General features: G+C 44.2%; 12 protein-coding genes across 25 annotated transcripts; 6 read left to right on the forward strand and 6 right to left on the reverse strand.

Annotated features, from left to right (window-relative positions):
* Positions 1–11,685: 11,685 nt before the first annotated feature.
* On the reverse strand, positions 11,686–13,015 carry LOC117147438 (cell wall protein IFF6). Its single transcript, XM_033314320.1, has 2 exons — positions 12,586–13,015; positions 11,686–12,468 (listed from the first exon to the last, which is right to left on the reverse strand). Exon 2 carries the CDS (start codon positions 12,440–12,442, stop codon positions 12,023–12,025), a length of 420 nt encoding a protein of 139 aa, XP_033170211.1. The 5' UTR covers positions 12,443–12,468; positions 12,586–13,015; the 3' UTR covers positions 11,686–12,022.
* A 19,660-nt stretch (positions 13,016–32,675) lies between these two features.
* On the forward strand, positions 32,676–36,419 carry LOC117146856. The gene is made up of 2 exons (XM_033313428.1): positions 32,676–33,508; positions 33,699–36,419. Exons 1-2 carry the CDS (start codon positions 32,774–32,776, stop codon positions 35,913–35,915), a joined length of 2,952 nt encoding a protein of 983 aa, XP_033169319.1. The 5' UTR covers positions 32,676–32,773; the 3' UTR covers positions 35,916–36,419.
* Positions 36,420–37,185: 766 nt separating this feature from the next.
* On the forward strand, positions 37,186–58,319 carry LOC117146857. 2 transcript variants are annotated; one of them, XM_033313430.1, is made up of 10 exons: positions 37,186–37,330; positions 45,194–45,935; positions 49,682–50,520; positions 54,365–54,528; positions 54,588–54,942; positions 55,026–55,218; positions 55,365–55,596; positions 55,667–56,473; positions 56,565–56,704; positions 56,829–58,319. In XM_033313430.1, the coding sequence occupies exons 3-10, from the start codon at positions 49,691–49,693 to the stop codon at positions 56,976–56,978; spliced, it is 2,871 nt and encodes a 956-aa protein (XP_033169321.1). In that variant the 5' UTR covers positions 37,186–37,330; positions 45,194–45,935; positions 49,682–49,690; the 3' UTR covers positions 56,979–58,319. The 2 variants fall into 2 exon arrangements, with proteins under 2 accessions (XP_033169321.1, XP_033169320.1); XM_033313429.1 differs by lacking the exon at positions 37,186–37,330 and adding an exon at positions 38,419–39,064.
* Positions 58,320–58,705: 386 nt separating this feature from the next.
* On the forward strand, positions 58,706–65,751 carry LOC117147198 (DNA topoisomerase 1). 6 transcript variants are annotated; one of them, XM_033314005.1, is made up of 8 exons: positions 58,707–59,036; positions 60,432–60,646; positions 61,116–62,082; positions 62,142–62,218; positions 63,323–64,452; positions 64,527–64,777; positions 64,841–64,992; positions 65,067–65,751. In XM_033314005.1, the coding sequence occupies exons 1-8, from the start codon at positions 59,010–59,012 to the stop codon at positions 65,167–65,169; spliced, it is 2,922 nt and encodes a 973-aa protein (XP_033169896.1). In that variant the 5' UTR covers positions 58,707–59,009; the 3' UTR covers positions 65,170–65,751. The 6 variants fall into 6 exon arrangements, with proteins under 6 accessions (XP_033169894.1, XP_033169896.1, XP_033169893.1 ...); XM_033314004.1 differs by lacking the exon at positions 58,707–59,036 and adding an exon at positions 60,066–60,306; XM_033314003.1 differs by having other exon boundaries at positions 58,706–59,036; positions 64,527–64,992.
* Positions 65,752–67,518: 1,767 nt separating this feature from the next.
* LOC117147199 lies at positions 67,519–69,912 on the forward strand. The gene is made up of 6 exons (XM_033314008.1): positions 67,519–67,747; positions 67,811–68,027; positions 68,085–68,942; positions 69,006–69,123; positions 69,185–69,344; positions 69,407–69,912. The coding sequence occupies exons 1-6, from the start codon at positions 67,519–67,521 to the stop codon at positions 69,772–69,774; spliced, it is 1,950 nt and encodes a 649-aa protein (XP_033169899.1). The 3' UTR covers positions 69,775–69,912.
* On the reverse strand, positions 69,857–72,372 carry LOC117147201. Of its 2 annotated transcripts, XM_033314009.1 has the most exons (3): positions 72,182–72,372; positions 70,602–72,107; positions 69,857–70,545 (listed from the first exon to the last, which is right to left on the reverse strand). In XM_033314009.1, the coding sequence occupies exons 2-3, from the start codon at positions 71,998–72,000 to the stop codon at positions 70,079–70,081; spliced, it is 1,866 nt and encodes a 621-aa protein (XP_033169900.1). In that variant the 5' UTR covers positions 72,001–72,107; positions 72,182–72,372; the 3' UTR covers positions 69,857–70,078. The 2 variants fall into 2 exon arrangements, with proteins under 2 accessions (XP_033169900.1, XP_033169901.1); XM_033314010.1 differs by having other exon boundaries at positions 70,602–72,372.
* Positions 72,373–72,456: 84 nt separating this feature from the next.
* Positions 72,457–79,407, forward strand: LOC117147197 (histone deacetylase 6). 4 transcript variants are annotated; one of them, XM_033313997.1, is made up of 9 exons: positions 72,457–73,137; positions 74,056–74,346; positions 74,428–74,558; positions 74,624–74,807; positions 75,380–75,651; positions 75,705–77,112; positions 77,172–77,804; positions 77,937–78,024; positions 78,678–79,407. In XM_033313997.1, exons 1-9 carry the CDS (start codon positions 73,135–73,137, stop codon positions 79,073–79,075), a joined length of 3,408 nt encoding a protein of 1,135 aa, XP_033169888.1. In that variant the 5' UTR covers positions 72,457–73,134; the 3' UTR covers positions 79,076–79,407. The 4 variants fall into 4 exon arrangements, with proteins under 4 accessions (XP_033169888.1, XP_033169891.1, XP_033169892.1 ...); XM_033313998.1 differs by lacking the exon at positions 72,457–73,137 and adding an exon at positions 73,187–73,389; XM_033314000.1 differs by lacking the exon at positions 77,937–78,024 and having other exon boundaries at positions 78,678–78,772.
* A 44-nt stretch (positions 79,408–79,451) lies between these two features.
* LOC117147202 (p21-activated protein kinase-interacting protein 1-like) lies at positions 79,452–81,202 on the reverse strand. Its single transcript, XM_033314011.1, has 3 exons — positions 80,302–81,202; positions 80,166–80,242; positions 79,452–80,071 (listed from the first exon to the last, which is right to left on the reverse strand). Exons 1-3 carry the CDS (start codon positions 81,058–81,060, stop codon positions 79,570–79,572), a joined length of 1,338 nt encoding a protein of 445 aa, XP_033169902.1. The 5' UTR covers positions 81,061–81,202; the 3' UTR covers positions 79,452–79,569.
* A 503-nt stretch (positions 81,203–81,705) lies between these two features.
* On the forward strand, positions 81,706–86,337 carry LOC117147221 (probable ATP-dependent RNA helicase DDX46). Its single transcript, XM_033314034.1, has 5 exons — positions 81,706–81,960; positions 82,025–82,291; positions 82,590–83,826; positions 83,966–84,966; positions 85,033–86,337. The coding sequence occupies exons 1-5, from the start codon at positions 81,944–81,946 to the stop codon at positions 86,171–86,173; spliced, it is 3,663 nt and encodes a 1,220-aa protein (XP_033169925.1). The 5' UTR covers positions 81,706–81,943; the 3' UTR covers positions 86,174–86,337.
* Positions 86,338–88,094: 1,757 nt separating this feature from the next.
* Positions 88,095–114,972, reverse strand: LOC117148060 (inhibitory POU protein). 4 transcript variants are annotated; one of them, XR_004459886.1, is made up of 9 exons: positions 114,154–114,972; positions 107,517–107,693; positions 91,016–91,214; positions 90,796–90,936; positions 90,487–90,718; positions 89,525–89,688; positions 88,784–89,467; positions 88,641–88,709; positions 88,095–88,270 (listed from the first exon to the last, which is right to left on the reverse strand). XR_004459886.1 is itself a non-coding variant. In XM_033315251.1 (7 exons), the coding sequence occupies exons 1-7, from the start codon at positions 114,277–114,279 to the stop codon at positions 89,406–89,408; spliced, it is 1,101 nt and encodes a 366-aa protein (XP_033171142.1). In that variant the 5' UTR covers positions 114,280–114,972; the 3' UTR covers positions 88,638–89,405. The 4 variants fall into 4 exon arrangements, 1 of the variants encoding a protein (XP_033171142.1); XR_004459887.1 differs by having other exon boundaries at positions 88,641–89,467; positions 89,525–89,682; XR_004459885.1 differs by having other exon boundaries at positions 88,641–89,467.
* On the reverse strand, positions 95,319–97,313 carry LOC117148061 (serine/threonine-protein phosphatase alpha-3 isoform). Its single transcript, XM_033315252.1, has 2 exons — positions 96,985–97,313; positions 95,319–96,908 (listed from the first exon to the last, which is right to left on the reverse strand). Exon 2 carries the CDS (start codon positions 96,493–96,495, stop codon positions 95,587–95,589), a length of 909 nt encoding a protein of 302 aa, XP_033171143.1. The 5' UTR covers positions 96,496–96,908; positions 96,985–97,313; the 3' UTR covers positions 95,319–95,586.
* Positions 114,973–116,521: 1,549 nt separating the features above from the next.
* On the reverse strand, positions 116,522–121,267 carry LOC117148481 (WSCD family member CG9164). The gene is made up of 5 exons (XM_033315857.1): positions 120,734–121,267; positions 118,393–118,545; positions 118,088–118,214; positions 117,665–118,033; positions 116,522–117,536 (listed from the first exon to the last, which is right to left on the reverse strand). Exons 2-5 carry the CDS (start codon positions 118,525–118,527, stop codon positions 117,214–117,216), a joined length of 954 nt encoding a protein of 317 aa, XP_033171748.1. The 5' UTR covers positions 118,528–118,545; positions 120,734–121,267; the 3' UTR covers positions 116,522–117,213.
* Positions 121,268–124,536: the final 3,269 nt, after the last annotated feature.

The raw sequence follows: 124,536 nt of genomic DNA on the forward strand, positions 1-124,536 counted from the left end.
CACTAACACAGCACCGATTGCCAAATGCCAATTGCCGCGAGTCAATTGTTATTGTATTGTAATTCGCTAGTCGAAATATTTGCCAGGACAATAACAATTTGGCTTGCCGCACAGGACCCTCGGCGTCACTTGATTGGATGAGTGTGCGATGGTGGTGGTGCAGGGTGGTGCTGGGTGGTGCAGGGTGGTGCTGCAAAGTGGTGCCGGGTGGCAATTAATTTGCACTAACCACTGGGTAATTAAAATGAAAAGTAAATTACATAGCCAAGGCAAGGATCGGCGGAGGCATCCGTGTTCGGGAGCTATCCTTCCGCAAATCCAGGACCATTGCACAACCTGACACACTGTATCTGTGTGTCTGCGTGCATACGTGTGTGTGTGTGGTGGTCTGTGGGTTGTTTTTAAAAGCATTTGCTGCAAATGTATCTCGAACTTCGCACACTTGACTGCCATTCAATTTGCATAGGAAATTAGTTTGTTCGCTTTGAATTGAAGTTGGTCCCACGGGGCCAAACAAGGCCAAAAGTTGCTAAGAGCCAGAGTGCGATAGAGATGGCCAGCTGGAGCGAGCGAGATGGCGTCTGTGCACACATGTAACCAAGACAATCGCGGCCAAAAGGATAAAGATACTATGATATAGTAACTTAACTATTTATCAAACTTAGTCTTCCCTTTTTTGTTTATATTTAGAATTGGCATGGTCATCAACTTTAAAAACGAATACATTTTAAAACATTTGCATAATATGAACGTATTTTTGTTTTTAGTGCAGGAACTTTTTAATTGACCGCAGCTGTACGTGTGCGCCAACTGCCTTTGTGCACATTTATGCGTTTTGTTGCTGGGGCTTTGGAAAGTAGGAGTATCTGTATCTACCTTGCACTGACGCAGCTGCTGGTGGACTCAGAAAAATCGGGATGTTCGATGCAGAAAATGAAAACTAACTTCACTTTATTGAAAATACATGCCACACTTTACTAATCAACACAAAGAATATAATCTGAGATTCAAGCTTTATTATAATAATTATTTTGTAAAGTTAGGCATTTGTAAGTTTATGCTTTCTTTTTTTTGAGTGCACAGGCCAAGTGTATGTACTTTTTAGCATGTTGTGCGTTGCACTTTGGATCTCCTTTTTGTTACTTAACCATGCGGGCGGCAGGGGGTGGCAAAAGGGGAGGAAGGACGTAAAAAGGATACCATATGAGCACCTGCCTGTGCAACACGACAAGTTTTTGTTGTTTCGGGAGACGATTTGTCTCTGGGGCATTGAACACATGTAGTCGCCTGGTACCCACATTAGCAAAGTGAACTTACAATTTCAGCATTGATAATTAATCGATTAACTTGGGTAATACAAAAAAAGGGGAAAACAATGGAGGGCTAATTGTTATGCAGATAGAATACAGAATACCCCTTGGGTGTACGCAATTTGTTGCGGAAAAGCGTTTACAAAGACATGGCAAACTTAACTATTAATTGACTTGATTTTTTTTTTTCAGTAAATAACTTATTAAAATGTTGATTAGCAAGCAAACGAGTGTTTATTTTATTGCAACACATACTCTATATGTTATTCCAGATGCATACATATTGAGATGAAAGCTTGCCTGTGGAGAAAATCACTAAGAAAATTAATTTCCTTGAATGCCAACTATTTTGATAAATTAGTTTGATGAATTTCCTGCACTCAGAGATCTGTAGCTTCCAGCTAGCATTTGATTAAGCTCACATACAAATAGTGAAACCACAACGCCATCCTGCCAGTAATTTTCCCAGCTTGCAGGTATTATTATTGCTTTTAGGGCGTTGACAGCTTTTCAAGCCACAGGGGGCGTGGCACGTGCCACCCACCGAAGCAACCATGAAAATGGCTTAAATGGAAATTGTTGTACCACTCGAAACCGAGGAAAGTGTGGGGGGCGGTGGGGAAATGGAAAATGGGATAAGGGATAAGGGATCCGCAGAGATAGACAAGGACAGCGACAAACAGGTGGTCTGGGAATCGGGTTTCGGCATGTAATCCCCTTGTTGGGGTTAGACGACAGTCTCTGCGGGATTCCAATGCCCCCAATCGGCGAATTCCCCCTTCTGCGATGCTTGAACGGCATGTATACATACATATCATATATAGGTTGATCGGAAAACACCTTTGGTAAGCGGAATTTCCTGGGGGAAATACATTAAGGGTATTACCTTTATCTTAGATAACAGCCTCTTCTCATCAATTTGTATAAATCACACAACAACGATGACTTAGTTTTACACCAATATTATTAGCCTCTTTAATCGATGCCATGAATCGATAGATCTCATTAATGCCATTTTGGTTTTCCAATCGATTATTAAGGAAGCCAATCGAAGACATCTTTATGTGACTTGATAGTACTTTGGTGCTAGTACTTGAGTACTTTTAATATGGTTGGAACAACCAGGCTTTGAAGTATAGTTTTTCGGATATTTATCAGCTATAGTTGCGCTGCATACATGCTGCTGTTGCTGACGTTCTTGTATTTTGTTGGTGTTTCGGGTGTAGCTTGCACCTGCCACTTTCTTGACAGCGACTTTGTTGTTGTTCGGTATCCGGGACAGGAACTCAAAATATTTATGAAGATGCTCGGCAAAAGTTGCGGAGCACGGAGGTAACATGAAAACTTGTGGAAACAATTTGCCCGGCAAGCCAGTTACCCACTACATTTGCCCGGGCATATTTGTTCTAAGCGAGCGGGAAAACTTTGCGGCAATGGTATTTAATTTTCGCCCCATACAAATAGAGGTCAGCATAGTGGTCGAAAGGCCTGCTCATATTTAGAGTGGACCAACTTTATCGCACGTGTGCGTGTGTGTGGGTGGCAGTGGGCAGTGGGCGTGGCACCGCATGCGGTAGGCAGTGGCAATGGCAATTTGAAATTTATGCACAAGTTGCAGTTCAACTGACAAACAAGCACATAAATCAATTTATCGGCCATTTGGGAGGGTGAGCAGTGGGCGAATATCTCCATGTCCACCTATGTGTGTTCTATGTATTCGAACATATATATATATAGATATACAAATATACACATACATATAAATATGTATAGGTATGATTTTGGTAGGAGGTGCAATGGCGTTTACAACTCCAGGGCACCATTATTGAGATTTGTTTGAACCAGAACAACAGGCCGGCAAAGTTGTATAGTGCACCAAACTGCTCTTATTTGGTTATTGGCCACTAGGTGGCGATCGATAAAGTTTTCGACCATTTTCCACAACCCACCCCGCCCAGAATTTTCCGTTTAAAGGGTGTCCAACGCCTCGACTATGGCCACTCGCCCACTTTATCTACGTTTTTGGCCTGGCCAATGAGCGCCGTGGGCTATTTACAATTTGCTTTTGATTTGTTTCATCAACTTTCATTAAATTTTATTAAATTTTAATTGCCATGCTTACATAGCCTCTTGCCTTTTCCTGTTAACGTGTTTGCTTTTCGGTATTCCTCTTACTGCCAAACGATTTTTCGGCAGCATACTTTCTTCTTCTCGTCCCAGTTGTCTTCAAAAAGATTTCTTTTGTGAATCGAAAAGCTACAAAGTTTTAGTGGCACTCTTGCAAAGTGGTGGAAAATGTGTTCATTTTACTAGCTGCAAAAATTTAGGAACTTAACAATTAAAAATCATTTATTATATTATTTAAAAAAAAATCAAAAATGATCTATAGGCTATTAAGCATTGCACAATCAATTTAAAAATGTGTTTTAAGCTTGATCTTAATGTCAGTTGATCTTAAATGTTTGTCCATATTAGTAGTTAACAAAATGCCTATATCTTGCTGCACAGAAAGGAATATCGTGAGAGTCGGATGATTAATCCGATATGCCAGGCAAAGTCATCTGCGTCTCTGTTCACTTTGCCGGCAAGCAATTAAATTTTAATTACACTTTTAGCGCTTGGCCCGCTAACAAGCTTCGGTTCCAGCTTCTCGCAGGAGCAGGACTCCTCCTTTGCCAGCCTCATTTTAATGACAATTTATCGCCTTGGATATGGCCAGGTGAGTCACTCCTGTGCGAGTCCTGCGAGTCCTGTGCATCCTGCACGCTGGTGGTGAGCTGCTGAGCTGTGCGTACCGAAGGCCAGCCGACGTTCATTGCGAATTAGCCGCTGCACTTTTCAGTGCCGAGATGCGGAGTTGCAGTCCCGCAGTCCTGCAGTCCTGCATTCCCTCGGGCAACGCGTCGTATGCGCAATAAATAAATCTGTCGTAATTAAAACGCGCCCTCTGCGACATCGCCTCAACTGTCATCCGCAATTTACGTGCCCTCTCTATTTCCCCCATCGGCGCACTTTTCTTTTCTCCTTTTCTCCATTTCTCCATTTCTCATTTCGCTTTTTCTCCATTTCTCCGATTCCTGTTCATTCTCTCGTGCTGTTACCCATCGCCAATTCCATTTTGTTGCCTTGGCAGCGGCGCACAAAATTTCCAGCTATAAATTACTTTGTTTCCAGGAATTCGCCAAAAGGGCAAAAAAGGAAAATAGCTCGAGTGCGTAACAAATCCCGATGAACGAAGCTCGAATGCCCTGGAGTGGGACATGAAGATCGAATCTTAAAGGATATTAAATCCATACCATATAAGCCATATGGATAAGTTAAGTGGCTTCACATTCCATCGCCAACTTGTTGAAGATTGTATTACTTTGTTGGCCAACTAGAGTGTTCGTTCTTAAAGCTTAGTTTATGTTATGGAATTACAAATTTAAAATGCGAGATTTACAATCAAACTGCGTGAGTCTTTGTGCAACAGGCCCAGCTTTGTTTATGCCACTGCTGCTCAAAAGCTCGTATATTGTTGGGCTAAATATCCAACTGGGAGATCGGTAGCGGTTCGGTTAGGGTATGTCCATTATTTCATTTTTTTTGTTGCCCCCAAACTGCTTTGGCAAGCTGCGCAAAGATAACGCAAACAAAACCCAAACAAACTCCGGCAAAAGGCCAAAACGCGTTCATAAATTGCCCAATGAAAGCGTACCCGTGGGGTGCGCCACATTCAAAGGACCCCGGCCGAAGCGAATCGAATCGAGTCCGGCGGACAGGTCCTGGTCCAGGACACCGCAGCGAAGGTGTCCGTAGTGGACTGAAGTGGACACCGATATATTTATTCATTTTTCATCTATTTCAGTGGAAGCGGTTATCAAAGTGCGTTTGGGGATTGCTGCACGGGCGGATATTTCAAGCGGCATGAAGTATGAACCAATATCGGCAGAAGTCTGCAGGCTCGACTATCACATACCTATTACTCCGACTGTACCATATTCATACGTTAGGGTTTAAGCCTTTAACATTAGCACAACTGTATTTTAAACAATAACCATATTTTATTCCTCAGGCTATACTTACAGTTTTCCTTTCCCTAGCATTTTCAATACAAAATATTTAAATGAAAACCCAATTCTGGAAAATAGTCATTTTCTCTTTCGCATTAAGTTCAGAAAGAGTGATTTTTTGCTAACTTGTGGCCAATGCAAGCATTTAAGGAATTCGCTGACTGCATTCCGAAACTTGCGCCCTTTCTCCATGCTTTCCATTCTTTTCCAGTTGAGCTTTTCCGCTGTTAACATTTCCTTTCTTTGCCTGTTTCTCCCTGTTTTCTCACCCCCTCTCCCCTTTGTGTGGATCTCTTTCAAGTCGCTGCCTTTGCCATTCGCCGTTGGCTGTCTACCGTTGAAGTTTTTTCACACTTCCGCGGACAGCGCCACCCACTAACTGCATTCCAACGTCCTTGATGGGCGGCATGCATGACAGATGGCCACGCCCCGCTGGAAATGATATCATTTGTACTCGCATCGGGTGGCGGCGAGCAATTTCGCCCAGTTGTCTGTTATTTTGCTGTTGCATGCTTTGCAGCAAACAAAGGCGCTGCATGATGCCAATGGGCGTGGCACATCGGTGCACGGCAATAAGTCGTGTAGAAAAAAGTATTCAAGCGCTTGTATGATGCTGAATAAATAAATATATTTAATTTTTATAGGATAAAGCCATAGGAACAGCCATATTTTAAAAAATAAATGCTGTTCTACACTCATTTGTTATTTATGCAATTTCTTTGCCGTGTACCTGCTAGCCCAACTCGATGTTAGTTGTGTTAGTTGCTTGTCGTGGCGAAATGGAAGGGCACGAATGCTCTTAATGGCTCGCGCAGGCTTCGTCACTTAGTTTGCCATTTGGCTGCCAGCTTAGTTTAATGTTTTGCCCTCCCCCTGAACCCTACAACCCCCCTGACCAACCCACCAACCGACCGCCTTGAGATGCCACGAACCCCCTGGCTCCACTCCTCCTTAGAACCACACCCATGCCAACGCCTCCAGCATCGCCTGTCGCCGTCTTGTCTTGGCCGAGGCTAAAGTGTTTTCTGCTGCTCCTGATTGACATGATATGATGGCAGCCGGGGGCTTCTGTTGGCGGTGGGATTGCTCGATGTGAAGTGCGGAATGTACGTCTATAGATGTACGTCTTGAGATGGACAGGGAAAATCCCGTCTTTCACTGGCTTCGATTTGATTTGGCTCGGTTTGGTCGATCAATGAGTTTACCCAAAGTCAAATTGCTGCTTGACCCAGACAAGGATATTGCGGACTTGTCGGCAAATTATGTGGCTCCTGCTTCTGCTCCCGCTCCTACTCCTGTTCCTCTTCCTGCTCCTGCTCTTGTTGTTGATTTGGTCGGAATGCCAAAGGGGCGTTGGCGATTTCGATGGCGCTGCTTGGGCATTTGGGTGGCTCAAACGCGGCATAAATCCGGCGACCGGTAATTGAAACGTGTGCGGAATTTTCCACTTTAAGGAGGTGGGAACGAGTATTCGAATGGAATGGCTTCAAATCTGTAGGTATTTTCGCAAGTAATTCGTAATATATATCACAGAATATGCATAAAATGCTCAATTTATTTCATTAAATTAATTAAAACCCAAGTGAAATATACATTTTAATGCTAGCACGTGTATATTGCACAATTTACATATCATCCCTTGAATAAGTAGTAGTTATATTTCAATATGAATTAATTAAAGATAAGAGGCAAAGAGTTAGTTTCATGTATCGCATTTGTATCTTTAATATATATGCATATATCATTCAGATAAACGTACGCAATGACCTCGTACTTATTCCTAATTGACTGCGTGTCCAAATGGAGAAACCGCCTTGCCCATATTTCCTGCCTTACCCAGATGTCGTGGGATCATCCCCCGCATCCATCATTGCCTCCTTTTCAATTTGAATTCTGGCTTCTTTCCACCCCAGGATCTGTGGATCTGTATCTGACGATTGGCCATGTATCTGCTTGTTGTTTCGATTAAAGGATTTCCGCCAACCACCTCCGCCAGCTCCTCTCGATCCCCTTGGCGGCGGTGGCGGTGTTGTTGCCTCCTGATTAAGCATAATTTATGTTGGCCAAGTGGCGACCATTAGCGCTGCGTCGCCATCGCGGAGTCCTCGGAGTCGGAGCCATGTCCATGATAAATGCGCCGCATTAGCGTCCAATGCCGGCCGGCAATAAATCCCCCGTCGAAATCAACCCATCCCACCCAGCAACAGTCCCCTTAACCTCTTTTGCCGATGTTTGGTTAATTTCGCTGCGGGAATTTTAAATCATCTTTAAATTAGGGTCATGCAAACTCAATAAACCAAAGGCAGTGGCAGTGGCGGTGGGTGGGTTTGGCTGGCTGGCTTGTGGGTGGTGTTCACATCACCGCATCGCTGCTACTTCTGCACTAATTGAGTTGCAGATACATTCGCACATTTGCCACAATTTGGCAAACAAATCACGTAGCAACTGACGCTGCTCATCCCACTGCCCATCCGCCATCCGCCATCCAGCGTGCCCAATCCCCAATCCTCCATTCCACATCCGAAAAAAGCACCCAAGGCCATTACACATGGCTCCTTCAACATCGTATTGCATTCCCTGATTTCGCTGGCGGATTCACCTCCACCTCCGCCACGTTCATGTACATACATATGTATGTGCGTCAGGGCTTTTCCACTGGGTCTCCGGGTTTTTCGGGCACGGAGCAGATGTTTCCGGCGAAACTGGGGCGGTATTTCAATATTGCTGAGCTCGCAGAGACCAGTATTTAATTGATTCGCAGCCAGTTCCGTGGTATTAGTTTTAATGGAAGAACATTCGATTCTTTTCGGCCGCTGATCATGTAATCGTGCAATTTTTAAAGGCGAGCCTTCTTTTAGGTCTCTGAATTCATATCCTTTGTGCACGTTCCCATTCTTTGGCCGATTTCCATTTCGATTCAAATGCCTTTGGGTGTGGGCTAAAATTTACATTTATTTAATTTGCCCCGGTCCCGAGAAATGCAAATGCCGTCGTTGCAATGTAAAATGTTTAAATGCAACCTCTCTCTCTCTGTCCCTCTCTCTCTCTCCCTGTCTCTCTGCTGCTGTTTTAGTGGTCGTCTCTTTCGCTTGGAATACGGCCGTCTTTGTCTGCATTAATGCATATGCATGAGAGACTTAAGCGTGGCCACGCCTCGAGGTTGCTAGTGGGTACCGACTACCCACTACCAAATTATCGACACTTAAAATGTTGCAAGCGTCGCACCCACCACCCCCCATCCGTTTTAACCCCTTTGTAGCCGCCTTTGGCGCCCCGCTAATGCCACGTTAACCCCCTTTTTCGGTGCTTCCTCTGGGGTCTCTTCATCTTCATCTTCGTTTTCATCGCTGCCGAGTTTCGTTGTCCTGCCAAAGGGATTCCCGTCGACGTTTATGTAATCTTAATGTTTATGCAGCTTATGCTTCATAAATTCGCCACCACCCCCGTGAAAGTTCCCCCACCGCCGCCACTGGAAATGCGCTGCTTTTGGCGCCGCGACGTCGTCTTCCGGTGGCATTTTGCGCCATCGCAGCTGGATCTTCATTTTATGCCCTTGCTGTTCGGTAATTTGGCCAGAATTTTGCCCCCGCCGCCGTACAGTGAAACTTTTCTGATCCACAGTATCCATAACTTATGATGCTCGAAATTTGAAAGTTCATGTACCTAAATTTAGTTTGCTTGCTTTGTAAATACTATCTATGCTTCAAGGCCTTTCATATAATTACTTATGTATATAATTAAGTAAAGTAAATATTTGTTGCAAACTTAAGCATAATAAAATAAACCTATATCAATCTATCTATACTTTAAGAGTAACTGCAGTTTGGCTACCCTTTTCGTTGGCAATCCATTTCGTGTGTTTTTGCCGGCTCTTTTTGCACTCTGCTTCCTTTTTGCACATCCGTTGCCGTTTGTGCCATTTGTTTATTGCCAGTTTCATTGCTTCATTGCGAAAACTGGCGAGCTATACTCTGCTTATCTGCCCCATGCCCCACCACGCCCGTGGAAATCCTGCCGCCTTCTGCTCGTTTTTGGTCCTTGCAGCTTCATCTTCATCCGCATCCGCATCCACATCCACATTGCTCCTGCTTTATTTTGGCTGATGGAAATATTTTTACGACAAGTTTTTCGCGAAGATTTGCAACATTTGCAGAAAACGGAAACGGCAGCCAGCCAACGGAAGTGGATGTGGCACTGAAAGTTGCGCGAATCAGCGCAAAAACAAAAAAAAAAGAAGGAACGAAACGAGGGAAAACCCTGGGAGTGGTCTCTGCTCAAATGGAACGCACATTTTGGCCATAAAACGCTTAACGTTGATGTGTTCGCCTTGATCAACCTTTGACCTCGGCCCAGGCTGACCCCGGATGTTGTCAACTTTTATGCTAACATTACATTCGGTGGGCAGCATTGGAATGACAACCGTGCCCCGCACTTTTCGCGTCCATGAATTTTGCATGCGGCAGCAGAATGCAAAATTATAATTAGGCAGCCGCGTGATGCGAGCGAAACAAGAGATATGCTCCCTTTCTCCCCTTTCTCCACTTTCTCCCCTTTTGCTGCCATCCCGATTTCACAGTCAACGCACGTTCGGGCATAAAGTACATTTTATTAGCTTGCCTTTTGCATCGGCCATCGGGTGGGTGGCTTTGTGGTGCTGCACCACCTCCAACTGGCCTCTAATTTCCAGCTGCCGGATGACACGTAATTGGTGTGACCAGGGCACAGGAAGTTTCGGGAGAATCAATTACGTTGCATTCACCAAAGTGTGATCAGCAAGCGAACAGCTGTACATTTCATTACCACTTTGGTTAATGTACAAGCTACTGGCAATTGAAATGATCAATTGCAGTTTTGCTAAGTTAGTGTGGGCAGACTGCGAAAAGTTGTTACTTAACTGTTTGCCTTCACGAAGGTATTAATTAGAAGAATGTAATTAGTTGATGTAAAAAGATAGTAGTAGCACGTTTGAGGCTCATGCTAATTCAAATCAAAAAGGTTTTCTGCGAACCTTCCGAATTTCTTTTTGAAAGCACCCAAGCACTCTGGTCACACTTTGCCTGATTAGGTAGATAGCTTTCATACGATTTGATTCGCTATAGTTTCTCCCCCGCTGGCAACGCTGCGTATGCGTAATAATTTTTTAGTTGCGCCACACCCGACACGCAGCCCATGGCAATGCAAATAAATATTCAATTGCAAATGGCTGAGGGTACAGTACACTCCCCTCTTAGGCTGTATTTTTTTTTTACGTTTTTTTTTTTTTGCTATAAAAGCAAAGGAGAAAGTGAGGAAGGTACACGCGAGGCGGACGCGCTCAAATTGCAAATTGCGCTCGTTTACAAGCGAAATAAATGCGCGAGCGCCTGCCATTTGGCAAAAGTCAGCCATGCTCCACACACAGATCCTGACCCACCGCATTTTCCGCTTTCCCACGGATTCCCGCCGCCAGCGAATGGCATTAGAAAAATGAAGCGTCGTGCCGCAAAAGACAAGTTGGTCGTCGTCGTTGCCTCGCTCGACTTGCTTGGCATTTTTGTGTTGCGTGCTTTTGGGCGCGTAATTAGATAAGCAGCCAGCCTGGATATGGGTCCTGTTTATCCATGCCCCAGCTCCATTCCGTGTCCTGGCACGGTGTCACCAGCCAACTGAACAACCAACCAGCCGCTGACAGATGGAGCGTCATAAAAGCGGCACCAACAATGCGCCGCAGAATGTCTGAGGTTAGGAATAGCGGCAAAGTGGTGGGGCGGAAATGGGAAAGCCGAGACAAGACCAACCAACCAACCAACCAACCAACCAACCAACCAACCAACCAACCGACCAACCGACCGAGCGAGCGAAAAGGGAGTGGAAAGCGGTGATGGGGATTTGAATTTGTCACGTGGCCGGCAAACGCACCTGGGCACAAAGGGGCGGACAAGGACACAACATGCAATTATACGCAATCAACATAAATCATTCAAATTGCCACGCACACACACACACACACACACACAACTCGAAGAGGGAAAAATAAAGGCAAAGAAAAGTCGGGGCGCACTTCCAAAGGGGGCGACTGTCGGTGTGGGCGTGGTGGCCGTTGACGTTGGCTTTTGGCTAATTTGCAATTGAAATGCCCAAATTCTGTGGGCTGGCCGCATTACGCATACGCCGTGTGGCGTCTGCGTGGCAAAGGCTCCTTAAACTTCCGCTCAGCCCATTCATCTTCCACCCCCGCATTCCACGTCGACTGACAAATGCCACAGGGGCACGTGAAGCGGCGTCCAGTGACCAAGGTAAATGGCTCTCATACTGCCCATAGAGATTTGTTTATAAATTTCCTTTATTTATTTTGCAATTAATTACGGAATAACCTTGCACATTGGTATACTAGTTTTAGTACTTGATGCCTTCGGAAAAATCACTTAACGCCAGGAACTTAAAATTTAGAGCAGGGAATGTAGCAAGAAAAACAATCGACGTCATATGGCCAATGCCACGTATTTGGCGAATACTCAATTCCCAGATTTTGCCAACAGTGCCAAAGTTCAAATGCCAGTTACCATGGTCCAGCCTATAAACCGTACTAGCCAAACGGAGCTAACCAAGAATCCATCAGTACCATCGTCCAGGTGCGTACACTGCAATCGTACAACGAAGAATCTGGTTTATGCATCGCCGTCAGTCGAACAGAACGTCCATCGGGATGCCATAAATCTCGGCCAGCTGCAGTTTGGTGTAGGCAACAACGCCGCTGGGACAGTAGATCATCGCCTCCTCCAGAGATATCCACTTGGAGCTCGACTCGCCGGCACATACCACATGCAGATAGACGATACCATCGAACATCTCATGGCTGATGATGCCCATCAGGTTGCTGGAGGTGACGCCACTGGCGTTTCCGGCGGTGTTGCCACTACCGCTTACAACACCGTTACCGTTACCGTTTCCGCCTCCGCTTCCGTTTCCGCCAATGATGTTGCCGCTCTGGCTCCCGGCGCTGCTCATTCCGTCGCCGCTGCCACCGTTGCTGCCGCCGCCCGCGCTGCTACCGCTGGCATTGGCGTTTGAAGAGGTGGACGGGTTTAGATTGATGACCATCCTGGAACGGCAGCGATTCGGGATATCTACGAGTCAATAGCAAATGCAGTATATTTATAATTATTTGATCTAGTAAGCCTAATAGTGCTACTTAGATATATTTTATGACAATTTATAAATATTATAAGTATTAACTAACTCACCTGAATATAAAACTATCAAAAGTGGAAAAGAAATCGGATTGGAAGCAGTTGTTAAAGTGGCCCAATACTGGAGATTCGTTGCAGCTCGCTGTCTTTGGCCTTCAGGAACGGATGGTCCGTGGTTGGATTCTGGGTCAGTCCTTCGGGAACCGTTAACTTTGAACTTTGAACCTACGAATTTTGTACTTTGCTCGGTGCGATCCAATGAGACTCTGGTGCAGTGATGTGCTGCTTAGGGTTCCGTTCTAGACTTCTCGGCGTTCAAGTCGCTCGCGATTTTAGTGCAACTCTCTAATTAGCTAGATACAATACCAAGTTAGGATTTTTGTTCGCTGTTTTTTTTCTTTTTTTTTTCAGATTTTCTTCTATTTTTTTTCACTTTTGTTTTAACGGTGTGTGTGTATTAAGTGTCGATTGTGTGTGTTGACTACCTAGCTGATCTTAACTTATGAAATGAGCCATGACATACATATGACATTATTTCCAAAGCCAGCTGGCACACTTTGTTTCGACGATGAAATGTAGAAGTCGGGAATATTTAAAATTTGGCTGAATCAAAAATAAATTTAGGTTGTAATTCTCATGGCTATTTCATTGATCCATGACACTCCACATTCTAACTTAGACTTTAAATTAAGTGCACTATTTAAGTGCGTTTAAGTAAAAAAGGCAAACAAAGTTTTCAGGGATTTTTTTTTAGTGCTTTCCTCAGAAAAACCCCATACCATTCACAATTTTTTGACATCGCCCGGCAACACGGGTGCTTATGAATGTGCCATATAATGTTTTGCTTCTGCCAGCAGCACCAAATGAACTGAACAAATAAAACTTTCACGGCAAAGTTGTTGACACGACAGCCTCCTTCTCTTCCGACTTGCAGCTGCAATTCCTCACCTTCATGTTCACGCTTAGCTCTTTATTTACGATTGCAGGTGCAATGCGGGAAAAGTGCAGGAAAAGTATGGAAAAAGTGTGGGAAAAGTGCGGGAAAAGTGCGGGTGTGGGCGAGAAGAAAAGCAAAGGAAAAGCACCAGAGCTGAGTTTAAGTCGCGGGAGCAGGGGTCCCAAAGCAATTAAATCGCATTCGCCGTGTGGAAAGCAAATAGGATTCCGGGTGGGGCTTTGAATGAGGAGTCCGTACAGAGACAAACAATCAAACGGAAATTAGTTGCGGGATGTGTGAAAAGTGAAAGTCAAAAGCTGTTCGGTAAATGATTGTCGAGCAGCGAGTTTTCCCCCGTTTCCCCACGGCGACTTTAACTCTTAAACCCTGATTGATAGCTAACCTCGTCCTGGAGCAATGACTCCTTCCCTCCAGCTCTCCAGAATCGAAATGAAACCAAGACAGTGAGCTGGCATCCGTAAAGAAGTAAATTTTACCACTGCATAGCCACACAAATCGAAAACTTTTACACAGCAACCATTAAAGCCAGTCAGTAATCACTCTAACAAAATCACATGATTTTCTATCAGGATAATGTGGCTAAAAACTAGGTCCACACACTTACCAAGCGCATTTCCAACACTAGTTATTTAAAACCCTAACAAGTAACATTAAGAGACTTAACACGATTTTACACTATGAACTAAAGTGCAGTGAGTACTTTGATTTCAAAACCTTTGTATCTTGACTAGTTCTACCCGCTTACAGTATACTGGAATAAAACTATGTAACAGATGCTAAGTATCTCGACCTCATCTTGTTTTTCATCTCTTGATGAGATGTTTTTGTTCGATTATTAACACGTGTACTAAAATAATGTTTTCGTAATGTTTTCGGCTGCTTTTTGGTCATTCAATATATGTTTTTCGTATTTAGTGGCATTTCGCTTACTCATTGAACTTATGTATGTGAAAGACAGCAATTTTCCACACTCGTGTCATGGCGTTGCCAAAAAGCGATATGGAGCATGGGTCGAAGTTTAATTAATACACCATTACGTGCTGTTTTTGGCCAACAATGGGTGGCCAAACTTGCCATTCTTTTTGAGATGCTTTACACCCCAGTTTTGTCAACGTGGCCGTAGCTGTATCCACATCCGGATCCGGTTCTCAATGAGCCGACGACTCATTGGACCGGCAGTGAGTTATATCTTCATGAAAGATTTGACAGTTGCACCAGCAGTCGCACCCAAGGGGCCAAATTGAGTAGGTGGAAGGAGTATCGCCTCCATTGCCTCGGTTACACGCCTGGGTTGACTCCAGCATCCGCTGCACTGCTCTGCGCCATCCAAGCGTTTCATATTGCCACCTGCCACCCAACTGTGCCACATGCCACCTACTGGCGGCCACCTGCCACCTACCACACCACTCGCCGCCACCCACTTGCAGTCGCACTCAGTTCATAATGCTGTCAAGGTTGAGCGATGCTGAAATATTGAAGCCTGCCCTTTAAATATTCACGAGTTCGTGGCTTGATGGGCGGACTTGGCGTTGGCTTTTGCCCGAAGCAGGTGATGCAGCAGTGAAAACCGTCAAAATGCCGAGCATTAACTTGTCAACTTGGTTGAATTCATTCTTAGCTGCCAATCTGCTCAAAAGTATTTACATTCGATTGCCAACACTGGCATAGTCATATGCAGCTATAGAAAATGTTATAATACGCACTTATGTGACATTATATTTGTAAATTTACGTTTTATGAGTGTGTGTTTACATATCTGTGATTTATTTAGCTTGTTGTGAACATGTGTTGCATTGCATTCACCAGTGCTGAACAAGGCAAAGTGTAATTTTAAAATTAATAGAATATCCAAAAAATATTTAGATACAGTACTAGTGAAAAAAGTTTTATTATTTAGTAAAAGGCATAAGCTAGTTCCAGCAAAAACAAAAATGCTCAAAAATGCTCCAGTAGCAATAAATAGAGTGTGCCCAAAGGCGCATAAAGTGCAAACTGGGCTGTGTGATTGACTTTTGGATTCAGTTTTGCCAGAGGTCAAAACACACACACACACACACAAGTTCAACGACTGACACAAGCGTGTATGTGTATGTGTGCACTTGCCATTTTACCTTTTGTTCTGGCCCCGTTTGTTGGCCAACTTACTGTGGAGCACCAGCATCGAAAATCCAAAAAACAATTCGAGTCCCGGCCCAGGTTTGCCAACATAAACAATTTATGCACAACAAACTGCACTCTTTTGAATGGCAAAGGAGCAAAAATGGAGAGCAAGAAAAGAATAGAAAAAAAGTAGAAAAAAACACAAAAAAAAAAAAAAAAGAAACGAAAAGAAAAGAAAAAGGAAAAACGCAGGGGAAGTCCCGGCTTGCAGCCAGCTAACTTTTAGCTTGGCTTGTTAGTTAAGCGTAAACAAGGGGCGGAAGGCGGGTGTGGGCGTGGCACTGGCCGGGTCATTTGAATGCATGTTTGGATGGACGGACCTCAGCGCCATCGATGATAAGCGAGAAGTCAACACGACGGTAAAAGGGGATCGGTTGGAGCAGAGAAAGTGGGTGAAAGTGGGTGGCTGCTGAGGCTGCTGATGGTCAGTGGGGACTTTGGCCATGTGTTTGTGAGTTTGTGGCGGCAGAGGCGCAGAGTCAACGCCAATGGTAAATATTTAGCTCTCGGCTGCACTTGAGATCAACTCGCATACAGATGCGGCGCATCCAGGGGTACACACACACACACACACTCACGCGCACACACGTATAGGTATATGCTGTGTGTGAGAAAGGGACAAAGGCGAAGTGAAGCGAAATACAAACACACTCAAAAGTGAAAATGGAAAAAGTTTCAATGGTTTTATCATGTTTACTTTTATTTGTGTCACTGAGTGGTTGTATAAGCCCCAGCAGAACCCCCAACCTGCTGTTATATGGCCAGGGGTCAGGGGTCAGGCGGAGGATAAACAAACATAGACGGAGAAAGCGTAAAGGGGGCAAGGCAGAGCTGAAGGGGAAGGGGCGAGTGGGGGAGGATTGCAAAAAAGTGGAAGGACTCACATAAGAAGCGTATGTTCAACACACTCGAGGGAGATCACTGGCTGCCGTGAAGTGGCCGACAAGTGACAGCACTGGATTTCGATAAGGAGCCGGGACAATGGCAGTGTCCTTGGTCCTTGCTCCTTGCTCCTTGGTACCGGCTCCACCAGCTGAGCCCCGTTGAGCCAGAGCTACGGCTACAGAAGCAGCTCCGGGCATCGAACTGCGAAATTCCCTGAATCCCACTCGAGTTACGCCTTTAATGCGTCGCTGACCTCTGACCCCTCGCACCGGCCGCATCATCTGACCAAACATCCCGGCATCCCCGGCCTCAGCAATGACTCCTCAGCCTCACCTAATCAGGTGCTAAGCCTGGCCAGATGTCCTCACAATTCGTTAACCGATTTTACCGATTCCAGCCCATCATGGCCATAAAGAACCTGACGCTTTTGCGGCTTTCCAATCCCCACATTGAGTACGGCTTAGTCTCTTAAGGGAAAAAAATCATGTTTAGCTTTAAAATGCCTCAAATGGCAGCATAGAATGTAAATCTACATTTTTATTGGGCAACAGTCTTTACAATTCCCAATTAGCAGAATTAATTTATGCTCCTTTAAACGTATTTAAAGAAACATAAGAAATTAAAGAAATAATTCAAGTACATCTACATTTCTTTAAAGATATCTTGGTAGAATAGATAAATTAATATATATTTTTAAGTATTTCACTTAATTACTCCTCGCACTTTAATCCCCTAGATTATTAATATGCATATATTTTCAAGGTAACTAACTAGCTAGTGACTGGAAATCGCCTTTAGGGCAATCGGTGTGACCATTAACTATTCATGTCGCAACTAAATGAGGCGTTAATCGGCTTTTGGCCAGGCTAATTACGTAATTCGCATATAGACCATATATTTTATATAATAAAACGAAGCAAAACTCATTTCGTTTTGCAGGCCTTGCTGGCTCTTTGCTGCTGCATTTTCTCGACCATTTGCCTTTTCCTTTCCCTTGCCACTCGACTAATTAATGAATATCCTTGCATAAGGCTAACACAAGCACCTCCCCCCCTGTGGGCGGTGGGCGTGACCACGCCCCCGATATGTTGCGCAAGTTGACTTTGGGACAGATTTGCATTGATTGGCTCTCGAGTGTTTGGTTTCCGTTGTGGCCCCCAATTGTTTTGGCCAGGCCTTTGTTTAGACATGCTGAACAAAAATGCCCGGAACACTGGGGCTAGAGGTTAAAGGTTGTCAAGTGTGCGATCGGAGATAAAGCCCAATGCCTCGGCCCTCCCTTCTCTATTGTTGGCATTGTTTTTATTTTTGTGGCTTTTGTTTGCGCTTTTAGCAAGTAATTAGTTTGGCATAACATCGCCCCAACCACTTCTCTCACTGGCAAAGTTTTGTGGGGTGGGAGGGGTCGACTTTTGGATGAAGGTCAGTTTGGCCCCAGGACGAGTATTTGATGTCGGATATGCAATCCCGTCGAGACTCCCTAGTTTGCCGGCATCAGAAAATGTTCTCCTAGGAATAACTCATCACTGTGCAGCAGCTCCAAGCCAAATTGTTCCGCTCGAGTAGATAAGATCCATGAAGGTGTTTTATTTAGATACATTATCATTTTTCTATGCTTGCCTGCCTGACCCAATTCAAATTTGATCCCCAACTGCTGAGAGTCGAAAATAGAAGTGTCCTTTTCAATCGCCTGCTATGCGTAGTTCCCCCAAGTAAAGCGCTTATTATGATTGCATTTCGATTTAGTTGATATCGCCGGATCGCAGATGATAGCCCACTGGAAGGCCAGGCGAATGGGTATCGATCAGTGCTGAGTGCCGAGTGCTGAGTGCAGAGTGTGTGTGGTCATGGTGCCGACTGAAGGGGCATCTGCAACTGAAACTGCGAAAGTAATAGTCTTTTGGCCCCTCGAATCCCCGAGCTTCGAGCTTCCAGCTCCAAATCGCTGCATGGGGTCGCATTATTTTGTCCGCCACTATTCCACTTTTAACTGCCAGCCAGTCTTGTCCGCCCTATTTGCAGTTTGCCTTTTGTCTCTGTGGCCCTCGGAATTTCGTAAGCGGATTTTTATATTTTTGTACCATTTGAACTTTTAATGTGCGTGCTGTGCCCGCTGTCCAGTTTTCCGCCCTCCAACCTTCGCGCTCCGCCATCGCCGTCCAATTTATACTTTCCCAGCTTTTCCGCTTTCCATTGCGCGATTTTTCCCTTGGCCACTGGGCGCCGTGGCATTAAAGTTTAAATGGCGAAACGTTTCAATCAGCAGGAATCCACACAGCACTTAAGATACGGATGCAGATACAGATGCAGTTACAGATGCAGATACAGTTGTACAGATGCTATAAACAGGTTTACACGACTCTTTAAGGGATATTTGCAAGCAAATTAAATTGTATTACTTGGACGAAATTAGCACAATGAATATTCGTATTGTGTATATAGAAATTATTAATTATTATAACTACGAAATAATATTTTATTTGATTTTTGGTAGGTGCCTGGGATCAATAACTACAAAATACAGGAAATGGCAAACACCTAATATACAAATAAATTATTTATTTTAAATTTATCGATGGCACAACATTTTATGCACAATTAGTACCGCAATATTCGTGAGTTAATTAATTACACGCTTTTCGCCTATAAATATTTAAATGTTTGCTGTGGCTTTGCATTGTTTTATTTTATTTATTTCCTTTGTTTGTTAATTGAGCATTGAACTGTATTTAATACAACGAACTATATGACTTGTTTACTGATTATTATATTTGGGCGCCATATTGTGGTTCCATTTGATGCTGTATTTTTCTTTCTAGCCATATTTGTTAATTTTTCTTTCTTTCTTTTTTGTTTTGTGGTGCCTTTTCACCTGCGTTACGACCTTCTGCTTACCCCACACGGTTTTAATTGCCGAGCTGCATTTTTGTTGTTTGACGTTGGTGGTATTTTTTTTTCTATTCCGCCATTTCGCAAATTGAAATGCGCACAAAATTTAAATTGCTGTTGCATGCTTTTAGGCGCCCAGGATGAGGAGCAAATGGCGGTGAGAAGGACGATGGCAATGGGAATGGGAAGAGAAGAAGCAGGAGTATAAGGGGCAAGGGAGAGCAACGCTGATGGTAACGGTAAAAGCCAACGTTAACGTCATCGTTAGCGGCATTTTCCAGGCGCTTGAGCACGCCAACACACACAAGCACACTCACACACACACACCTACCAACCGGAAGTGGAAGCGCGAGCGAGAGGCAAAATGGCAGCCTCATTTGCAGCTAGGCAAATATCGCGTATACGTCATGTTGGCGGCGCAACAATTACCGTTAGCGGCTTGTACAATTTATGTTGCATACTTGTCGGCGACGCAAACGATTCCCAATGCATTTCTCATCAGCCCGGCTTACTGACACCTCCTCCTCTCCTCTCCTCTTCTCAGCCAATTTAACTTGGCTAATTTGCATGTATATATAAATTCACATATATATATACTTCTGCCGTCTAGACGCAGCTGAACGTTGCCACTAAGTGCCACGCCCCCGTCCCATGCCCATGCATTTCAATTGCATCGCTTTACTGCCCACATAAAAAACTATACTGCAAATTAAAATAAAGCTGTCGCCCAAAGAAACTTCACGCAAAAGCGTGGCGAGGAGTAAAAAGTAAAGCTGGAGGGGAATGGGGGTTGCGAAAAATAACATATATCCAAGTTGGTCGCCTTGGCCCGGGCCTCATTAAATTAGCATTGATAATTATTTTAAATTACTTCATTTAGTTGTGAAAAATGTTTGCGCGTTGTTGCCTCTGTTCCCCAAAGCGATTTGTTGCTGTCCCAACAGCCCCGCTTTTTGCCCCATTTAGTTTTGTCAGATGTGCCAGACAAAAGCAGGGTATGCGGGTTATGCAGGATAAATGGCATATAAATCCACGCAGTGGTACCTACTGCCGCAGATTTGCTAGGTAACTATAATATATTAAAATGGATTTCTTATAAAGAAATAATAGATTAGATATCTATCTAATTAAATAATATGTTAATTTTTAAATTCTAATATATGTATGAAATGAAATTCAAACCATTATACAGATTTCGAAACTTGATTAACTGGTATTATTATATGTATATATATTATATGTATTAATACTTGATAATCTTTTGGAAATAATAAGAATACTCTAAGAGGTATCCCATAGTCGGCGACTTTAACGTGCTAAGTGCCCGTGTTCGTTCGTTGCTGTTTTTGTCGTTTCTTTATAATCCGCTCATGTAACTGAAATTAATTTGATTGCTGATGTTGTCTCAGCTGCTTCATTAATCAAAAGGGACGAACGGCGCCTGTGTGGAGACCTAGCACTTCTGCCGCCTCATGAATAATTAAATATGGAGCATAGTTATCCCTGTTTTTTGGGCGCCGAATGGATGCGAGCCTCGCCCCGAAAACTTATCCATCAAATGACATTTGCGTTGATGCGGGCTTACGCCACTTGCCTCCATTAACCCCCATGCGAAGGGTATCCCACAGCCATGCCCCCATCTACCCCATCTGGCGACCCCACCTCGCTGTCATTTGTTTGGGTTTCGGCCCGGCCCGGTGTGCATCCACTTGTTACGGTTCAGTTTTTGACATTCGTCAAAAATTGTGTCACAATTTCAGCGAACTTTTCGCCGGCCAACGTCACTCTGTGCAGCATTTTCCGGAATTTTCCTGATGCCGGCAACGCCACAAGTTTCACCTGTACACTCGCACCCCTGTTCACGCCCATGGCAATGGAAATGAAAATGGACAGGCCCCCAACACAAAGGTGGTCAGCAATTTTAGTTGCAACAACTTTTGCTCTACTTTCCAAATGGATCACTGCGCCGTTTTGCGGCATGGGAACTGCAGCATGTGTTGCAAAAATCGTTCTAATGACGTTGCCTCCTATTACAAGAGCCTAAGAATTTCCACAATTTTCCAATTTTGTATTTAACCAATTGCAAACTGACAAGTGTTACAGCAAAAATAATAGTCCAAGTAACCAATTTTTTGTATTTATTATTACTATTTTATTGGAGTTTTTAAATTTTCTTCTACGGTAGAACTTCTAATCCGTTGTCAATGGTTTCTAGTGCGTTTTGGCACTTTATTGAATTTTGGTTGGAAACAACATTCTCGAGATGGTTCTCGATTTGATTCAATTTGAGTGCGGCGATTGAATCAGGTCAATTCAAATCAGGATCTCCTGAGCAGAGTGCGAAAATAAGGACGATAGGGCATTCAGCGTGTTTATATTTCCCTTGGATTGGATTTCCTTCACGCATTCTGAAAAAAAAGGAAAAATGTAACACATTGTTTCTTCAAATGCAAAATGCTTTATTCCTTTTTCGAATGTGTGTTCTAACATTTTTTTTTTTTGTTTTTCTTTGACCGTTTTTTCGGCAGTGTGTATGTTATCACCGCTGTCACCATTTTTTGTTTGTCTTCGTTTTTTGCCTTTTTTCCCGGCGTTTTGTTTGTTTGGCTAAACCATTTTTTGTTCAGAGAGGGGGTGAAAACGGTATAAAACCTGCATAATATTTGGTTAAAGGTTCCGGGCCTCCAGTTTCGGTGGCACTGTATTTTTGCTTGCTTCTTTTTTTTGTTGGTTTTGTGTGCCAGCATCGTGCCTATTTTTCAGATTTTTTCTCCTTTGTGGCGTTGTAATTTCTGACTTGGAAATGAGTTTGGTGCGGTCAGCCGCTTGGAAGCGAAGCCCTGGGATGAAAACATGGACAAGGAATTCGTTTTATGAATTTGTTAACTACAAAATGAAAATCAAGCCATGAAAATGCCCGAGACGACAAAACAATTCCATCTCATTTGCCCCGAGAATATTTGGATATATGCCTGCGTGAAGTGTGAAAATCTAAGGGTGCCCCTCGAAGGGAAATGTGGCTTGAGTTTTCCTCGCCAAAATGGCAGATTGGCTAGGACTCAAATGTACCGTGAGCCAAGTGAAGCCCGGAAAAGTTCATTCGGATTTCGGGGGGCTTCTTCATGAATTTCATGAGTTGTCCAAATGTCCGCATCTGTGTCCAGAGCATTTGGCACTGATTATGCAACTATCCCGGAGGTAACATCATCCACATAAGTACTCCATTCCATTCCACATCCATGGCATGCTATATACGTATATATGTACATACACTCCATCTATACCGGCAATCTGTATAATTAATGCTGCCTTAGGTGAACATGGAGCTAAAGTGTCCTTGGGCACACCTTAGGATTGAGTGAAGTCAGAATAAGCAATTCGAGTGGATGAAATGATACGGAAGGACATGAGAAGGCAATTTCAAATAAAGAAGCTTCGTTTATCTGCATTTATCCATCCGAATTCAGCATGTGCATCTCTAAATTCTGAAACAGTTCTTCTAATATGAAATTATTTAAACAAATTGAGGGAATACTCCTATTGGTTGGCAGCACATTAACTTATACTTATTTTAGTTCGAACAATTTAATTATCCAAAAGCAAAAGGTCTCAACACATCAAAGAAAAAGCCATCCTCCTTAGTTTCCATGAACATTTCCATGGGCCAGCGCAAAAAAAGGGGTGTTAAAACATCTCTTCGTACATTTCGATGTTTCCTATTAGATGTCATTTTCGATTTATTTGCCAAACACTAAACTTTGTCCAGTACTTTTAATAAAAAGTCAAGTCGAAGAGCTCTCTCCCGTATTTTCTGTTTTGGCCCCAAATGTTTGACAGCATCGAAGCGCCATTAAAGTCAATTCCTGAATCGTCTGGGTGGGCGAAAGTGGGCGGAGGTGGGCAGAAGTGGCTGCTTTTCGCAAGGACTTTTCACCCGCAGACGCCCAAAGTCAGCGAGAGTTGCGAAAAGGATATCTCGATGTGTGGGAGAAGATTGAAAATGGATTTGGAGGAGATGACTGGCGCTGGGAATCCCCAAACGATTGCGACACATTTCATTAAATTTCGGCAAAAGCCAAGGGCTTTTCTCTGAATCGAGTTGCTTTCGTCCTTGTTTTTATTATACCCACCAAGTCCTCGGCAGATTATGAATTGGCGATTATGTTAATGAATCATCCAGCATATAGAAGCCGCATTCTTATGTGCATAAATAATATAATATACGTGATACACTCCCCATCGATTTAGCTCCCTAATGTTTTATATTAGCAGTGAAGATGAAGACAAGAAAAACACACTTTCTTGGCTTGTTTTTAATTAAATATTTTTAGCCTTTTTATATTTTTTACTTTTTATTTGCTTTTTTTAGCCTTGCGCATTTTGCGTATTTTTTGCCCAGATCCTCAAAGGGGAAACAACCAAAGCCGAAACCAAAGCTCTAAGTATGAAAATAAATAAGTTCGTCTACAGTTTTTCCCACTTGTTTTTTTTTTATCAGCTTGTTTTCTGGGCGGCGTTGGTCAAGAGATAGCCCCCGATTTATATCTATATATATTCGGGGTGGAGGTGGGGGGGTTGGGTTTCCCGCCACTGAAGGGTGAATGGCAGTTGCTGGATGGAGCCAAATTGTGGTCGCAGCTCTTTGAACCAAGCTCCGCTTTCATAACGAACAAGGAGCAGAATGAAAATATGCCACGAAAAGTATGCACAAGTTTGTGCCAATCCTCCCTAGAAAAAAAAAAATCCCAGCCAAGCAAAAAAAGAAAAATAAAAGAACAAAAACAAATAATAAAAAGTGCATCAAAATAAATCGAGTCCAAGTTTTTTTTTTTTGAGAATGGACAAGTGAGGGGATGAGGGGAGGGGGGCAGCTTTAGTGAAGAGGAAAGCGGGATGTATTATTTTTAGCGCTTTTCCCTGGCTTTTTTGAATTTTCTACCCGTTTTTTTCTTTTTTTTTGGCAACTTGAGTTGCAAACAAATTGCTTGAAAGTATGCAACAAAAATTTCAATTGTGTGAGAGCTGAGCGGCAAATGAAATTGCCCGAAGCGGTCATGTGTGTGTGTGTGTGTGTATTCAGCTTTGTCTGAGTGTGGGCGTATTTGGGTGCGCCTGTATGTGTGTACTTAGCTTCTTCATGCGTATCCTTTTACGTGTATGTGTGTGTGAGTTCGTTCGCCATTTACCTGCTGGCAGTTCATGCGGTTTTTTAGCCTCACACAGTGGAAAATAGTAGCAAATCAGCTCATCAGTTGTGCATTTCGCGCAGTTTTTATTATTCTGCGATAAATGCAATCATAGAACAACTGATTTTTACAATGAAGAATTTTTTAATAAATTTTATCGCATTTTTGCCATCGAAAAAAAAACAACAACTGCAAATGGACATTCAGCAATGTAAATGAGTTTACATGTTACACAATAAAGAATGCAACATGCATCGATAAAATTGAACAGCGAACATGCAAAATGCGGAATTTGAACAATGCATATTAAAATCCAGGGAAATAACAATCAATTTTTTGAAAGTAGCTAACAAATGAAGTCAACAAGCTTGCAAATCAAGCAAATGGTAGGAAACGCGCATGCTTGCCACATTTTCGCACAGTGTAAATAGTTCTCTCTGAATTGGATATTATTTTTGTTGTTGGCCCGTCTCGGCCCTAATCGGATCAGCAAGTTAATTTACATGCAATTCAATCAGTGGCGCATTGTCCTGCCCTACTAAGTATGCAACAAAAGTTCCCACCGCCACATGCATGACTGTGTGTGTGTGTTTGTGTGTGTGCGTGTCATCAGTATTTTTGGCAAATGCCATCAATTCTCGGTGAGTGAGTGAACGAATGACAGCTGGAAGATGGGACACACTATACATGGCTACAGAGCCAGAAACTGAAGTGCCGAGGTTGACGATGGCGATGGCGATGGCGATGGAGACTGATGATGGGACTGAGACAGATGCCTAATCCCCGGTACAGGTAACCCGAAACTTGCTCCTTTGTCTCCCTGTGCCCCTCGGTTGGCTGTCAGTCGAGCTGCCATCAATAATCACGTACAGTGAAGCTCTGCATAAAGAAATTATGAAAACTTGCTGTCTAAGAGACCAAAAATAGTGGCCTATTTTAGTTTTATAAATGTTTAAACTGTGCTGATATTTTGGATAGCCCATCTGGCGCAAAACTTTTAAGACTTTTGATTTAATTGAATCGAAAATCACTGCACTGCCTGGAAATTCGTGTTACTGCATCCGCATCGTGTTACTGTGGCATGCAACTGAAATTGGAAAATACCTCTTTTGGGCCGCGTCTTCGTTTCCTTGCTACGGATTACGGATGGCGTGCCTCGCCCGGATTCGCTTCGATTATATTGTACATTCCCGTCTCTATCTTTTGGCTCATCTCATCTCGGCCAACTTTCCACTCAAACATGTTCATTTGGCAGTCATTCATCATTCAGCTGCTTTTGTGCTCCTTTTGGGGCGAAGAGGCAGCGAACAAAGGAAACGGCGGCATATATAAAATACGGCGAATATATATTACAACTAACCAACATACGCACGCAGTTCATAAAAAATTAATTAAAAACGAGTCAAGTCGACGTGGTGCAAATATATGTATATGTATATGCATATATATAAATATAAACAGAAAAGGAATTAAGTGAGTATCGATTATTTATTGCATTCGCAACTGCTCGCTATTAATTACAACAGACACTTGACAATTGCGCATTGGAATTTTTCGCAGTGCGATATGGCATATTAGTTATTAAAATTTAGATAGATAATACCGAATATATATATATCCTAGTCGGATTTAAATTTGTGCCTGCTGTGCGCAACGAAATGAAAACATTTTAGGGCATTTCGCATTCGACTTAATGCAACTTTCGCTGTCAAACCCATATCTGCAAATGCTAAATGACACTTTTGGCAATTTTCCAGCCGCATTTATATTTGCCTTATTTCATTTACAAGCACAAAAACACTCATATACACATAAATTAATTTATGTGAAATCCGCATTAAAGCGTAGTCAACTGACGCCTTTAATATTTAATACGGAGCTTGAAAATTGAAGTAGAAATATTTAACAACTAACTAACACCTACAAAGGTGCGGCGCATTTTTCCAATTTAAGGCTCATCACCACACCATTTTTGTATTTGTTGTAATACAATTAAGCCTGGCTGACGGGATTAGCCCGTGTAATCCTGGAGCAGAGAAAGTGAATGGCGAAAAAAGGACACGGGCATGCAGAAAGCCAACAGGGGTAGCGAAATGCCGGCGAAATCTCTCGCCAATCCACGTGTCACAAGCCAAACAGCGACAGGACGATGACATGACCACTGACCCACCTGGCCAGCGAATCGTCCATGCCCCCAGCTCCCGATCCCCAAGGATACGCGCGGGAATGGGAATGAAAATGGAAATGGGAATGGGCAAGGACATGGGCATGGACATGGGTTTGGGAGCAGGACGGTTGGTCGTGCCTACATTGAAATTGACGGTTTAGCCGGGGCTTTCAAATGGCGCTGCCCACTTTTCCAGCCAAAACGGGACGAAACGAATCGAATCGCAACGGGAATCGTTGCTCCGGGCAGCGGTTAGATTGCTCTTTTATCGACGCTGCAGCCGCTTATCGACCAGGTTAATACGAGCTTCGCATGGCTGACCATGTCGTCGTGGACCGAGCAAAAGGGTTCCGGCCACAAGCGAAACAGCCAACATACATTTCCAATTTCGAACGAGGCCCACTTTATTTCAGCCATGCAAGGTCCATTTAAGTAGGTAATCCAATTGGAAAATGGAAAATTACTTACTTCAATATTTATCAGAAATGCATAATAAATACATTCGATTACATGCGTGTATATTAACTAATAACCTTACTAATAAATCAATATATTTCTATATTTACAGAGGTCAAATTTAAATATATTTTTAAGTATCTAAGAATGTTGCATGTTTCAAACTAACTTTAGTAAATATTGAATACTGGTTTTCAACGTAAACCACGGTACACAACAGGTAAATGCAATAACAATTAACTGGTTCCCCTCCGAAAATCCCCAGTACGTGCCTTGCTGTTTGGAAAAGATCCTACCTGTGCGTATGGGTACACATACTTTTTGCAAACCTGTATCTGTATCTTCATCCTTTCAGCTGGCTTATCTTGCCGAGAGCACGAGCATAACGTGATGTTTTTTTTTAGCCCAAAAACATCCGCCCCTATACGAGTATATATTTTTTCTACTTCAACCCTGAGACAGTCGACATCGTGTGTGTTTTTGCCAACGCCTTCACCCTTTAACATTCAGCTGGAGCGGAATCTGGTCGGGATTCTGTTGGTGTCCTTGGAAGCAGCCACACACCGGGCACATAGCCCACATGGCCAACCCGCATCCATTACGCACTTTTATATTCACATTCGCGTAATTATGCAATGCAACAGATAAATAAAGAACAAAAAGCCACGGGTGTAGGTGTTTTTTTTTTTAACACGATGCAGGTAATAACAGTGCAAATATGTAATTAGTAAAAAATGTTATATTTGGCCGTGTACAGCCGCAGCTCTGATGGCAAAACTGCAAAATCCGTTTTCTATATTTTCCAGCATAATGAGGCCCCACAAATGAAGGGGCAGGAGGATCGGAGGAGCGGGGCAGCAGGAGCTGGAGCGGATTGCGGGCTGGAGCGTTTTGCTGATGACTCTGTGGGCAAATAATTAGATATGCCGCTGGGCTAACCAGACTGTGAATAGAATGCCAAGCACACAAACCGGGCAAAACACACATTCTACACCTACAACAGTGGGGCAAATGCTAAATAATATAGTATTATCAAAATATTACAAAATTCTAAAAGATTTTCCTATAAACAGTTGTAGATATTCCACATGGAGTTGTTCTAATATTAAGCACATGGAAATTGCAAAGGCAAGTTCATGTTGGACGTTTTTTCATCTTGATTAAGCGCAAACTAAAACCCAACCAGCGGTGATTTTCATTTCCCAACGGAATTTGGCTCAGCGCGATTTTTCCGGCGATTTGGAGCGCATTTTCCATGGTATCCCATGGTATCCCGCCATGGTAACATACGTGGAGATGCCGCAAACCGCCTACATTTTAGTGTGCAGCTCCTCTTCCCAGGCTCCTCCATGCTCCTCCATGCTCCTCCATGCTCCTCCATGCTCCTCCATGCTCCTCCTCATCTGCCCGTGTTAGTCCTCCTCCGGCATCCTGACCTGCGCTATTCTGGTCTGGCCTGCTCGGATCTGGTTTGGTCGGTCCGACTTTCAGTCTGAGTTCGAGTTTGGCTCTGGTTTGCATCTGCACGGATAACAATTTGTATCGAATGTTAATAAAAATGATTAATTTTCCATCAAATTTGTTCCCTCCACAAAAGTAACAGTGATTTACTTGCACTAATTAATTAATTAATGTAATTAAGCGCGGTTTTGTATTTTTAAGAACGCATCCCATTGTTTGCAGTGCAGACTGCGATCTAATGGTGGAACTGATGTGGTGTGGCTAAGCTGGCAGCCAAGTGGATGCATGTGTGCTCCTCCTAGTTCGCCTAGTCCTCCTGGTCCTTTTTGTTGTTTTTCTAAGGCATGCCCCACTGGGCTGCATCCCATCCTTATCCATGTCCTCCTCCGCAAAACCTCATTCTCGTTCCCATCCTTCAAGCTCTTCAGCTGCAACCGCCGGCTGTCTTTTATTTTAAGCAGCCAACGCGGAAAAATACCTGAAACAAAAACAAAAGTAAAAGCAAAAGGAATGGCTGGGGAGTGGAAAATGGCTGGAAATCAAACACAAAACCTGGCCGTGGTGGGAAAACCTAAAACGGGAAAATCTCCGCTTGTGTGTCGACGTCATCGCCAAAAAAAAAAAATAGAAAAAAATAGAAAAGAAAACGACGGTATGGACAAAAACTGTTTTACCTATGCAATTTGAATAATTTAATGGATTTTTATGAGCAGTAAACTGCGCACAGGATGGATGCACTCATTCAGTCCCGGAGTGTCTCGTCTCACATTCTCCGACAGCCACGACTTGAGACATTTGGCCCAGGAGCAGCCAATTCCGGGGAAGGGACAACGAAAAATGTCCTGCCAGTGACGGAAAAATCGCCGTAAATTCGCGTCGACCGGTATAAGGATGGGTATGAGTTTGGGGGAATCGCATCGTCACTTGGCCAAAGAAATGCACTTTGCTTTTGTCAAGCGAACTGAGTTGTTTTTTCAAAACAGCCAAGACTATAATGTAGTTTATAAATAAATTAAATTCCTTGAATTTTTATATTAAAAAAAACTCCAGCAAAAGCATTCAAAACTGAATAATAACTCCTATAAAGCTGAAAAGAAACAACAAAATTTAAGTAAAGCTTAGAATCTAAATAAAGTTGTGAATTCTTGGAGACTTTGAATATTTATATTAACCACATGCTGTTCACACTTACCTTAAATTCAAGATGCGATCAACTTTTTTCCCAGTGTAGTGGTGCATTCCTGTTCCGGTTGCTCTGCTCAGCTTCGCTTCAGCTCAAGGGATCGGGTTCTGTGGGCTTATTCAATTTCGCAATCGCCGCCTCTGGAGTCGAGCCACCTCCTAACCACCCCCTCCAATGAGGGGCATTCCCCATTTAGCCCCTTCACCCCCTTCAGCCCCTTCACCCCCTTGAGCCCCCCAGAGCTCGTTTGTGCCTCCGGCCATGTCCTGGCCTGTCTTCCCAATTGACTGCCGCGCCACTTCCGTTTCGTTGACGATGGCAATGCAATGGCGATGCGATGGCGATGGCGATGGCGTTGGTAGCACCAAAACCAGTCAAGCGTTCGCCTGCTGGATGCACAGCAGCAACAGCAACAACAGCAGCAACAGCAGCAGCAGCAGCAACAGCAGCAACATCAGCAGCAGCGGCAACAAAACTGTTGTCGTTGTCGACGTTGTGCAGCAAATGCAATAAATTTTCAAGTCATTTCAACTTCCGGTGTGTGGCCCCGATTACAGTTTAGTAGCTGTAAATATAAAGCGATATATACTAACCCCTGCACGGAGAGAAAAACTTGACAGTGCTGAGCTAAAGCTATAGATTAAGTATACAAGAAGATACAAGAGGATATATCATATATGGATATAACTTTATCTATGTATCTCAAATGCATTTATATCCAAATCGCACGCATTTATTCTCAGTGCACAGATGCTAGACAGATCTGCCCACGCCCCTCTCATCAGTTTTCCGTTGCCAGTGGCAACTTTTGTAGCCGTCTGGCACTTTAAAGCTAGACGACTGCGACTTGTTTTCATTTTAATGTCTGTTTTTAATCTTCTTGCTTAGCTTTTCTTTATTTTTTTTTGTGCCTTGCCGCCAATGCTGGCAGAAAAGCCTAAAGTAATTACTGTTCGATTTTCCCGGCGGTGGTGGTGTTGCTGGGAAAATTCACGGCCGGGGGGAAATGTGGTGGGGGTGGTTGGGAAAATTATGGGAGACAACCGCCAGCTGACATTTGCGAAGTTTTCCTCGCTATTTGCCTTGTCATTGTCATTGGGCTGCTGTTGTTTACCCATTATTATGTACAAATGTGTGTATGTGGGCGTCTTTTGTTGTGCCACACACACATGCCTGTCTCTCTTTCTAGCCCGCTGTATCTGTCTCTGTCTCATCCTGTAACTGTCACATTGCTGGCACTTCATCATCATCAACAACAGCAGCAGTCAACGCTTCTCTCGCCCGCTTTCTCCCACTTTCGCTGCTCCCTCTCCGTGCTTTCTCCCTTCGCAGGACGACTTTCTCACAGCTGGTGATTAGCGACGGGCGGCGACAAAGGGGGTGGCCAAGGAAACCCCACGATAACGACGTCACTGGGGGCGATGGCAAATGATTGCCACTTGAGGTGTAAACGAGCGCATTTTACAGCGTCTTTGAGATGTTCAAAAAAATATCAAGTAAAGATGTACATATGTATATGGAAAAGAGTGCACAAAACACTGAGGGGAAATATGGAAGGTGGGAAAAGGAATGGGATGGGAAGAAAAGGGAAGGGAAGGCGGAAGAAGTCTAGCTGAAATCACTGCCACGCCCCCATCTTGAATTCGTTATCGATGTGAGCATAAAGCTTAAGCTGCAAATCGACTGACATTAAGTATTATTATTCGCTGATATCATGTGTGGCATAAAGACCTCAAGCACTTTCGTAATAAACAAATATGCTCTGCTGATTTCGAACATATTCGGTGCGAAGATAATTCAGATGCTGGCATAAAGTTCCAAAACAAATTACAAAATAAATCAAAATAATATTTTTAAGCTTAAATCAATATACTTAAGTGAACCTATTTTATGAATTTATCAAGTATTTAAATCTGCATTGGCAAATTGCAATTCAATTGCTAAGAAAAATATTTGTTGATTTCTTTCTAAGTTATAGAAGAAGTCAAAACGTGCGGCTTTAAATATCATACAGCTTTGCCTAATTATTTTCACATAATAGTATAACGAAAATAATTTAATTTTAATGGGTCAACCCAATAAGAATAAGTTTTTCAGTTCTTTTTACACGTAAACAACGTAAATTCGGTGCTTTTCGTAAAACTTCGTCTTTGGTGCTATTCGCCCATCTATAGAAATATACATATATATATTTATATATATATATATATATATACATGAAGCTTCGTATCTTAAGTTTTTTTGGGTGGGCGGGAAATCCTTTTAAGTGTTAAATCATGCCCAAAAATTCAAAACCTTTTCGGACCTTCTGAAAACGGTTGCTAACACCGCTAAGAGGTCTACAAAAGTGGAGACTTGCAGGAAGCTCTGCTGATATTGCTAATTTAATTTTAGCGCATTTTTCAGTAAAATACAAGTAATATTTAAAGTAAACGAACACATATGAATATAAATAAATACTGAAATGTATATAATGTATAATGTATTATAATGTATTTTATAAGAGCAACGCTGTAGGTGAGTTATAATATGAATATCAATTTAGTTTCAATTTAGTTAAATAAAAATATATATATTATAATATGAATATCAAAGTGGTTTCAATTTAGTTAAATAAAAAACCTTAGCAGATATTAACTGGCTTATAATAGAATGATAATATCGTTTGAGCCAATTAAAATTAAATATTTTAAGTAACTTACGTAGGTTTTAGGCACAGCTGCATTAGTGGAGATTCCAGCCAATTGGTTTGTAACCGCGCTATTTTTTCGATAAGCTGCCAATCGACATTAACCCACCTCTAAGGTATCGCAATATAAACAAAATAAATATTTTCATTGAAGAAGGCTTTCATTTCTCAGCAATTTGTTGTTAAGCAACAAAATTAGCTATTTGACATGTCTCTCTTTCCCGCCTACGGTGGTGGCCGGACCCCAGCAGCCAGCAGTGCGAAGAAGACTACGAAACCAGGTGAAGAGGAGCCGGCGACTGGCGCGAATTGGAAAAAAAACGAGAGTTACATCAAAAAACATGTGGATATAGCAACTAAGGAACCCGAATCGGACAGTTCCTCCAGCAGCGATGACTCCGAGGAGGAGGCGGACAAGCGCAAGCAAGACGAGGTTACCAAAACCAAGAAATTACCCCCGGGTAAGCCACTAGAATTCGATGCCACCGATGGGTTTTATGTGGACAAGTTGGGCAACAGCTCCTACACACACATCACCACCCTGAAAAAACCCGCACGACCACGCTACAAAAGCCGGATGAAACGACTGTCGGATAGAGAATACAATCCCCGTGGTTTCTCAAGGGCTCAATCCAAATTTTCCCGGAAGCGTAGTCGCTACGTCGGAGAGAAACTGGTCGATGAACCCGGCGAAGATGAGGTGTCCAGGCTGCAGGAGCAGCTCACACGCACCAAAGTGCTAGTCCAGCAGGATCCCGAGGTGCTGGACCATTGGCTGCAGCTGCACCGTCTGCTCAATCTCAACTTGGACAAGGCCAATCGGCTGGCGGTGGCGGAACAACAGCTATACAACCTGGAAACGGCCCTGGAGCACCATCCGTCCAATCAACAGATTCTGCGGCTCTACACGCACGTAGCCAATGCCACCTATCAGGCCAGCGAGGTAAGCAATGGGTTTATTTCCACAGGGTTCTGTGGAAAGGTCGTTTCTTTGCCAGCGCATATGTTCCAAATAAGTTTAGTTTTTATTTAATTAATTTCTATCATATTCACTGCAATGGTGTACTTTTTTAAAACGAATTTATGTAGAAAAGAACATATTTTATCAATATACACAAAATTCATTTATTCAGGTCGCTCGGCGATTCGAGAAAATGCTGAAGAGAAACCCATTCCAGTACACACTGTGGAGCAATCTAATTATGGTCACCCAAGGCGACATGGCGTGTTGCAACGTGTCCGCTGTGCTCCGGATTTACGAGTACAGCATGCGCCGCATGCATGTGGGACACAACGATGAAATCACCCGAAGATTCATCATAAAGGAGACAGATGTGATAATGCTAAAACTTTTTCACAATTGCTTACTATTTCTACGCCAATCGGGCCATACTAGCTGGATGTTTGCTCTGATTCGTTTGTCCATGGAGTTGAATTTCCCGTACCTGACGTTCGAATGCCTAGGAGCACGTGCAGCAAGAGAACAACCATTGATTGGATTCGAGGAAGTGGTGCTGCGCTCGGGAATGCCGATGCCCGAGATCTGGGCGCGAGTGGAGCAGCTTAGGCAGGCATACTGCTTCCTGCCGTTGAAAGACAGGCGGGCTTCGTCGACTGATGTCTTCAAGGACAAGATGAACGACGAACGATACTTTGGCAGCGACAAACTTGTCCCATATGTACACGCACTCAAGTCGCTGGACAATCGGTTGCACCTGGTGCTCGTTGTTGTTCAACTAATGAAACTGCCCCTGATTCGCAGCGCTTGTTTGGCGGACAAATTGAATCCTTGCATTGAGGACTTCGGGGAGTCGGAGGCCATTGAAATGCTTTTCGCTGCTATGGTAGATAGGCACTCCTATGCAGTGGCCTCGTTGCAATATGAATTTGATGCAGCCATGATCAACTTGGCCAGAGAGATGTCCGTGACTCCCAGCTACATGCCGCACCTTGTGGGCCATAAACTGTATGCGGCTACCGTGAGTAAGATGCTACTCAAATGCGCCGAAATCTTTAACGGCGATGAGCCCAAGCGACGATTGTTACTGATTCTTTATCTGCGATTCCAAAAACTCCTAATAATGCTGCACAAGTCTATGGGCAAGCTAACGAAAAAGTACTTTAAATCAAAACGCACACGGATCCGGAAACTGATAAATTTGACGGAGAATCGGAATGTTGTTGGTTTCTACACGGAGCAGGCCTTGTGCGAAATTGAGGCTAAGAATTACCGCATGGCCTTTTCCATAATGGGGAGGATCGTCACAAAAAAATCAGAGGAATCCAGCCACATTAGTTGCGTGGACACAATGCATCTCTATTTAGTTTGTGCAGAATTGCATATACATAAAGGCCGCCAAGCTGAGGCCATCGGCATACTCGTTTCACTGTGTTTGGGAAAACATGTCCCAATAAACCAGACAACTGTCCACTCCAAGAAACAGGTTTTGGAAGGCCTGAGAAACGCAGAGGTAATGGTGCGAGCGGAACTAAATGCCCTCGATACACAGCCAGCTGAGATGACTTTGGAGGAGTACTTCCTGCCCAACAAATTGCTCATCCTCTTGCGCGCTATCTGTTTGATCGAAGTGCTGAATAATCGTCGTCGTAAGGAGGCTAGAAAGTGGCTCAATGACCTGCAGAATGACCAATTTGGTCCCGAGGCCGTCAAGGACAGCGAAAGAAAGCGTTTCATTAGGGAGCAGATCATGGAAATACAGATGCTACATCTGCGATTGTCCTTTTCAGTATTTGGCCAAGTTGAATTCTATACTGGATTCAAAATGATCAAGCTAGATGAACTGCTCGAGAAAGGACTCGAAGAGTTTCCACGAAATATGGTGTTTCTGCAGATGTGGTCCAGCCTAAAAACGATTATGTGGTACAGGCAGCGTAGCCGGCTCATACGCACCAAGGCCGGCGTCGCTTCACTGGTCCACTTGGTCGTTGCGGTTTACAATCGCTTTGGGATCGTAGATGACAACGATAAGTTTTCGAAAGAAGCCACGCGGAAGGCGGTGTGCAATCGTTTGATTAGCATGATCGAGACTTTTCTCCCGACCAATGTAGATCGTTTGGAGGTCGAGGAAGAGCACTATCGCATACTGCGCAGGAACTCCATCTATTGGCGCTTGTACATGACGTGCCTATCCAAAACGAATGCCTCACTTAAGCGCAGCAAGGACGTCCTTGTAATGGCCATGGACGAGTGTCCCTGGGACAAGTCCCTGCTGATGGAAGGCGCCAGGGTTTTGCCAGTAGAACTAGCTTCGCTACAGGACCTGATGACCGAAAAGGAGATGCGCGTTTTCGCTATGCCCGAGGAAGTGGACGTCTTGCGGGGCCTTTGAGTCGCTTGTTATTCGTTTGCTTTTGAAGTTATTTGCCGTTCGGGCGACTCGATAAGCTTGCATCATAAATATATTTATTTCTCTAAACAATCTAGCTGAAGTTTGCTTCACTGGCGAAATTGCGATAAGCTGTTTGAAGTAATATGCGTACATGCATATTTTACTACATAAATCCTAAATCGCTTATCAGAATTGGCTCACTAACAAATTCAGAATTAGCGATTTTGCTACTCGAAAATTCGCCGTTCGATTATGTTAGAAAAAATTCCAACACTTTATCGCCCGTTGCTGTGCAAGGAAACCAGAGTCGCATATCGAATGTCGGAGATTAGTCCAACTCCATCTTCTGGCCAATCCGTTCCCCTCTAAATCCAGAATATTCTTTATTATTATTTTTATTGTGTTATCGCAAGATAACCGAAGAAAACAAAACAGCGCCGAAAGAAGCACTGTGCACCTGAGGCCGCAATTTTAGCACCTGGAGGCTGCGACACGAACTGAATACAACATGATTTCATATTGATGAAATGAAACACATATTGCAAAGAGTTTATTTTTATATTTGCTGAAATGAAACATATATTGCAAATAGTTTATGGCTCTGATAGCTTAAATTTATTAAATCATTTAGAAATGCAAAACAAATTAAGAAGTTTTCTACATTAAAAATTTTTTTTTTCTATGAGTAGTTTTAACAACCAACTTTAAATTAAATTAAGTTAAATATTGTTACACTTAGATTTAATATGTAAAGCTGTCACATAGGTAGCAGTAAACTTGTTTAGTTCCAATTAATAAAATTTACAAAAAAGACACATTAAAGGATTTGTATTAAATGACATGAATGATATTGACGATTAAATGATTGTTTTATTTTGCATGCGATCTGTTTTGTGTGACCGCAAGTGTGGTGGCCGAGTTGCGTGAGCGCGAGCGAGACGGCTGTGGCTAAGTGTTGGCTCGTCCCGAATGTTGCGTATGCGCCCTGTCTGCCCAGCCACTTAAGACGCCTGTGCGTTACTGTTGCTCTTCGGAAAAGCGTGGAAATCGGGAGAGGAAAAGCTGTGATGGGTAGCAGAGGGGTTGTGGGGGTGAAAAGCTCCGCTCGCCGAAACGCATCGAAAGCTGTCTGAGCGCGAGCGTCCTGGCTGCTGTCCGTACGTCTGTCCGTCCGTTCGTCCGTCCGTCTGTTCGCCTGCTCGTCCGCCCATCCGACGTCTTTGGACCGGGCTTCATCGGTGGCAGTCGGTCGGCATCTGTCCAAGTCCCACGACGCGTTGTCGCTCCGCATCGGCCGTTGCTGCAGTGGAAGCGGCCCGTTTGGCCAAGTGGCGTCTCCGTAGTCCCCTAGTCTCATGGCGGCGGAGTCTCCTCTCGAGGTTTCCCAGGCACTCCAGTCCGTTTCCAGTTCCTAGGTTAGTGCTAGAGCTCGGAATATCTGGCCAGTATTAGGCCAATCCATATATAATAATATATACATATATTTATATATATATATATATAAATCGCTATAACAGCCGAGTGTTTTTTGTTCCATTTCGTTTCGATAGCGAGTGTAATTTTTTTGAGAGTGCTCCCCCCGTTCTAAGTCGTGTGTGTGTGTGTGTGTGTGTTTCTCTTCCTGTTTGGCTGTGTGTGTGTTTCTCTTCCTGTTTGGCTGTGTATGTGCTGCGATGTCTCTGTGTTGGTGTAGAGCAGAGGCAAGAAGAAGCAGCATTGTGTAAGACGCCAGCGTCAAGTTCATAGACTAAACACCAACACTCTTTTGCGGCTCTACTCTAGCAAAGGGAAAAAGCTTTTCAGAGAGGAAACTCAGAAAATGAGAAAACGATAGAGACAGAGACACAGAGCGCAGAGAGTCAATTTACACTGCTAGAAAATAAGGGAAAATCTATTTGCGAGCACGCAATTCATGACAGCAACGTAGGCGAAAAGTTTGCATACTTTTAAGCATCTTTATCGCAGATTCCCAAACTCAAGATGTTATCTGTGTTATCTATATATTATCAAGATAATATCTATAATTTAAATAATACTATAATTATTACAGATAAGCGTAATCAAAATAATTGATAGCTTATTATTATACATTATTATATTTGGAAATTGGTATGAACAGGAGATTCAAGTGATTGCGCTTATTATTTTTTCTTTCGTGCAGAACTTTAGCTTTCAGCAACGTTTTTTTCCCGGTGTACTGGGTGAGCATGAACTCGCCGAGGGTTTCCCGGCCGGAAACCTTAGTCAAGGTCTCGCCAGCTTTCCAACGCAGGTTGTTGCTGCGCTCTCGCTCGCACCAGCTGCTGGTGGGTGTTCGGCCAACCGCCATCTCTGTCGCACCGCCGTCGTTGGCGAGCGAAGCTTTTATTGTATATTTCATCTTTCGCGCTCTTTTCCCTGCCATTTCTGCTTCTTTGGGGCAGTGGCACCTAGAGCGGGAGCGGGAGCGGGAGAGGAGCGTGAGTGGAGCGTTAGCTTTCCGGGCAGCTGATTCGCGCTCGGCTCGGCTCTCCGCTGCTGCTGCCGCCGTCGCTGCTCCGCTCGTCGTCTGGCTGATTAGTTTAGTTTGTGATTTCAATATATGTAATTAATTTTTGTTTCTGTAGCGGTACGGACGGACGCGTCGCGACGTTCGCTTGGTCCGCTTGGTGTTCGTTCGGTTCGCTTGGAGCTTGGAGTTCGAATTCGGTTCGCCAGCCGTCGCTGTTTCGTATTTATTATTATTTTTTATTTTTTTTTTATGAGCATATTCGTATTTCGCATTTGTATCTGAATGTTTCCTTGGCTCTGCGTACGTGTGTGAGCGATTGTGCGAGTTTCCTTCTCTTTCAACTTGCCTTTTTCGTGGTCGCCGCCGCTGCTAAAATACAAAGAACACGCTCGAGCAACGTAAATGGCGCCGCGCTAACGAATGGAATTGGAATATCAAACAGTGCCCCCCAGATCCCCATATAAAAGTTGGAAAAAAATATAATAAAAAAAACAAACCGAAATACAACAGGCAACAAACAAACTTCGTTTTGAGAACCCCCCCGCCTTTTTTTGTTTGCGTGTGTGTGTTTTGTGCCAGTGCTTGTGCTTTAGTGTTAAAAAAAAAAGTTCGAAACAACAAACCAAAAACGCGCACGAGAGGAAATACTATCAAGAAGGTAGATTGCGGTGACCTTAAATCATATAGTAATTATAGGGCTATCTTCCAGTTTCACAGTTTCAACAACCAAACGTTGGTGTATGAAAAACTCCAATTATCCTATTATACGACTAGCATGTATATTCATAAGCTCTATGGGAGATTTCTTGCCAAAGCGAGGTTTTCGTACTTAAAAACCGCTGTTGGTGTGTTGTTGAACAAGCTTGAACAAGTATTTTTTTTTTTGGGCTCTGCGTTGGTGCATTGGAGTGTAGGTAGAGTTTCACCAACCGACCAACCACCGAGCGCAAAATTAATATTGTTGGAACGTTCGAGCTTAGCAGCTGTTGGTGAACCGTTGTTGGTGTATTGTTGAATTCGCCGCATTAGATGCTGTTGATCGGAGTACTTTTGTGGTCCTGTTTCATTTCCGTTTGTGTTCACTGATTTCGATGTTTTCTTGAGCAGAGAGTTGGTTTTATATGGTGTAGCATATGTGCTGAAATCAGCGGCGCGTGCGCGCATTTTTGCGCGATCGAAACCCGAGAACGATTCAGTTTTTTGTTGACTTGGGAAAAGTTTCGATTTACGAAAAACATTCCCACTGTCTGTGTTTGTCATCCTCCGAAAATCTGCTTAGCCAACATTAACGTGTTTGCCCAGCCACAAACACATACAAATGCACACGAAAAAACTATCACATTCGCATCGACACAATCAATGAGGCAAGACAAATAAAATTAACATATTAATGAATTTCCAGTTTCTTTTTTCGACTTATTTAATTTTTAATAAGAAAAACAAAACAAGCGAGAAGAACTCGGAGTCTCTCTCGACTTCGGCATACCCAAAAAGCACGAAAGCGGGAAGTGTGAACATGGCCAAATTCCAGATCTGCGCTTTAATGGGTGTGCGGAGATCAACGGATTCCAATGAATATAGATGTTATATGGCGGAGCACTTTATGCTGGGTTCTTAGCCTCCCTTGAACTTGTGGCCAGCATGGAAAGAGTGCGATGGAACTGAGCTTTGGATGATAATAGCAATAAAAGTAAATATAAATAGCCCAGCATAGCATCAGCCATTTGTTGGCAACAGTTTTTCAATGATTTACCAGTTCCGAGTTCCGATCAATAAAAGTGTTTTTTTTTTTTTGTTATTTTTTTTTTTTTGCTATTCGGTTTGGTTTTTTCTTTCCAATTTTTGTTTTTTGTTCGGCTGCTTTGCTGCTGCTCTCAAGGTTTTCTGTTTGCTGTTGCCGATGGTGATGATGATGATGATGTTGATGATTTTTGTGTGGATGTTTTTCATTTTTATTATTTTCTCTGTTACTTTTTGGCTTTTGTTTTGTTTTATGTTTGATAATTAATTTCTACGTCGCATGCTGATGTTGGCAATTCAAGTGAATTGAAAGAGGGGAAGCTGTTAAAAATACAAGTGTACAAATCTCAAGGCAGTTTATAAATATTTTTTAAAAATCCATAGGCAGCTTCTAAATTATAGCCAAAGCATTAGTTCTCTAAAAAAAAACCATATAATTTGGAATGTCTGTTTCATTTTTAGGGACAATAAAATATGCAGTCAATTTCCCTAGCATTTTTCTTTGTTTTATATTTTTTACGAGTTCGTATATGTAAACATATTTATATTTTTTTTCTAACTTGTTGTTCTTGTCGCCCTCATCAAATTTTTTGCTGACGTCGCGTCTAAGAGCGATCGCTTTGGCTGAGCGGCGAGCGTTCAGCGTTGAGCGGGCCAAGCGGTATAGAGAGCCAAAAGCTCGTCGCTAAAATGTGGACGAGGGGGCCTGGTAGGGGAGTGGGGGGAAGGTGGAGAGGGGCCAGGCGGTATTTTGTGGAGGGGCCAAGACGCTCGAAAGCTGCGGGAAAAGGAAAGCCGAACCTGTACTGAAAGCGGACCTAAGCAGCGGCAATTGATAACCTAACCTAGACAATAAAAACGACCGCCAACCGCTGACGACCCCAAGAAATTACGTCCACTACTTGAATAGTTGCCATTTTAAGTTAAATATTTAATTTTCAATTAAATGTGTCAGATTCTGTGGCAGTCAAGCATAATTCAAGGCAGGGAAAGTTAGCCGACGGAAATGGAATGCCAAAATGCTCTGCAAATTTGAATGAGCGAGCTAATGGTACTACTTTTTTTCGCCACCATTGGTACAATCGGAAAAACTACATAGTATGGGGAAATATTTGAAAAATGCTCGCGTATATTTCGAATTTCTTTCGAATAAAACACAATGTAAGCTATCATAAATTAAGGGCAATCAAATCGAGCCGCAAAGAATGTGGACTGCCGAAACACGAGTTTATCGATAAATCGAATCTTAATTGGAGGCGAATTTAGCATGCCTGATTGGATCGCATATAGCCGAGATAGCTTGACGCCATCTTAGGCAGCTATGCTAATTAAATCGGTTTGACTTAGATTAGCCACGCCAGCCGCGGTTCACATGGCGTATGTGCAATAAACGCGGCTCAACATAACGCATACGCCGTGTGGCCAGGCAAATCATCCAGCAATTTCATGTATCTCACCCCCTTAATAGTTTACCTACCTCAAAGTGTCTGTAGGTCAAGCTAGTTCTATTTCTTCAGCAGATTAGCAATACAAATATACTAATCAGCTTGAAAGCTCTACTATAATTTCTTTTTTTTCCCCCTCCATTTCAACTCGTCTTATTGGCTCCGTGATTTTGTAACTGTATTAACTGATATGGTTTTCGATCATCTCTGAGCGCCAATAGCTATAGTTTCTCCTATATTACCAATGTTATGGAATTTTATGCAAAGTGCACTCGCAAATCTTTGTAGAACGTGCTTGAACGGCCACGTTCTTCCCGCCCTCTCTGGCTCTTTCTTCCCGCCCAGCTTGTTCTCCGCAATAGCTCTTTTCTTCTCCGCTCGCTCTCGTTCTTTAGCTGCTACCTTGCTCCCTTGCTCCCATTCTCCCCCCATCGAGTGCTCAGCTATTTTTGGTTTTTGCGACAACTTTTTGCCAGCCACCACCTGATGTCGACGTCAGCTTTGGGCCAGGTCGAAACAGCAGCGTCTCGCTTGCTTGATTGTTGCTGTATAAAGCGGCTTTTGTAATTAGCCCTGCGATGACTTTTTTTTACATATTTTCAATTGAAATTTGCACATTGAATGCAATGCTATCTATTTCTATATATTTATTATATTTAAAAAATTCCGCTTGAAGAGTAAAAACGCTTTAAATAGTAAGTTAACACTTCCGGCCATCAACTTTCCACAAAAATATGTGTCTGTGGTTCCTAAGCAAATTGGCAAAGACGTTTTATATTTTGTGCAACCGCATAGCTTAGAAGAGGTGTCAAGTTCAAGGAAGTATATAAACCGACACCATCTCAATAATATTCAAAAAATTGATAAAAACGATAAGGCTGGGGTGGAAATGTCTCAAATTCAATGCAGTTCATTCATTAGCAAACTTGGAATTTTGCTAACATCAAAGGGGCTGCCAAGGCATATCGCCTATAAGTCAACCACCCCAACCACAATTCCAAACCAACCCCCCGCCCCACTCCAAAGAAAACCCGTTCGGCACTGGCAAAATGATCCACTCTAATGATCTATTAGCAGGCATTTTTGCTTTTTTTTTTTTTTTGCTCTATTTATAAATGATTTCCATACAATGGCGCGCAGCGAGACGTATACGTAATATTGCGTATACGCCCCGCGGTTCAAACCCAATCTAACGCGCTCCATTCGATGTAACTTTAACTATTGCAAATGTAAACAAACCGAAAGTGTGGAAGGGGGATTGAGGTATTGGGGTTCTGGGGTTCTGGGAAGGGGGGGATACGTCAAACGTCAAAGCAAATTATATAATTTATTTATTTTGTTACCGCTGAGCGAATACTCTCTTCACTCGGTGTGTCGTTTGCTTTGGGCTCTCTCGCGCTTCTCCTCCGATTATCCCCTGCAAATCCCCTGTAGTCGCAAAGTTCGTTGTCGTTGTCTGGCAAATAGCTTTTCGCCTTTTTCTCGCCCATTTCTGCCGTTCTCATTCTTCTTTGCTTATTTTTCTGCTTTATTTTGACGGAGCACTTGAATTTATTTTTGTTTTATTCTTTTTCTCATCTACGTCGCCCCGCCGTAATACAAACAAAAAAATGGGCAAGTGCAAAAAAAAAAAAATTTAACAAACAAAAAAATTATAAAAAGCGTTGAGCAGAAAAGGTTTTTATATTACATTTTAATTTTTTTGTTGTTATTTTTGCGTGTGTGCTTTGTGCTGTTTTTGTACCCCTCTTTCTGCAATTACGACCCGCTGGCGGGTGATTGACCCAGGCCCCAAAACTCGGACCCCAGTTCCAGAACCACACAGACCAGATACAGATACAGCTACAGCTACAGCTATAGCTACAGATACAGATACTGCTCCAGGACCGGAGCCACTGCAGCTTTACGATGGGTGGTTGGGTAGTTCGAGGTGCTGTGCTTCTTGGGGTGGTGCGTGTGTCAACCACACAGCACAAACAAAGAGCCCAGGAAAAAAAATGTTTGCAAAGATTTTCTGCGTACCTGCGATGTCCCTGAAAAGCGAGTGGAGCTTACATTAGGAAAACTAGAAGGCGAAAGGCATTAAAAAGGGTTTACATGTGTACACAAAGCGGATTTAGGGGATCTTTTCCAACACTTATTCCTAAAATGGGATATATAAAAAAAAAAAATAAACATGGATAATTGATGTAAAGGAAACACTTTTGGACTACATTGTTTTAGCAATATTTCCTATTACTTTGCACCGAATTTTGAAAATCCAGTACCTCCTGTGTTCACTGTAGCAAACCCACACGCACGCACACACCCACACACACATATACGCAGTGGGAACCTCCATCTACTTGTGTGTGTGTGCACACGCCCACCTACGTACAACGCCCCCCGCAGGGGGATTCCTAATGCCGCAGGATTCAGTTGTCCTTGATTCACACAGACAAACGCACACACACACACACACACACACACACACAGAAATAGCAATATAAGTGCGTGCCTGCGCCTGTCTGTGTGAGCTTTTGGGGAAAAGTTGGGGACACTCGTAAAGAAGTTTATCTTCTTATATATATTTGATTTAGACTGCCAAGCAACACTTGAAATGAATGCGCACAAAATAAATATATATTTTGTATACATACTCTGTTTGAGGAATTAAAGATGAAACTGGAAGATAAGAGGCGGGCATAGACCATAGAACTAGACCAGATGCCAGTTAAGGGATAGTTTGGTAAAGAAAGAAAGAAGAATTATCTGCTTGGATGATTCCGAGATAGAACGTTGAGTATTTCAAATGGGTTATTGATTATCAGATGCAAAAGATCGCTACGAAAACGGGGCTTACCTACTCCCATTTCATAAACACATAAATAAATGGTAGCCTTAATTGCAGAAGCAAACAAATTGCACTGTTATTCTAGACTTTTCTTGACTTCACTTTCCAGTTCTCGAATTCGCGCTTATAAACATGTACGATTGAGCAAAGAAACTAGAGATACAAGTTGGAATAGCAATCAATCGAGTTGCTCAGGATAATAAATTAAGGCGGCGCATCGAAATGTGTTGAGTTCAGCAAAAAAAAAAAATAAAATAAAGAAAGCAATTCAAGTGAAATATGTATCAGCAATGGTGGTTCAACTCGGGTTCAATAATTCCCTTAATTTGCGACTGGTGGTGCTAACTTTTGTTTTGTTGGATTTAACCGGTTTATATTTTCACAAAACAGCCACAAAGTCAACGAGATAACAAAAAGCTAAAAACAAAAGGAACTTAAGAAGCATTTAGCGGCAGCTGCAGAAAAACAAAGCAACAGGTGACAGCACAGAACAGATCAACAATGATATTAACATTTTTTGAGTCCGTTCGTCAGCTAGTGGGAAATAAAAGTTTTAATTATAATTTAGGTATTCATTTAATTAAGAAGCAAAATTCCAAATGAAGTTTAAGATACACTCTTGGGTGTTAACTAAGTATCTTAAATGAAATGCCTTTCAAAAGATAATACTAACTATTTGCATAGTGCTTTTTGTGAATAAGCCGAAATGAATATAATTTCAAATGTGCCCGTTTTTAAAACTCTTCTCTTTCTTTTCGACTCTTTTTAGCAACAACAAATAAACACTTGCTGGAAGCTGAATGGCTAAGCAACAACTCAAATTAAAGCTACAACAAAGTGAAACAAAATACCTCCAACTGTACAAATATTGATTGATATTGAACAAGTTAAAAAGAAACAAATGCACAAATTTAAAGCAAAAGAATGGGGAAATTTAAACAAAGAGCAATCGGAGATGACTAACTAATGAATATGTAAACTAAACTTGTTTCCCCCAACCCGTCCAACTGAAATCCGACAAAAAATACTAAGTGTGTTTCAAAAATGTTTGAACAAATACCATAGAAAATACCGTTAGGTGGCGGTAGTGTAACTGTTACACCGTAAAAATACCAAGTGAATTTAATTAGGTGCAAGAAAATACTGAAATCTAGTTACTGGTTGTTAATATTTTCGTTTTTTTTTCAAAGAATAACAAAGGTACAAAGAATTACGAAGAAATATTAAAGAAACACATATAACCGAGAAGATAATAAAGCGAATTGCAACTGCAGGACAGCAACAACAACAAAGCAAAACAAAGTAATACAAAATATATAATTCACCAATATTACACCAACAACAAGCAGACAGAGCGAGACGGATAGAGGCGTAAACAAACTGCACGAGCGAGTGCGAGCGAGAGGGCGTGCGTGAGAGCTTGCCGAAAGAGCGCAAGAAAGAGAGAAAGGGGGCGAGAGAAAGAGAGAGCGAAAGCTTCATGCAGAAAAACAAGAAACAGCACAAAACATGTAAGTGAAATTGATTTTTTGCCCTCTCCCGTTATTCGAATGATTGTATTGTTGTTATTGATATGGCCAGCATTAGATGTAAATATTTCATGATTGATTTATGGGGCCCCAGAGAAAAGAAAGCTTACGCTGCTGATCGGTGGCAACCCTGGATACGTTGTAATGGTCTTGCTTTAAGATACTTAAATTGTAGTACTTGCAAAAGATTCATCATTTTATATTATTAAGATTACGGTAAGCAGCAATCATTATAATTAGTTGGGAAAATCTTCTATTTATTTAGCAAAAAGATGGCAACCCTTTATAAGTAATGATAAATAGTGCTATAAATAAATATATTATAAATTAATTAATCTACATGGCTGTGATAATCTCAACTGACTATCACTTACATAGGTGGCAACCCTAAAGATATTTACTATTATTGTTTTCATGTTAATTTTGCCTAAAATATGGAAACTCCCTATTTCTTACCTATCATTTAAGCCAAGCAATCTCATCTAAGAATACTAGAAAATCACCGTCCAAAGTTGTTGACTTGTCCAACTCACTCGTTACGGGAATCACTTGCATTATCCTTATCGAGTGAATAAAAGTTGGCTATCGTTACTATCTGCTCGCCAGAACCCATTCATCAGATGACTCAGAGGGCAATGCAACAATGTTTGATTACAATGGTGATTAGAGGGGATTACGAACTAGGTTACATGATAACAACTTCTGAAGGTCATCTATTTTGGTGGAATTGTAATTCGTTTCAAACACAAAGGGTAAACAATTAACGCAATCAAGGTCTAAAAACTAGATCTTGAAATCTAATTTCAGGTTCCCCAAATGTTGGAATCTTATAAATATATTGGGTATATGGCACATGCATTTCATAGAATCAAACCACAGTTGTAACAGTCAAAACTTGACCTCCAATACTTTCGCGGTCTAATCAGCCGGGCGATATCTCTACTGTGGCCATAACACCGCCAGCAATGCTAGAAAAACTCAACAAAGGCGACGGGTTCAACAACAATTGGTGGGTGTCTGGCCATGGTCGTGGAATTTGTTGGTGGAATCAAGCAATCGAGAGGAGCAAACAAGCGACTTCGGTCGGCGGCTTATCAAAAGCAATATTCATGTTTAATATCTGTACGAAGATTATAATTGTCTGTGTATGTATGTATGTATGAATGCGCTCATCGCACACGAATATACCCAAAATGTATATGGCCAATAGCAATGGCAATTTTTTTGGGCTAACCCATTTGCAAACTTTATCGATTTGCGGGCCATAGAGTTTTGAAGGCGTGTCGTGTGCCACTTTACAATTGTCGAAATAGTTCCTCAAGATAAGAGCAATTAGGGCGATTTTTTCGCATGATAGCCAATCTCAAATCAGGGGCTTTATTGTCATTCATGATTTTATTTTAAGCATTGTAAATCAACTTGAAAAAGGGCTGATTAGTTTTCCAACACTTATCTTGATCTATTCTCGTATGCAATTACTGAAATGATAGGGTTTCGAAAATAGTTGCAAATAGTTGGGCAGTAAAAACTCGAAAAGTGCTAGAGAGTAATTTGCCTAAATATATGATTCGAAACCTAGATCTTCAAATAAATCTTAAGTTAAAAACTTCTAAGCAATTGTATTAGTTTGAGCACCTCAAATTGTTAGATTTTCATCACATTGCGTATACGCCCCGTTGCACCAACATAGCGAACACCGCGTTGCAACCCAAGAACTACATCATATATTCAGTGCTGTTAGTATAGAAACGAACTGAGAGAAGTAAATCCACCCACTTGTTGTATCTACCCATCGCCAATGCGTTGCGTATACGCCCCATTGCACCGACAGATTCAGCCATGCAAAGTGGCAAAGTGGCAAAGTGGCAGCCACCCGCTGTGGCACAAACGCCGTCTGGCGATTTTGGCAGCATTGACATGTCTACCCTCGTTGTCTTTATGACCGCTGTTTTACCCGCCACTCGAGAACAATTGCAAAACAAATTCGGAATGGCGGAAAAGGAAAAAAAATGTGCAACAGCAAAATAAACTAATAAAGAAAAGAAGCGCAATTATTACGGCAATCGACGATGATAACAACTGGCAAAAGAAATGCCTGGATTGCATATTACTTAGTTGTCGAGTGGCTGTTGACTTCCTTGTTGACCACGTAGTCTTATTCCGTAATTTATCACCCTTTTTTAATTGTCATATGGCCATTTTCAGTCTATTTTCGCTAGGTAAAGAGTTTTGATAGCAGGCTAGAAAGTTAATTACAAGCCAAGCTGTATTATAAATTATAAATTATAAATTATAAATAGTGGCTTACTTACGGGTATACATATATCATCAAATATTTAAGAGCATACATATCGTCATTTCTTACTGTGTACTCGCACAATAAATTTAACTATATCTTTATTTGTTTATGTCATATCTCTTTCAATATCGAAATTCCTGCCAACGAATACATAAGTGAAATGAATTCGTTTTTAATTAAGCCATTAATTAGAAACAATATTTCCTAGAAGACCATGATGAACAAAATTGGAAAGTGATATTAAGCTTGATATCTTAAAACAAGATTTAAATTAATAATAAAATATACTAAAATGTATATATAAATATAGAATTGAATGCGATTGTTCAAGGATTGCCCCACTTTTTTTTATTAAATTAAATAGATTAAATTATTTTTTATTAGCGTAGCTTCTTCAAGAACTAAGCACCTTTTCCCACGGCAATGATAGTTTTTTTTTATATATATATGTGAATGGAAAGCTTCAATTGTCCACAAGGGAAAACAAATAAACAGCCAGCTGGAGGGCGAAAAAATACAGAATTTATGACCAGAACTCCCCGCAATTCCCTCGACCCACAAATGCGATTGTCATGTGAATCAGAGAGGCAAGAAAATAATACATAGTAAATATAGTTCAAAGATCTGCCCTGAATAGATGGTTATATTCTTGTGTGTGATCTGAGCAGGTCCATGTTTGTACATATATATAGTAGTGTTTTGAATTATTTATAGGCGACACTTGGATAGGATTCGCATATAAATAACGTGGACTTCTTTGACTTTTGCTTGTGTCATTCAACCAAAAAAAAAAAGAAAAGTGAATCCCTTCCCTGTGCCGCCGCCCATGACTTTTCAAAAATCGTTTTTTTTTTGTTTTTGAGCGTTTTACGAGTTCGATCATAAAAAATCGCAGGAACGTCGAGTTCCTCATTTCCTTGGTCACTATTTGAATTCGTTGGCAGCTATTTTTAGTTTTTCGAAAATACAACAAAATAATAATTTGAGAACGGCATTGAACAATAAAAAAAACAATGTTCGGTCCTTAAGTGCACTGGGAAAAATTATAGTACTATAATACATTCATTACATAATACATAATTTGGAAACTATTATTTATTTATTTTTTTTTAAATTATTATTTATTAAGTGAAGAATCCGTACATCATTATATTGTATCTTAACATCACAGTGTGACACTATTATTATTATTATTAGTTTTAGTCTTTAGAACGAGATTATATACCTTTAAGTATTAATTAGAAAATAAATTTTTGAACTTTTTTTGGTTGCCATTTTTCCATCAGTGCAGCCACCATTAAATGGGAAAATAATCTATTGGGCAATTAGAATTATTGGGGGCCTAGAATTGTTATCAGCCGTCAATGATGCAATGATCTCCTCAGCCGATCGCTCACAGAACCCGTCCACTTCTCTCTATTTTTTCCAGCTGGAGAACATGGAGGGTGCCAGTCGCAGCAGGAACTCCTCCACGAGCCACAGTCAAGGTCGCGGCCAGGACATTGAGGATCTCAAGCAAGACATTCCCTACTTTGACGAACCGCCGGCGCTCGATGCCGATCTGCTTGTGCTGGGCAAGAGCGAATGCCAGCTGGACGAGCTGGCCTGGGATCGCGATGCGGATGTGGATGCGGATGCGCCGCTAGAGACGGCACCCGCCGTCGATCTCGAGGAGGACAACTATCCGGATGAGAACGAGAGCTCGGTGCTGGGCAGCGACTATGCGCCCAGTGGGAGTGGCAGTGGTGCGAACAGTTTCTACCAATCGCCGACGCCATCTGCCACCGGATCTGGTTGCGATCTGATGCTCCGACCGCCATCGAATTCCATGTACCATTTCAATTACCGATCGCCGGGTAGTCCAATGCCTGGGGCACCAGGAGTAGCCAACTCACGAGGTCTGCATCCGTATGCACATTCCCCGGCGCATGGCAATCCGCCTGGCTTCTATCCGAATATGTGGTATCCGAATGCACCGTACGGATCGGCAGGAGCGGCAGGATCCGCCGGAGGAGCCGTGTCCGGTGGCAGGTACATGGGCTATGGACCGGGCGGAGTGCCAGGAGGAACCAGTACGGGTCCGGGTGCTGGTCCTGGAGCAATGCAAGCGGCGTACCCCGGACATTCGGCCCACATGCATGCGCTGCATCATCAATATCCGCAGCCACATGCGCACGCACACCACCCGCAACATCCGCATCATTCACCACATCCGCACCACCCGCATCCGCACGAGACCATGATGGAGATGTTTCAGCTCTCAAATAGGTGAGTCCCATTGATCTTTTATTGCATCTGGGAGTTTCTCATGTTGCATTTGCATAGAATATTCGAGTTTGTAGGGTATTCATTTCCTTTTCAGTTAGTTTCATTGTAAATATGAAACTGAAAGCTTTAAGATGTGAAAACGGAATATTTCAGCCCGCCAATTGGAATGATTGCTTTGTTATCCAAAACCTGGGGCATGTACTAGTTCAAGGCGCACGCATTTCGTGTGCACCCCCTTTTCGAGGCGAGGATCCCACCCACCGCGCTAATGGGGGGCAGCATCCACCCGTGGCCCCTCGACGGGTGGTCGGGTGGCCAATTTGGCATTATTCAGAAGCACCCACTCCGAGCTTCCAGCTTCCAGCTGAGTGGCTGGCCTGATTGAAGATTGCTTCACTTGTGGCACCAACTAAGCACCCCAAACCACCGAAAACCACTTGATTAGGAGGCCGTGGGCGCTGCTAATATATTTTTATCAACATTTCGTTTGGTTTATTTTCGTCAACGAGACGACTGGACTGGACAGACAGGCAGGCATTCATTCGGCACTCGCCGCAGTTCCTAATTCAGCGAAATCGCCATTCATCCGAGCTGCAGGAGAGCTGCACAAGTCCACCCACCCTTTGGGCCACCCCTTGCAAGCCCATTCATTCGCTACGCTAACCGCCCACTTTGATTGACAGACCATAAACAGAACACTGTGCACTCGTTTCCTTATTCACTTGGCCATATGTGTTTGCATATGTATCGCTTTTGCCGTTGCTGTACCGTTACTCTCGAACTTATAATCCGATGCGTTTCGATACGTCATTAGCGCGGCTTCAAGGTCGCTACTACTGCATACGTCGGTTGAGAGGGGTGAATGGGGGGTGGTAGTTCGGTAGGCGGGTGTGTTGGGTGTTGGGCGGTGCCGGCAGTTATCGATACGCGCGCACTTACATTGTAAGCGGCAGCAAACAAACAGAAAGCGCGAGCGAGACAGACTACGGAAGCGAGGGAGAAGCCAGCGATGCACTGGCAGAAAATGAGGCACACTGCTGCTGAAATGTCAAATAATAACCCAAAAATATCTTTATTTCACGCCGTTAATCAGTTCAAACATAATAGTTACATTCAATCCATTTTTATCGAACATATCGTTTCTATGGTACAATCGATATAATCGAAAAATAGTATATCGATACATGTGTTTATTTAAATTTTCAAATATTTTCAAAAATTTGAATTGTAGCTGCTTGGGAGTCCGAAGTGAAAGCAAAAAAGTAAATTGCTCATACGCAGTGTGGTCCGAATGAAGTTGTATTGGTTGTACTCGAGCTAAAAGCTCAGTTCGAGCCTAAGAATCTATATTTAAATTTATTTGCAATCAATAAGTGCCTGTGTGAAGATTTTACAAGTGTAGTTCGATTCCCCATTCAGCGGCGAATGCAACAAGTTGAGTAAACAAACAATCGCACACTCACGGATAACAAGCATACACACTCAGCCGGCGAATGTGTACAAATACACGAGTGTGTGTGTGTGTGCGTGTGTGGGGGAGGGAGGGGGAAATGGCACTTGGAAATGGCTAAAAAGTAGACAGCTCGAGGGGCCAAAGCCAACAGTCGTTGGCCACTTGGCCAACAATTGCACAGACAACAATTTGACATCAAGTGCAAGGGTGCAGTGCACTGTGCTAACTCAATCAAGGCCAGCAAATCGCTGCATCGGCAATTGGCAATCGCAATGGCAATCGTCTGAACGTTTCGAATACCCTGGAACATGAATTTTCCTAAAATAGAGCATTGCACCAGTGGCACAAACAAAATGGCAGGATATAAAAAAAAAATAACACACATAGTTCGTAGTTTGTAATTAACAATATTAAAGTGCTTTTGGTCCAATTAATTTTCGTTTATGCAACTTTTAATGGCTTGTTTTTATTATTGGTCGTTTTCGAGTCCATTTTGAATGCTAAATGTAAAAGGCTTTATTTATAAATTCAAGAAACAATGTTTTGTTGTTTTTTTGGTAGGTCAGTTACCTTTCGTTATCTTTAAAATGTTCACTACTTTATATCTGTTTAATATTGCATTTTTTTGTTAATAAGCTCGAAAGTTTTTATATAATATATAAAATATATTTTAATATATTTATATTTTATATTGTTGAAATGCTAAAAATTTTTAGCCAAAATATATCGATACCTTGAAATATCGACTTTCAAATGTTTACTATTATTTTTATATATTTTTCGCAAGTAGTTGGTGCATTTGTTTATTTGGCTGTTGCGCACTTTCCCGGTGCCTAGGATGGCTATATTTTGTTATTCCTATTCCTATTTTTCTTCATTCTTGTTGTTTTTTGTGTTTTGTTTTTTGTGCAACTGTTTGCATTGCTTTTGCCAATGCAATTGCAATTGCAATTGCAATTGCTCCTGCACTTCGTTTTGCACTCGCCAATGTGTGTGTGTGTGTATTTTGCGAACTTGTTTTGCAATTGCGTTTTAAAATATATTACATCAGTGCGGAGGGGAGGGGGGTGTTGGTTGGAGATAGGGGTTGGTGGTTGGGGGTTGGGGGTTGGTTGTGCGCCGGTGGGAGTGAAGTGGGGCATTTGGTCGGGATGGGGCTAAAACAACATTGTGGCAGCCGAAAGCGGTAGCCAATCGGATGCGGCGATCTCACATTTCCGTATAAATTACTCATGAACTCGGCCGAAAGCGGATGCAATGGGGGCACAGAAAATAATTAGCCCGAAAAAGTTCATTAGCTTAATATCCATTTGCAATCGACTTCAAACAGACGAACTGTAATTCAATTAGTTTCCAAAAAGAATATTAAGCCCTCTAATTTACAATTAAATTTTGGTAAAAAAGGAGTTTTCCAATGCACCACTCAATTATTTGCAGTGTATTGCCTTATGAAATCGCAAGATTGGCGCCAAGCGAAACGAACCAAAGCCTCACCAAACAGAACGTGATCATTGCACTCGAATCCCCGTTCCGAATCGCCCCCTCCCCGGATCGCCACCCATGCAAAACTGATAATTATTGACAGACGGACAGTTGCAAGGGGGTGCGGGGGGAGGGGTTCTGTTTTGTTGTCATAGTCTAGCCGGGGCACTATGTAATACTTGCGACTGCGTAACGGCCAAACAAATATGCCCAGTCATCGCATATGTATGTACATACATACATAGGTATGTACGTATGTACGAATAAATGAGTACATGCGATTATACGGACAACTTACGGACAAACTATGCCGGTCAGCTTTTGAGAGTCTGCAGATTATTACGGTACATACGTAATGTAGGCAGTGATGTTTCATTCGATTGCGAACTGTTATGCAAACAGAAATCTCCATAAAGCTGTCCAAAAGTATGCAGTGCCAATAATTCACAGGCGCATTTCCTTTTCAACGGACAACCCATGTTCCTACCTCAACGAACACAATCATCACTTATATTGTTTACAACAGAATACATTGTGTATTATTTACATATCAGCGAGCAGTCGCCCATCCATTGCGCATTTTTATTATCCACATTAATCTGACATTTTAGTCTATGCATCATCGCTCAAAAAGGTTCAACAATAACAAATGCATACTTATTTTATACTGATGCCGCAAGTGGAAATTACTTCAGCTCTTTATTAAAATTATTACGATTTCATTTGGCATTTTTAAGCAAAGCTCTTAATACAATTTTGACCTTATTCGCGAATGCCGGGAGTTCCCTAACCCTAAAAGTGTATCATATCATAATGAAATGCCAGTTCTTAAAAGGTTTTGAAAATGCTTTTACATGCGAAAAAGCAAGCAATTAATAAAATAAATACTTCATTTTTTATTTATTTTAGTGGCCGAGAGGCGCGAAACCGAGCGGAAAAGAACCGGCGGGACAAACTGAACGGATCCATCCAGGAACTATCCACAATGGTGCCCCACGTGGCGGAGTCGCCACGTCGAGTGGACAAAACAGCCGTTCTGCGCTTCGCCGCCCATGCATTGCGATTGAAGCATGGTAAGATATATCTCGAATATCTCCAAATGCATAGTAATACTATAAACAAACTCCTTCAGCCTTTGGCAACAGTCTGATGCAGCAGCGACCACAGATCACGGACACCCTGATGGACATGCTGGACAGCTTCTTTCTCACACTCACCTGCCATGGCCACATACTGCTGATCTCGGCCAGCATTGAGCAGCATCTGGGCCACTGTCAGTCGGATCTGTATGGCCAGAGCATAATGCAGATCACACATCCCGAGGACCAGAACATGCTCAAGCAGCAGCTGATACCCACCGAGCTGGAGAACCTCTTCGACGCCCATGGCGATTCGGATGCGGAAGGTGAGCCCCGCCAGCGGAGCAAAGCCGAGGAGGACGCCATCGATCGCAAGTTGCGCGAGGATAGACGCAGTTTTCGCGTGAGGTTGGTCCAAAATCGAATCATAGCTTATCTTATCAACCTAATCTTCATATGCTATGATTGTATATTACCATGTTCTCCTGCAGATTGGCTCGTGCGGGTCCCAGATCGGAGCCCACCGCCTACGAAGTGGTCAAGATCGATGGCTGCTTTCGGCGTAGTGACGAAGCACCGCGCGGCATACGCTCCAATCATTTCAGCTCCAATCTGCAGTTAATCAGGCGGACACGCGGTCGTGACGATGTCATTCCACTGCACACCATTAGCGGCAATGATATCGTAAGTGGATCCTTTAATCATTGATATAAGATCCTTTAGAATGGTGTCCTATCGTATGCTGCAAGTACTATCGTACTGAGACCAGTTACCTTTCGACTTCTTCGCAAGCTGAGACCACCACAATCCTTAATCCCTGATTCGTTTAGATTCTGACTGGCTGCGCCCGGATCATACGTCCGCCGAAGATCGCCAGTCGGCTGATCGATGCCAACACACTGGAGTACAAAACCCGCCACCTGATCGACGGCAGGATCATCGACTGCGACCAGAGGATCGGAATCGTTGCCGGCTACATGACGGATGAGGTGCGCAATCTCAGTCCCTTCACCTTCATGCACAACGACGATGTGCGCTGGGTCATCGTGGCCCTGCGTCAAAGTGAGTGTTCCTGACATAGTCCTCCATATCGCTTGTACCCCAATTCCCCCATCCATTTGGCATCTTGCAGTGTACGACTGCAATAGTTCTTATGGCGAGTCCACTTACCGGCTGTTCACCCGCAACGGGAACATCATCTACCTGCAATCCAAGGGCTATCTGGAGATCGACAAGGAGACGAACAAGGTGCACTCCTTTGTCTGCGTGAACACGCTGCTGGGCGAGGAGGAGGGCAAGCGGCGGGTGCAGGAGATGAAGAAGAAGTTCTCGGTGATCATCAACACACAGATACCGCAGTCGACCATCGATGTGCCCGCCTCCGAGCATCCGGCTCTGCTGGAGAAGGCCGTGCTGCGGCTCATCCAGAATCTGCAGAAGTCTGGCGAGAATGGTGGCCACGATGACGGCGACGAGGACGATGATGCGCAGGATGACGACGACGACGATGAGGATGATGATGACGATCAGGACGATGGCGGGCGCAGCATGTCCGAATTCGGTGATCCCTATGGTAGTCATCACGGCCATCATGGTTCCTCCGCTCTATCCTCTCACGGGCATGGTAGCGCCAAAACACCACCCCTGGCACTGGTTCCGCCGGAAACGTCCTCCGTCAAGTCGGCGATTACGAAGAGCATCAGTGTGGTCAACGTTACGGCGGCCAAGCATCTGCGTGGTGTCCACGCATCGGCGGCAGTCAAATCGCCCAGCTCCTTGGGCAGCTGCACCTGCAGTGAATCCCATTCGCCCTGCGACTTCTGCCAGGTTGCACCCACGTCCGATCTCCAGGCGGTTGGGTCCAATCTGAAGAGGGGCAGCACCGCTCTGGCGGAAAGCGAGGAGAAGCTGTCCAAGCGGCGCTTTATACCCAGCACTGGTGAGTTGGAATTGATTTAGTAACTTGATTTACTATTGCTGGATATTTTTCGAATGTTTAAGTATTCACATATTGAACTATTTGCCGGCAGAAATCGAGCATGTGCTGCACACATCTCTGGACCAAATCGGGCGCAATCTTACCCAGCAGCTCAATGTGGCCAGGAATTTGCGGGAACAGAGCCAGCGATACGAGTTGCCCCATGCCAATCAGCGATTCAATGAGATCATGGTAAGCTATAGGCATTCAACTGCAGCGAGAATCTTGAATTACAAGCAAATGAAATATAGAAGAGGGATTGGAAATCACACAGTTTGTGATTGAAGCTGACCGTATTTTCGTGCCCCTTTTGCAGCAGGAGCACCAGAAGCAGAGTGAACTGTATGTGAACATCAAGAGCGAGTACGAGGTGCAGCTGCAGCACAAGGCCAGCACCCGGAAGTCAACGGATTCGGATCGGAATCAGGAGCAGCAGCCGCCGCTTCAGGAGGACGACCAGGACTAGAGAGATGGAGAGCGCCCGATCGGGTCTCGACTGAAGGGTTTCATCGATGTGATATGTAACTACTGTCCTGGCAGCCAGCTCAAGTCCCAACACACAAAGTGTCCCTAATTCGTACCAACCAATAGAACCAATAATTCAGGGTTAGTTCTCGTTCGGTCAACTGATGGGTAACTGCTGCGGAACAGTTTAGATACAGATACAGATACGGATAGATAACCTTTAACCCCAACCTATGAGTGAGCCTGAGACAAGCATACTTTAGATACCCCGCCCACATGCACACACTCACATATATACATATATAAGTATATATATATATTTATATATATATGTACATATATACACCGTTTGTTCAGTTTGTTGTTTTTAACTTCCTGTCCCACGTAGAAGGACTTTTACATGCATGTAGAACTAGTTACCGTTATCGTTACCGTTTCCGTTTCCGATTTCGTTTAGAATGTTAGACACATATTTAGTAGTTTAATCCAATCACAGCTGATTCTTTTGAACACAACTTGTTTTTTGCTGATCCCAATTTTCAAAAACAAAAAGATGGTAGAACAAATATTAATAGAAAAGAGTCACGTCAATTTGCATCGAAAGCGGAAACGGCAACAAACACCCACAAAGGATGAAGATAAAGATATAAGTAAAGCTTAGCGTAAATGGGAGGATTTAAACAATTATTATGCTAAATGAAATATACTATTAAAAACCTATGTACCATACGTTGTGCGTAATGCCCAAACTAAACGTGATAAAAGACTGTTACCAACTACATACACACATACATAATACCGAGATGGAAACACCCGTAAATCTAGAACTAAAACCTAAACTTAAATCGGCATAGTTTCGCATGAAAAGAAAATATATATACATACATACATATATAACAATTATATTCATACGCGCACTAAAAGGAGGCGTGGCATAGTTTAATTACATTTACCGTACGAACACTTTTTATAGATGTTTAATGTTGTTATGGTTAAGATAAATCCGGACGAATCGATGGATTTTGGCCAAGCACGGTGCACTGCATATATGTAGCAAGTGAGCCAAGTACAATTTACACAAATGTATACATAATTAGATGCATATATGGTTCGATGTAAACTAATAAATCGATGTAAAAGCGTAAAAACGGAAGTTAAGAAACCACACACACACAAACACACACACACCACCCACAAAAACCAGAAAAAGCTGAGGCGACAAAAATATGAGAACTCTGTTAAATGTTTGTTATGCATTTGTTTTTTTTTTATCTAAATTAATATTAAACTAATGTATTAGTGAATAAACTTGTGTACCTACATACAAAACAATGATAAAGCAGTTATGGCGGTGGTTTTATTTGTTTATATTCCAAACTAATAATTACAGGAGCTGTACGAATGTAAAATATTACTTCAATGTCAGAACATTTATGAATTCCTTTAAATGTTTTATATTTTATTTTTAGCATTCGATGTTTTTTTTGACGTTGAACGTTTGGCGCTGCATTTACCACAATTTAAGCAAATAGTGCAGAAATCAATTTGTATGATGTGAAATAAATTAAAAGTTTAATATATATTAGCGTATATTAGAAAGTTATTCAGATTTCAAATCACTATCGAGATAGTGTGCGAATATATTGTCAGGCTGATATCGATAGGGGCACCGATGGTCACACTGTCCGAATCCGAACTATCGACCTATCGCACTCCGATAGCAGCAGTCGCTACTTGTCCGAACCAATCGCTGCCTATCGGGGAGACTGCGTGGCTGCTGCGTTCCGTAAAACGCGAAGAAGCCAAAAAGCAAGGGCAATCGCATCGACAAAAGCACCAAACGCTGGTCCTTTTCAAAAAACTTCAGTGCGCTTTTATTTCCCCGCCGCTGTCACCTCTTAAAGGAGCGACAACATTATATTATTGAATATCCTAACGAAAACCATCAGCCGAACAGTGTAAACGCGTGAAAAGAAAAGAAAGGAACGGAACGAATAAAATAGAAGTAAAACCGCTAAGCGAGTTCCGCAAAATGAGTGGGGATGTGGCTGCCGAAAATGTAAGTGCCCTAAACGAAAAATCCATTCCTTTTTTTATGTAATGTGCAAACGTGTTGAATGGGGGACTTTGCCTGCCGCCTGCAGCCTGCTTGTCAGTCCCAAAAATCAAGTTAAATTCTGAACGGCATAATTGTAGGGTGCGCAGGATAGTTGCAAGTGTACCGCTTGCTGCTGGCAGCGCTGTCGGCGTCGCTGCCAGCAGAGTGCGTAAAATGCAACGAGCAGAGAAAAAAAAAAAGTAAGAAGAGGTCTTTTGGTAATTGACGAAAATGGCGACAATGCAAGTGGGAAAAGGCGAAGGATGGTGCGAAGCGGAGTGGGGAAGAGCCGAGGCAGACGAAATGTATTTGGCACAGTGTGGCCGCAGCTGACTGGTATTTTTTCGAAACTGGTATTTTCACCAGCCACTCGAACATTGGTTTTCCACAGTTTTATCCCTCAAAACGCCCTTTAACTAACTTAACTCATTTCCCTGCATTTTCACTGCTACTTCTTGCCTTATTTACGTTCGCACAGCGTCTCAATTTCACTGTTTTTCGTCGATTACTACCAAATTTGGTCACACTGCCCTCTTCCACACACATAATATCACATGTGTTTGCTACTGCTGTTGTTGTTGTTGTTGTTGTATTTGTTGTTGGTTGTGGACCGCTGCGTTCATGTACATATGTAATTGCAAGTGTCCCATTTTGCAATTACACTTCTACACACACATAGATGTGTTCGGAGGTGTTCTCTCGTCTGATAAGACAGATGTGCCACCCCAAAACAGCCAAAAACAAAAAAAAAGCAGTAACTAGAAAATGCTCGCGATGAATAATGTGCAACCACAATAACAACAATAACCCCATGGGGATGTGTTTGTGTGTGTAGCTGTTTAAAAAAAAAAAAAATAAAAAAAGCTGCAAAAAGTGTAAAAAAAAAAAGAGAAACGATTTTCTGTATTCTAAACGACTCTTGTGCGTGTGTGTTAGTGTCATTGTTTGGCAAGATGTTTTTTTTTTTAAATATATATTAACCTATTCCAAGTGATTCGGAAACAATTTTCAATTTCCTGTCGCCATCGTTCGGCGGCTCTTCTTCTTCGATTAACCCATTGCTGGTAGTTTAAAGTGAATTTTCCTACGCGGCATTTGTTAGGGTTGATTTTCACCACGTGGTGAGCGGATAGACACGAGATAATAGCCAATCATCGCCAGAAATCGAGAGGAAATCGAGTAGATCCACAGGAGAATGGCGACCAGTTGGACCAACATGACGGATGCACAGGTTTCTGGCCCGGATTCACTCTCACTTTTCAGCTGGTCCATCTACATACATACATACGTACTAACTAACTTATACCATCTCCCTTTCTTCTTTCTTCCATCTCGCCATCTCTCTCGCGCCCGCAGAGCATCCACATACAAAATGGTGGCAGCTGCGAGGTGGTTCAATCCAACGGGGTGACCACCAATGGACACGGACACCACCATCACCACCACAGCAGCAGTAGCAGCAGCAGCAGCAAGCATAAATCCTCCAGCAAGGACAAGCATCGTGATAGGGAGAGGGAGCACAAGAGCTCCAATTCCTCCAGCTCGTCGAAGGAGCACAAGAGCAGCAGTCGGTACGTATGTAGGAGCAGTTCGATTTGACTCGACTCTATGCGATTCGATTCGATTCGGGCCACTCGTGTCGAACCATCTGGAACAGTCCAAATAGGTCAAAGTCAGGAAAGGACAATGTAATCACCTGGGATTCATAATAGTGCTTATATTAAGAGACAGTAGTTCCCCATGTGCTCATGGTTATAGTTTTTATAATCATACAGTGACAAACTAATGAAAAGGAGTAGCTATCACTTTAAAGGTATTCTGTCTAAAATGGCCTATGTTTCCAAATTCAGTTCCTAAGTAATTCAAACGACTTTAGATAGAAGCTTGAACAAAAGGTACATATTTATACGGAATGAGAAACTGCAATTAGAGCAGATAATTCAATATTATATATAGATTAATGCTTTCTTCAGAGCTATAGATTAGGCTAAACCATTTTACAAGGAATCCAACTAATAACCCTAACCATTTACATTTTAGCGACAAGGATCGACACAAGAGCAGCAGCTCGTCGTCAAAGCATCGGGACAAGGACAAGGAGCGCGATGGCAACAGCAACTCGCATCGCAGCGGCTCATCGTCCGGCCACAAGGATAGGGATGGGAGCAGCAGCAGCAGCAGCAAGCACAAGTCGTCGTCGGGCCACCACAAGAGGTCCTCGAAGGATAAGGAGCGACGGGATAAGGACAAGGATCGCAGCAGCAGTTCATCCAGCCGGCACAAGTCCTCGTCCAGCTCCCGTGACAAAGAGCGCAGCAGCAGCAGTCACAAGAGCTCCTCTTCATCCTCATCGAAGAGCAAACATTCCAGTTCGCGGCACAGCAGCTCATCTTCCTCGAAAGACCAGGCATCGTACGATGGCGTGTTTGTTAAGCCGGAGCCCGTTTCCCAACAGCTGATGCACTCGGGCCCGGTGGATGCTTACCAGATGCAACAGCTCGGTAGCTACGAAGCCGCAGCCGCCAACACCAATTTCAATGGCAATGGAAACGTTGCCGGTGCCAACTATAAGAACGGCTACGAGGAATCGATCGTAGACATCAAGAAGGAGGAGGAGAGCTTTAACAATCTGTCGCAAGCCAGCTCCTGTGACTACTCCATGTCCCAGTTTCGTGCCGATGAGCCGCCGTTCGTGGTGAAGCACGAGCAGAGCTACGCCGAAGAGGACAGCACCATGAACTACAATGATCAGGACGACGAGGCCGACGAGATGAACGACGACGAGGAGGATGTGCCGCTGGCCATGCGCAAGCGCAAACAGGAGCCAACCGATCGTCCTGATGGCGGCATGGATGACGACGACGACGACATTCCGCTGCTGGCGCGCAAGAAGATCAAGAAGGAGAAGATCAAGAAGGAGTCCAAGGAAAAGTCGAAGAAGCGGGTCAAGGAAGAGCCCAGTGAGGATTACGGCAGTGTCAAGCCTAAAAAGAAAAAGATGAAAAAGGTAGCCCCTTTATCATTTCCAACCCATTAACAATCAATCAATGTATCACTGTGTTCCAGGAACCCGAGCCTATAGTATCCCCCGGCAAACGGCAGAAGACGAAGGTGAAGGAGGAGGAGGAGGAGGTGTGGCGCTGGTGAGTTGTCCGATTTATCAAGATTATCATAGAAAATGGTCTAGAAGAATGAGGAAGAGATGGGTGCAGAGCCATCCATTCAAATGGATACCCCTCACAAAGGTTCAGATGCCAGGGCTATGACCACTTTCGGTGCAAATCCCGAGCAACTTGGCCCACTCACTGCGCAAAGGTTATTCGCGGTGAAAGGCCTTTGGAACAGGTGGCGCTGGCTCTCCCGCAGCCAAGTACTTGATTATATCGAGGCGAAGCCACGCTCGATCAGTGCGCATTGCTCAGATTCGCCCGAGCTCAAGGCGACCGCTTGTGACGTGTGGCGGCGGCACAACACATGCCATGTGTTTTTGGCTGCGAGAAGTTTTGGATGTCACTGACCTACATTTCCGAAAGTCACACACTCAGCGGACCGCCGACGCACAGTGGCTGCCGCAAGTTGTGGTCCGCCTGTGGCTCGCCGCACAGTGGCGTTCGTGTGGGCGGCAACTGTTGGCGCTCACTGTGCGGCGAGCGACATTCGCCACGAAACGCATGCGCTGCTCCAGCCCCTGCACCCCCCCGCACCATGCACAGTTGCGTTGAAAAAACAGCTGAGCAGGCCGAAAAATGCTCATTTGAGGTTAGGTTCGAACGCGGCTGCTCGTTTGCTGCTTTGCGTAATGCGATAGATAAATTGGAAATATACCAAACCAAATGTGGCGCTCTTGGGCGGCATTGCGTCTATTCGAAAAGCAAAGTGTCTGCCTGGTGCTCGGACAGCGGATGGTGGCCATAGCCACCGTTGCGGGCAAAAGGAGAAGAGTGCGACGGAAGAGCGTCCAGGAAGAGCAAGTTCGATGGTGCGACTTGATTAGGGTGCTTCTATTCTTAAAAAAAAAAGGGGGTGGAGGACCCAATTGTCAGATCTTGATTACTGCTAGCAATGGCTAGCCTATAATCTCTATAAAAACTAGCATAGTAGTAGCACCCATTTATATTAGAAAGTTAATTGATAATATTTCAGCGACGATCGGGGGTGCTTAAAATTTTGAACTTAACTATAGCAGGTTCAGTCTTCTTATCCCCGCCTGTATGTGAAGCACTAACCCGAATCATCCTACATTCCAGGTGGGAGGAGGAGAAGCGCGCCGATGGCGTTAAGTGGTCAACGCTGGAGCACAAGGGACCCGTGTTCGCACCGCGATACGAACGGGTGCCACGGAATGTACGGTTCTACTACGATGGCAAGCCGCTGGAGCTCTCTGAGGAAACGGAGGAGGCGGCCACGTTCTATGCCAAGATGCTGAACCACGACTACTGCACCAAGGAAGTGTTCAATAACAACTTCTTCAAGGACTTCCGCAAGTCCATGACGCCCAGGGAGAGGGAGATTATCAAAGATTTCCGAAAGTGCGGCTTCCAGGAGATGTTCAACTACTTCCAGGCGGAGTCCGAAAAGCGCAAGGCAGCCAGCAAGGAGGAGAAGCTGATCAAGAAGAACGAAAACGAGGCGCTGATGAAGGAATTCGGATTCTGCATGATTGATGGGCACAAGGAGAAGATCGGTAACTTCCGCCTGGAGCCGCCGGGCCTGTTCCGCGGCCGTGGCGAGCATCCCAAAATGGGCATGATCAAGCGGCGCATCCATGCCAGCGATGTGTCCATTAATTGCGGCAAAGATTCGAAGGTGCCTTCACCGCCGCCCGGATCTCGGTGGAAGGAGGTGCGCCACGACAACACGGTCACCTGGCTGGCCTCCTGGATCGAGAACGTGCAGGGCCAGGTCAAGTACATCATGTTGAATCCCTCCTCAAAACTCAAGGGCGAGAAGGATCACATTAAGTACGAGACGGCGCGACGCCTGGACAAGGTAATCGATAAGATACGTGCCACCTATCGCGACGAGTGGAAGTCCAAGGAGATGAGGGTTCGCCAGCGAGCGGTGGCCCTTTACTTCATCGACAAACTGGCGCTGAGAGCAGGCAACGAAAAGGACGAGGATCAGGCCGATACCGTCGGCTGCTGCTCGCTCCGCGTGGAGCATGTCCAGCTCCACAAGGAACTGAACGGAAAGGAGAACGTGGTGGTCTTCGATTTCCCCGGTAAGGACTCCATTCGGTATTACAACGAGGTCGAGGTGGAGAAGCGCGTCTTCAAGAACCTCGAACTGTTCATGGAGCACAAGAAGGAGGGCGACGACCTCTTCGATCGTCTCAACACGCAGGTGCTTAATGAGCATCTCAAGGAGCTGATGGAAGGTGCGTGCTTACAAATTATCTATCATCATCTTTCCCCATACTCACTCCTGGCTTTTTATTGGCCAACGCAATAGGTCTCACGGCCAAGGTATTCCGTACGTATAACGCATCGAAAACACTGCAAAGCCAGCTGGATCTATTGACCGATCCGAGCGCCACGGTGCCGGAAAAGCTGTTGGCCTACAATCGCGCCAACCGTGCCGTGGCCATCCTCTGTAACCATCAGCGTTCCGTGCCCAAGAGCCACGAGAAGTCAATGGAGAATCTGAAGGAGAAGATCAAGGCCAAGCGGGAAGCCATCGAAAAATGCGAGTCCGAGTATAATGTGAGTATATGCGAGACGATGCTTCCGCACGCAGTATGTTTAATTGCCATAACCCCAATGCAGTCGAGAGACGAGAAGAAGGGCAAACAGCTGGACCGCCTAAGGGATCAGCTGAAGAAACTAGAACTACAAGAGACTGATAGAGACGAGAATAAGACCATTGCCCTGGGCACATCTAAGCTAAACTATCTTGATCCACGCATATCGGTGGCTTGGTAAGTCGTCTCTCCCTTCAAAAGCAGCACATTCCACTCAACGATATGCATGGTGCTCCATCATCCATTTGCAGGTGTAAAAAGAATGACGTGCCGATCGAGAAGATATTCAACAAAACGCAAAGAACCAAATTTCTGTGGGCCGTGCACATGGCCGATGAGAACTATCGTTTCTAAATGGGTTCTCCTCACAGCCACGCCTAGACACAAACACACACGTACGTCGCCTTCTCCACCATCCTCCACCACCCCATCAACCACACATAAAATCGAAGAAGATGTAACGACAAATCACACCCACCACAAGGCCGGCTAATAGATAGATTCCAAGCTAGTCCCGCCATTGTTTGGCCCACAGTTTATGCAATAGGTAGTGCATATGTCCAGCTTTCGGCCAACGCAGTGGAGGGATGGTTAGCCAAAATGAGCGAGACGGAATGCTGGACTGCATCGTGGTCGTGGAACCGCTTGTACGCGTCTGTTTTGTCTGCTTTGAATCGTTTAATGGGATCAAGTGCACGCCATGCCGAAGTCTAACTTGCGTTATGTGCACACCCAAAACCCAACACCACTCCTATATCGTTACGCAATATGTCAGTTTTATACATCAAAGGCAAGAGAAGATGTGAAACCTGTGCAAGACGTCGCCGCCACCTAAAAACAAATGAGGAGCAAAATTTTCTATGCTTTTACAAAGCAATTTTTTTGTCAAGATGCCCTTTCTTATAATTACATATAAAGCATATATACATAAATATATTTATATCTATGTGTATATTAATTTTTGTATATATTTTTTATTTTTAATATACATACATACATTTACATATATATATATAGATATATATATACATCATATATATATCTATATATGTATCTAATAGCAAAAGCAAACGTAAAATTACACAATTTAAAACGCAACTTTTTTATGTTTACCTATAGTTGATTTTGTTTAGCGAAAAATGTCTTTCACTATTAATTAATATTAATATTACGATTACGATTACTGCGTATTTGTATAAGTGAAAACTGAACAGAGAAACACCTTGTAGCCCAACTTTTAGCATAGCATAATTTATTCAATTCAAACTCTGAAGCAGCGCAATTTGCCGACCGCCCGATCCCCCGAAAATGAAGAGCCAAGCCCCATTGGATGTATGGATGTCGATGTGGTTTCGTTTTGATTCGTACCCTATGATCATTTTCGTTAACAATTCGAAATATACAAAGGCTAAATTGATTTGCAGACCAGCACCTTAACTTTTCAATAACTTAAGCCCGCAATATGCAGACAGGTTTCAAAACCAATTGCAGATACAAATCAAACCGAGCAATTCAATTCGATTCGATGATCCAAAACTGAACCACAGCCAAGCAAACAGTCGCAGCGAGAGAAACCACTTTAATCTAAAAGAAGGGAACTTTATACATATAGGATCTATAAGTATGTGCAATTAAGTGAGCTAAAACTATAACTTAAACCTGAGGAGGAGGAGCCTTGTAAAAATCGAGCCTTCGCTTGGATCCTTCAGTCGAGTCAGTCGATGGCCGTGGGATTCAGGCGGGAGCATCTAGGAGGAGAGTTAGGAACATCCGCACACCCATATGCCCCGATCCCATCAGCTACGATTATGGCCGATGGAAATTTATATCTCGCCTCACGCCCCCTCCCCCTCCCCCCTTAGCATAAATGGCAAACGCGCATTGCAAATGAAGAGCGAACGAACTTTATATATACATATAAATAGCAACCCAAACACACATATGATAATTAGTGATTAATGTGAACGCAAACATCTTTGTACGTATGTCGTCGATTCGCATGCGGAAGCGGGACAATGCTTTTAAAAGGCAACAAAAAGTTAAATAAACTAATTACGAACACTTCTTCGCCCGCCCAGCCACGCCCCCCGCCCCGCCACAACACTCACATATAAACTTGGCATATTATAATATTGATATAAGCAAACAAAAAACAACAGAAAGCGAAATGATAAGAAGCCCACTATTTTAAATCGAAAGAAAATTAAATGAAAAACAAAATAGCATAAGGTAATGTAATTGTAATGGAATGATGCAAATATACATAAAATATATATTTAATTTTAAAATTTATGTGCCAGTGTTTCTATTTTCTCGTTCTGTTGGCTAATTATTCGCATTCAAAAGAAGGATTTATAAATAACTTTTTGTTTTTGAAATTGGGAAAATACTATGGTGAAGCCAAGTTATGCAGCTTACATTTCCCGTTGTTCAAATTTGTTTAACACATTTCATAGTCAAATATTTTTAGAACAAGCGGATGATTTATAATTAATTAATTAATGATAATTTTGAATCAAATTTAAATCACTAACGGTTCGGCGAAGTGATATCGATAACACGCGCGGCGTTGCCACCTCACGCCACACGATTTGACTTTTGCGCTAACGGAAGAGGAAGAGATCGCGAGAAACGACGCGTTTAAAAGAGACTGAAATAAATTCGAGAATCGAGGGAAATTTATAACAATAAACGCCTGCCAAAATGCTGAGATCGTCGGTGCCCGTGCAGCTGACAAAACTGCGAAACAGCGCCGAGGCCGTGGCGTCCATTGCCCGCGAAAAGGGATCCCACGGTGGCCAAGGACAAAAGCAACAGGTGGACAAAGAGCTATCCACCATCATGGATGACTTGCAGCGGGATTACGGGGATTACAAGTACACGGTATACCGATGCGCCAGTAAATTTGTGGCGCTGCAAAAGATATTTCACAGTGAGTCAGTCGCCTAGGTGGTCCATTCGGAGGAGACCCCAAGGATTAACCTTCAAATTGCAGCCGGAAAAATCCCCTACAAGCTGGTTTTGGCCATTTTGGATCGCCATAACTTGAGTGGCGGCCTGGAGCTGATGGTTCCTCCATTCCAGTTGACCTCCCTGCTCCACGATGTATACTTTGCCTGCGAGAAACTGGGCCATTTCAACCAGGATGCGAACTATAAACTGGACAGGGCAACCGGGCTGCTGGCCAACTTCTTCTGGAATGTCTACGATCCGTGGGTTGAGTTTCTGCCATCTTAAGAATACGTCTGATATTTGATTGGTTTCGCTAGGCAACGCAGACACTCCATATCCCTGCTAGAGATCAGGATCACCTTCATACTGCTGTGCAAGCTATATAGCAGCGATCACCTGGTGGGCGACATCTTTGGCCTGCTGGCCGATCCCAAGTCGCAGATCATCTCCAGATATGCATTCGAACAGCTCCTGGCCACGCTGAGCAAGTTACTCAGCTATTTGGGCGAGGCCAAGGCCTATGGCGTCCACAATCTTCCGCTGGCCATGGAGCAGTGCTTTGCTCGCTGTCCGCATGGCGTTGGCGGACTGACCGAGCCGCAGTTCCACAAACTCTGGACGGGAGCGGGCGTCCAGACGAGATTCCTGATCTATGGCAATCTGCTGGCACTGGTGAAACGCATCGAGGACACCGAGCATTTGATTCACAGCAATTCTTGTGCCGGCTGCCGCAAGGAGCACATTGTGGGCATACGTTTCCGGTGTCAGGTGTGTAGGGATATATCATTGTGCCTGCCCTGCTTTGCGGTGGGCTTCGCTGGTGGTCGCCACGAGCCGGGTCATCGCATGTGCGAGGTGTTCGTGGAGGATCAGCCGCCATTGCGTTGGACCCGCCATCTGGCCAGGCTGTGCGGCTGGCTGGTGATGCCGCGCAAGACACAGGAGGAGGAGCGTCGCGGCTTCTGCAATGCGCAGGAGAGTGGGCCCGCCTTGGGTCAATCCGCTGCCACGCCCATTCCCGCGGAGACGCGCAGTGTGCGCAGTCAGTGCCAGGAGAAGGACCGCACAGTAGTCCTGCAGCAACAGCAGCAGGAGCTCTGCTCCCTGACAGGGCTAGCCAGCGTGGCGTCCAGCCGGCTGCAGTCCATCATCGATCGATTGCTTTTGCAAAATGCGTGCGTATTTTCCCGTTTTCGCCACACTTTTTAGCCAAGCCTTAAGGTTCTCTTGCATTTCAGGAAGCTGGAAACCCAGCTGCAAACAGTGGCCACCGCATCTAGTTCGGAAATATCGCAGTTTCTGAGCGCCCATCAGTGCTTCCTGCTGCAGATCATCGAGGATATGCGACAGCTATCAGTGAGGTTTCCACACATTCGGTCCATAAAGCTGATCTAACTCCATTTATATACACTTCCAGCATGCCTCTGCGGTAACTTCGCCGCCACCTGCGCCAGCTGCTCAAGTGGCGCCTTCAGCTGCGCCCCTAGTCAGCTCCACTTTCCTTAGCTCCAGCACGCCTCAGCGGCAGATGCTATTCGACATGTATGCGCCCGTGGGTGCCAATCTCACGCACTCCAGTAAGAAGAGCACCTACAGCAGATCCACAAGAAAGCTCCTCTAAGTTATTTGTTTCTTGTAGTAAATGGCGCCGACTTGAATCGCAGCTATCTGGAGGCAAACAAATCGGATTACTCGCTGAACGACATTAGCTTGTGGTTCGACCAGCGTCGCTCGAGTGTCCAGCCAGGACAAGGACCTGGATCCCTGCCGGCTCCTCTGCCGCTGCCCATGCCGCTGGGTGCTCTGCTGGAACAGCAACCGGCAAACGGCGGCGATAGCCGCGACACCGAGATGGTGAACTTCAAGCTGCTGCTGCACAAGGTCAAGGAGATCGTCGAGGACTCGTACAGCGACAATGCCGAATTGTCGGCGGCCACGCAAAATCTGGAGAACGTTCTCGATAGCATCATCAAGAGCGAGGAGCAGCAGCGGCGCATCAGCACGTGAGGATGCGGATGCCACAATGCCCAACTCCTATCGATTCCAGCCAGACCAAGTCCACTTAGCTTTAAGTTGTAAAGTTTAAAAGTAATCGTGACACAATGACACAGCGAGTCATGCATTTATTATAACCTTTTTCCTATTCACATGTGCTTTAACATTCGCGTAAATGCTTTAATTTGTTTGTTTACAACTCTGACAAGAATGCAATACAACAAAATGTTTTTATAAAAATAAAAAATGCATAAAACACATTGTTAACAAAGCAGATACATAGATTTTCCAATGCGAAGAGAAGAACAAAACGCATTTACGCCCTATTGTCATCATCATCATCATCATCGGTGAATAGCATAGAAGCCAACACATCGCTGGCCATTTGTGCCTTGTTGAGCTGCATCAGCTGCTCCCGGCGCTGCTCCACACTGGCTGCCGGCTCACTCAAAACCTTCCAGGCGTCCATCTCCTCGAACAGACTGTTAAGCAACTCCATCTCCATGTCGGCAGGCGACATGTTGTGCTCAGCGACCTCTAGCACATTGAGGTTGCAGTGCAGCTGGAGGAGATCGCGCGTCAGGCGATGCAATAGCAGACGCAACCGATCGTCCGTTCTGGCGTAAACATGCCAATGCTTTCCGGGATCGTCGCGAAGCAGCAACGTGTCACACCACTGTGACAGCGGCTGGCGATTGTAGAAAATACGCTGGACAGGATCGGCGGCGATGTTGGAAGACTGAAAGTGAGAGCCAGGATCACTGTCGTCCAGCAAGTCGGAAGCTGTAAGGGATTATGAGTTAAAAGGGACCACAAGAGCTTTTGACAAAACTACTCACTCGGCTCCTTGTCTGCCTCCTGGGCTTGGATCAACTGAAACTGCAGCTTGGAGACGAGAAGCTGCTCGAATGTCTTGCAATCCTGGGCCGACTGGAATTCCAATTTCAGGGAGCAACGCGCCGTGTGCGTCATAATAACAGCCAAAAAGTCCTGGTGCAGCGTGGCGGGCGAGAATGTGGGTGCCAAAGATTCTGTTTTATCGAGCAGTTTCTTCACATCGAAGGTAATGAGATGGATTTGCCTAGGGGATGCATCCTCGCCAATCTCGTACGTTGCCATCAATACGAGTTTCTCCGCCTCGAGGAGATCGACCAGACGCAGGCGCACCACCATCGCGGCAGATCGTTCCGGCGGTAGTATTCTTTCCTTCTCCACCGGTCGCCATTTGAGACGCCTGCTATGCTGGTCCTGGCAGGCCCAAAACTGCGCCAGCTGTTCGTAGTCCTCGGGTGGGTGGCCATCTGCCTGCAAAGGCAGCTCGTACAGGCGATGCTCCACGCTGAAGTCGGTGTGTGGTTCGATTACAACAATCGGATACAGCTCCTTGACTATGGTGAGGCGATTGGTGCCAGTGTTGTTGACCAGCAAAGTGCCACAAACGAAATAATCGCCGCAGATCCGAGTCCATACATCGCCGAGTCGTCGGAGCGGCTGCTTCTCCTCAAGGAGCAGCGAACGCTGGCCCGGCGTGCCGAAGTACAGAAGGTCCTGGACGAGGGCGAATTCCTTCTGGTTTTGTATTCGCTGGCTGTTGAGCTCGGCTTCGGCGCGGTGCACCTCCTGCAGCAGGCTCTCGAAATCCTGCGGGGGCAAGCCGGCATTTTTGGACGTGCTGGGCTCCTCACTTAAGAAATCCTCCTGGAAATCGCAACGCTGGCGCTTGCCATTACCGAACTCCAGCTCCACGACGGCCTGGAAGGGAATGGGACCTTCGACCATCTGGTAGTCCACCACATCCTTGTGATCCGCCACCAGCTCGAAGTTGGCCCCGTGATCCTTGGGCCTCTTTAGGACGACGAGTTGCCTCCAGCACTGAATTAGCAGGTAGATGCCCTCCCGTTGCCACACAAACTTGCCGAATTTGAGGGGCAAATCCTCCGGCGGATCAAGCATGCTCCAGTCCACCTTCTCGTCAGTGGGTTCCTGCTTGGACAGAAAGGGACAAACCGGTCCGTCGTAGGCCTCCAGTTGGCTGGCTATTTGCTTTAGTTTCGAGTCCTTCAAATCGATGTAGTGCACCAGATCCTTGCGCCGGAATTCGTAGAATTTAAGGTTCCTCGCTAGAACCAATGTGGTCGGGTCATCCCGGGGTCGGCCCACGTGAAGATTGGCGCAGAAGGCCAACCGGGCCGGCTGGAGCAGCATCTCCGGCACATTCTCCTGGACAAATGGCAGCATGGATGCGGAAGCCACAAGATGGATATGGCGCCCTTGAATCGAAAGCCCTTCGAATCGATAGCTTCTGAATTCAAGCAGTAGTTATCGATGCGATGAGCGATACTAGTCTATTTTGAAATATAAATATTAATATTAATAAAATTTCAAATGCTGCTTTTATCGAGAGGTAAATCGTTAATACCGCATAAACGCAATCAGTGTTACATAACCAATCTATGCACTTCACTTTCTATCATAATCATGCAATTTCCCATAATAAGCGCGTATCGATAAGCTGATAACGTTGGCCGTCGACTAGCACCGATTATTCAACAAGTTGTGTCAATCGGTCGAACAGCTGAGCGTTGTAAGTGGCAAGAAGAAGACGGCACACAAACATTGCATTCCGCTCCGCCCGCGCGTTCTCATTTCCCATCTCTCTCACTCTGTCTCTCGCGCTCACCGTCTCTCTCTCTCGCTCCGCCTCGCCACCCCCCACAGCGCTCCACCGCCCGGGACCCACATTCTTGTGTGTGATTTCTGGTTCAGGTTCTGATTTCCCGCGTGTCCTTGTGTGTGTGCGCGCTGCAGTGTCTGTGTATCTGTTACTGTTGCTGCATCTTCTGCATCAACTGCAACGTTACCAAAAATCAAAAGAAAATCGCCAGCAAAAGCTTAATTTTGTTGCTCAGTGCTTTAAGTATTAGCTGTTTGCAAGCAGCAAACACACGTAAGAAACAACAAAAACAACGATAAAAGACAACAGCACAAATGCAGAGCAATTGAAGCGCAAACACACACAAACATTCGGTGCGGCTGTAAGAGCGAGACACAAAATAAGGCTAATTTATAAGAGAAAAGTGTGCTGCAAGGAATCGATAAATAACGGGAGTCGAGGAGCGGAAAAGAAGTAACCAATAAATACTGTGAATGCGATATTAAAGAGCGACAACAACCAGCAGCTGTGAATCACTCCGTCCCGCTCCCCCGCGCGCTTCCAGTCACTCCAGTTGCTCCACTTCCAGTGCCGGATATTCGGATTTGGACTCGGATTCGGATACGGATTTCGCTTGGTTCGATTCTGTTTGGTTCGGATCGGTTTGGCTTTGCTTGCCAACTCGCAATCCCACTTGAAGTTCCCGTTTTCCCACAAACATGGTGAGTGCTGGCGGATTATTGCCGCCAGTTTCGAGTTGTTTTGGCCAAAAGCGGCAGTGGCAACCAAACAGCAACACCCACACACCACACACACACGCACAGTGCAAGCTTCTTGGCCAGGTTTCGAGCTCCTCCATCGGCGCAGTTTCAATCCAAACTTCGTGGTAAACAGTTGGCCACTTGCCCACTAAAAGCGCAGTGAAGCCTCCGCGTGAAGAACGCCCTGAATATACAGTTTCGAAGTCCTTAGAGGTTGATTACATGCGTTGTTTACAGCTACAATATATATTTAAGCGAAGCTTTTCGAAACAATCGTGTAGTGAAACCTCCATGTAGTCGAATACACGTTTCGTTTTTGAAGGTCGAAAGAAAAAGAAACATATATTTGAAGTACAGTATTAATTCCAGCAGTAAGCAGGAAAAACAAAAAGGAAAAAACAAAGCAGGCAAATAAACAAATTTTGGAGTCCAGATTTGAAGTTTTTTTTTGACATGTGTAAAATTTGTTGTATTCTAGTACATGTGTAATTCCAATTAATAAAATTTAGAAAAAGAATGTTTAATATTCTAAAACGTGATTAAATTTATTGCCACAGCAATAAATATTAATATATTGTAAGCAGTGAACCGAACTGAAATTCACAGAACTTGACCGTGGATGGTGCGCGTTATTTGGTAAAACCTGTACCCAGATTAGTTGCAATCCAGATTCCTAAGGTAATCTGCGATTGAAAAAGGCCCAGACCTGTGGTTGTTTGGAAAGGGTTAAGTAACTGGATGCCTGAGCTCTTGTCTCACTCGAGTGGGCATTCAGATTCGCCGGTGGGAGCAGCACTCGAGATCCATTCCCGCTAGAAGCTGCGTTGTGTGTCTACCCAGCGGGAGCTGCTTACTAAAGATTCAAATTCGTTTTCGCAGAGCCCGCCCATCGTCACGCGACGGAGTGCGCAGCAGGCGAAGATTCAGACGCGGGCAATGGCCAGTAAATCGAAGACGGGCACGCCAGGGGCGCCGACGGCGGCGGGTGGCTCTGCCGGCGGCATCAGCAGCAGCAGCGGCAGTATCAGCGGCGGATTTAATGCCGCCGATCCGCGAAAGACGAACAAACCGAGCGCAGCGCTCTTGGAGGCGAAACGTCGAGCGCGGAACAACATGCTCAAGAATCAGGGCTGCGGATCGCAGGAGAGCGTCACGGATATATTCCAGAATGTGAGTGCTAACTGACTGACCTCTATCCTCTGTCCTTGTGCGATCCTAACCAAGTGAACTTTAACCATCACCTGCGAAAAGGCTGTCAACAGCAAGAGTATGGTGCGGAAACCCACGGCACTGATCTACGATGAGTCCATGAGCCAGCACTGTTGCCTGTGGGACAAGGAGCACTACGAGTGTCCCGAGCGCTTTACACGCGTCCTGGAACGGTGAGTATATTTGAAGAAAACGAAACGAATTAAGCTGATATGTGTTCCCTAATCTCCTCATCCAGCTGTCGCGAACTAAATCTGACGGAGCGCTGCCTGGAGTTGCCCTCGAGATCGGCCACCAAGGATGAGATTCTGCGCCTGCACACAGAGGAGCACTTCGAACGGCTAAAGGAGACGTCCGGGATTCGCGATGACGAGCGCATGGAGGAGCTGAGCTCCCGCTACGATTCAATTTACATTCATCCGGTGAGCAAGCGCATCCATTGGGATCCATGGAACAGTGCATCCAAGTGCCTGGCTCCAAATTAGCTCATTTTATTGTATTTGCACTTGATTGCTTGCGAAGATTGCGTTGTTTTTAATTCGACGGCTTGATAAATGCAAATTGGAGCAGATTAGATTAGTTGCGGCCCATTGCACAGGTACAGTGCGGTGCATAAATGTAAATGGTTGAGTGACTGGCATAAATTAGGCAAATGACTATTCCTCGCAACTTAAAATGCATTTATTCCCCGATTGTAATTCTAATATGTATATTCTTGTTGTCATTATCTTTCAGTATTGTATCTTTATATTGCGTGCAATATTTAGTTTGCTCAAACTTTAGTTATTGTTTAGTCTGATTTACGACTGCCCACAGCATTTATTACTTTATATTTCATTAGCTAAATCCTCCTGCAATCTGAAGCGAACTGTAAATTCGTTAAAATGGGCTAGTACTCATACTATTCCATCCTAGATAAGATTCACAGTGTTTTACCAGCTCCGCACTTGTTATATATAGAGCACTGATAACCTTATCCGTCTCCCACCCGCAGTCCACTTTCGAGCTCTCCCTGCTGGCCAGCGGCTCTACCATCGAGTTGGTGGACCATCTGGTCACCGGAAAGGCGCAGAATGGCATGGCCATCATCCGGCCACCGGGTCACCATGCGATGAAGGCCGAGTACAACGGCTATTGCTTCTTCAACAACGTGGCACTGGCCACCCGGCACGCCCTCGATGTGCACAAGCTGCAGCGCATCCTGATCATCGACTACGATGTGCATCATGGGCAGGGAACCCAGCGGTTCTTCTACAACGATCCCAGGTAAAGTGGGCCATTTCTGTTTAGTATTCTCATTCATCGTGTGTGTGTTTCAGGGTGGTTTACTTCTCCATCCATCGCTTCGAGCACGGCAGCTTCTGGCCGCATCTGCACGAGTCGGACTACCACGCCATTGGATCGGAAGCGGGCACGGGATACAACTTCAATGTGCCGTTGAATGCGACGGGCATGACCAATGGCGATTATCTGGCCATTTTCCAGCAGCTGCTGCTGCCGGTGGCCCTGGAATTCCAGCCGGAGCTGATCATTGTTTCGGCTGGCTATGATGCGGCGCTGGGCTGTCCGGAGGGTGAGATGGAGGTGACGCCGGCCTGCTATCCGCACCTGCTGAATCCGCTGCTGCGACTGGCCGATGCCCGGGTGGCCGTCGTTCTGGAGGGCGGCTACTGCCTGGACTCGCTGGCCGAGGGTGCGGCCCTAACCCTGCGCTCCCTGCTCGGTGATCCTTGTCCGCCGCTGGTGGAGACAGTGCCACTGCCGCGTGCGGAACTCGCCCAGGCCCTGCTCAGCTGCATTGCAGTGCACCGACCCCACTGGCGGTGTCTGCAGCTCCAGCAGACCTATGATTGCGCCGAATTGCAGGATCGGGATAAGGACGAGGATCTGCACACGGTGCTGCGCCACTGGATGGGCGGACCACCGCCTGTTGATCGTTACCCTACGCGCGATACGGCCATTCCGTTGCCACCGGAAAAGGTGGTCAGCAATGCGGCTCGTCTGCAGGTGCTGCGCGCGGAGACCAAGCTATCGGTGCCGTCGGTGAAGGTGTGCTATGCCTACGATGCCCAAATGCTTCTGCACTGCAATCTAAACGATACGGGGCATCCGGAGCAGCCGTCGCGCATCCAGCACATCCACAAGATGCACGACGACTACGGTCTGCTGACGCAGATGAAGCAACTGTCCGCCAGGGCGGCCACCACGGACGAGGTGTGCCTGGCCCACACTCGCGCCCATGTGAATACAGTGCGTCGATTGCTTGGCCGCGAGCCGAAGGAACTGCATGACGCTGCTGGGATCTACAACTCGGTGTACCTGCATCCGCGCACCTTCGACTGCGCCGTCCTGGCCGCCGGGTCAGTGCTGCAGGCGGTGGACAGTGTGTTGCGTGGCGAGTCCCGCAGCGGCATCTGCAATGTCCGTCCGCCGGGCCATCATGCCGAGCAGGATCATCCGCACGGCTTCTGCATCTTCAATAATGTGGCCATTGCGGCGCAGTATGCCATACGGGACTTCGGTCTGGAGCGTGTGCTGATCGTGGACTGGGACGTCCATCACGGCAATGGGACTCAGCACATCTTCGAGTCCAATCCCAAGGTGCTCTACATCAGCTTGCATCGCTACGAGCACGGCTCCTTCTTCCCCAAGGGACCCGATGGCAACTTCGATGTGGTGGGCAAGGGAGCCGGCAGGGGCTTCAATGTGAACATACCCTGGAACAAGGTGGGTTTTCGCATTGACATACACACTTACGAGCCCAACTCATTCCACTCACTTTGCAGAAGGGCATGGGTGACCTGGAGTACGCACTGGCCTTCCAGCAGCTGGTCATGCCCATTGCGTACGAGTTCAATCCGCAGCTGGTGTTGGTATCCGCCGGATTCGATGCTGCCATCGGCGATCCCTTGGGCGGATGCAAGGTGACGCCCGAGGGCTACGGCATGCTCACCCACTGGCTGTCGGCTTTGGCCAGCGGTCGGATAATCGTTTGCCTGGAAGGTGGCTACAATGTGAACTCCATTTCGTACGCGATGACCATGTGCACCAAGACGCTGCTGGGTGATCCCGTGCCGACGCCCCAGCTGGGAGCCACAGCGCTGCAGAAGCCACCAACGGTGGCCTTCCAGAGCTGTGTGGAATCGCTGCAGCTGTGCCTGCAGGTGCAGCGCAACCACTGGCGCTCGCTGGAGTTCGTCGGACGGCGGCTGCCGCGCGATCCCGTCGTGGGCGAGAACAACAACGAGGATTTTCTTACCGCCTCCTTGCGACACTTGAATATCTCAAATGACGATGCTACGGTTGCGGCAAGCGGACCCGCCGACGATCGTCCCGACTGCGGCGATGAGCGGCCCAGCGGGAGCAAGCCCAAAGTCAAGGTAAAAACGCTCAGCGACTACTTGGCGGATAACAAGGAGGTACGAGGACAGCACTGCGTTTATCCCTCAGCTCGCCACTAATCGCTTCTTTTCGTGCCTTTCTCCATCTCAATCCCATGCCATGCAATCTCTGCGCCTCGATACCGTTCCCAATCCCCATTCGCGTGTCAGGCCCTCGAACAGAGTGAGATGTTCGCCGTGTATCCGCTCAAGACGTGTCCGCACTTGAGGCTCCTGCGTCCGGAGGAGGCGCCCCGATGTAAGCCAATGCAGTCCGGAGAAGATTCCCTCACCTTTTGGTCAAGATAATAGCACTTCCTAATTGTGTTACACATTTTTATGATGTGAGCCCCTAGAAATAATTGGAAAAATGGTTTTATGACTCGAGTTAAATCTTTAATAACTTATTAAAGTTGTTTGAAATGCATATAGTAAATACGCTATAAATCCGAAAAAAATCAGGAAATCATTTACAGGAAGTGCTATTATTTTGACAATTTTAAGGACTCTTCTTTCTTTTAATGTTCATTTTCTTTGCTTTTTGTGCTTGAAATTAGAAATTGGCTATTTTTCTAAATTATTTATAACTGCTTAATGATTTATGTGCATATGGCATGCAATTTTTTTGAGCTTGGCGGCTGTTTTTTTTCTTTCATTATCTTGTGTTAATTGCGTTTTTTAAAAAGTCTTTGTGCTTCAATCCTTACTGAATCGAAATCCGTGCGAAAAATGACGTTTCTTCGGTTTTCAACCAAAAATCTGCCGTGTGACTTACTTTGATCTACCTTTATATTAGTTTAAAACATTAGAACATTTGATATATCGCCTGCATGTAAACTGCTTCTTGAGCTGCACACTGTTCAATCCTTTAACGACTAACACACATTCTCACCGATTTCCCATCCAAACCAGCACTAGACAGCAGAGCGGAGTGCAGCGTTTGCGGATCGACGGGGGAGAACTGGGTGTGCCTGAGCTGCAGGCATGTAGCCTGCGGTCGCTATGTAAACGCCCACATGGAGCAGCATTCGGTGGAGGAGCAGCATCCGCTGGCGATGAGCACGGCGGACCTGTCTGTGTGGTGCTACGCGTGCTCCGCGTACGTGGACCATCCCCGCCTGTATGCCTACCTCAATCCGCTGCACGTGGACAAGTTCCAGGAACCGATGGCCTGGACACATGGCTGTGCGTGGCGCGAGGATGGATGCTATGCGACGGGGCCCGATGGTCGAGATGAGGATGACGAGAATGATGATGATGACAATGTCGCCGGTAGCAGCATCTGCCTGCGACTGGAGCGCAACAACTGACCCTTAGCCATCCGCGTGCTGGACGCCCTCACGGACTACGTGTGCGCGCTCTGCCCGCCACTCAGACACCTAATCCAGTTCCTGGCCGAGCACCTCTGGCCGCTGCTGGAGCGCATTTACCTAAACCTATTGCACTACTTCCTGGCCCACTGAGCACCCCATATCCAATCCTCTAGCTCGCATCCGCAACTGATCTGAGAACTGCTGCAGCTGGCAGCCGGTCATCCCCTGGAGATCCTGGCACCAGTCACTCAACCATTTACACAAATACAAATTGTTATCAACTAATGATCTAATAAACAATTCAAGTGTTTTTTGAGTTTATTTTCGAATACACTACAGTGTACAGTTAATGAGATCGAACTTTTTAAGTTCATATTCATATTTCTATTCATCCCAGTCTAATCGACAGTTCATCCATGTTCTTTTTTTTCTAGCTATATCTCTAGATTAACTCAATAGTTATTGATAGTCATAACGTAAGCTGCTAAAGATTACTTCTTTTTCTGCTGCTTTGCCTTCCCCTTGGAGGCTGGGGTAGGTTGCTGCTTGCGCTTCGTTGGCTTCCTCTCAAAGTCGCCGTGATCACTGGAGACATCGCAGTCGCTGTCGCTGTCGGAGAAGTCGTCGCTCTCCTTGTCTTCCGATGAGATGCTTTCTTGGGAGGATTCCTCGGCTTTCTGCGGCGCCTTCTTTGCCTGTATCTTGTTCTGCTTCTCCTTCCCATCCTTCTCCTCGGCATCCAGCTCCTTATCCTGATCGTACTCGATGGTCACGAATCCGCGGGGTGCCGCCGGTTTGGCGCTTTGGCCAGTCTCCACATTCGCCATTGGTTTCTTCTCCACTTTGATGCCTTGTTCCACCGGTTGGTCATTGCCGAACTCGCAGAGATCCAGCAGGCCCATGGCGGTGGGTCGGAAGTCAACGATGGTGCTGGCAATCTCCTCCAGCTTGCGCGTTTCCATGTCGATCTTCCAGACTTTGATTTCACCAGCGCTGGAAAAGATAAATTTGTATATATAAAAACGAATATGGTGATGGGTGTTCTTAGTTATCTGGATGTAGCTTGGATTTTTATCGAATAACACACCTGGAGACGGTGGCCAGTAATTCGTTCAGATAGGCGATGGCCTTGACCCTTTCATTGTGTACAGGAATGAAGGTGGGCTGCAAAGTAAGCGCATTTAAGTATCATAGATAACAGGCTGAGAAAGCGCGAATCTTACTGGTGTATCATCCTTGTCCTTAAGGGAAATCCAGACAATGCTGCCGTTGTCCAGGCCAGTCAGACACTCGTTTCCATCCAGCCAGGTGACGCAAATGGGCTTCGCCGGCATATCAATGCGACGAATAACATTGGCGCCCTCGATGCCCCAGATCTCCAGAGTCAATGGACCGCTCAGTGTGAAGTGATCGCCCTGCTTGGACCACGACAAGCAGCCCGGGTGGCAACCCAGCGTAGCCTTGTTCTTTAAATTGGTCTTATAGGCGACGCGGCCCTTGACCAGATTCCAGGTGTTCAGCACCTGGTCGCAGCCCAAAGATAAGGCCAACTTGCTGCTGGGATGACAACTGATGTAGGTGACTACGCGGCCGGCATGGGCCTTCTTCCAAACGCCTTCTTTGGTCCAGCTGCCCACGCGTGTGGCGATCATATGGCCATCGTCGCTCCCGGAGAGCAAGTGCGACAGGTCCGGCGAGAATTCCAGTGTGTTCACTGTGCCAGCGTGCGAGAGTATGATTTGCGACTGTTTCCGCGTGCGCATGTCGTAGACAAAGATCCTGTCGTCGGTACCGCCAGTGGCCACCCAAGGCCACTGCACGGCCACCGATGTAATGGCTCCTGCATGGGAGTTGTCCGCAAAAGTCTGCTTCAGCTGGAACTTGACGGATTTGGTCAAGTCGTCAGTCGGCGATTCGATGAGCTTGAAGCCCAGCAAGACCTCCTCGTAGGTGCCCAATATGATCTCGATTTCCGGCGGCATGGCAGCGGTTCGAAATGAAAATGGAAATAGAAAAAAAAAAAAATGGATTTGTCGAATATGTCACTAAATTCTATTCAAGAATTTGTTTCTGCTGTCAGCACGTGTTCCAGCGGCAACGACTATTCGAAGCTAAAGGCGGAGAAACATTGACGCCAACATCGATGACATCGGTGTCTACGAAAAATCACAGTCATCGATGTTATTCGAGAAATCATCGATGATTTGCCATCTCTATTGCGCATCGGAGGAAAAAAGCGTATATTTTGTAGTTTTTTTTCAATATTTTCTAATACAATTATTAATAGCATATTGCAAATTTAATGTGACTTGCTGGCGGTGTTGGCTGGCGTCGTGGAAGATATCGATAAATATCTGAAAAATAAGTTTTTAACTCTCTCAGTTGTTTCTCATTAAATTTCATAAAATAGTATATTTGTTTACTGGACCAGCGGAGGATGAAAAGGTGGACGTCAAATACTAAATTTTTATTTAAGCAATATTAAAAAAGAAAGTAATCTTTAAATAAAAAAGATCAAAGAACAAAAATTGGTTATATTTAAAACATCGATGTTTTTCGCCAACCTCCACCTCTAGCTTGCAAACTGGCCGTCACTAGCAGTGACGGAGTGCGCCGTAACAGAGCTGTTAAAGCTGTAATCGATAACTTTGATTGGCACTTGTGCGATATCTGACGTTTAATAAGTAGTATTTTGTGATATGTTGCGAATGAAAATTCGATAATATCTGTATAAAAACAATTGCATTGTGCTGCGCGCTGTGTTTGGGTAACTAAGGGCAGTGGGAATCGCGCATTGCCAGTACCGTCCGTCATTTGGAGGCGTTGCAGCGCCAAACCGGCGAACAGAAATCCTAAGGCAGCGCCATGTCGAAAAGTTCCGGGTAAGTTTTGCCCCCCAAATTGTTTGAAAACAGATGAACTAATTGCTTTATTTTCACGCAAAAGGCGTGATCGAGACAGGGAACGCGACCGGGAAAGAGAGAGGGAGCGCGACCGTGAGAGAGAGCGCGACAGGGATCGTGAGCGGGACAACCGGCACGACAGTCGCAGTCGCGACTATGACATGGGCAAGTCCAGGAACGGGGGAGGCGGTGGCGGCTCCCGGAACGTGCGCGAAGACCGGAAGCGCGGCAAGGACATGGTCAGCGATCGTGGAAGACACGACGATAAGCGGAGGAAGTGTTCCAGGTCAAAGGATTACGAGAAGGACAAGTAAGCATGCGATTCTCTTTACAAAAATGTGGCTTTTAGTGTATGTCTGTGATTGAATAGGTTAAAATACTTCAAAAGGTCGAAGGTTAATATTAAAACATTTATAATTGATTGGATTATGTGTGAAAACGTCACGTTTTCAACCGTTCAGAACCAATTTCGTGAGTCTGCTTTTATTTGCTTAAAAGTTAAAATGGTTCCCAAATATTTAAATATCCTTATCCTTAGTTACTTTCGAGTATGTGGATTGAAAGAAGGCTAACTGGACATCCATCCTCTAAAGACAAACTTTTCTTAGTTCGCCCCATTACAGGCGCCTGGACAAGGATCGTGACCGTGATCGGGATCGCGATCGGCAGCGTGAAAAGGAACGGGAGCGCGAGAAGGAAAAGGAGCGCGAAAAGGAAAAAGAGCGCGAGAAGGAAAAGGATCGGGACCGAGATCGCCAGCGAGAAAAGGAATCGGATAGCAGGCGAGCGGCCGCAGCAGCTCCGCTCATCATACCATTGCTCTCGACCAGCTGCTCCGAAGAGGAGGTGGAGGAGATCGACAAGGAGGAGCAGCAGCGTCGTCTGGAGCAAGAGATGATTAAGCGGCGCGAACGAATCGAACGTTGGCGCGCGGAACGCAAGCGGGACACCAAGGCGGCTGTTGTGGCGCCATCAGTGGTCAATTCAGCAAAGAAATGGAGTCTGGAGGACGAGTCCGAGGAGGACGACAGCAATCCCGCTCCGCCGCTGGACAGTGGGAAAAAGGACGCCGAACCCGACTCGCCGCCCTCAAAATTCCACAGCATACGCAAGCGCTTCGACGATGACGTGGTCGAGTCGAAGTTCTCGCCCGTTAAGCGCCCCACTTTTAGCAAATCATTTGGCAAATTGGGCATTGGCCTGGCCACCAAAGCCGAGGCGGATATCAAGAAGGAGCCACCGCCGGTGGACACCAAAAAGGAGATCAAAAAGAAGCCCGAACCAGTAGCGGTCAAAATGGAGATCGTTGAGGAGCCCATCGTCGCAGCAGGGGAGAAGACCAAGAAGGAGCCTGAACAGCCGCATGTGGATGCTAAAGCGGATCCGGAAGTGTATGACAAGCCGCAACCCGAAGCCGAGCCAGAAGACGAAATTGATCCACTGGATGCCTACATGCAGGAGGTCAACAACGAGATGCGGCGTGTGAACAATTTCGTCAATCCACCCGCCAAATCGCAGGGTGTCGTCATTCTCACGGGAGTGGCCAAAAAGAAGACGACGACGTTGAAGAAGGGCGAGGTGATAGAACAAAACATGGACAGCTTGGAGTACTCCAGCGAGGACGAACTGGAGGACATACGTGACACGGCCGTTAATCTGGCGATGAAGCACCGCAAGGAGCTGGCCAAGGTTGATCATTCCTCGGTTACGTATGCGCCCTTCCGCAAGAACTTCTATGTCGAGGTTCCGGAACTGACTCGCATGACGGCCGGCGATGTGGAGAAGTACCGCTCCGACCTTGAGGGCATCCAGGTGAAGGGCAAGGGCTGTCCAAAGCCCATCAAGGTGAGTTCCAACTAGATACAGATTATGTGCGTGTTTTGAAAAATGTAAATGTTGTGCTGTATTCAATTTTTTGGTAATTTCTGTTTGCCAAAACCAAAACTACCTTTAAAAATAATCCTCTTTCTGCAATCTTCTCCAGACTTGGGCACAGTGCGGCGTCAGCAAGAAAGAGATGGAAGTGCTGCGACGGCTGGGCTTCGAGAAGCCCACGCCCATCCAGTGCCAGGCCATACCGGCCATCATGTCCGGACGGGATCTGATAGGTATTGCTAAAACTGGCAGTGGCAAGACGTTGGCATTCATTTTACCAATGTTTAGGCATATTCTGGACCAGCCGAGCATGGAGGATGGCGACGGTGCTATCGCTATCATAATGGCGCCCACTCGCGAACTCTGCATGCAGATCGGCAAGGACATCCGCAAGTTTAGCAAGTCGCTCGGCCTGCGGCCAGTTTGTGTTTACGGCGGCACGGGGATCTCCGAGCAAATTGCCGAGCTGAAGCGTGGCGCCGAGATAATTGTATGCACGCCGGGTCGCATGATCGACATGCTGGCGGCGAATTCTGGACGTGTGACGAACCTGCGTCGCGTCACCTATGTCGTCTTGGACGAGGCAGATCGCATGTTCGACATGGGCTTCGAGCCGCAGGTGATGCGCATTATCGATAACGTGCGACCGGATCGCCAGACGGTCATGTTTAGCGCAACGTTTCCACGGCAAATGGAGGCGTTGGCCAGACGCATACTTAAGAAACCCATCGAGGTGATCGTCGGCGGTCGGTCGGTGGTGTGCAAAGATGTCGAACAGAACGTAGTCATTCTCAACGACGATGCGAAGTTCTTTAAGCTGTTGGAGCTGCTGGGCATCTACCAGGAGGCGGGCAGCATTATTGTGTTTGTCGACAAGCAGGAGAACGCAGACATCCTGCTGCGCGACCTCATGAAGGCATCGTATCCGTGCATGAGCCTGCACGGCGGCATCGATCAGTTCGATCGCGACTCCACCATCATCGACTTCAAGTCGGGCAAGGTGCGCCTACTGATTGCCACCTCGGTGGCGGCACGCGGTTTGGATGTTAAGGATCTCATACTGGTGGTCAACTACGATGTGCCCAACCACTACGAGGACTATGTTCACAGGTGAGCGCTCTGCTGCATATCTACGCGGGATCTACCCCTAATATATTGTTTCTACCATTTCCACAGATGTGGTCGCACCGGTCGAGCGGGCAAAAAGGGCAGCGCCTACACGTTTATCACACCGGAACAATCGCGCTATGCCGGCGACATTATCCGCGCCATGGACCTATCAGGCACACTGATTCCCGCCGAGCTGCAGACACTGTGGACGGAGTACAAGGCGCTCCAGGAGGCCGAGGGCAAGACGGTGCACACGGGCGGCGGTTTTAGCGGCAAGGGCTTCAAGTTCGACGAGCAGGAGTTCAATGCCGCCAAGGAGAGCAAGAAGTTGCAGAAGGCGGCCTTGGGACTGGCCGATTCCGATGATGAGGAGGACATCGAGCAGGATATTGACCAGCAGATTGAGCAAATCTTTGCGGCAAAGCGCACGGTTAAGGATACTTCGGCCGCGGCCACAGCTGCGGCGGCGGCAGCTGCTGCAGCGGCAGCCGCAGCTGCGGCAGTTTCTGGAGCTAATCCGGCACTGGCCTCGGCGGCGGCTCAAGCGGCGGCAGCTGCGGCTGCTGCCAATATTGCCGTTGCTGCGGCCTCGTCGCCCGCAGCCGGTGGAGCTCCAAGTGTGGCCATGGGCGGTGCTCTAAGCTCCGACAAACTGGAACTGGCCAAACGACTGGCCTCCAAGATCAACAGCAGCAAGAATCTGGACACCAAGGGCAGCGTGGTCACTGTGGAGCCCATGATCAAGGGACCGCATGCCACGGGAGCCGGCGCGACCCTGCTGACCGCTCGCACGGTGGCCGAGCAGATGGCCGCCAAGTTAAACAACAAACTGAACTATCAGCCCAAGGAGGATGAGGAAGGACTAAGCCCGCTGGTGGGTGGTACAACCAACCCGTTTACCAAATACGAGGAGGAACTGGAGATCAACGATTTCCCGCAGCAGGCGCGCTGGAAGGTCACGTCCAAGGAGGCACTTGCTCAGATCTCCGAGTACTCGGAGGCAGGTCTCACCGTACGTGGCACATATGTGCCGCAGGGCAAGAATCCGCCGGATGGCGAGCGCAAACTCTACCTGGCCATCGAGAGCTGCAGCGAACTGGCCGTGCAAAAGGCCAAGCGTGAGATCACGCGGCTCATCAAGGAGGAGCTGCTTAAGCTCAGCTCCGCTCATCACGTCTTTAACAAGGGTCGCTACAAGGTGGTCTAGACCTAGATCTAGATCTAGATCACCCACCAATCCTCTCGCTATGCTAAGATATTCTAATGTTCTTTGGAGCGCGATCAGATAGGCATAAAGACTAGTTTGTGGACATTTGGAGCAGTACAAATGCCCAAACGGATTTAACCCAATAAATTTATTGAATACACGCACTTTGATTACTTTGCAGCTGTAATCGGTGGACGAGGGACTACTTTTTGCAAATCAAAAGTTCGATAGGCTGACTTTCAGTTCAAACGGCTGACATCGGAATAATCGATTTTCCTTACCGAGCAAAGAGGACAATTATTTCGATGGAGAGTGCTGTTTCCCAAAAAAAGCGATATAAGTCCGCTTCAACTATCAACCCATTTAGAACTCAGAATTGTTTTTCTTATAATTTTTTGTTGCTTTTCGCTGCATTTTTATTATTTACTTATATATCTCCGCCAGCACTCGAGCGCTGCAATCAATTGATTTTCATGCTACAGTATTTCTTGTGTCTAGAAACTACTAAAATTAAATTTAAATGTAGTTATGAGCTTGGGCATGTTCCGTTATCAATGGTATGTATTATAATTTTTTATAAACATTATTATGCGCATTTTGTTTTGGTTTAATGAAAAAAATTTTACGTTTTTTAATTGGTTTACATTGTTTATGCACTAATTTGTCGGCAAAATGTTGGGGTTTTCTCGATTTAGTGTTCCATTCCCATTCGATACAAAACTATTTGTTATTTTATTTTATTTAGCTTTCGTTTAAAATTATTATTGAATTTCGCGCTTGAGTTTGGTTTTTTCGTGTTTTTTTTTTTTTGTTGGTTTTTCTTTATGGCTACTCATTCAAAATCACTCACACGCATGCTATATATATATATGTGTATATATATATATATTTACTCGATACCTTTATATTTCTTCCTTTTTATATGTACAAGTCTAGTTAAAACTATGAAATGTGCTAAATTATACAATAAAAAAAAAACAAAAAAAAATGTTATGTATAGTATATAATTTTTTTAAAATTCTTTATATATATACTATATATTTATATGTAATTCATAGTTGTCATAAAGTTGTTTGCATTTATATTTATATATATGATTTTAGGTTTCCCATTCTGCATTAGTTTAGTTTAGTTTGGCAACATTTTAAATTCGTTGCAATATCTCCAGTTGCTGCTAACATTTTTTTATTCGGTTTTTCGTTTTCTCCTTGATGATATCGTTCTTGCATTAGTTTACTTATAATTAGACAAAAAAAATTAAATTATGCCTTGCTTAGCTGTTTGGTTTTTTTGGGGCGAGTGTGTGTGTTGGTTTGGTTGTTCTCTTTGGCGGGGGGAAATCCGGATTTTCTTCCGTTCGCATGGGGCCTACGGATTAGGGATTGGGGATTGGGGATGAGGGATTAGGGTGTACGGATTAGTTCTAGGATCTCTACTGTAAGCTAGCTGAAAATCGTTTTGTTTCTGGTTTCCTTTGGCTACAGTTGATGTGTGTGTGTGTGTGTGTGGGTGGGGCGATGTGGGTGTTGCATATATAGCTGCGGTATTTACAATCGAATCAAAGTTCCCTATATAGGTATGTATATATAGCGTATATACAGTGGCTAATGCATAGCGCTTCTGTTTTTTGGGGCATGTGTGCGAGGGGTTTTGTCAGTGTGGTGGTGGTTGCTAGTGCTGCTTGCTGCTTGCTGCATGCAGCATGCAACATGGAACTCATGTTGCCGCCGACGTTGTCCATGGCTTCTACCTTTTCTTCTACCCCAGCTCGTCCACATTCATTTTGCCTTTTCCTTAGATTTATAAGCTTAGATTCTTATTATCGGATCACTTGAAGCAATTTCTTGGCATTCTTTTGGTCTTTGTGTGTCTCTCTGTCTCTGTATTTGTATCTGTGTGTGTGAGTGTCTGTCTGTCTGTGTGTGTGTGTGTGTGTGTGTGTGTGTTTAGTTGTGTAGCAGTGTGTGCGTGTGATGTCCTGTGTATCCTTGTTGTTGGGCAGTAGCAGTTGGGGTTTCTCGTTTTGGAGGGGAAGGCCCGTGTTCAATTGATTTATCATTTCAATTTGTTCACCGCTTTTTGCTCATTTTTTTCTTCCTGAAAAGAGAGAAACAAAAAGGATACCAATAAATGGCTTAGTTTGCCCAATTTATTCTCGTTTAAATACCGCCAATTTGCGAGATTTATTATTTTGTGATTGAATACAAGAATACAGTGTGCGAAAGGTGAATATTTTATGAAATAAAAAATATTTTCAAGGCTTGAAATTTCTCTTTGTGTTTTATAATTTCCAAAACTATAATGTGTTATTTTTCTGTTTAATAAATGAACAATAATACTTATTCTTCACTGAGCAAACAATAGGTTTTAAATTATTTCAATGATTTATATCTTATACTTTTGTTTGACAACAAGACACCAAAGTAATCACTTACTAACTAATTAATAATAAATATAATTTGCTTACCTTTTTTTCTTATACAATTCAATAAATTATTGCATTTGATATGTTGGTCCATTGTTTCATTATTCGTTCCTAAAAAAATTCTTGTATTTCTTGGTATTCAATTTGCATTCTCATTGGTTGTGTTATTTGCAAACGATGTTTACTTGGATAATGCTCGAGTGTTCTCCATTTCGATTTTTGGGCTCTCGGTTGGGGGTTTAGCTTTCTCTCTCTCTCACACTCATTCTCTCTCGCTCTCTCTATTTCTGATTGATCGTAGGAGGGGGGGCTTAAGAATCGGGGGATATACATATATAGTTGAGGAGAAGGTGTATATAAATGTTATAGTTCTGTGTAATGCTGCTTTTATTATTATTAGTATTATTTCTGGCCGCTGCTTGTTGATTACTGAGTGAAATACGTAGAGAGAAGTGGTCATCGTCGTGGTTATTATGGTTGTCGTTATCGTTGTGGTTGCCCTTGTGGTTGTGATGGTTGTGGTGGTGGTGGTGGTGGTGGTTGTGGGGGTGTTGCTGCCGTTGCGAAGAATACTACATGTATGTACGAGGATCAGGAGCAGGACCAGGATCGGGATCGGTATCGGTATCGGTATCGGTTTGGATCGGTTCAGAACCAGTTGCCGATACAGAACTACAGATAATAGTCGCCCAGACAGGCCGATGTCGCCGCCGCCGCCGCCGCCGCCGTTCCCAATGTCGCATGTGCCGCTCCTGCCGCCGCTGCCGCTGCCGTGTTAACCGCCGCCGCTGCCGTCATAAACGACTATCAGTATCCAAATCCCGCCGAACCGTGGCCAGTCATTGATGGTGTTACACTACTAACTATACCTAATTGTGTGGCTGTATTATTTGATTGTCAGTGTTGTTGAGCGGCAAATTTCATACGTTTTTGTTTTTGACGTTGATTGCAGAACCAGACGCGCACCACGTTTTTCTTCAAATCCAGCTTTTCGGCAATCGCTGCGATTTTCTCACCGGATGGCCTCGGCTGGACGGCGAAGTAGGCTTCCAGGGAACGCTTTTCAGGTGCCGCAATGGAAGTCCTTTTTCTTGAAAAAAGACTCGATATAGATTACTTTAGAAGCGGGGCCCTAAGCTGCGGGACGATCGGTAGTCGGAAGTCGGATGTCGGATGTCGGTATTCGGTATCGGTAGATATATAATGGTGGTATAATGATGGTGCTCTGATACTATGCTCGATCAATGCGAAAAGTCCTAATTTTTCGCGATATTTGCGCGTTAATGTGTGGTCTTTGGATTGGCTGGCGATACCCCATAATCGTTAATGCAAAATAATACGCGACTACATAAATAATTAATTATAAGAATGAAAATTTAAATAAAGATATCAAAAGAAAATAATACTTTAGATGTTTTTCAATAGATTTTAAGCGCACCAACTTCAATGCAATCCTAAACAAAAAACGAGAGACAGATGGCGCCACATGCGTCCTGTAAACGTTGGTCCTTCCGCGAAAGTAAACTTCAACGCCAGCTGACGCTACGTGGCCAACTCAACTACTTTGTTACGAACAAATGTACCTGTTACCGAGATGCATTATTTATTAATTGGCCGTGCCACATCATTGATAAATAATTTGTACACCTAAATTCGATTATGGGCTATCGCACGTCACTTGGGCCACCATTTAGAGCCGCATCTCTGGCTGTTTTTGGTGTCTGGCCAATTAGTTCGCGCTCAGATGCTGGAGCTGGGTGCTCTGGACTAGGGGCATTTCCGAGTGGAAGGGGATGGCGGACATGTGGACAGATGGACGAATGGACGGATGGGAGTGGAGGGGAGAGGAGCTGGGCTACGCTACCGCGTCAATTAAAACACTTTCTACCTTTTCTTTTCGCCCGCCGGCAGGACACTGGGCGCATCCGGATCGCGCCGCTTGTTTTTCGCCTGCGCCTCGGCCTCCTCGAGCCACGCCTGCAGGATGGGCTTGAGGGCGATCATGTTGTTGTGGGACAGGGTCAGGCTCTCGAATCGACAGATCGTGCTCTGCGACAGCGCTCCGACGCCAGGTAACTTGAGATTGGCCAGGGCTTTGCCCACGTCCGCCTGCGTGACACCTGTCATTCATCACGATAGTTGATTTATGATCAATTGTGATTGGATTAGTCAATAAACAGGTGGGCGAGCAACTAACCCAGCTTGATGCGCCGCTGCTTGAAGCGCTCCGCAAACGCCTCCAGCTCGCGAGGATCGGTATCTGTGTCGGGATGCAGGCCAGCGGCAGCCACCGCCGCCGTGATAACAGGATGATGTACCGCCGAGTGTCCATGATGTCCTGCGGCCCGGATGATGAAAGATGTTAGCATGGCCGCGTCAATCTTATCGCCTACGCGGAGGCACTGCATCTCACTTACCCCCCGTGTGGCCACTTAACGTGCCCGGATGGTGGTGGCTCATCATGTGATTCATGCTGTGATAGGAACCGTGCAGGTGTTGGTGTGTGGGCGTCAGCGGCGACTCCGAGATGGGCGCCAGTGTGGTCATCGAGCCCGTCGGATCCAGCATGTCCAGTTGGTCCATCGAGTGGTGCATCTGTCGAGAAAAAGGATTTTCCTAAATAGTATTGGGATGGAAACGAACTCGATTAAAACATTTAGCAGCACAATTATGTAGGATTGAAATATTTCAGAGCAAAGCACAGACATACAAATAAATGGGGCAGTAACAAAAGTCACTATGAATACATGATCTTCCAAAAAGGCTCTATGAATAATGAATACCAAGTCATCTTGGTCAACATCTTCTTAGTAATCTCACCCAAGATAACTTTCCAATGTTGAAAGTTCGTATCATTGTTTTTCTTAGTCACTTAAAGCCCCAAGATAAACAAATTCAAATCGGGCATCTGTGCCTGTACCCACTTAAATGGCATTATATTAAACACCATCATTAAGCTGGCGAGTCATTATCATTGTAATCAGGACCCAATTCGTGAGGTTTTCCACTCACGCCATAAGAAATGTATTTAAAGCTACCTCTAATTAAAGTCCTTGCTCGTCCTCCTTCCATCCTGAAGAAAGCTGACAACCCTTTTGCTCCAGCTGCACTTGTTACTTTCCCGGCGCGGAAAGGGGGCGGGAGGGGGCGGGGGATCCCCTTTGGCAGCTTTAATTGAACGGGAAATCAGGCCCACACACACACACACACAGAGGCAAGCGAGTGGCGGCGAAACGAAACGAAATGGAACGGATACGGATATGGATGCGGATACGGATGCGGATACGAGGGCGCAGCTCGCAACTCTTTTGTCTAGCGATCAAATATTTATAGAATCGCTAAATTATTTATACAAATATGAATAGCAACTAAAAAGCTGGAACAGCGAGGAGCTGCCTCATTTCCCAACCCACTGCCATGTTCCCTCGTTCTGTGTTTTGCCTTTGTGTTGCTTTGTTAAGCATTTAAACTGATTACAGCTGAAAAGTATGCTACAGAACGGATGGCCAAATAGCCCGGATGGCCTCTTTCTGGCTCTTTCTAAGTCGCGCCCCCTCCGTCCCACCATCCTCCGCCCATCGCCCATCTCTCTCTCTTTCCGCCCTCCAGTGGCCATGCCATTTTCATTCGGTTGGAGGGACCTTTTGGTAGGGGGAATCTCTGAATTCGGAGGCTCTGGGCTGGGTCACTCATATTTATTTATCTTTTTGTGAATGTGGCGCAGTCGGCCGGGTAAAACTAGCGCTTAGTTCTGCTCTCCTATGTACAGTCGGCAAATATGCCACGCCCCCACCGACGAATGCCGGAAAATGGACACAGTTAAGGGAAATGGAAAATGTGAACATCGGACCCCTGCCCAATTATGTAAAACTCTAAAATGATAAGGAGAGGCCTATGGAGAACAATAAGACCCACACACACACACGCACACACGCGTGCACGTATATTGGTGGCCCATTGTATATGTGCGAGGTAAAAACTATGTAGATGCTACTACCCCCGCCACGGCCCAAAAGTCGTCCGTGCTCCGAATACAATGGCAAACTCTTCAATTATAAACCAATCCCAAAATTAGTCTGACGGTTATTGGTTTGCACCCTTGGCGCTCGCTCTCTCGCTCGCCAGCTGCCCGTCTCTCTCGCACTCGTCGAGCGGCAGGGCGCATTGCCTCTCTTTCGCACGCGATGCTGCCGTCTCTCTCGTCGCAGAGAGTACGGAACCACCCTGCGCGTAAACACACACAAAGGGCATGCAAAAACAAAAAAAAACAAAAACCAAATCGAAGGACCCAAAAATCCCAACTAACGAGGGAGGGAGAGAGAGACGGACATAGAGAGAGAGAGAAAGGGAGAGGGCGAAAGAGCGAGAGGGAGCGATGGAGAGGGAGAGCGAGATTACTTGGCCATGGACCCGGACCCGGGTCCAAAAACCCGTAGCCGTAGCGCCGGGAGTCGAAAGTGGAAAGTCGGGAATAGGGATTCCCGGAGTCGGGCAGCGGGATGTGCTGCATTGTGGTTGGCTGGGTCTAATGCAAAATTCATGTGGGCAGTGCCGATGTCGCTGCCAGCGTTAACTTTACCGTTAACGTTAACGCCACCGTCAACGTCAGCATCGAAGGATATGGCCATGGAATCCGCCCGCAGAGCCACCCACATCACCAACACACCCTCTGCTGGCCATTTCATTAGGCGCATAATTTGTAATTAATAAAATTATTCAAAGGCGACCAAAGGATGCTAAGCTGTAACTTAAAGCTGAGGAAAAACGTCACAAAAAACGGAAATGCTTAGTATTAAAGAAATGCACAAGTTCAGTTATATTATGAACACAAAAATGATATTATTATGAGCTTGAGTTTAAAGTCTTTCTTTTAATATTGATAATATTAAAACCGAAATGAATGACAAGTTATTTAAATTTAGCCTTTGAATTCTAGCTAACAAAATCATGTGTTATTTAAGCATTTTTTCACAAGGTTTTGAAATATTGGTAGTATTATAACTTAATAAAAAAAATATTTAATTTGAAATATATGCCATTAAAATTGTAATTTTAACAATATTTAAGTGATCAAAAATACATGAAAAAAATTAATATATTTGAAGATTAGAATATAATCTGAACAGAAAATGTTTCTATTTTCTGATTAATAACTTTAAACATATTTTATAAATCGCTTTGTGGATGAAGAGAAACTTAAATTTCTTCCAGTGCATAGGAAACAATGAATCCCAGATACAAAACTTTGGAGCCAGAACGAGATGGCAAAGCGAGTATGTATGAGTGTGTGTGTGTGTGCATGGGTGTGTGGGTGTGGCATGCCACATATCTCCACCTCTTTTTCGGCCAGAGGACAAATCAAATGCAACAATAGAAGGCAATTTGCAACAAAAAGGATACAAATAAATGCGAGTAGCTAACCGGAAAAAGAGGAAACAATTGCACTGCTGCCGAATTGCCAAATGTTGTCTGCATTGATTTCCTTTCCACTGCAACATGTACATATATGTATGTAGCTATATGTGTAGCTATATAGAAACATACATATATATATATGTATCTGCTCTGCAGCAGCGACGAACACCGAGCATCTCGCACACACATATCCCTTTCTTGTAGGTGTGTGTGTGCATAAGGACGCCATTTTAAGCAAGAAATACTCTTGAAAATGCAAAGAGAGTGCGGGTTTGGCCAGTGAGTTGGATATTAAATTTAGTAGCTTAGTTGGAATAATGTTAATTAAAATGTAACCACATTTACTGCCATTTAACATGAAAGATTAGCTTAATTAGATATGATTTAGTGAGGATAATAATATTATATTTAACAGAAGAATAGAATACGGCATGAACTATAAGAATCTACGTAAATGTTAGATCTTCCATCGTTAAAATGTAATTTAATTATATTAAATAAAACTTCTTAAGTGGTATTACATAATAAATAATAAATTGAATACAAAAAGTAAGCTATCTATTTATGACATAAAAAGAAATAAGAGTATTGAATTGCCGCTGAACTTTTTTCTCCCGAAAATCCGTTCTTTTCACTTGCTTTAGTTTTTTCTCTTCGACTTGGGTCGCCAACTTCATGATTTATTAAGAAATTTGCGAACAACGTTTATTTATTTGCCGTTTGTTGATAAACATGTGACTTCGTTTTCTTTTTGCCGTCTCGCTCCCACCCTTTGTATTTCATTGCCCACTTTCTTTTCTGATTGTTTACGCGCAAATGACCTCATTATATATATAATGTAATTTGTTGTTGCCACACTGGGTTCCTTTTCTCTATTTTTTTTCCATCTTGTTTTGACATAATAAAGCGTTTTTGGCGCAATTTGTTGTATCTATGTCTCTGTTTTTTGTTTGTCGTCTGTCTGCCAGCTCGCTCCCTCTCTCTCTCTTACGCCCGCATATCGCCCTCTCCCTATACGTGTGCATGTGTGTGTGTGTGTGCGCGCGCTTTGTTATTGTTCATTAATTTTTAAGCATTGTTAATATAATATGGCGGTGACTTCTGTCACCGAACACGAACAGATGGAGGTGAATCTCCTTTTCAGGTGGATCACCCACTTTTCACTCCGCCGGAATTCGTAGCATACTTTTCAGGGCTTCCAAGTTGGGATAGGTGCTTAAAGTAATGACCAGCACTTGGATAAGTTAGCTTGCAAAACAAATTAGCAAATCGAATAAAACAACAGTTAGATAAAAAACACTTGAGAATTTATTTGGACGTTTATTTTTGTAAAAGTAACATATGGCAATATTTTGCATTAGCTAAGTATAAGCTCTGCGTTCAAATCTCTGTGAGTTCGTTGGAAAAACTCCATATGTCGAAGTTGGGCTATTTCTTCGATCCGGTTGATTAGGGATGACTGTGGATATGATGATTTCGAAACGATTTCGTGTAGGATATTGTGAATGAGTTGCGTGCCAGTGTTATGGTGTAAAATAATAAATCTGGAAGCGTTAACAGATCTCGCTGTCCTCTACTTCTTGCGCTTCTCGACGGGCTTCAGGATTTGGAAGGAGCACATAAGTGTATTGTCCACGGACATCATGGCACCAGCATTGTCAAATTCACCGCAATAGTTGGGGGCGGAAAAGAGGGTGACCAATTGGCGCTTGGCGAAGAACTCGTAACCATCCTCGACGACCTGATGGGCACGACAGATCAGATCCAGATCGTGCTTCTGGAGAAACTTGACCACCACCTCGGCGCCAAAGGTGAAGCTAACGCCACGGTCGTTCTCGCCCCATCCAATGGTGTCCTTGTCCGGATCGGACCACAGCAAGTCACAGAGCAGTCCCTGATCGGGCACATCGGTGGGACGCATAATACGACGGATCTGCTCCATCGAGGTGAGATCCGGACTCAGTCCGCCGTGGCAGCAAAAGATCTTCTCGTCCACAATGGCCACCACCGGCAGACAGTTGAAGCAGTCCGTGAATGTCTTCCACAACTTGATGGTATATCTTCGCTTGCACTCGTCGTAGAATCCATAGATTCTATTAATGCTGGCGCACTCGTGATTGCCGCGCAGCAAAAAGAAGTTCTCCGAATATTTGATCTTGTACGCCAACAGCAGGCAGATGGTCTCCAGCGACTGCTTGCCCCTGTCCACGTAGTCGCCCAAGAAGAGATAGTTAGCCTCCGGCGGATAGCCGCCGTACTCGAACAGACGCAACAGATCATAGTACTGGCCATGGATATCGCCGCAGATCTTGAGCGGCGCCTCCAGCTCCAACAGTATGGGCTGCGTCAGCAGTATCTCTCGTGACTTGAGGCACAGTCCTCGTATCTCGCCCTCCGACAGCTGCACATTCTTGCCGGGCCGGGCGCCACGCACCTCCAATAGACGGGCAATTATGCTCTCCAGATTGAGAACCTCCGCCATGGCCTCGGTTTTGGGGGCCGCGGCTGCGTTGTCCGGGCTGGATAGGACAATCGTCTGGGACGCCGTTGGGGCTGCTTGTCAGGGACTCACCCTGAGATGGCGGCTGGCTGCAGAATGGAACTGAATCCTCGGCGGCGCTGGGCTACTTGGGTCACTAATTCGCTTCTTGGGTGCAGCTGCGTTGCGCTCACTTCTCTGCAAAATTGATGTCTTGATGGCTTGCACTTGACGTGATTGGATTTGTGAATTTTTCGATTAACTGTGCTTACCACCAGAATATAACCGAATGGAATTAACTGTTTCCCCTCTATATATGTCGGTGAATTGTTTAACGTTCAGTTTTTTTTCTTTTGATCCTTTCACAAAACACGCCTGATGAAAATGTAGGAAAAAAGTCTCGATTCGACTGTTTTCTTTTGAGATTGCAAAGTGAAAATGAAAAAGATTAACAGCTTGATTAGTGTTATCGATCGAAATCGATTACCGCACCTTCTCTAAGTTCCTCCTAGTGGTGTGCAAAGTCCAGCTGTTGCAATTTGAATTCTATAATCTGGACATTAGCCCTCCTGCTGCCACTGGTTCAGCGTGCTGCACTAGCAGTCGTCTTTGGATTGCGTTTGTCCCGATTTCGCTTTTCCGGAAGGTAATGACCATTGAGGATGTGATACACGTGTGCTTTGCACTTTTCACTGAACCGCACTTAAATACGCTACATTCACGCTTGTGGGGCTTCTTAAAAATTTTAAAACAAATTTTGATCCGGGAACGGTGACTTTTACACTTTTTCAAAGACTAAACGAGTGAAAAATCGACGACAGACAAGTCAGTGACTACATCGCATTGTTCCAGTTCGTGTTTCATGGGAATGAAATGGTATAGTGATTTCTCAGGAACTTTTAAGGTAACAAATATATATCATACAAGCGCATTTACTTGTATTTTCTTCGTTATCTGTTCTAAGTTTTGAACTAAAATAGAGGATACCTTAACCATCCTTATAAGCTGTCTCAGCCCTCGAGTTTGCAGTACCAAAAATGTATTACTTAAGTTCGTCACCCCTCGAAAAGTGCGCCGACCCTCGTCTGACCCTCGCCCATTTGTTCCTATTATCTCTGATTGAGTGGAAAACTTGAAGTTGCCGAGTGCCATTTGCCGTGCACCCCGCTTCTAGTATATTGTATATATATGAGCTTATTTCGCCGGATTTTCCGGCTAGTGTGGCCACTAATTAGCTGCAATTTGTTGGCGCAACTTGAAAAATGGCAGTGTAAACAGGGAATTTTCCAGTGTCCCAATAATGAGGCAATAACCCCGCATTTTTCGCCCATACACATACCATATATATACATATATATATATATAATTGCGAGCTGTTCGAGCTGATTGAACTGCTTTGTCGGCTGTTGGCGAAGGGCTCCACTGTACAGTGTGTATCGTGTGCTGGCGCACCGCAAAGCAAACATTCAAACATTCAAACAGCAGCGGCATCGTTTATTTTGGGGAAACAAAGGCCCTCATTTTCCCCCATTTGTTTGACCAGCAAGGCAGCAAGGACAACAAGGACAACAAGGACAACAACAAGCGGCCAAGTTTTATAAATGGCTTGGCCATTGTTGTGCGCCCGCCGCTGTTTGTTGAAATTAATTGGTGTTACACAAATGAGTAATTTTCAATGTACATAAATATTTGCACAAATTGCAATTTGTGTTGTGCGGCAGGGGATTGCCGGTGAGAGGGGGGTGGGGCGGTCAGGGGGGCGCACTCACTTTCGAGTGCTGTTCAAATAACCATTTTTATTGTCAAGCGCTAATAATTTCCACAATGAATAATATGAACGGCAAGCATCTGTTATTATTCCAAACAAATCAAAACAAGTGCAGTGTCGAAACGAAAGCGAGTGGGCGGAGTGGGCCAAGTTTCCTTGAGTGCTGAGTCCTGCATCCTGGCGTGCGTCCCACCCTTCGCTGGCATCCTGGCCACACACAAATCTTCATAAATTGCAACTGCCGGGGCGACAGTTTTGGGAATTGAGACAAAGTGCGAGAAGTGCCTGTGTACCGGGGGCGAAATGCGAAAAGGGGTCGCCAAATGGGAAAATGATACACTTTACTTTACTTATTTTTACACACACACACGCGCACGCACACGCACATACGGAAAGGACACCCCGTCGCACACAGACACAATCAAGGAGCAACAAATTGCCGCATAAATGTGGGGTGGTTCGCCACGTAATAGATTTTATTTTATTTTTATATCCGCCAGACGCGCTGCCAGCGGCCAACTTTTTTCCTACTTCTCGTTGTTTTATTTATTTATTTTTTGTTTTTTTTTTTGTTTTTTGTTTTTGGCAGGGGTTGCGATTCATGGCCTTACTTACTTTTACTTTTCACATTTTTACCTTTTTACCTTCTTTTTTTGGGGAGGGGAGCGGGTGGTTGAAGGCAGCTAGATTTCACGGGAATTCCCAGGACATTCTGCACTGTTCGAAGGAACAGCATCCCACATTCATTGTCTCTAACTAACATGGAAAATTTGCCATGAACTTAAGCATATTTATAACAAGAAAGGTGCAAGTTACAGGTGCTCTTTTATATTTATTTATTGAATTTATTGAAATGATCAAGAATATAATTTGTTATGCCATTCATATATGACTCTTATAACTATAAAGTTAATTCTTAAGTTATATATAAATAAAATGAGATAAACTCATTATAAAGGCTGTTATTTCGAGAGCAATTCAGTGTTTTTCTTTTACATTCTATAACGCAGTTTGTCTGTTAATTTTCCTTGCCATTTTCCAAACTCCTTGCAAGTGTATCGACTTTCCACAGACTCATAAACTTTGTCGAGCAACAATACTCACGCATACACTGCAATAATTTGCCGGGTTAATGGCAACATATTGTCGCTGGCTCATCATGCGTGTGAGCGGAAATTATAGCGATGGCGAAGCGTGGAAAACCAGCAAGACCGCGGAGTTTTCCCGCCTCCGGCGACCACCTGCCAACGTTTGCCGCCCACCCCGGCTTCAATTTTTGCTCGTAATTTTTTACACATTGCGGTCCCAGCTTAACGGCTGCCCAACCGTCTGTTTTCCGGCCCGCCCAACTGGGAGACACCACATCCAAGTGGGCGGGGAAAAGTCCGCCCAGCCGTACGCAACCACCCTTCACGGCGATTGGGTTGCCTTCTTTCACATCACGCACACGGCGATGGAACAAGTGCAGCGGCTCAGGTGAGGAGGGAAAAGCGAAAAGGGGGTTGGGAAGACACTGGGAGAAAAGATGCACTATGTTGTATAGTGTATAATGTGTTATCTATAGTATTAAACTTAGCTATGAGCGTTTAAAACGGCATAGATTTAGTATGGCCAAGAATTGAACAAGATAATATTTATCAGCCATCTATTTAACGATTATAGTAATAAATTTGAATTTGTTTATAAGAACGATGAAGTTAGGAACAGAAAGGCAGAACTATTTACTATTTATTCGGGAAACTATAGATCAGATAATATATATATTATACAAAATGAAGTGTGCTGTCAAAAACCTTCTCTAGAGCAAAGTTAATTGATTTCAGTGCAAGTTGTGGGCATTTTCTTGCAGTGCAGAGGGAAAGTGGCAATCACACGCTGCGTCGCCAGTCTGTGCAATAAAAACAACAACAAAAAGCACAACGACACGCTGCACACACACACACACACGCATAACACACAAGGACACGAGGGATTCCACGTACGCCCATGGGTGTGGGTGGCGGGGGGTGGTAATAGAAATTACATACAAAGTAGCAGGCGCGGAGGCACAGGTTTCCTCAGTTCACCCGTGTAATTCTCCCCTGTTTTTCCCTTTTTTTTTTCGTCAGCCTGCACTTCCCCTCACCGCACCTCACCACGGCCCCTTTCCCTTGTTTTTTTCGGCGGTGCGACATTAATATGTAGATGCATTAAGTACATTATCCGGGGTTACAACCTCCGGGAAGCAGCGAGGAGCAACCAGATCCGGAGTAGCGCACGCAGCCAGCATCCAGAACTGGCTGGTGCTACAAAGGTATGGTACAGTGGTTGGAAATAGGTTATACAGATGGGATATATATCAGATATATGCTGCCTGCTATCATCTGTCTAAGAAGTTAATCTATCTGTATATAAATATATATATATATATATGTAAAAGAAATACATATTTTAGTAAGCGAATGTAACTACATGAATATGAATATGATCATATGCAATATGGAATGGTAATCCCCTAAAATCTCCTTAATCCTATAAAATATTCCACAAAACATCTAATATTAATCTTTCGCAACTTTTTAATTTCATAACAAAACAACACTTGTTGTTACTGACGCATGTAGTGATTTTGAAACAGCGAATAAACGTCCAATATCACTGATTCAGCCCACTGTGCACAGTGGCGGGGTCACGAAGGGGGCAAGGGAAATATTATGATTTATTTTTATTATGGCGGGTAAAGTGGTCTTTACAAGCATCAAACAGGGCCACGCCAATCGCCCACAGACGCGCCGAGTAAAAAGGCAGTTAGTTGGTTTAGGCCGAGCAGGATGCGGAGAGTGGATGGGCGACGGAGGACGACATCCAGGAGCAGCACGAGCAACGCCAGGACACCGGGAGCTGGGGTGTGCCGAGTGGCAGGAGGGTGGCGCACAAGTTGTTAAATGGACGGGTGGATTTGCACTTGCCGTGCTGACTGTTATCTTCATTTTTGCTTTCAGTTATATTGCCTGGGAATTCCTGTGGGAGCTGCTTTGGGCACGGGATCAGGGATCAGGGAACAGGGAATCTCCCTCCTCCTCCTCCGCCTCCTCCTCCTTTTTGGCTAAAACAAATTGTATGCCCGGCACGGGCATAAAAACAAGCGGATCAAACAGCCGGGCAGGTGGAATCGCAATGGCATGGCATGGCCTCATGGTGGTGGTTGGGTTTCCTTCCATCTTGTTGCCGTCGCCGGGAACAGGAGCCGCAAATCGAAAAAGAGTGTTCACGGATTTTCCATCCTCGTTGTTTTGACCGTAGCTCAGGCTCATTGAAATTGCATTAATGTTCCGTTTGGCCTGATAGCTGATAGCTGGATAGATAACCCCTCGTCGGGTGAGCATCCGCATCGGAAAGCAGGAACCTGCCACCCCAAAGTTTCATTGTTATGTAATGGAAATCTGCGTGTATAATCCGCCCCTGATAAGATGGGCGTACGGGATAAACTAGTTATGGCCATTAATGCGATCAATTTGCTGCTCACTTCGGTGTAAGTAAATAAAAGTCTTATTGAAAAGCAGTCGGCAAAAAATGGGCAACATATTCGCCGCGACCAACAAGCCCTCGTCACAGTTGTAACTGATAATTGCCAAGTTCTGGTGTTCCCGGGCGTTTCGATTCCTACATCTACATATGCCATATATTACCGGGATCATCAGCGGGGGGTTGGAAGTGCGGGGATTGTGGGTCAAGTGATGCGTTGATGTGCATTTTAAGCAGGTTAACCTGTTAACTGTCACAACCCTTTTTTTTTTGTCTATCTACTCGGACCCATCCGGATGTTTGGTGATTGGGCAGGGGGTTCAACTTAGTTAGATCCGATTTATCAAGTGGCACGCAAGTGTCGACAGATGTTAAGTTACATCTTAAGGGACTCTGCACTCGGGGAAATATCAAACCCATATCCTTAAGAAGTAGTTCTGGTACCAATATACGTTATTCACTACTAGTAATAACTTATTCATAGCCAAAAGTAGAGGCGTTTGCATAGAATATGTATTTAGTAAGAAACAAGCTATGTATATTTATAAGTTCTAGTAATTATATTTACGAAAAATAACCTAAAATAGTATCTGTGATGGCTTATCTAAGTTGCTTGTTTGAAAAGCTTTATAAAGTAAAGCACTTAACCGCATGAGAGTGCCAGTTTAGGTCTGATTGTTTAAACTGTGCACTCCTTTGGCTTTTCGTCCATAGACTGTGATCCGATTGTAATCTGCAATTTGGCCAATCAGTCGATTAGGGCTAAAAGCGGTTTCTCCCGAAGCGGGCCATTAAAAATGTATGAGAGTGCAGGGAGAAAGTGCAATTTGCAGTCGAAGTTCTAATGCGCCGTTGCGTGTAATTGTTTGGAACTATTAGCTGGCGGCGAGGACGAAAAGGACGCGGTGCCACCTGGCGTATGAGCAATGTCCGTATCCGTGTCCGTATCCGTGTCCGTTTCGTGGCGACGCTGTCCTTTTCTTTTTCTCTGCAATTCCCCCTAAACCGAGAAGTTCCCGTCTTTCGTGTCTTCAATTGTCTTGGCCATAAAAAAGACGAACACATACAGGTCCTGAATAATTGATGAAGAAAAGGAAACTAAATAAATAAATAAAAGGAAACATCGGGGGGAAAGTGAAGGGAGGCTTGGCAGTTGGGGGAGTTGGTAAATTGTCACTGGATGACACAAAGCTTTCTGCACAGCGCAAATAATAAAATAAATAAATGAAAAAAACATGCTCGATTCGCAGACAGACATTGAACTTTCACCTAAGCAAAAACAACGGGGACAAACAGCAACATGACCAGTCGGCCACTAAATAAAGTTAATGCATTAATAATCATAATTTCTTCAATATTTCATGAGTTCATTGTGGCATACGCTTGTATACTTTTTGCGGCCTATCCAGTTGGTCAACATTAAATATGGTTACACATTTAATTAAGTCAATCACACGGAATCGGTGATAAATGACAAGGTAATCGATAAGCGGACAATGCTGCTGATGACCGCACGATAAGCAATATGCAATAATCGATAATTGGGCAATTTGAACGACTTTCTGGTTGGAGCGAAATGCCCGTCACTTTTTTTGCTTAGCTCTACTTTTTGTTAACTTTTCAGCGACAAGAAGTTGCAGTTTTCCAAGTGAAGTCGGAAAATACAGTTCACTGCACGCTAAACTATAGTAAAATGCCTTCCGTTTGCTTTGTAATTAGAGTTTGTTAAGCAATTTAAGGCTGTTAAATTGCGGTGATTATAAAACTTTAAATATGAGTGGGCTACTTTATTGCTAATTTCAGCGCAATAATCGGTTTGCTTTTGCAATAGAAATAGGAAAATATACTGACTTGAGTGTTAAAACTTAGTTCTAGTTCTTGCACATAAGGACTTTTTTTGATATTTTAATTGGTTTTTCTTGATTGTTTTTTTTATTTTTGTTTTGAATAGCGCACTTTTTTTGAGACCCGAACACAAGTTCAAAATCCTACTCGAGGAGGAACTGCAATCATGGAGGCAAACACGCATTTCATCAACACCCGGAATATGGGTTTGTTTGGACTTCAGCGGGTATCCCCCGAAGGTCCACCCTAAAGCAGCCACCCTAGTTAGCGGTAAGTTGTTTCTAATGTGCACAAAAGACAAATATTTGCTGTTGTCGCCTGTCGCCGCTGGAAAAATAGTTGAAGCCAGCCGGAAATGGTTGTGGATATGGAGTTTTCGATTGCGTGTGGAGTGGCAATGGTGAGTTAACGATATTTACAAAACAATACGACGACCGCAGCAGGAGGGGAAGGGAAGTGAAGGCCGGGCGGGAATGGAGAGTAAAAATCAAACAGGTGCACTAAATGAATTCGGTATGATAAACCACTTGTGGTTGAACTCCAGGAACTGGGACCTCGGCCAGGCCCCCTCGGTGTCCTGCAAGTATCCTGGCCCCTGTATCCCTTTGGGCGGTGCGTGCTCGGAAAAGGACTCACAGCGACTCAGCTCGATTCGTTTCGAGGGAAATTGAGCCATATGTTGCGAATACTAATGGACAGGATATGCCCCGGCCCGGAAGTATGTAAGTGTAATTTAAATTGAATTAAGTGAGCGAGGGTTGCTTGGGCATGGCCCGGAAAATATGGACTAACCAGATCGGAGCATAAGTTTCGGACCGGAAAAATCTGCGATAAATGCCTGCAAAGTGGGCAGCTCCGTAAGCAGAATTCCGACTCCAGCATCAGCACCAGCAGCCCGAAAATTTCATCCCAGTTGGGCGCTGAAATTGATAATGGATATTTTGCCGCCGCTGCCGTAATTGTTACAAATGTTCTGACAACCTGACAACAAACCCGCCCCTTTGCGAGCATTTCAAGTTTTTATGATGGATATGATTATTTTAATTAGCATTATATTTACTCTTGTTTACCCTTTTGCCGCCGCCTCCCCACATAATTGGCTTCTCATATGCTCGCAAAAGCCGAATTTCAAATTCCAAATTCGGAAAACCGAAAACCGAAAACCGAAAACCAGTTGGATAACCAGTAGAATTGCTGTTAGCTGTTTGCTGTTAGCTATTTTCCTTCCTGGCTCGTAAATTAGTTTAATTTAATGAGTTTTGTAATGCTCCTGCTGCTGGGGGCCTTCTGTCTTCTGGCATAACGATTATGACACATGTTACCAGAGTTTCTGACAGCCCACCTCTGCAATTCACTCCTCCATCTCGAGAGTTTCCACTTGAACGGGCTGGGGGAGGTGTGCCATGCGAAAGGATTTTGGGACTGGAAGGGCGGTCCAGGTGGTTTTATAAGTAGCACCGAGTTAACTACGTAGCTGCCACAATTAGCTGGAGTTCGTAAACTCGGGCTGACAGAATTTTACCTTTGAAACCATCTATTTTCAGTGGTAAAACTGGCGAGGAGTGTCCATCTAATGAATTATGCAACGATTTACCATAACTTTGGACCTAGAAATAATTCACAAGACCAAATGCATTAGGCGTTCATTGTTCTCTCCTTTACGTATGTGAATAATCTTATTATTCTTGTGTAAGTAAATATTTAAAAAATTGAGTAAGTCATGGAATCGGAGGTAAAACTGGTAAAGCTATATGGTATATAATAGTTGTGAATTAGAAGTCAGAGGACAATTCCCAATTAGATGTCGGACCAAGGGAAAGTACGTGGATGTAATGGAGTTGCAGGATGAAAACCCACCAAAAGTAGAAACGCACACCTATTAAAGGAAGATTCCTTCAAGTAACGTAGCTGCTGAGAAGAAGGTAAAGACACCAAGAACACCTGGAAGAGTACGCAAGGATGCACCGCGACATGGCGGAGCTTCTCTAGGGATTGGCAAATGTTATACAGGAATTGTGCCAAATGCCGTCGACTTGATTGGTCAACTAGCAGCGCAATTAAAAAATTCTTTTCGATATGCCAAATATTGGTGAACGGGTGGCCCAGGTGTTTCCCACTAGGTTATTCCCACATGGACAAGTAGCTCTCCTTCGGGGTCTCCATATTTCATGTGCGACTGCTGACCGGCGGTTGGGTGGGTCAGTTGCCAAACTTGTGTGCGGTGGACACAAGGTGTCCAGTCTCCCACAGAAGGGTTAGGTCTAACCTGGACTTGGATGTCCTCAAGTGCTACTTTTCCAAAGGTACCATTTCGAAGAACGTTCCTAAACTGGGTCCTTTAAGCTTGCTAGCAAAATGAAGTACATTTTCATACTAATCTTTATACTAAAAATTAATTTCTAGCCTGTAAATTTAAGTGCTAATATTTTGCATCCTCCACTTGCTGTTGCGATTGTTATTTGAGACTTTTGATTTCTTGTCTCTTATTAATAAGTCCGTTTAGGGCGAAACCCTCCGGCCGGAAAAGCCAATTTGTTAACAATCGAATCGCAGGTCCTGTCCTGGGGTGTTCCCAGTTCCAATTCCGCCGGAGTGTGGGTGATTGATAGAGTTGGCCGGCACCTGAGACCGAAATCGAAACTCCCGAGTGCGTCGCGTCGAGTGGGTTTGCCGAAAATTAAGGACAGCACGCGCTGGCAATTGGGAATGGTTATGGGTTATGGGCTATGGGTTATTGGCTGCATGTGCAGCATGTGCTCTATGTGCCCTATGTGCCTCATGTGCCAGGAGGGAGTCGAGTGGATTATTTTGCCTACGGACGATTGCCGGCGGTTGGATGGGGGTCACGACCACATCAACCACCACCGCGGACGGCGGCGCGTGGACAGGGCGCACTTTGGTCATGCTCGATTGTGCCGAAAACAAGTGGCAACTTGGAACAGCAACAGTAGCCACAGCAGCAACCTGAGCAACATGCAACATGAGCACCAGCCGAACTATGAACAACTAGCTGCAGGCTCGGTGGAAAACCAGTAAACTGGACAGCAAAAAAAAAAAATAGAATCGAGGAAGGAAGGAAGGAAAACAGGTTGCTGGTGTAATTTGATTACAATCAAGTTCTAATAGAGCAGCAGCAAAGCGGCAACCACCACTTGGGCCCTAACCCCCTTTCGGAAGGATGAGGAGAGTCCTTTCGGAACGCCCAGTTCGAGTTGAAGTACAATACAATTAACGACACGAATCATGATGTGCTTACCTGGCAAACGACCGTCACGTGGCACGTTCCCAGAAGGCTTACACGTCACAATTTTAATTTTATTAAAGAAACATTTCAAATTAACCGCACACACACACACACAAGCACAGTGTACGTGTGTGCATGTCTCTGTAGGTAGACATGCGTGTGACCATCGAAAACGGAAATTGGAGTTCTCGGCTGTCCCAATGCGACAGTTCCGTTTCCCTTTGCCACTTTGCCCCTTTCCCCCTCGCCCGCTCTTCATTTCCGATTCCGATTTCGATTCCGTTTCCCTGCCATTAATAACCCGCCTCATCAGGGAGTGACTTTCATAATTTGCAGCATTCTAGACATTGGCTAATACCCCATGTCCGACGTGTACAAAAACCACAGGAAGGGGCGTCTTGGTTGGGTTCAATCAACCGTTGGTCTACCACTTCCGGCGTAGAGTTGGTCCTAAATACTTGTACTATGCTGTCCTGGCTAATCAAAGCCAGAAACAAGGGGTTTCCACCTGGGTCTAAGAGCTTTTAAAGTGATCTATGGAAGAAACTCTTTAACCAAATCCATGTTGTACTTTAATGTAAATTAAATTTACATAGTTGTAGCTTTTAACAGTAAGACTTGATTCAAAAGTAAGAGCATTTTCGTAGTTGAACTTGGACTCACCTGCAACGGACGCTGGGGAGGCCCACTCATGGAGTGATGGTGGTACATGACGTCGTGCTTGATTTGGGAGGGCATTTGGCTATGTACATGCTGGGCTTGGTGCTTCTGGATGTCGACGGCGGCCAGGGCCTCCGCTCTGCTGAGGATTCCATCGTTGATGCCCGCGAAGATATCACCCTGGAGTGGAGACAAGATCGCAGATCGGAATGGTCAGTAGGTTGGAAGTTAGCAGGGTTAGGGTTATATGCATGTAAGGGATTGAGGATGCAGGGATTTATGTACGATATACAGTTGATCCGCAGGCAAGAACACAATCGAAACAATAGGCAATATATTCATATATACTTATTAATATATGTATATATATGTGTGTGTGTGTGGTTATATAGAGAACAAATCACCCAAATCCAATTCGAATTTTCGGTTAAACAAAGGCAAACTTCGATGTCAGTTACACGTTGGCATACATATAGATATACTGAGGGATATATTTATAAGTCGGCGTCGGCGAGAGAGATCAAATATCGAATATCGAATATCAAATATCGAATGTATATCAAAATGAATTTCAGAAAAGGAAAATCAATCAAGTCAAGACAAACATGGTTACTGGTTTACTTTGTTGTGTTTTCAATATTAACTTACATTCTGACGTGCTGACCACGAATTGCATAATAGGGAAGCATCTTCTAACAAACGACTCTGAAAAGACGGAACAAACATCGATAGTATTGTGTATAGATTCAAGTGCCACTGCAGCAATTATATGTGTTTTCTTTTTGTTTTTTGTGATAAGAGAGGCAAAAGAGTGACTGCAGATTCCTGGATAACCTGAACCTTAAAGCCTTTAACCAGCTGGCTTCCTATCGATTTTTTTTCGGCCATTCCCCACTAGCGGGTTTTTAAATAAATAATATCAAAAGTTTTTCGGTTCCCGTGCCCGCTGGTTCATCTTCATGTCGTCGCCGTCGTCGTCTTTATTATTCCAGTCTTATCGATTTTATATTTTATATATAGATATATATAGATATATACATATATAGGTATGTGTGTGTATCTGTGCTATACATGTGCATGCAGCAAACTCCTTGTGTACACGAAACTCGCACGAATTTTTCAGTTAATCAATTATTTAGATGCGCACAAAACTTCAAAACGCCGCACGACGAAAACGAAAGACGACAACAAAGTAGGGGGTTTGCAGTGTGAATGAGACGGAACCCACATGGCCAAAAGCCAAAGGCATCGCTCACGTTTTGCGGCCCATTTTCAGGCGAAAGGCGTAATGCGAAGGACCAGCCAGATACACAGGGAGAAAACAAGATCTCACACAAGTTTCAAAAGTTTGATTAAAGTCGAAATATTTTAAGGCCACTGAAAACATTCCAGAACCAGATAACTATCTTTTAAGGAATTTTAAAGCGAAGCAAAGAATTGAATTTGATATGTAAAATGAAATTAAAAAACGGAGCTTCAAAAATATTACATATATTTTAAAAGTAAATGGTTTTGAAGGATGTTTTTAAGTTCGTACTGCAACGTTGACTTAATATGTTTGTTACTTTGACAGCAATTTGAAAATGAAGTGTTGTAAAGTGCAATTTATAGCAGTGTAGTGCCGTCTCTGCACCCGTCTCCCTCACACCGCAGCAGGCTGTCTCCTTTCGACCCACGAAGGACCGCAATAACCGGGCGGCGGCCATCGTAGAAATCAAAATGTTGTGCATTCCCAATGATGTCTTGGCCCATTCCTTGACCATCCAAACAGCCAGCCGCCATCCGACCATGGTTGCTTACACTTGCTTAAAAAGGGGCGTCTGTGGAGGGGGCGTGGCACTTAGGGTGGCAGGGAGGTGGCTGGCGGTAGGCAAATAATCCAACAGCGACAGTTTGTTTGCACTTGCAGGTGGACAGGGGCGCCCGAAAGGGGGTCGTGTTACCTTAATGGCCACATTTACGCGTGCTCCCATTACAGGATGCCAAGGAAATGACAGACTTGTGGGGTTTCGAGACACAAAGGACCAGGGGAGAGCGAAAAAGAGAAAGTAGTTGGAATGGCACAGGAGCAATTATTTGTGCTAACTCGATTTTTCAACCGATGCATGCATGGCAAGTTTTGAATGTCGCGACTAGCAAAGTCTGTTCAAAAACATAAAAAAGAATCATTTTAGAATTCAATTTTAACAGCTTACAGTTTTCAAACATGTAGCTATTAAAGTTCGTTAAAATTTGTTTTCATTAAAACATTTTTAAAAGGAATATACTTTTAAAAGGGTTTTGAATATTCCATTTTGATAAATTGGAAGTTTTCGAAATATTTTCATTGGCTAGATTTGAATTTAGGATTTGGTTTAAGTAGCATAACAACACATTTAGAGTTTCTTCCATTTATAAATGTGTAGTTTAACTCTTTTGGTATATATGCACTAAATATTTATGAAATTGTTAGGAAATTTCCCTCTTTTTTCATGGCTCCCAAACCGAAATCCTTGTTTAAACCCAGTCAACGGGTTTGATCTCCGGCAGGACGAGGCAATCCGGAACGGAAAGCCCTCCTGACCAGAATTCGCAACAGTTTGTTGGCCAATAAATTTTGGCACCGCAACGCAGCAGTGAATTAATTTGTGAATTAATATGCGCAGTCATTCATCAAATGGTGCTGTCTCTCTGGCCCTCTCTTTCTAGCCACGACCTAGGCCAGGATCCTGGCGAGGGAGAGGGAAGACGATGGCCAGGACACTGTCTTGACCTGCTCACACACACAAACACACACACACACACATTCTAGCATACACATGGAGAAAGGGGTGGGGGGTTCGCACTGCAGCCTGACACTTGCACATAAATTCTTTATTAGTGTGAAAAATTAATCAAGTGAACTGTTTTTTTCCCTTTCGTCCTTTCTCTCTCTGTCTCGCACTTGTTTGTTTGTCTCATTTTTCTCTGCACGTGTGTCTCGGTGTCTTTACGTGTATGTGTGTGCGCGCTGCATGGGTGTGTGTGTGCCTTATATAAATAATTTGATTTTTTGTTTGTTGTTGTTTATTTTTGTGGGAATTTAATATTCATGATGTGTGTAAATAGATACGCATTGCTGAATGCTTAATTTTATCGATTGCGCTGCAAAACAAACCGCCAAAAATACTGGAGCAATTAAATGCGTATGAATTTAGGTACTTTAAAACCAGCAGCTTTTTTTAATGCAGTAAAAAAGTTTAAAGAGTATATATATCCTTGAATATAAATGTGGTTTAATTATGAATGTATGGATAAGAACTTTTTCTGATATCCGCAGAATATTAATTATTTTAACAAAGCATGCAGTTGTGCATGTTTAAACTTTTATAATATACAACTAATATTTCTTTGAAATTTTTGCACATTCAACTGGAGATAACTTATATTTTATAAAAAAAGAATATTGATATGAGCAGAAAATCATTCATAGTTTAAAGACCGTTGGATTGCCCTTAAAATCACTTCTTTCTTAGGTTTTTAATATACTTAGTTAGTGTATTAATTCCATTGCTTTAGTTATAGTTTTCGCCCATTTTAGCCTTTAAGCTAATTCTTCGATTTCATATGTTTTCCGACATTTCCACTTAGAAAATGCCTGGTGTTTCATACTCTTTATTTCCCGTTTGATTTCGCCAATAATTTGTCAATTGTTTTCCAGCTGGTTTCGTTTTAATGCCGCTGCCATTTAATGCAGTTTATGAATATTTAAATCAAATTAACGCCGCCGCTGTCCGTTTAGCGCGCCAGCCAAACAATTCAAGTTAAATGACAAATGCCCAAAGCCCCCCTCTCAGTTTTCAAAACGAGAAAGATACAAAAAAAAAAGAAAAAACACCCTACCCTGAAAATCACACTTCTCTGTTCTTTTGGTTTTTAAACTTCGGTCCAGGGGATCGGCGACAAATTTCCATTTAATGGACTGCAAGGCGTTAAGTGTTTTTGTAACCAGCTAAAAAGGTGCTTCTTCAGCCGCATGTCCCACACCCCCGGATGACGATTTCACCCCCTGCCCTCTCACCGACTACTTAATGCCCAGCCAAGGGTAGCATATAAATCCTATAAATCCGCCGCTTTGATCATTCAACTTGCTCCGCTGGCAGCTTTTCAAAAAGCCGAAAAGTGGCTAACGGCCAGTTGCAGGGGCAGGGACTACAAATCCGATAAGCAAATGTAGTTGTTGCCCCTTAAAGAAGGAAATACACTTGAAGTGATTTCCTCGTTTTTTTTTTACCCCCGTTTAAAGTGCTTCTGTGTCGGATTAATTTAAGGACTTGCCGCGCGGGGTTGGAAAATGGGAAAGTGGGAAAAAGTTATTCACCTGTTCGGGCAATCAACCTGCCTGCTTTTTTTTCTAACTAATTTTCCAGCATTCTTTTTCGCATTTGCTTATGCACTTTTTATGCCCTAGCAATGGGTGGTATAACTTTGGTGGAAAACCCAGACACTTCTGCCTCCATAAATTGCCTGCCACTTAGGTTTTATTGGTGTTTTTGAAGTTTAATTGAAATGGAAGAGACGCCTTGTTTCAATTTTAAAAATTTCATATTTTTTTAAGGTATCTTTATCTTGGGTTTTGTATTGCTCACTTCGTTCCTATTTGGTACTCAAATTAATTAATTTAACTTCAATTTATAAGATTGATTCTGCTATAAATGTAATTTAAAAAGAATTGCTCTAAAAATAAAATAATATATATTAATTTCTATTTATTGTATTTGTACTGTATTATTGTATTATTGCTTTAAACGTACAGAAATGGTAATCTTCTGTTAGTTTGTATCTTTTCATTTGTATCTTTCACTTGCATCTTTTGCGATTACATATCTTTAATCCGTAAAATACGCATTCATCAACGATGCTATAACCATATCCACTCAGTCGTGGTCGTTTATTTTTTTACTCGTCTTTGTTCTTCTGCCCCGGGCTTTTACATTTTTTATTTGTCTAGCTGGTCAACAGCGCATACAAATAGTTGGTAAATAATTAATGCAAATGAATTTCAAATCACTTTTCAAGGTTACTGCACAACCCTTCAGTTTGGGTTCGCTTCGTGGGCAACGAAGGACCCACAAAATCCGGAAAATTTTAGGCGACATTCACGGCGTAATTAAGACGAATGCTTTGCCGGAAATAATCGCGAGCGGAAAATGGGAATTGCACTTGCAGTTGGCATTTCCGTTTCCTGTCGCCTTTTCTCTATTTCGCTTTTTTTTCGCCTTTGCACCTGTAATCCTGGACAGCAGACTGGCATCAATAAACCTGTCTGAGAACTGTCAGTAATAACCATTTAATGTCTGCCCATGTTCCCATTCAATTTTTAACTCAAAGCTCATAAAAGATTCAGCAGGACACTGGGAAACTCCGAGACGCCTGCCAAATACTCCGAATTATTCGTTATTAATGCATTCAGACGGGAGAAACACGGCATCCTCAAGCTCTATATATCGCTCAACGGGGTGTTGGAAGTCGGTATTCCCTTTATTCATTCAGCTGCCAAATGCAAATGAAAGTATGAATGGAGCCCATATTTGCGGGTCACAGGAACACACACTGCTTCTTTCAAAATGTGCAACTTTTCCCTTTCTATGATATTTAAATGGCAAGCGAAGGATCTAGCTCCTTGGAAAAGTATTTTGCATATCGGAAACAGGAACAGGATTATAAGGGAAAACATATAAATGGTAATAATTGAAAAAGCTGTTCTTGTATTCCCAGAATAACAATGGATTTATGTTGTAATCGTAGTCGGATATAAGAAATACTTATCAGTGAAGTGAAAAGTATTTAAATGTTGTATGAGTTGATATACATTTTAATCTCTGATGATGATTTTAGCTCTGATAAAGCATTTACATAATAAGATGTTCCAAAATTGATGTAGCTCATAATCTATAGGATGACTTGAAGTTCTGTGATCGTGGAAGGGTTTTGATTACAACCCACAGCAAATTCAATTTGCTTTGCAATGACTCGGAGGAACTCAAATGAAATCGTACTAATGTGAAAATCATACCTCGAGAGAATCGCAGGATGATGAGATGTGAATCTGTAGAAGGAAGGATATTCTGTGGTATAGTAAGTATCTTCTATGTTATCAATATATACTTATTTAAGTGCTTAGCGTCTTTAAATTACGCTTGTGTGTTAACAAAAAGCCCAACTATGTTTACAATATGTGAGCAAACTAATAGAGTCAGGGAATCCTAAGATGGCATCATTAATGAATAGTAAAGAACATTTAAAGAGGTTGTATGTGCATATTTAATGTAAAAACATATGATTTAATTGTATTATTAATGAGTTTTAGGATCCGGAGGATTCAAATATTTAAACAACTTTCTTGAGTGTAATAATATTCATAGAACAGACTCATAGCCTTAAACTAAATCCTACTAATCTCATTGAGATTAAATCTCAAGACTGTGAATGCTGGTAGTTTCTGATAGTGAAACCAATTAGATTTGCCAATAAGATCAATGGAAGTTCAAGCTGGACAGAAGTTATCCTGAGAATCAGTGGATGCCCTCCAAATTATTCTTGGGCTCCTATGCATCACATCGATGGAATCGAATGGATTGGTTGGGTGAGGTTCTCCCGGCAAGTGCCGATGGATACTTACAGATGGATTTGGCATGCAGCGACGCATTTGCTCCGAACTTCGATAGGAGGGACTGTAGCGTCCTGGAAAACAACTGGGCGCTGACATTTTCATTTTATCCGTCGTCGAGTACATCGACATTGTCATGCAGCCGCCGACGAAATCCTCCTCCAGCTTGAACGCCCTGGAGGCGTCGAAAGTGGTTGGCGAGTAAATTTTGAAGCACTTACTGGGACAGCCTTAGCACGTGTCCTGCATGCAGGACATCAACAAATATCGAATGCACTGGGCCCGCTCAACTGCGCCCTAAACTATATTTCTTTCTACTTATATATTGGCTTTGATTCTTCGATCGATCGTATGCACTGCACTTGTATTTAATTCTCTTCGCCGTTGGCTAGTTCATCAATTGAATGCGAATTTTTTGTGGAACGCGACGGAACTGAGAAAAAAATCACAGTAAAAAAATGTTGCCCAAGTAGTTACCGAATGCCGTCGGTTAATTATTTGTAATTTTCTTCTCTATTTTTTATTTATTTCTTGCTTGGCTTTTGGACTGCTAATCGAATTACGCGCACTCGAAACGGGTTAAACGGTTTGGCGTCGGCGTTCAAACTGTTTACCGTTTGCGAAGCGGAGCTGTTGGCCCGCGTTTTATACCGACTTCCGTTTCCTGTTTCTTGGACTTGCAATTTGATTGCGTGGTATTACTCTGCCTTTTTGTGTACCGCTCGACCGTACCGCCGCGCTAAGTGAGCATATATGTGTGTGTATTTATATTTGCAGACGCCTTCAACAAACTATTTTTTCGAAATTTTCAAAAACGCCAGCGCACAGGACACAGGACACAGATTTCACAACTAGACAAGCGCGCGTGGTGTTGTGATAAAGAATTCTATGATGAGTTTCGCTAACTTCAGAGTTTATTTTCAATGGGGCGGACGACATGTTTTCATTATTTATCAGCGTGGGCGTGTCCTGCCCGCTGCCTCAAAATGGCAGCCGAATTCCTTATATAACGCCAGCGCGCGCCCTTTGATTGGTCGCCCGATGGGAGCGGGCAGCGCAGCCGGCGCCTTCGTTCAGCTGGAATTGGGCAGCAGTCGGTGTGTCTCTACCCGGCGAGTCCTTCCAAACTTGACGAAGCCAATGCCAGCGTCAGTGGTGCGGCGTCTGCGCACTGCCACACTGGCTTCCGGTGGGTGAGAGTGGGTGGCAGTGGGCCGAACTGGTTAGCACCACCCCCTTAAGAGCCAGAGCCCTGGAAAAGCCGAGCATCGCAATGCCCCGCAATGTCCAGCATATGGCACAAATTCTTTATCCTCCGCATTTCTGCCTCTCTATTTTCTCTCTCTTTTTCTGATTTTCGAAGGGGAGCCGGTGGGGGGTGGTGGCCGGTGGCCAGTGGGTGATTTTCGGTGGGTGGCTTTCGCTGAACCTCAACAAAAGGCACAAAACGCCAACGCGGCGGCGGACCAACAATGCCAAAACAGAAATGGGCGTACATGTCAGTGGGACTGATGGAGCAGGCGAGGGGAAAGGCATAGAGCGGGGAGGAGGTAGTTGGTTGGCGCAGGAGGAGGTGGGTCAGGGATAGCCAGCAGGTGGGTCAGTTCCGAAATGGGGGAGTGGCGATTCGAAGGCCTAGTTGTTGCAGTGCAACTGTTAAAAGCATGCAGCATGGCAAATCAGCTACAGGGTACCCGATCGCAGTGCCAGGCTTACAGGGTGCCACCTTTAGAACCTACCTATTAGTTAAAAAAAGAAATTTTTTAAAATTTTAACTTTATCGCCCAAGATGCAGGGCAACGCACATAGTCTAAACAAACCCGTTTAAAAAACCCATTTATTGTAAGTTTTATCTGGTTAAACATAAAAAATATACAATCATATTATAATATCATGTTAAATTAGTTTCAAAATAATAGGTATAAGGGTTTTCAGACTTGTGCTATTTATCATTTAAGATATAAAGATGCCAAAGAGTAAATAAATAAAATATTTAATAATATTTTTATAATTTACTTTTAAGAATCTTTATTTATTTTATATTATTGTTTCTTTTAATGTTAGTTTGGTTATTGTTTAGTTTTTCAATCGAAATTTCGCCCTCCTGGCGCCATCTGTGGTTCATTCTTAATTGTAAAACGCGAACACTGAAGAAGGATTTTACATACCCTTGCAGCTTTTGAAAGCTTTTAAGGACTCTACGCGAAAAGCTTATAAAAGAAGAAAAATCAGCTGAAAGTTCACAGAAAATAGAATCCAAATTTTTGTATATTTCCAACTTTTTCAAATGCAGCCAGGACACACGAAAAGCTATTGAAAGCCCATTCCCAGTCCAACCCAGAAAGTAAACAAACTTAAATTTTTGGTTTTTAAATCCACTTCATTGTTTCTCATTCGATTTGTTTGGTTTGGTTTTCGTTTTTGTACAATTATCTAATAGGCTCCGTTGTTAATATTTCACAAGTTATTGTAGAGTCGTGTATAAAACTTTTTACAAGGATAGTCTAATATGGGACCTCAACGTGACCAAAGGATAAGTTGCGGATGAGTTGAGTTTTGGTGAGCGATGAAGCACAACATGGCCTATAATGAATTTCATAAATTCGATCAGGAATCATAATACCTTGTTGTATAGCCTATACCAAATACGTACAATCGAGTACATACATATATCAACCTAAAGTTATGCGTCTCTATAAAATACCATATCTAATGTTTGAACATAACAAATTTGAACTAATGCACCAAGCGAGCAGCAAACGATTGGGAACGATCTGGGTGGAAAAACGGGACTACATGCTGGGGCATTGCTACCTATGTATGTATGTATGTGTGTGTTTGCTGACCCCCAGTGAGATCTATGGTCCTACGAGTCGTGATGATTTTGGGGATGATTTGGATGCTCGGTTGCAATTCCATTTGCTTTGTGCCTCGTTGTCGTTGCAATTGTGCTTGTCAGTTTTTCTTTGCTTTCAATTAGTTCCTGTTGGTGGTACGAATTCGATATCCCTTCTCGTTGCCCAGAGTTCTTATAGATAAATGTAGATACAGAAAGATAATCCCATGCATATCCTACGGCTCCTGACGCCCCAGCAATCCGTACACGATGCGCCGTCGATTCTGCACCTCCGCCCTCATGGCTTCCGTGTAGGGATCGAAGGATAGCAGACGCTTCTTCCGCCGGAAGATGCCCTCCTTCCGCATGATGGCGCACCGCATCAGCTGCTCGTTGATGGGGAACTGCAGGAAGTCCAGAATGGAGCGCAGCTCCCGCTCCGTATGGTGGACCAGGTCGTCGTAGAACACCACCTTGATGCTGCCCGTGAAGTTGCGCGCCCAGCTGAGGTTCATCATCTCCCAGCCCTTGAGCTTGTTGCTCACGAATTGCTGCCAGTCTGTAATGAAAACCAAAGCAGTTAGCATTAGATGGAAGCTCTCTCTTAATAATAGTTTCAAATTTTCAATGCATAACTGTCTTAATTGGACTTAATTGGTTTGTGCCCCCCATATATGCTAAACATACATTTTCCCTTGGTGCGCTTATAGCGATCCGGTGATGCGAATCCGATGTGACCGCCACTCTGGCGATTGAACTCCGCGATGATGGCCTTCTCCGGATCGCGGACGAGGAGAATTGCTTTCGAGAAGGGCGCCCACGCCTTGCTGCCCCACTCGTGGGTCTTCACCAATAATACTGAACTGTTGCAGACGTTCTCCGCCGGAAAGCCGGTCTTCAGCAGGCCGTAGTCCTTGTAGATGCTGCCCGTCAGGATGCCGGTGGCCTGCTGGAGCAAGTACCTCAGCCACGTGTTACCGCTGCCAGGAAAACTGGCCAGGGCGGTCAACGCTGGCAGGGATTGCAGGGCAGCACTGACGTCACTGGGCAGGGCCGCTAAAGATGGAATGGTTACAGAAAGGTCAAACTTCAAAGGGTCAGCTCACTCACTGTAGAAGTCGGACTTGTAATCCGCGTAGATTGGAAGATCTCGATTTATGTACTTGAGGTCGCGACACCAGCGTATCGTCATCTTGCGGCTGGGCATCGGAAACCGGGGACTATGAAAGCTGGGGAACTGTGGATACAAATTGAAAGAAATGTTACATTAAATGGGGGATAAACATACATATTTCATCCCTCCCATCCGGCGGTGCTATTTTTGTACATTTTGTTCCTTGGAATGCCACATGCCAGTCGGAAAATTGCCAAGCGGAAAATGGGAAAGCTGTCAGCTTGTGCCACTCGTGACTCACCTCGGCGAAGCGTTCGATGCGCGGTCGTTTGGGATGCGATCCGGGTATGTTGTTCATGGAGAGGAACAGGACGCCGCCGATGTAGATGATGATGGTTGCCGAGACACCGAAAAAGCGCCAGCCTTGTAGTGCCATATCGCCGTCTTTGCATTACTGAAATTGGGATTACCATCGGGCTTATTATTAGCTGCGGATTGTGCTGGCATCGTCGAGCGTTGCTCGTTTATGTAAAAATAATTCAAATGAACATGTTCGCATTAATGAAGCCAATTATCTGTGCATTTTGGCCAGGAACAGGAGCGACAAGGAAGCGTGGAATCAATTTTGTTCTCTTCTGTTGATTTTGTTATGACAACGAAACAAAAAACTGTAGGCAGGGGGGCGGTGCGGTGCGGCTAGCAGAAGCCACTGGGCTAACATGACTAACTTGGCCAAAATGGGCCCAATTGCCCACCTACCACCGCCTGGAATAGAATCGGTAACCCCGACAACTCGCCAGTCCGTCAGTCAGACAGCCGGCGGCGGAAATGGGGCGCACTTCAGTTTGGTTTGCAAATGAAAATTGTGAAAAGAAAAGCCACCAGAAGGCAGGTTTTTCCAGCCCAGCGTAGCACGAGAAGAGCGAACTCTCATTTAATTTTTGGGGGCTCCTCGAATGATTGATAACTTGTCATTCGCGTTGATAAAGGTCTTCGATGACTAAATACCAATCATCATCATTCAGCGCCCAAAATCATTAGGGGTGGAGCTTTTCATCCAATATTAAAATTAGGAAAATATTATATTATTATAGAATTGTTACTATTAATATTTCTAGACCTCTATTTAGTACTTATGAATAATGGTTGAGTGTGGCAAGTACCCTTTTAGACAATGATAAGAGATAATCTAGACCTGTTCAGATAAGAAGCGACTTATTCTGCAGAACACTTCTGCACAAAGCCTTAAATACCCCTTCAAAAAAAGGGCATTCGAGGGGGGGAATGAGAATAAGAGAATAAAAGCCTTGTCATGCCTTCAACGGAATTCCTTGAGCTGCATAAAACGCTCACGAAATCCGCAAAAGGACACCCCATCACACACACATGCTAGGCTCACGCACACACATTCACATGTGAAAGACAAGCAGCTAAATGCGAAAATTTATGCAACAGCTGGGCGAAAAGGCGGCGAGGGGCGTTCGAAGGGTACTCGTCCTTGGCCAACCGGATCCTTGAGCCACCGATAAACTCTGGCCCATCGGATGCCGGCGGAAAAGCCGCTGGATGATGATATAAGACATACGGCACTCCACCCCGGAAGAGCGCGGAAGTCCAACGAACACCAGCGAACAGCCCCCGGAACTTCTCCAGCCACCCACCCCTCCTCAAGGAAATCGCGGTGCTCAATGGTGGTGGGCCAAAACTAGTTCAGCGCTGAAACAAGACGCAAACAAAAACAAAACCCAAGGCGGAAAAAAGGAGAGCGGCATAAAAAATAGGAAAGCTGAACGTGCACTGCGAGAAATTAGCGAGTGTGTAAAGCATGCAAAATACCATGAAATTATATACATTTTTGTGGCTAGAAATTATGTAAAATTGAACAGAACTAGCTAATATTAATAAGAAACAACAAATTAGCTAGCTAATATGTTATTAATCAAATATAATAGGCTTTAAGTGGTTTTAGAACTAACATTCAGTCATCATCCCAAAAAAGATATATGGTTTTTCTCAGTGCATGCTAGAGACTATATAATGAAATGGCTCGGCGGCCGCAAAAGGGAAATAGAGAAATATCATAAAAAATGGGCACCACCAGCTTCGCGGCACCGATGTGCGGCGGTCAGAAGGGGTTGGCTGGCGATAATTTGATTGTTTTGCGGCATAAATCAGACAAAAGCCAAGCACATTAGCGCAGCCAACATAATGGGAGGAAACACAAAAAAATAAATAAATAAAAAACCAGAGAACCCAAAACTCGGAAACAACGTTGGCATCGCAGGTGGAATCGGTGGCCCAGCCCACAGGTTTACATAATGCTTGCAAGAGGGGCTCCCGAGCCCCCAAACGAACGTGGAAGGGGCAGTTCATCCCATGCATATGCATTTTGATTGCGAGACCAAAGCCAAACAAATGTGCAGAATAATCAAAAATAAACACAGCAATGGGGCAATGTGCGATGAAACAATGCATGGGATCAAATAAACAATGTTCTAGCGGCGAAAGAAATCGAATCGCTTATGGTACATTTCGCATATTTCTCATTTTTCAGAACCATTCGCTTGAATGTAAACAAATCATTTGCTGCGTTTGCTCGACGAATGTTCAAATGTACATACATATGTGTAAGTTGTACTCACCGATACCGATTCCGGATCCTTGCCCCCCTTTTACGCCGCTCACAACCACCAACCAACCGACCAACCGACCAGCGACAAACACGCCCAGAATTCGCAGCTACATGTCAAGCGAGCAATTCGCAATCACAATCGCAATTCAGGGAACTGCTGATAAGAATGGGGCAATCACAAGGCTCCCATTCGCCGCGATTCACTGTTTAAAATCGCCAAGAACACATTGGATACTAACAATAACACGCACGCACACTTGCGCACACACTGGCAAAAAACAATCACTGTGAAAAAAATAAACAAATCCGGTGGCAGCCAGCAGCAGCAGCAGCAGCAGCAACAACAATCGCCAACACAGGGCCAAACAAACAAAAAACGGCAGCAAAACAAATGTGAACTATTTATTTGTGCCACTCGGCCCACACGTCGTATGCGCAATGCTTGGGGTCGCACTCGTTGTGTGTTGTGCGCTGTGTGCTCCGTGTGCTGCGTGTGTCCGAGAATTTCTGTTCGGCTCGGAGGAAGTGGAATCCACACGGTACAACTCGCAGCAGCAGAAGCAGCAGTAGCAGCAGCAGCAGCAGAAGAAGAAGCGGCATCAGCATCGCACTGGGGGATGATTAAAAGCTTTTTTTTTTGGATGGCGTTGCCACTGAAGCGGAAAAGCTCCATTAGCAACCCCTTTTTTTCAGCAGCTGGGCATGATTTGGGGTCTTTTGAGGGCTCTGCGCCGGCGCCGATCTCAAACGAAGTTTCCAGAAATGCTCAGTAGGTGGCCATTGCCACAGTAACTGCCTTGAAACAGCATTTATTGATTTGATTTGCATTTACCGATTATGGTGTATCATATTTGAAAGGAAACTTAACTTTTTAAAGGCTATTTGATTCTTTTTTTACAATAAGTTAATATTCTTTTATAATATAACCAAACAGCTGGGCGGCTTTGCCACTTTGCGCAGGCGCCTATCTCTTTCATAGTTTCCATAAGTGCCCGATAGGTGGCCAATGATAAAGTTACCATTTTCAAGCAAGCTTTATTGATTTTATTTGCATTGGTCGTTAGCAATTGAAATTATTTAAATATTATAATAGTTTTTTATTGTTTATAGTTTATTTATTATTATACCGCCCTGCCAAATAAAATGATTCCGCAGTTTTTTACATTTTCTTCTTTTATTCAAATAAGTTCTGCTTGCCTCGATTTCTCATTCATATTTCACCTTGCCTGCTGGGGATTTAGCTTCACTTGCATCGGTTTTTCGTGGTTTCATTTAGTGTTCGAATTGGGACTCGTATTATTTTGCAGCAACATCATACCGTGTGGTGAATAAAAGCTGATATGATGTAGATTTGGCACACTACAAAGTAACTCGCAACCGAAGGCAAGTTTGTTGTCATATTCGTTTGTATTCACTTTTATTTGCGCTTCTTTAACATGTGCTAATTTCTCTGTTTGCTTTCATTTTTGCTTTGGTTTAGTTCTCATTTAGTTTAGTTTAAATTATTTTTTGCGTATAATTTCACTATAAGTACATTTTCTTTAGTATTCGGTCAACATTGCGAAATTAGCAATTAGGAGAAAAAAAATGTATTTATACATTTATATAGGAATTTACTCTAGACTCGTGGGACTTATTATGCGCTACCTTAAACTAATGTACAAAAATATCGGTAACTTAAATACGAGCAATTTAAAATTTAAAATCAACAACGACAACAATTCGCGGTATTCAATGCAATATAGTACAATACAGAGTAGGTCAAAATCGGTCATCTGGCATATCTTCAGTTAAAAACAATCGATTAAAAATGATCCATATACATAATTGACTCACAGAGTTTTTCGTTGACTGACAACAATTGAACCGAGAGTGAGTGGTACATAAGAAATCAGTTAGACATACTTGTATATATAAAGATTTATATATATATATATATAAATCGGGATTGGGGCCTATATAATGGGTGCCTGGCTAAGGGTATATCGATGATTATATGATGACTACCTTCTGGTCAATAACACTCTCCTGTTTTGGGCATTATTATCATTAACTTTGCTAGGATTTCCTATTGTGTTTACACGTTTTTATAAAAAAGAGACAAAAAAAGACATTTTGTGGTCCCTGGCGTATGTAATTCAATTTAAATGGCTCTCCTCGTTGGCATTCAATCGTGGCCTCCTCAACAAATGAACCCAATAAACGACTAAATTAAAATCTTATAGAGTTACTCCTGCTCCATCTTCCGGCTGTGTTGTTTTGAATTACATAAGTGTTGTGCTTGTCGTTTTGTCTTATTACATTTAGTTGGACTGCTTAGCTGGCTGTGACCCATTAAAGTTTTGCTTTTTGTGTACTTTTTGGTTTTGTTTGCTTTGGCTTTCTTTGTTTTGAACCCACTTGAGAATTCCTTGTTCCTTGAATTTCAGGTTTTTTATGTTGCTGTGGACTAGTTTTGGAGAAATACATTTTAGGTAAAGGGGAAAATCATCTTTCGTCTGTTTTTTTTACATATACCATACGTTTTTTGAGTACCATTAATGAAGTTCTCATAAAAAATCAACGAAATATGCTTTTCCCCAAGAAATGCTGTCAATTTTAAATAATAATCGGTACTTATCGATGCTTTTGAGGAAAGCAATCGGTAAACATCGCTTACTTGTTAAAATGTACATAAATTTGTATGTGTTCATACCACGAAGGGTAAAAACACTCATTCAAGATACACAAATAGATATAGTATCTAATATTTAAGTTTGACTTTTATCATTTTAAGTGTGTGGGTGTGTTTGTGTGTGTTGGTTAGTGCGCTTAGTACAGTACGATAGTTATCGATAGCCAAAGTAGCCAGAGCGATAGTAAGTGGCTTGAGTACAGCTTAACATCCTTTTTTGTGGCTAGTTGAAACTACAAAACTCTAGAGTTGGGTGTCTAACTTTTCTCTACGGACACTACCGTCTGATTAGTGAGTGCGTCTAGGGCCTGGCTAGTAACTGTCTTTAGTAAAGCGATTAGTTCAGAGCAACAATAGAAATCAAAAATGAAAAAGCAACAATCAACAATCGTGTTTCCTGCCTACATAGTCTTGAGATACATTTTTGTTTTCGGCGGCGGTGCGACAGACTCGGTTCGGTTTCGAAATAGATCTTGAACTGCACTAAACTACTTAAGTGCTAGAGTTGCCTTTCTTACGGCGAGATAGTTTCTCTAGTTAGGATTGGAGGATGTGGTGAAGGTCAAGCTTGGGATCAGGTGAACGAAAACGAATGGATGCAGGGACTGTGGACTTTGCATTTTGGAGGCTTAAGAGGTTTAAGGTTTACAGAGCTAGTCTAAGTTTTTCGATAGGTTCGACTAACGCTTCGATAGGCTTAACCGAGGGTGTTCAACAAGTAAATCGCTAATCTATGCATATTATAGGCTCTATATTTAGATATTCGTATGCAGGTGTATGCCTTATGTATGTGTTTAGTGTGTTTGTTTTTCATTTTCATTTAATTTTCCTTTTTTTAGTTTGGTTGTGTTGGAAATGGATTGGCCTGTTCTATTTCAAAACATTTGTCCGAATCGATTAGTATTTAAAATGTTTCTTAAATAGTTTTCTATATAAGTTATTAAAGCTTTCGGTTTTCATTAGACTAGTTCATATATAGATATATAACTATGTATATTTCTGTGTATATATGTACGTACTTAAAATATATATGTATATATATGTTCCATAGTCTCTAACAATAAGAGGTATATACATCTGTAGAGAGGCCCATAGCCCCGATGTCCACGAACTAAACGAGCAACTGATCAATATACCGA

Source organism: Drosophila mauritiana, chromosome X (genome assembly GCF_004382145.1).
Source record: "Drosophila mauritiana strain mau12 chromosome X, ASM438214v1, whole genome shotgun sequence".
Lineage (NCBI taxonomy): Eukaryota > Metazoa > Arthropoda > Insecta > Diptera > Drosophilidae > Drosophila > Drosophila mauritiana.

Coding starts and splice junctions, on each gene's coding strand:
- LOC117147438 (XM_033314320.1), bottom strand. CDS start 12,442: ATGGTCATCAATCTAAACCCGTCCACCTCTTCAAACGCCAATGCCAGC.
- LOC117146856 (XM_033313428.1), top strand. CDS start 32,774: ATGTCTCTCTTTCCCGCCTACGGTGGTGGCCGGACCCCAGCAGCCAGC. Junction 33,509..33,698: donor CCACCTATCAGGCCAGCGAG/GTAAGCAATGGG, acceptor TCATTTATTCAG/GTCGCTCGGCGATTCGAGAA.
- LOC117146857 (XM_033313430.1), top strand. CDS start 49,691: ATGGAGGGTGCCAGTCGCAGCAGGAACTCCTCCACGAGCCACAGTCAA. Junction 50,521..54,364: donor ATGTTTCAGCTCTCAAATAG/GTGAGTCCCATT, acceptor TATTTATTTTAG/TGGCCGAGAGGCGCGAAACC. Junction 56,705..56,828: donor AGCGATTCAATGAGATCATG/GTAAGCTATAGG, acceptor CCCCTTTTGCAG/CAGGAGCACCAGAAGCAGAG.
- LOC117147198 (XM_033314002.1), top strand. CDS start 60,271: ATGGCGACCAGTTGGACCAACATGACGGATGCACAG. Junction 62,219..63,322: donor GAGGAGGAGGTGTGGCGCTG/GTGAGTTGTCCG, acceptor CCTACATTCCAG/GTGGGAGGAGGAGAAGCGCG. Junction 64,993..65,066: donor CCACGCATATCGGTGGCTTG/GTAAGTCGTCTC, acceptor ATCCATTTGCAG/GTGTAAAAAGAATGACGTGC.
- LOC117147199 (XM_033314008.1), top strand. CDS start 67,519: ATGCTGAGATCGTCGGTGCCCGTGCAGCTGACAAAACTGCGAAACAGC. Junction 68,943..69,005: donor CGATTGCTTTTGCAAAATGC/GTGCGTATTTTC, acceptor CTTGCATTTCAG/GAAGCTGGAAACCCAGCTGC. Junction 69,124..69,184: donor AGGATATGCGACAGCTATCA/GTGAGGTTTCCA, acceptor ATACACTTCCAG/CATGCCTCTGCGGTAACTTC.
- LOC117147201 (XM_033314009.1), bottom strand. CDS start 72,000: ATGCTGCCATTTGTCCAGGAGAATGTGCCGGAGATGCTGCTCCAGCCG. Junction 70,546..70,601: donor GGAGGCAGACAAGGAGCCGA/GTGAGTAGTTTT, acceptor AATCCCTTACAG/CTTCCGACTTGCTGGACGAC.
- LOC117147197 (XM_033313997.1), top strand. Junction 74,347..74,427: donor TCACGGATATATTCCAGAAT/GTGAGTGCTAAC, acceptor ACCTGCGAAAAG/GCTGTCAACAGCAAGAGTAT. Junction 77,805..77,936: donor ACTTGGCGGATAACAAGGAG/GTACGAGGACAG, acceptor TTCGCGTGTCAG/GCCCTCGAACAGAGTGAGAT.
- LOC117147202 (XM_033314011.1), bottom strand. CDS start 81,060: ATGCCGCCGGAAATCGAGATCATATTGGGCACCTACGAGGAGGTCTTG. Junction 80,243..80,301: donor AGGACAAGGATGATACACCA/GTAAGATTCGCG, acceptor CTTACTTTGCAG/CCCACCTTCATTCCTGTACA. Junction 80,072..80,165: donor TTACTGGCCACCGTCTCCAG/GTGTGTTATTCG, acceptor TATCTTTTCCAG/CGCTGGTGAAATCAAAGTCT.
- LOC117147221 (XM_033314034.1), top strand. Junction 83,827..83,965: donor GCTGTCCAAAGCCCATCAAG/GTGAGTTCCAAC, acceptor AATCTTCTCCAG/ACTTGGGCACAGTGCGGCGT. Junction 84,967..85,032: donor TACGAGGACTATGTTCACAG/GTGAGCGCTCTG, acceptor CCATTTCCACAG/ATGTGGTCGCACCGGTCGAG.
- LOC117148061 (XM_033315252.1), bottom strand. CDS start 96,495: ATGGCGGAGGTTCTCAATCTGGAGAGCATAATTGCCCGTCTATTGGAG.
- LOC117148060 (XM_033315251.1), bottom strand. CDS start 114,279: ATGACAATGTCGATGTACTCGACGACGGATAAAATGAAAATGTCAGCG. Junction 107,694..114,153: donor GCTGCATGCCAAATCCATCT/GTAAGTATCCAT, acceptor TCTCCACTCCAG/GGTGATATCTTCGCGGGCAT. Junction 90,719..90,795: donor GCAGCGGCGCATCAAGCTGG/GTTAGTTGCTCG, acceptor GATGAATGACAG/GTGTCACGCAGGCGGACGTG.
- LOC117148481 (XM_033315857.1), bottom strand. CDS start 118,527: ATGGCACTACAAGGCTGGCGCTTTTTCGGTGTCTCGGCAACCATCATC. Junction 118,215..118,392: donor GCATCGAACGCTTCGCCGAG/GTGAGTCACGAG, acceptor TTGTATCCACAG/TTCCCCAGCTTTCATAGTCC. Junction 117,537..117,664: donor TAAGCGCACCAAGGGAAAAT/GTATGTTTAGCA, acceptor TTTTCATTACAG/ACTGGCAGCAATTCGTGAGC.